Here is a 108751-nt window from a genome sequence, read left to right on the forward strand (position 1 = left end):
CCTGGCCCAGCCCTTTACTTCACAGGCCCAGGGGGACAGGTCAGAAAGGTGAAGGCATTTGCCCAGAGTCACAGTGCTGCGGGGTGAAGACAGAATCCCAACTCCAGTCCCTTGCTATGCTCTTCTCTGCCTTGCCAGACCCTGTAACTCCTGGTAAATTGCCGCTCTCTTTTGGTGCTGAAGTTTCTCTTCCAGGGTGAGATGCGTCACTGAGTGTGGTCACCTGTTGGAGTCTTGCCACCATCACTCCCTGGGGAACTCCGAGGAGCTTGCAGGTGAGCCGGTAAGAGCACAGTGGTACCTGACTGGGAGATGTCTGAAGCCTCAGACCAGGCCAGCAGGTTACCCATTTAGCAAATGTTTATAGAACCTGATGCCCAGACCTGGAAGTTACTGTGGTGAGACTATCCCCCTTGCCAGGACCTTCCTATCGGTGTGGTGGGAGCCATGGGCATGTCATCAGGCAACCTTTCTGCAAACTGGTAGTATTTCCCAGGATGACCCAGGGCGTTCCAGGAGCACAGCTGATGGGATTGCACTCAGTGGTCACATGCCTCTCCGTGCAACACCCCCCCCCCCCAGCTCAGTACTCCTGCAAGGGGTTAATAGTGCAGCAGGAAATGGAAGGAGTGAAAGGGTAGTTAAGGGGCTCCAGGTTAAAGAGGTGACAGTTTGGGGACAGCAGCTAGTTTACTGCCTGGAGCAAGAGCTGGAAGAGAGGATAGAGGGGCTGGAGAAGGAGTCAGGGCCCATACCTGGTGATTCTTGATCAGACATCCTCATGAGAGCAGCAGCACGTGAGACCTGGGTTCGATCTCTTGCTTGGGGCCTAAGTGTGTGTGAGAGAGAAACCCTTTGGACCCTATGAGGACTGCCCACAAAAGAAGGTTTTTTGTATTTTTTTAAACTCTGGAGGCAGAACAAGTTCAGGCCTCTACGCCAAGGATAATAACTAACCCTGGCACTCCACACAGGCCGCCAAACCTGCTCTTGCCCTTGGACATGGTTCAGTTCCAGACCCTGGGGCTACTGAAGCTCAAGAGCATCTTGCTGCTCTGTGCTATGTTCCCTGCCACAGGTTGCAACACACACTCGACAATGTGGGCTCATGCTGTCACCAGCACACATTCAATCTTTGAAGGCCAGATGCAAATATCCAGTGCATTTTTTGTTTGTTTTTCTAAATGGGGCTGTCTTTTTGTATGTTACTATGACAAAAGTAATGTATGTTTGGGGCACCTGGGTGGCTCAGTGGGTTAAAGCCTCTGCCTTCGGCTCAGGTCATGATCCTAGGGTCCTGGGATTGAGCCCCGCGTAGGGCTCTCTGCTCGGCAGGGAGCCTGCTTCCTCCTCTCTCTCTCTGCCTGCCTCTCTGCCTACTTGTGATCTCTGTCAAATAAATAAATAAAATCTTAAAAAAAAAAAAGTAATGTATGTTCCTTACAAAAAAATTAAACATCCCAGAAGTGTATACAATAGAAGGTGGGCTTTCCTGCCTCCTCTTATAGTCCCATTTCCCTAAGAAAGCCATTATCCTTCCAGAATTTAAGAGGAATGCATATATCTGTGAACACCCAGACATTTTCTATTGCAGGGTCCCATGCAAAAACAGGCTCTCTGGCTCCTTAAACTGTCCTCCAGATCCTTCTGAAGTCCCCAAAAGGGTGCCTCACCTGGGTCCATAAACCAGTCAGTTGTCCCTCCACACAGCAACTTCTCTGTCCTCTCTACTGTGTTTCTTCTATATCCACTGCTCTCAAAAGCTTCAAGAAGTTCACAGAAGCCAGACACCAAAGTCCATGCCATGGGTTGCATATCTCCAAAGCTTCCAATCCTTGATTGGCAGAGTTGGGACACCAAGTTTTAAGCTGATGAGGTGAAGAGGCCATCTGCTCACAATGTGCCAACCACCCTTTGTCACCAGGGACTCCAAGGCAGCTTTGCTCCAATCCTGAGTCTCGACATCTCTCCTGAATGGTCCCATTAATTTCTGCTGCTAAGCCTTCCAGTAAGGTCCTCAAACTTAGTCTGGGCATCAAATGAAAGGGGAGATGCTCTTCTTTTTCATTGTTCCTTACCTTTTTTTCTGCCCCGGCCCACCCTCACAAAGAAAAGTCTCTTCTTTCTTATCCTTTGTCTTCAAAGGGTTTATATTAACTTGCAGCAATTCTTTACATATTATCAGCATTGTATATTATTAGCCTTTACATATTATCACCATTAATCTACATTGAAAATATTTGTATCAGTTTATCTTTAACATTGTTAGTCTTATCCTTTGTCCTTAAGACGTTTCAAAGTTTAGTCTAATCTACCTAATTTTTCCTTTATTACCTCTATGTTAAGGATTCTTCCACTGCAAGATTCAATACTATTCTTTTATAATAATGTAGGAGTTGTATATTTAAATTAAATACTTTCACCTATCTGGAAACTGTTCTGGTGAATATTGTGTGGTAAGTGGAATTTCTTTAAAATTCCTCGGGGGCACCTGGGTGGCTCAGTCTTTTAAGCCTCCAGCTCCTGGTTTCTGCTCAGGTCATGTTCTCACGGTTGTGAGATTGAGCCCTGAACTGGGGTCCATGCTCAGAATGGAGTCGGCTTCAGATTCTCTCTCCCCCCACCCTCTGCTGCTTTGCTTCTCCCCTCCTCTCATGCTCTCTCTCTCTCTCAAACAAACAAACAAACAAACAAAATCTTTAAAATTCCCTAAAGAGTTGGGTGTAGAAGCTAAAAGATAAAATGAGATAGGCCAAGAGACTCAGCTGGCTCTTGGATGGCCTGTGTGGGAGAAGCTTGTTTGATGAAAACATAGAAGAGTGTGCTCTTGGCCAGCTTGTGATTCCATCTGCTTCCTGCTGAGAATGACTCTCAAACTTTGTATCTTTAGAGTCAGTATTTTCTGTGTGATGTTAGTTTAGGCTTCAGAAGTTTGGATGTGTTCATGTTGTTGCATGTGGGGGCAAGCTGAAGATTCACTGTAGACCATGAGGACTGCATTTCAGAGGGGGCCAGGACTCTTCTGCTCACAGTGTCCAGCCCTCCCCTGGTGGGGTGGGCAAGTAACTATGAGTTCTGAGCTGTTCTAAAATCGTAAGGTCCTCAGTGACTCTTGGCTAACTTCATCAATGATGGTACCTCTCTGTACCTGGAACTTGTTGCCATTAGGAAGGAAATACAGACACCTAAGAAGATGATGGCCAAAAGAGAACTTTAATGGCATTTTTTTTTTTAAAATGGCAGTTCTAAGTAGAGGAAATGACATCCCTTCATTCATTTATTCAGCAAATATTTGTTGAGTGCCTACTATGTGCCAGGCATTTTTCTAGGAACATAAGTGTGTCATTTTCCACCAACAACTAATTATCCAATACCAACTGGGTGTCCAACAGTTCAGCTCAATTTTGATACTAACTGTTGGAAGTTAGTGCTGACTGAACAGATTAAAAGCTCAATAAGACTGCCCCAGTTTAGATGCCAAGTGTAAGTGGGGTCTCCAGACTACTGGCTTTTCTGCCCAGGTGACTACAAAACTGGGAATTCCCATGATCCTCCCACCCCCTCAGGTTTGATAATTTGCTAGAACAACACACATAACTCAGGAACTTATTTTTATGATCACAGTTTATTGTAAAGAATATAACTGGACCAGATGAAGAGGTACCTAGGATGAGGTCCAGAAAGGTTTCCAGTGTAGGAGTTTTTGTCCTGGTGGAATAGGGGCACACCATGCTCCCAGCATGTGATTATGTGTAAGAGGTAGAAGCTCCCCAAGCTCTGTTGTTTAGAGTTTTTATATGGAGTTTCACTGTATAAGTATGGTTGATGAAATCATGGCAATTAGTGATTAAACTCAATTTTCAGCCTCTCTTCCCACCCCAGATTTAATCTCCCCTCCCTCTGATGACTGGCTCTCCCACATCCTGAGTTAGGGCCCCACCACTAGTCACCTCATCAGCATAAATTTAGCTATGGTCAGAAAGGAGTATGTTATGAATAGGAATGCCTTCATCACTATGTGAAGAAGAGTAAATTATGTTAAATGAAATGAAATAAGATAACTACAAAACCATTAAAGAGACAACCATTAAATGGAATAGAATAATGTAGTGGTGCCTGGATAGCTCAGTTGTTTAAATGTCCAGCTCTTGATTTCAGCTCAGGTCGTGATCTCAGAGTCATGAAACTGAGCCCTGCGTTGGTCTCCACTCTGGATGTGGGGTCTGCTTAAGATTCTCTCTCTCCCCCTCTCCCTCCCTCAATTCTCTCTCTTGCCCTCTCTCACCCTTAAAAAAAAAAAAAAGAAAAAGAAAGAATAGAATAAGGTACCCTCATCGATGAGGTTAGCCAGGAGGCATCAAGGATTTTAGGTCTCAGAGCTGCTCAGAACTCACACCTACCCCAGCAAGGTAGGGCTAGGTCTCAGAGCTGCTCAGAACTCACACCTACCCCAGCAAGGTAGGGCTAGGCATTGTGGGCAGGAAAGTCCTGGCCCCCTCTGAAACACAGTCCTCATGGTCTACAGTGATTCTTCCACTGAACACATCCTTCTAAACCTATGGGTGTTAAGAGAGACAGACTTATGTTTAAATCTTATCCCTGCCTCTCATTAGCTTTAGGAGCTTGGTAGATAATTCTGTCTCCTGGAGTTTGGGTGGCCTCACCTAAAATGCAGGGTTAGAAGAACTACTTCACAGGATTATTTTGAAAGCTTCTGGCTCATCATGGGAACTTGAGAAACATTAGTGTTCCTGTCATTCCTATTATGTCTCTTCAGCCTTCTCTGTCCACCATGGGGTGACAGCCTTTGCCATACAATTATTGCAGTTTGGGGCAATTGGAGTTTATAAGCAGATAGGACAGTTTGAAATGGGAAGGGCTCGGCCCAACCTGTCTGATAGACAGTCTCTAAGAGGAAGCAGTCAGGTGCTCATAAAGCCTTTCATATGGCTGTTAGATGAAAGGCAGAGCAGCCGTTCGTGTGGCAGGAGCAACTAGTGCTCTCCTGAAACTCACTTTCGTCTTCGGGTGTCTGAAAGCTTGTTGTGTGCTTCTGAGTAGTGTCCCTGAGCTGAGGCACTTGGGAAGGATAGAGGTGTGGCAGTAGGGCCCCCTGACCTTTAGTTTTGCTCTTAATGGCACTGGTATAAACATGCTAGGGACATACAGGCCAGTAGGACACATATGACCAATATGTAGAGGTTTTGTTTTTTATTTTCATAATTTTGGTTTACACCAGCTGGAAACTTTTGACCAGACGATAAAGAAGCAACTATACCTTCTGGATAAAGGAGGAAACCTAGGTACCATAGGTGTGGTGTGATAGGAAGTACAGCGGAAAGAATATGGAAATTGGAGCAGACAGATCTGGGAATACCAACTCCGTGACTTACCAGTTATATGATCTTGAGTCTCTCTGAGCCTCAGGCCAATCCTCTTATAGAATTTGGGATAATAATACCTACAATTAAATGACATGGAATGAATTTTGTGTGTGTGAACGTATCTGACACATACGTCCTTATTTTTGGCAAAATAACTATAAAAGACTGCATTTGAAGACTGCATTCTGAAGAACTACTTTAAGTTTTATTTTAATTAAACTAATTCTGAATCCTAAATCTTAAAGTTCTCCTGAGGCTTCAGGTGTCTTTTTTTTTTTTTTTTAAGATTTTATTTATTTGGCAGAGAGATCCTAAGTAGGCGGGGGGCGGGGGGACTGGGGGGAAGCAGGCTCCCTGCTGAGCAGAAAGCCCAATGCAGGGCTCGACACCAGGACCCTGAGATCATGACCTGAGCCGAAGGCAGAAGCTTAACCCACTGAGCCACCCAGGACCCCTTCAGAGGTCTTTATTCCACATCACAGTAGGTGGTAACAGTGTCCATCATCTGCGTAAGTCAAAAACCCCTGTCCCCAGGCATCAGACAGCAGAGAGACCATCATCACTGGATTGTTCTGACCTCTTGGTCTCTATACCAAGACATAGGGCACTTGACCAGGTCTCACTAAGGCCAACTATTTAGCTCCTCACATTAATGAACTGCAATGACCCATTATTCATTTAGTTCTTTAGAGTAGAATAGTGTCTTTGATAGCCATCTCTTAATCATGGTATTGAAAGTTGTTTACAAACGCTTGACTCTCTACAGACTCATCGTTAATGATAAATATTTTTGATATCTATAGTGAAACTTACCTTCTGATTGACAATATCAGGTTGATGTTTCTTAGATTTTTTTAGGTATTGACTACACACTCACAGATGTCATTAGGTCACACACAAATGATGTTTAAATGTTTATGGCCTAGAAACTGACTGACAAGTTGACACAGAAAGCCAGAATATTTTAGTTAGGGACCTATAGCTCCTTTATTTTATTTATTTGATTAATTAAGTAATTAATTTATTTGACAGACAGACATCACAAGTAGGCAGAGAGTCAGGCAGAGAGAGAGAGGAAGAAGCAGGCTCCCTGCTGAGCAGAGAGCCCGATGTGGGGCTCAATCCCATGGGACCCTCCTCTCTAGACCATGACCTGAGCCGAAGGCAACAGCTTAACCCACTGAGCCACCCAGGCACCCCGTGACCTATAGCTCCTTTAAATGGAATCATCTCCTACTGCCTGCTTAAGGCAAGTGAACATGATTATTTTTCTGTTTTCTTCTCTAGATCTTTAGTAGTGTTCCACCAATGTCAATGAGGCTTTTAGTCTCAGCAACTGCCAGTCAGGATTCAACCAGTGATAAGGCAATCCAGTTAAGCGTAAGCCAAAAATAAAACCCCCAGCCCCCCCCCCCCCCCCCCAAACCTAGGAGTGTTTAGGAAACAGATGTCTTGGTCTAGAGGCCGGTGTCTGGGTCGCTGCAGAGCTGAGCTGTTAGGACGTTGGCTCAGGGGCTGAAGATGAGCCAGACAGAGGCCTTGTGGTTGTTTCAGATCTGTCTCTCTAAATGGCTGTGCTGGGTGTAGGGAGTCAGAAAAAAGAAGCCTCTTGCCCTCTGAGGTGGTAACTATGAAAGGAAATGTTACTGATGGCAATTTGTGCAGCTTGTGGGGAGATGCTGCTTTGCTATGGGAGAGGCAGGGAAGATGGGATTGGTGCTGGGCTCTGAAGGTTCGTCCTGGGGTGCCTGGGGGCAGCAAGCTCTGAGGTAATGGGAATATTACCTAGGCCTCCATGCTGTCAGCCAGCATCAGTCAGCTCGGGTTTCTTACCAGGCTCAGAATCACTGGATAATGAGAAGGCAATTTGTGCAGAAATCCAGCTCCATCCATTAGACAGTTCCAAGGAATGAGCGGGAAGGCTCTTGGTCAGAATGCCATTTTTGTAGCCACCACAAAATATTTATCAGTGCATTCATCACCACTCGCTGCAGGAAATGAGGCTACAATAATCAGGGTGGGTTCCATTCTCTGAAATGATATAATTGGCATTTCAGGTAAATAGCTGACCTGGCCTGCACCCAAATTCCCCCTGGGCCTTTGTGAACCAAATGAGCACAGGTTCTGTCCTGTCCAGAGCTCCAGGAGCCCTGAGTAAACTAGACATGGATCTACTCCAGGTGCCAGGTCCCAGCAGAACCTGTATCTCTAGAACCCAGAGGAAGCCCATCCATGGACCTGGGCTGGGGTCCCAAGGCTTTCCTGTTTTCACAGCCAGCACTCCTTGTTGCCTGGGTTTGGGACTACAGATGTCACAAGGAAAATAGTTCAGGAGTACTCAGGCATGACCCTCCCAGTGGCCTCTCTTGTCAGTACTTTCAGAGCCAACTCTGAGCTGTACAACCCATGGACAGCAGGAGGTTGCTGGGGGATTACCAAAGGATTAGGGGGCTTTGCTGAGTGAGCACAGACGGAGTACTTTCTGCCAGAGTGACTTCTCTGAAACAAATCTGATCACGCCACCCCTCCATGGCTCTACATCTCCTACCACTGTATTTAGAAAAGTGTTGCCTAATCGTCCTCTTCAACAAACTCACCCAGCACAGGCAGTGATTATTAAAATGCAGATTCCTGGGTCCACTCCCTGACGTGCTGAATCTCAATTACTGCATGCATTATTCGGAAACCACAGTTAAACCACACTTAAAACAAACTCCCCCACAGATTCTTTCTTTTAAAAAATATTTTATTTGTTTATTTATTTATTTGAGAGAGAGAGAGAGAGAGTGGGCGGCACAGGTGAAGGAGCAGAGGGAGAGGGAGAAGCAGACTCCCTACTGAGCAGAGAACCCAACACGGGGCTTGAGACTAGGACCCCAGGATCATGACCTGAGCCCAAGGCAGACGCCCAACTGACTGAGTCACCCAGACCTCCCTCCCCCACAGCTTCTTATGTACACTAAAGTTTAAGAACTCTAGTACTTGTTTAAATTCTCTTAAGGACAATGAAGGGATTGATGCAGAAGAAGCTAAGGCAGTAAGACTAACCATGTGCACTTTAGTAGAGATTGTTAGGCATAATATATACAACAAATTACAAATGGAGGTACAACCATAAGTCCCACTGTGGTCCTGTCCTAACTGGGCAAAACCATGTTAGAGGTCTAGGGTCGGACTGGCAGGGTACTGCAGTGGTGGAGGGTAGGCTATAGCTGGGAGTTGGGAACCCAGAGGCTAAAACTAAGATAGAGGTCCTACCCTAGGACTATCAAGGAGAAAGAAGTCAGAGGTCTGGGTCAGCATTGGCAGACAAACCAAGGGTTGGCACTCCTAAGAACAAGTAATGCCACTAAGTTCCAAAGGCGGCAACTGTGGAAGGGACCATGAACATCACCATCATGAAGAGTCAGGAGCCAGACAAGAACTGTGAGGAGTCTGGAAAATGTAGGGCAAGCACTACCCTCCAGGAGCTCTGGGGACAGTGTGGCAGGCTTCTGTGATGCGGTTTGGCAACGAAGGTCTCGTTTTGGGCTTAACGCTTCTTAAACTAGCTTAAATCTTTTTGTCTCTTTGTTTCTAGTTGGGCCAGTATCTGCCATGCTTGTCACTTCATCACAAAGTTGAATAAAACAGGGTTTGTTCATCAGATTTGCCGTGGAACCATGCTGTTGGGGAGTGTCGTGAGGCGCTACTGTCCCAGTGTGCACTGGCTTCATCCTGGGCCTGATGCTCCCTGCCCCTCTAGGTGCATGACCTTGGCCACCTGGTCTCTCTGCTCACAGTTACACCACTCTTTCAAATCCTGTCTCCACCTCGCCTCCTGTCTCAATTTCCAAACCCTGCTTCTTGTAAGTGTTTTAAGCACCGCAGCCTATCCCCTTCTTTTCTCCCTTCTTTCCTTCCTTCCAGCAATTTCGGATAATTATAGAAATCTACTCCTTTTGAGTAGAGGGTCTGACAAGCGTCCACATGCAGTTTTCGCCTTTGCTTGATACCCATCTGTTTCCCTGCTCTTCTTTTTAATTAAAAGGGCAGAAGGTGTGAGTGTGGGCTGAAGACGGGCTGGGGGCCGTCAAGACTTGAGCCCAATTCTGGCTCTCTCTGGCCTTGGGCAAGTTCCTTAAATCTTCTCTTTTTAACTGGCTCTAATGCAGAGTCCAGCCTGTTTCTTAGGGACAGGTTGAAAAATTGTTGAAAATGCTAACCATCGAAAATATCTTCACAGCTGCATCTTTGGGCAAATTCTACATTCCTTTCTGCAAGGTCCAGGGTCACATACTCTAGTTTCCCTCTGCCTGAGCACCTTCAGATCACAGGTCTGTTTTTTTTTTTTTTTTTAACAGAACATAAAAAATAGACATTCATTATTGGTAGTTACTAAACATAAAAAACACACCGGTGCAAATTCAAGTGGAATGTGGTTATAAAAGCCAAGGTCTTTTGTCAAAGAAAAGTGGTGTGTGTGTGTGTGTGTGTGTGTGTGTGTGTGTGCGCTATGTAACAACTGATCTTTGATCCCTAGATGTTACCTGGTGAGTAGCTGGTTGGATTTTGGGCTCACATGCCTTGGGAGCTGTATGTAGCCTTTTTGGGGCCAAGATAATCCTATGGAATTTGGATCCTGCTTGATAAACAACCTCTCTCCCTGGTCCATCTGATACCGCCCAGCTGGTTTTCGGGTCCAGTGATCTTGCTTACTGTGTCTCCTAGGAAAAAAGTTCCAAATGGTTAGTGTGGAGCTGGCTGCTGAGCTCATGGTCCCCCACCCCAGGCTTGCAGGAAGGGTTCTGGGTTCTCCTGAGGATGTCTATGCTTCTGAGCTGGGGTTTCCTGGCTTGCTCTGTGGAGAGCAAACCCAAGCAGCTGCTTGAGTTTCTTTGGAGGGAGAGTGTGCTTCCCCGCCTGGGATGGAGAGCAGTTTACGTCTCTAAGCAAACTCCTTTGTGGTTGATCCAGGGCCTCTTGCTGCCAATGCACAGGGCCTGGGGGCCTGCTACAGCACTGGCTTCTTGGCTGGAGTCTAGAAGGACTCATTTTTGGCTGTTGGGTGAGTCAAAAATGATATTTCTATCACATTACTTAAGTCAACCAAGCTAGGCCACTAAAACCAAGACATGAACTAGTTTGGGCCACCTCATACTTTGTGGGGAATGTGTCCTGCATTGCTGGGCAGCTCTGCTCCTGCCCAACGCTCCCTGCTACACATACACATACTCAGGAACCCAGAGTCCTTCTGTTTTGTAGCTCTATCACCCTGAGTCCTTGAGAGTGTTTCCATTGTTGAAGCTGGGTTGGCACAAGACCAAGCCCAGACAGCAGATCAGGGAAGAGAGCATGGAGGGGCATTCCCGTTCCAATGGTGCACACGATCCCTTCTGCTTCATTCTTCCAGAGTGAACTCAGTGACAAGACCACACCTTATTACAAGTCTTGAGGAATGCAGTCCCTCCCTGAGCAATCCCACACGCCATGACCCTGTTATTATGGAAAAAGAAAATGAAATTACATTGCCACAATAAACCTTAGCCATGACTACAACTATATGGTGAATCCTGTATGTCCTCCAGCCAATCTCTGAACATAGGGTGGCCTGCGAGAGTTTTCCCATAACCCATACTTTGCTGGATTTGATATTTTTTTATGGACTGAATGTTTGTGTTCCCCTAACATTCATACACTGAAATCTAATCTCCAGTGGCAGGCATGGTATTAGGAGGTAGGGGTCTTTGGGAGGTAATTATGCATGAGGGTGGAGCCCTTATGAAGGAGATGAGTGCCCTTGTGAGAGGGGGCTAGAAAGCTAGATCATTCTCTTTTTGCCTGTGAGGATCCAACAAAGAGTCGGCAATCTGTAACTCAGAAGGCTGCTCTCTCTGGAGCCCAATCCGGTTGGCCCCCTGGCTTTGTCTCTGGAACTGTGAGAAATATGTTTCTGTTGGTCATAAGCTACCCAGTGTATGCTACTACATTATAGCAGCCCAAGCCAACTTAAAGCAGTATTATTTGACTTTCTAATTTTTGCCATCCTGATAGGTGTGGAGTAGCATCCTGTTTTGTGGGTTTCTATTTCCTTGATTCCTAATGAGATAAAGCATCTTTTCATATGTTTAGTGACAATTTGAGTTTCCTCTTCTGTGAAGTGCCTATTCATATTCCTTGTTCATTCTTCCTTTGGGCTGTTTGTCTTTTCTTATTGAATCCTAGGAGTTCCTTATATCTGGATACTAGGAGGGAAGAGAATGATTAAACAAACGGAGATAGGAAAATGAAGACCTTGGAGGGATTTGGTTTGGCTGGATTATACATACATAATGGGGACTGACAGGAAATAAAGCTGAAAGGGTAAACTGGGGATAAATGAAAGGCTATTAATGCCAAGGTGAAGGTTTTTGAACCGTACTCTGAGGGGTATGAAAATCACTGAAAATTTCAGTAGGTGAGTGATCGTTTTGGGAAGAATTCCCTATTCCTTTCTACTTTCTGCCTGTCAGGACTGAATGGGCTTTCTCTGGGCTCCTATAAGTCATTCATTCATATCCTCTCTCTCTTTCTCTCTTCCCTCTGTCTCAGTCTATTCAGACTGCTCCCATCGCTTACCATAGACTAGGGTAGCTTATCAACAGCAGAGATTTATTTTTCACAGTTTAGAGGCTAGAAGTCCAAGATCAAGGTGCTGGCAGATACGGTGTCTGGTGAAGGCCCACTTCCTGGTTCACAGACTGCTGCCTTTTTCCTGTAACCATACAATGCAGGAAGGGCAGGGGGTGCTCTCCAGGGTCTCTTTTATAAGGGCACTAATCCCATTCATGAGGGTTCTACCTTCATGATTTAATCACTTCCCAAAGGCCCCACTACCTCCAAATACCATCTCATTGGGGGTTAGATTTCATCTCATGAAGTTTGAGGGGAAATAAACATTCAGTCTATGGCACTCTTTCCCTACTGCACTGAACTGATCTATTTCTGAGACAACTTCCCAACGAGAGGGGTGCTGAAGCTCTGTTCTTATTTCCCAGTAATTAGCACAGTGCCTGTTTCAAAATAGCTGCTCAGTAATGATTACTGAACAATTCAAGAGCTCAATTTTAGGAAGCAGAGTACAAAATCAATGGGTGGGAGAGAAGACAGTCCAGCTCAGTTAGAAGCTGGAACATCACCCAGGTGAAAGGTAGTAAAGGTAGCGGAGAAGGGACAGTGATAAAAGCAAAATAAGAGGGACAACCGGGAATTACGTAGTGACGTTGAATGCTGCATCTTGGCATCTGGCCAAATGCAGAGTGTGAAGGAGGAGGAGGAGGAGGGTGACTCTGAGATTTTGAGCCTCAGGATGGGGAGAAAAGTCATGCCTATAAGTAGAGGAAAACACATCAGGTCAGAATCTCAGCAAGTGATGATAATTAAAATTTTAAACAAGTATAAAGTTAACTTATAATTGCTTAGCATTCTGTAGTTCTCAAGGCTTTTAGCTTTATAGTGGTAAATAGCACGGGGTACTCCAAGAAAGGGAAACTTGCACCAAAGAGGGAACTAGAAATATGTGGAGATTTCCTGGCTCTTCCCTTAAATTTTTGCCTGAGAGCTCAAATTTTAAAAGTCGTCAATCGGTTGACCATGCAATTTTGTTTCTGTAGAGCTTCCTTCTCAGCTGAGGAGACGAACGTGGATATTTGGAGCTGGTCCCTTAGATGCTGCTTTATGCAGGAATTGATATCTTATTGCATGAGATGCAGTGGATGTGAAGCAGGTGAGAAGCCAAATGCAGCGACACCTTCCTGTGGGCTGGCTGCTGTTGGTTGTTAGCGATAAGGACTATCTTGTATTTTGGAGCATCAGTCAAGACTGGAGATCTAAGATGATAGTTCCTGAGCTCAAAAATGATCCCCATTCTCCATCCTAAGAATTATCTTTGCTCAGTTTGCGGGGGGAAGGGCGACAGGGGTTTGGGGTCCCTAATAGGTGTCCGGAGCTGCTTTTGCCATGCCTCTAACCCTAATTCTGCTTACTCACAGGAATGGAATTTGGCCTGTGGCCAAAACAGCTTCAGCCATTCTGTTAGGTCCTGTCTAGGGCAGTTTCTGTGCCACAATGGCCAAGCTGAGGGTTTCAACTTGTATAAGACTGTCTGACATGTAAAGTGGAAAATGTCAACTATCTTTACAGCAAGTGTGCTGATCCCTGCTTGAGAATGTTAACACCATGGAGATAGAGGCTGTATCTTCTCTGCAACTTAATTCCCAGAAAAAGGACCAGTAAATTTTTTCTGTTCCTCTTCTGCCCCCACTTTCCTCTTTCTCTTCTCTGTTACCCCTTTGCTTCTCTGGCAGCAGTCAGTGTCATTCAAGAACAAACAGAATGCCAGGCTCTGATGGAAAACAAACAGAGCACAGCTACTCAGCTGGGTGCCCCGAATGCTGTCTGACCAGGTGCTTTCTGTGCTGGGCTTTGAAGATGAAACGTGCTTCCTGAAACTCACCATGACCCAAGACTATGGTGATAGTAAGCTGTGATTCCTTACGAATGTTACAAATGTACAAGATCAAGAGTTTAGGCAAAGTCCCACAAGATGGGAACCCTAATCGCAGGCACCAGCCCAGAAAGCGGAGTGTGTGTCATGGTGAGCTTTGGGAAAGGCTCCAAGGAGAGGACATTTTAGGATACCCCATGCCATATATATATCTCAATTCTTTAAGAATATCAGTGAAGCTAACAAACTACTAAATAGTGACGTTCATGATGATGCAGATTCAAATTCTGACTTGGTTTCCATGGAGCTCCACATTGGGCTATGCTGCCACAGAGCCAGCTGCCCCATGGCTCACCTCCCTTTCTTGCTTTCCTAAGAGGCCTCATGTGCCATGTACAGACATGAGCACACATGATCAAGGATTACCTATGACCCAGGAAAGAAGTCCACACAGGCCCTATAAAGCAGATTTTGTCTCATTAGACATGGGAGTGAACTAACTGGAAAAGGACCAGAGTGGGGCCTATGGGGAAAGCTGCAGGGCCAGCCAAGTAATTTAATCTTTTGGATTTGGTTTCCTTTTCCAATAAAACAGTACAAAACAGAACAATTAGATAGGGCTTAGTTTTTGTGCACGGAGGTATTCTGTAGTTCTACAAACCTGTGGTTCTATGAATCTGAAACTTCTAGTACTAAGCTTTCCCCAACTTGACAACCACCTTGGACGAAATGTTGTAATTCTGCCCTGTGAACATCAGGAGTCATAAACTATTATCTCAGGATCTGCTGAGGCACTGAATTACCACATTGAGGAAACCAAGTCTCACATAGCTTGAGGCCTGTGGGCTAAGTCTTTCCGGTGCCTGAAACAGCTGTCCCACCCACGTGACACTGTCATATTTCTAGGGAACATCTTCTTTTCTATTTAAGCTTTGCAGCCCTGCTGGGATAGAACTCTGTCTTTACTGGTCTCTGGGAAGGAACCCAGTGTGTCACAAAGAATCTTTCAAATCCAAAGCTTGAAGTCTGCCCCACTTTCCCCTTACTGTCTCTTTAGAAGAGTCATCATAGCAGGCACAAATGAAGCTTTCCATGAGTCCTTTACTCACAGTGAAAGAGATTCTTTTTAGATTCCCACTATTCCAAAGTCTTGAACTCCCCAAAGAATTGGAACCTGAGAAGATCTGACAAGTCATATTCCTGGAATATCTCCTGAGTGGTCTTGTTTTCTGAACTGACTCTCCATTTTCTCTTCTTCTTCTTGGTAAATCTCCCTTATTCAACCAGACTGGGAGACGTTTCAATAGAGTAACACATTCTCAGGAGACTTGAGCTACACTGCCAACGTGAATTCTCCTCAAACCCAAATGAAGCGTAGACATGCCTCCTCCTCCTTGATTTTTTTTCCTGCTTGTGTTTTGTGATTGGTATTTAAAAAAAAAACCAAAAACACAGCATCCCTGTTGCTCTACCCATCCTTTGCTGCTGTCTTTAGCTTTTTGAGGTTTCACGTTCCTGGACCTACTTCTTTTCCATATACTTTTCTTTGCTGGGTTTTTATAGTGTTCAGTTTGGCAATTAGTTGTTGAGTGTTTCTTGTGTGTCAGGAGCTGGGGAAAATGTTAAAAATGACACAGACATTGCCAATGGAGCGCTCAGGTATGGTAGAGACAGACAGCTAAAGTGAGCTTCCCTTCCCGAGGCAGTGTGGAATTTCCCCCATACCTGACTCTTTCCAGTCCTAGAAGCCTTCCTAAAACAACCACAGCCCACCACGAACGAGTGCTTATGTCCCCCTCCCTCACACAGGCGCCCCCAAAATGGTTTGGTTTAAAACGATTATGTTCTGATTCTTCGTGAGCTTTTCTGCAAATAATTAGATGTCTCATGAGCCACTACTCCCTGACACCCCTGCAGAAGATGCACACATCAGCACCGTGGAAATGGCACAGTATTATATGACATCTGTAAACAGTTACAGAGACAAGTTGGATCTCATGTCCAACCAAGCATCCACGCTCACTTGTTCTTGCCTCTTTGTCTCCTGTCCTAATTATACCTATGAGGTAGGCACTCAAATAAGCTGGGCAAACAGTCATGAAACCTAGATTTGGCTAATACCCTTTGACAATGGATAATGTTTATGTGTATTGCCAATTGGGCGTTTTCTTCAAACCCTACAAAGCAGACTTGACATGGAACATCAGGACCAAGCCATTCACAACCAACCCAGCATTGCAGAACCTTGCCATGACTAGCACTTCTGTGGTAGCAGTGCTCACAGAAGCTCACGCCATGACAGGAAGCTACACCCACACAAAGGGATGTCTAAATACCAGAGGGGGCACACCAGGGAGATGAGGGGTTCAAACAGTCTGTGATAAGTACATTTGTACTTTATTTTCTCTTTAAAAATAACACACACACACACACACACACACATACACACACAGAGGACAGCAGATCCACTGCAAGTGAGTGTGATATGGAGTTAGAGCTACTAGTAGGATGGGCTGGATTAGAAGGGTTTTTGCATTCATTTGGCTGGGTCAGTTTCCTCATCAGGTGTTTCAGGTGAGGAGGTCAGCTGTGGTTGCTCTTGGAAAGAGTCCCCTTCAGAGTTTGCGGTATGGCCTGCTTGGGTTTGTTTCTGTGGCTGAGCCGGTCCAATCAGATGACCATATGGCAAAGTCTCCTGCCTTCCCAGCTGTCCAGAGTTTCTCTCCAGCAATAGGGAATGAGTGGTATGGCGATCAGACCTGTGGAAGGAGATCAGATGGACTCTTGTCATCTTGGTTTTGTGAAGAGATGGCATATCAGCTTTTAAATTTTTAAAGTTAAACAGCCGTCAATTGCTGAAGGAAGCTCAGTGGAGCATCCTGGGATTCTGTCAGATCACCAAGGTTACGAGCAATGCTTGTTTCCTTGTCTGTGAAAAGCTTGGACCAGATGACCTCTTAGGTGTAGACATTATAAAAGCTCATGCCATCTGTGTGCACATGCTTGCCTCTTTGAGGGACTCTATGCTCTCCGTACAGTTCCCAAAGGCTGTCATGGTATCTTTTGGTTTGTTTTTTAGCTTAAAAATGTTACTATGGGGCGCCTGGGTGGCTCAGTGGGTTGAGTCGCTGCCTTCGGCTCGGGTCATGATCTCAGGGTCCTGGGATCGGGTCCCGCGTCGGGCTCTCTGCTCGGCGGGGAGCCTGCTTCCCTCTCTCTCTCTCTGCCTGCCTCTCCATCTACTTGTGATTTCTCTCTGTCAAATGGATGAGTAAAATCTTTAAAAAAAAAAAAAAATGTTACTATGCTCTTCCTGTCTTATAAGCCAAGAAGTCATAATTTAGGCCATTCATGAGGTACAGAATTCCCTTTGTGTAGTTTCCAAAGAGGTGGCTCCTGGGAAGCACAAAAATCTGATGAGGGCATGGAAGGGTGGGAGAAATTGGAGCTAGGGTTTAGGACAGCAGGCTCCAGATCAAAACTCAAGCATTATATCCAGCTCCTGAAGAAGGGGACACCTTTCTAACTAGAGAGACAAGGTCTCCAGTTAGAAGGCTGAATTCCTGTACCAGTTGTGGGGGATGGGAGGAGTGTCAGCAAGGGGGGTGTTAAATGTAGGTCTGCCTACATCCAGACAAAATGTGGTTTATCAATTATCTAGCTTAAAAATCACACAAGCTCTTGAGAAGACAATTAACCTAGTATTAAGGGCTAAGAACATGCTTTGAGATGGGGCAAAGATCCCAGGCAAGACTGCAGGTACTTCAGAAATGAATTGATAAGGCTATAAATTATACATGAAAACTCTTTAACAATACATAAGGATCAGGCTCAACACCAAAAAAACAAAAAAATCCCATTCAAAAACAGACTGGAGGGTGCCTGGGTGGCTCAGTAGGTTAAACTCCAACCCTTGGTCTCATTTGAGGTCTTGATCTCAGTGTTGTGAATTTAAGCACCACATTGGGCTCCATAGTAGGCATGAAGCCTACTTAATAATAATAATAATAATAATAATAATAATGGATTAAAATAAATTAATAAATTAAAAATATTTAGAGTACCTGAATAGATATTTTTCCAAAGAAATGGCTAACAGAAACATGAAAAATGCTCAATATCACTAATCATGAGGGAAATGCAAACTGAACCCACGATGAGATATCACCTCACACTAGTCAAAATGGATAGTATCAAAAAGACAAGAAACAATAAGTGTTGGTGAGGATATGGGGAAAATGGAACCCTCGTGCACTGTTCTAGGGGAATAGAAATTGGTGCAACCACTCTGGAAAACACTGTAGAAAACAGGAATATCATTTGATCCAGTAATTCTACTTCTGGGTATTTACCCAAAGAAAACAAAAGCACTAATTTAAAGGGATACATGCATTTTTTTTTTTTTTGCAGCATTATTTACAATAGCTGAGGTATAGAAGCAACCCAAGTGTCCACTGATAGATAATGGATAAAGACGTGGTGTACTGTGGTGAGCATAGCATAATGTATAGGGAAGCTGAATCATTATATTGTACACCTAAAACTAATGTAACATTGTGTGTCAACTATACCCAAATAAAAAAACTAAAGAAAAAAAGATGTGACACATATATACAATGCAATATTAAAAGAATGAAATTCTGCCATTCAAGACAACGTGGATGGACACAGAGGGTATTATGCTAAGTGAAGTAAGTCAGACAAAAAGACAAATACCATGTGATTTCATTTATATGTGGAATCTAAAAATCAAAACATATAAACAAGCTAGAAACAGACTCATAAATTCGGAGAATAACCTGGTGGTTGCCAGAGGGGGAGGGGTGGGAGGGTGGATGAAATGGGTAAAGGAGATAAAGACATACAAACTTCCAGTTGTAAAATAAATAAATCATAGGGATGAGAAGTATAACATAAAAAATATAGTCAGTAATGTTGTAACAATGTTGTATGGTGACTATGGTGAGCATTTGGTAATGCATATAATTGCCAGATCACTACATTTTTACAATAATCTATGCTGTATACTTGAAACTAATATAATACAGCATGTTAATGACACTTCAATTAAAAAATAAAATTGCAGGGGCACCTGGGTGGCTCAGTTGGTTAAGTGACTGCCTTTGGCTCAGGTCACGAGCCTGGAGTCCTGGGATCGAGTCCCACATCAGGCTCCCAGCCCCAATGGGGAGTCTCATTCTCCCTCTGACCTGCTCTCTCTCTCTCTCTCTCTCTCTTTCTTTCAAATAAGTAAATAAAATCTTAAAAAATAATAAAATTGCAGTAAAAAAAAGGCTAAGGGCCAGAAACTTATCTGAGTTGTTCCTGCTTCTGGAAAACAAACATGATGGTCACTAATTTATAAGCCCATTTAAGATGTTTCTAAGTTGACTGATCATTTATCACCTAGTTATCTATTGAAACCTTGACCCTCACTCGTTTCCATAAAAGATTGTGATGTTCCACAAACCTAATCCAAAGGATATTTTCCAGTTCTGAGTCCGTCAAGAATTCAAAGCATTCTTGCTAACCAGACACACTGCTCTCTAGATAATGAAATGCCGGTGGTAGCCCTCATTCACGAGTGGGGTTGGAAAGCCACCAGAGGCTGAACTTCCTGTAACTGCACTGTCACATGTATTTGGAGGCAGGCTGTGAATGTTTTCTATAAATTACTGAGAGAAACAACCTTTTTCTTGTTTGTAAGAGACATTAGGGGAAACTATTTTAAAATGGTATAATGTAAACAAGACTGTAATTACTATCTGTTTCATGACATTTATTTACATACAACATTATACAAGAGAATTCTCTTTAATCTTTGTAAAGGTAGTATGTCATTAAGTCAGAGTTAGAGTTTGAATCACAAATTTATTGTAAAAATATACCAATTTAATAAAGGTGTTGCAGTAGGTTTTCTATTGTAATATTTTTATACTAAAATGTGACAAACAACATAGAAAATTGGTCACATCCAATAAGGGGGAAAAGTTTGGAATTAAATGCTGCAGATCACAGGCCATCAGTGCCCCTCACCTGGACCAGAGATGACTTGGTGTTAGCCCTCTGAGAGAGAATATACCAGGTTTGGGTGGGGAGACCACTGTTAGTTCTAGGAAACACTTCTGCTACCCAGTGAGTTATAAAAGAGGCTCATAACTGCAAATGGCTTTCAAAGAATAATTTTCTAGAGGTATAAACACTAAGTATCAGATTTGCAAATGAGGAAGAGTGCCTAGAAAATCTTAGCAGAACTATCATTCTCTGGACAGGTGCCTTTGCTTAGGCATTTCTGGGTCCTCTAGGGAGATGGGATACAAGGTTAACCTTGCCAAGTAAATTTTAGATCTCTACTAGTCAAGAGGAAGGGGAAAAATTCATTGTAAGCATGGCCTTGAAAAGGAGTGTTTCAACCAGTGGTAAGATTTATGAGGCTTTTTGCAATTAAGAAACTGGTGGGAGGTTCAGCTGTAAAGGAACATATCTAAAATAGTAGAGTACATTTAAGTTTTCAAATGTGATTATACTATGGAGCAATTATACAAAACAAGTCTCACTGCTATATATAAAGGAAGATACCTTTTGCTAAGCTATTTGGAAAAGATACTTTAGGTTCTGCATTGTCAAAGCAGTGCAGCTAGTACGGGGTGATTCATGAGTAAATAGTATCCTGAATAAGGCTTCACTATTCTATGTAACACTTAGGTTCACCCTTGAAGAGACAACAGAGTTTTAATAAAACCTGAATCGATACAGTAAGACAAATTAGCACTGGCCAAAAGTCTGTCCATCATGTTTTTCGGAAGTAGATAATTTCAGGATGTTTACTGTATCTACATTTCATAAATTCTATTTACAATCATTATCATCTACCTCTTTTGGGCAAAGTTCCAATGTTGTCTTTATGCTTCAAAAATAGAATTTGAATTCCATTATTCCAAATAGATTATTTTAAACTTTTCCAGACTTACTAGAAGAATATAAGTATCTACCCTGAGTATAAATACAGCATCTATTATTCTATATAACTGATGTCATCTAGAATCTAGGAGTAGAGTCCTTTATTATAACTTCATTCTGGAACAAATCACCATATGGCATGTATACCTATATGTGTTGAAACTGAAAACTTGTCCTATGAATTCTTTGGTTTAGAAATGTCTAAATGTGAAATTGGGTGATTTAATAATATCAAGTGTAGATAAGAGATCACTTAAAACTTCTTAGGTAGTAAGTGCAGAAATAAGGATATACAATTTTAAGAAGTGCACAAAAAGCCCATACGTGTTTAGTTCTTTCATTGGATAAAAAATAGGAGTCAAATACTTAACAGGTCTCAAACTTATTTAAAAACTAAAATGGGGTGAAACATTGAAACTGAGAAAAAAAAAAGAAACTGGTGGAAGGAATGAGAATTTGCTAGGAAATAAGATTTTGTACATTAATGCTTATTGGAGAAATGCCTTGATTTTATTCTCTATGCAATTTTGGACAGAATAGCTGAATTAATCTGTCCCTTTAAAATCCCAAGCTTTGGCACCTGGCTGGTTCAGTCAGTAGAGCATGTGACCCTCAATCTCAGGGTCATGAATTCAAACCCACATTGGTCCTGAAGCCTACTTACAAATTTTTAAAAAAATTCCCTGGTATAAGCCAAGGTGCTTGGACAGTGCTTCTTCCAGTGCTTTCTCTAGTGCTCTCTGTCTGGGGAACTGGGGTGGGGTAGACATGCTCCTTACATGGAGCACAATGCCAGGGATGGATCTTGGAAGCACCTATCCCAAGAGTTATCACAGGCCAGGATACACATTTCTTATTGCTTCTTCCTTCACCACCTTGAGATTTTTAAAAATCAATTAATTTTTAAAGTAATCTCTATACCCAGTGTGGGGCTTGAACTCACAACCCCACGATCAAGAATAGAATGCTCCACCAACTGAGTCAGCAAGGCACCCCTTGATATTTTTATACAGAAAAATAAGTCCTCTTCCTAAAACAGACAATAATCTTTTCTCTAACCAAATATGTCCACCATTGAAATGAAGTGCCAGTTAATCTCCTTCCTTTAAACTCAAATATACAGCCAAAAACATAAATGTCAAGTATCCTAACAACCCAAACATTGTAATACTCTCTCTTATTTTCCCTGCTTCATATTTCTAAATCTCTTTTTTTAAAAAGATTTTATTTATTTATTTGACAGACAGAGATCACAAGTAGGCAGAGAGGCAGGAAGGGAAGCAGGCTCCCCGCCGAGCAGAGAGACTGATGCGGGGCTCCATCCCAGGACCCTGGGATCACGACCTGAGCCAAAGGCAGAGGCTTTAACCCACTGAGCCACCCAGGGGCCCCCCTGCTTCATATTTCCAAAACCAAGTCTTTTCACTATAAGAAAAGCATGTGGGAAAGTTCTCAAAAATGCTGTCCCACACCACCTAGATAGCTTCTTGATTATAAAAGGAACCTCCACAACCACTGACTGAACAGTCCCTCAGCACAGAAGTGGTGGGGAGCAGCAGGAATGTGGTGGGGATGTGGTATGGGGGGGACTCTCTGTGGGAGGCATATCTGGACCTTGGGGTCCCTCAGACCCAGCGTACCAGTCCCTGAGCTGAGGATCTGCCTCAGAGAGTGGACTGTGAAAGAGGAGCAGGAGTACCTTGGCTTGTCGGCTGGCTCCAGCGGCTCGAGGGTGCAAAGGGAGGTCATGAATTTCAGTCTGCTGTTTAGCAAAATTCACAAATACCTGGAGACAAGAGTAGGAGAGCAAGAGTAGGTAGATGTTCCCAGAAAAATGGTATCCTTGACCCATCCACCCACCCACTTTCTGTCTGTATTCTACAGTTAATGTATGGCCCTGCTAGAGCAGCTCTGTCCTGCAGGAGGGGAGGGTGGCCCACCCACAAAGCCTAGCCACCCATGCCCAGGATAGGCTCGTTTCTTAGAATTCTGCGCTGAGTCAAAGGAATTCCCATGGGAAGATTCAGAGGACTCCAGGTAGATTCTCAGCTAGCAGCATCCTCCTAAACCTCTAAAGAAACTGAAAACAAAAAAGCAAAAACAGAAGAGGAGTCCAATCTCCCCTCTTTTCTGTTCTTTATTCAATGTGCGCTATGGCTATGATTCCTGCTCCAGCCTTCACCTGCTGGCAAAAAGGTACTGGTGAGCCAGCTCCTCAAAGGGTATATGGAGACTTGCCTATTCCCACTGCTTTAAGGATGTTTATTCAAAACAAACCAAATGGCAACAACAGTAACCCCCCAGAAACAACTCAAATGTCCAAATGGGCGAATGGATAAACAAACATGGTATATACATATAGTGGAATATGACTCAGCCTTTATAAGAATATTCTGACACATGCTACAACGTCAATGAACGGAGGACATTATGTTAAGGGAAATAAGCTAGACACAAAAGGACAAATACTATATGATTCCACTTACATAAGGTATGTGTAGTAGTCAATAGAAAGTAGGACAGTAGTTACCAGGGCCTGGGGGAGGTGGTTAATGGGGAATTCTTGTCTAATGGATATACAGTTTCAGTTTGGGAAGATAAAAATTTCTGGAGATGGTGATCCATTTCACAATATGTGACTATACTCAATGCCACTGAATTGTACACTTAAGAATAGTTATTTATGTTATATATACTTTGCCATAATAAGAAAAAAAAGTGATCACATTAAATACCCTGATTCATGGCACGCAGGCTTTTCAAAAATCCCTAAACTGAAATGAATGGGTGCATTTGATTGTATGAAAATTAAGCATCGATAACATTGATCTGAAAAGGAAAAAAAAAAAAAAAGAGCCACTACCACCAACCAGGAAGAATGAAAAAAGATCATAGTATAGTGGGGAAGGATGATGTAAAGTCAATGAAATTTGCTGAGGACTAAAATATTGTTGGAAAACAATTTTGGATCTGCCAAGCTTTACCCTAATGGATGGAGGCAGCAGAGCATGAAAAATAAGGCGTGTGGCGCCAGCACTCATGTGGCTTCCAGCCCAGACTGTGTGCAGCCCCCTGCCACACACACGGGGCCGGCGGGCAACCTGCCTGGTCCAGCGTGGTCTGCGTGACGGAGTACTCCTCGATGAGCAGGCTGTCCTTGTGGGAGATGAGCAGCCGGAAGATGCGGGCCAGGGAGGAGGAGGAGACCTGGAACTGGAGCATGTTGTAGTGGCGCTCCCGCTGCACGCTGCCTGGGAAGTTCCCCTGGAAAAACTGTTCCACCGGATTCAGGTCGGGAAGCAAGTCTTCCTTTGGGGATCTGATCTTCATCGTGACAATGTAGCCATCTCCAAACCTAGGTGACATGCAGGGTAGCCCGGCACGGGCCTGTTAGTAGCTGGGTCTAAGGCAATTCCAAAATAAGGAATAGATTCATCAAAAATATTGAGGATGATAGGCCCATACTATAGAACCTGTGTGCATGTTTAACACTAGGAGGAAAAAACCTGTGATGGTTCCCAGAAAAAAATAGTCTGGTATTAGTCTGTAGAGGTCCAAATGTCTGTGTGGTGAAGTGAGTCATCAGACCTGTGTCACAGCTTCCTGGGTCCAACTCCTGTAGACATGGATGCTCCCTGCTCCTTTCCCTCCCATTTACCTGCTGAAGCCAAAGGTGGATTTAGCCCCTTGTGGAGATCACAACCTGCCCACAAAGGCCTCTGGAACTAGTATTTACTCAGTAATGGAAAGGCTGCCTCCTTCTTCAAAGAGATCCCCAGGAGGGCACCAAGACTTGAGAAGCAGCACTTCCCTGTGGAAATTTCCAGAACAAGTGGGAGCTGCTAGGGTCAGGACCCTCAACTCTTCCCCCTTCTGTGTTAGTTATAATTTACCTCAATGCTCTCTCTATGACCAAGGGTTGTTCCCCTCTACAATAAAATATCTTTCCTTGCAGCTCTGGAAAACTGACTGCCCCTCCACATGGGAGATATTCCCTTCTTACCTGCTCTACCATGAGGATACTGATCAGAGGGAAAACAATGGGGAATCCATCCATGTCTTCTGCCGTTGGACCCAGGAAGCTCTGCTATGGCTCTGGCGACCTTGTATGCTGAGGTGGATGTCAGTCCCTCTAGATATTTGTGCAGCGTCACTCAAATGCTGCTAACCTACTAGACCTTCCTCTCGATCACTCATCTGCCCTGATGCATACGAAGGATGATGTGTCTTGGGTAACAGTTCCATGGGTACAAGACTAAGCATTTTGGCCTCAGTAAGGTAGGTTATGTACTGTTCTTTTTACCAACGAGCACAGCGACTTTTATATTCTGGGCTCTTAAAAAGCGTTTGTTTAATAACTGAGTAATAACTACGAATCCACCCTTCCTAGTTTATCAAGTGTATCAGAATGCAAGGAAGCATGGCATTATTATCATAACCTTATTTTAGCTGATTAATTGTTGTTTGGGGACATAAACTATTATAAATAATTCATTGTTTATGACAGTTTACAATTTATGGGGACAGGGTAATCCTACTGAAGAACACTGGCATTGTTGGTTGACATATACTTCATGGTCACTTCTCAAACTCAAAAGCATAAACATGTCTTAAAGGAAAACTGATTCTCGGGCTATTTGGTCTCCTAATGATCCCTATTTTGGTCATGGATTCTTTTTTTTTTTTTTTAAAGATTTTATTTATTTATTTGACACAGAGAGAGAGATCACAAGTAGGCAGAGAGGCAGAAAGAGAGAGAGAGGGAGAAGCAGACCCCCTTCTGAGCAGAGAGCCTGATGCAGGGCTCAATCCAGGACCCTGGGATCATGACCTGAGCCGAAGGCAAGAGGCTTTAACCCACTGAGCCACCCAGGTGCCCTTGGTCATGGGTTCTTATTAAATAGGCCATAGGTGCTGGATCCATTGGGATAAGTGGTGGGATAATGAGGCTGTGGTAGTGACCCTTCCTCATTCCAGGCCCAATCAGAACCCCTTCTGGAGACTCAGGGATTCCTCAACTGCAGGCAATTAGCCCAACCTAGAGAAGTTTCTTTCAGCACAGCAGCTTTTTCTGTCTGCTATTGTGACACAAGGCCCAGACCACATGCTTCTGCCCACATGATAAGGGGAGCAGGACCCTCCCAAATGTCAGTAGAGAGCACAGGGCCTTGTAGACATCCTCTCTCACCAAAGAAGGTAACAAAGGTGACCCCCAGCATATATCCTTACTTGCACTTGAGGTGCTGAATGGTGCCCAGACACTGAAAGGTGCCCTTTACCATGATGGCCAGTCGGGTACACAGAGCCTCACATTCTTCCATGCTGTGGGGCAGGAGAGAGGAAGTAAGCAGGGGCAGGGGTGTGCGGAGCCTTCCACTCTGCCCACCTGTTATACCCCAGCCCCCGGGAATCTCTTGCCTGTGGGATGTAAGGACCACAGCTCTCCCTTCTCTGATGATGCTCACAATGGTGTTCCACAACATGCGGCGTGCCTGGGGGTCCATGCCCGTGGTGGGTTCATCCTGTGGGGAGGAAGAGAGGGGAGGGAGCTAGGCTTGGAGCCTGCCTCTTCTGGTTATTGTACCCTCCATGGCTGCCCCCCTCTAAGCAGTTCTGCTCTCTGGCAGACAATACACAAAGTGCCTCCCCAAGTGGGCAAGATTTGGGGAACCCAGGCTTCGGGTAGGGAAAGCAGGGGATCAACCAGGAGAGTAAAGAGACATTATGCATATCCATTGACCCCCTTCAGCCCACAAATGGGTTAAGATTAAGACAATGGCAGAATTATCTCAAAAATGAAAAAACCAACAACCTTATACATACACTTGTAAGGAGGCCGAGACATAGCCCAGGTGACTTGTATGAGTCGCCTCCCAGCCCTGCAGCCCATGTCCTCATAAACCCCTGACTGCACCGGCACAAGGGCCTTGGGTGTGGTGCAGCTCCAGTGAGAATCACACAAGCCTTTGATCCATGCCAGTGTTCTTGCCCACTCTGTATCCTGAAGAGACATCCTCCAGCAGTAGTAATTTCTGACCAGAGGGGCTAAACTTCCCTGCTATGAGCCTGTGGGCCCACAAGACACCTCCCAGGGGCTCAGCGTGAGAATATGTTATGACTCCTGTTGTCCCCAAGAGTTGTGAACCAATCACTGGCTTGATGTGCTCAAAACAAGCAGTACAGGAAACAGTCTAGACGAAAACAGATCACTGTGTTTTCTAAATCTGCTGGCCTAATCACAGAGGTGCAGCTCTTGGTTCAAGCCCTTAGGATCATCTATCCCCACGAGTCCTGGTGACCCTCACCAGCAGCACCAGAGGCGGGCAGCCCATCAGTGCGATGGCTGTGGAGAGCTTCCGCTTGTTGCCTCCGCTGTAGGTGCCGACCAGGCGGTCTGCGTAGAGAGACAGGCCCAGGCTCTGAATACTCCAGTTTGCCACCTAGGGAAGAGGAAGAAAACCCATTGTGAAAAGAAAAACAAGCGAACATCCACCAATTCAAAGTCTTAGGCTCCCAGATCTCACTTTAGGACAACAGACACAGCTAGGCTGACATACGGAGGTTCAGGGGGTTCATGGGCTTCAGGGGCCAGACGTCTCCTTTCCATACTGTGCCTTACATCGCAGTGTGGCTTGGTACAGTCCCCAGAGAAATGACCTTCAGCCTTACAAAGAGCAAGATAGTGCTTCTCACCCACTGTCCCAGACTACGGGTAAGGGTGGAAGAGTCCCAGGGTCTGTTGGTGGGTCTCAGACCCATTGCTTCCACCCTTCAACAGGATCATACTTGAAGTCTCGTGCATCTAATATGTACTTATCGAGCCCTGCTATGAGTCAGGCACTGCACTAGGCCCTGGAATAATGTTGAACATAGCCTTGCTGTTGTACTCACAGATGGGAGTGGGAGATGACACACAATCGAAATAATGACAGATTATAAAAGTGCTTTGAGAAAAATCAGTGGAAATGATGGCAAAGAATACTGTGTAGGGGAGTGTGGGGTGGGGGAGCGCACGCACAAAAAGAAAACTAGAGAAGTCTTTGGAGACAAGCCTACCAGGCTTCTGCCTTCTGTACTTACTATATCTCTGCCTGAAATGTTCTTCCCCTAGCCATCCCCATGACTCCCTGTCAGTTCCTTTAGGTCTTCATTCAGAGGTCACTTCCTCTGTGATGCTGGCCCTATGCCACCCTATCTAAAAATCTCCCCTACTTTATTTTTCCCCTACTGACTATTCATTTGCAAATGTACTGTATATTTTACTTACTTATCTATTTAGTATCTGTCCTTCCCATTAGAATGTAAGCTTCGCTTTTAACTTCTTACTTGGAATAGTTTCCAGCTTACAGGAATGTTTAAAAATAAGAATAATACAAAAATATTCATAAACACTTTACTCTCTTTTTCTCTCTCCCTCTTATGCATGTGTGTGTGCACATGTGCATACATATACACATATATGATTTTTTCAGAGCCATTCAAGGTAAGTTATATATCATAACCCTTTATTCCTAAATACTTTAGTGTCTACTTCCTGAGAAGAGAAATACTCTTACATAACTGCTGTGCAGTTATCAATGTCCCTAAATTTAACATTGTTCTGATACTGTCCTCTGATCTGTTCTTCATAGTCTGGTTTTGCCAACTGGTCCAATGGTGGCCTCATGGCATTATTTTCTGTCCAGTACAGGAAGCAGTCTAGTGTCCATACTCAGTCACTGTGTCTGCTTAGCTCCTGTGATCAGGAACATTTCCATAGTCTCTCTTTGTCTTTTGTGACTTCGATAACTTTGAAGAGTATGGCCCCAATATATTTTTTTTTTAATAGAATGCTCCTTTGGAGTTTGTCTGATGTTTTCTCATGACAAGATTCAGGTTATATGTCCTTGGTCAGAATATCCTGTGTTGTGTCCTTCTCACGGTATCACCTCTAGGGTCAGGACATGTCTAAGCACCTCTTATAAGGAATGTTAATTCTGATCACCCAATTAAGGTGCTGTCTAATTTCTTCATTGGGAAATTATGATGCTTCTCTCTCACAACCAATAAGCAATCTATGGGAGATACTTTCAAGCTCTACAAATATCTTGATTTATCAACCATGAATGATGCTTGTGCAATCCAATCTTTACTATGATCACTACAAAATGATTTTTCAACTCTAGAATTTCTTCCACCCTAATTAGTTGGCTCTCAGCACCTGTGTGTAGGTAAGAACCATCCCTTTTCTCTTATTTATCTATTTACCAGTATAGAGTTATAAATTCCTCTGTTTCCCCCAATGTCTTATAATTTATCATGGTGTTTATTGTTTTGATGTTCTAACTGTACCCTGTTTGGCTATTGGGAACCCCTTTAAGATGGCTTCTGCCTAGCTCCGACATACTTCTTTTTTTTTTTTTTTTTTTAAGCACTTTACTTTCTGACATAATAAGATGTTTCAGGCTCATTTTATACCTATACTGTCCCAGCTGTGGAATTTGTCATTGCAATAGTGTTACGGTAGCACTGCATGGTGTCAGATGGGAGCTACACTCTGGAGGGCATAGCATAATGCATGGAGTTGTCAAATCATGTTACAACCTTCTGGCTAATGTCACATTGTATGTCAACTATACTTCAGTAGAAAATAGTGGGGGAGAAAAGTAAAATTCAGCCCGTGTTCTTTAGCCCTTTGCTTTTTTTTACTTAACAATAACTCTAGGAAATAACTCCCTATCAGTTCACAGAGATTTTCTGTGTGTGTGTGTGTGTGTGTGCGTGTGTGTGTGTGTAACAGCTGCGTATGACTTTCTTATGTACATGGAGCATAAATGAGTCAACCAATCTCCTATGCTTGAGTATTTAGGTAATTCCCAATGTTCTGTGACTACGAATGTGATGAAGAAGCTGTTCATGTATGTGTATTTTGCACTGTGGGAGGGTGTATCTTTGGGTAAATTCCCAGAAGTGAGATTGCTGAATCCAAGGGTAAATACATACATTGCTTTGTTAGATAGGAAGACAGGGATTTTCTTGTTTTGTTTACTGCTATTCACCCAAATATAGCAGTATTTGGCATACAGTAGACACTCAAAAAGCATGTGTTGAATGGACAGCATGTTTCAGCTTTCCCATCCCCAAATAAATTCACTCCCATGAAAAAGGCTTAGGAATTACCAAACTCCTGAGTGGCTACAAGAAACCATTTTTTACCCTCTCAATTTCATCTGCTGGTACACCTCGAAGCCGGGCATAAAGGTAAAGATGTTCTCGCCCTGTAAGCAGGTCATCGATTGCATCAAACTGAGGACAGTAGCCCATATTTTGATGGACGTCAGATATATTGGTTAAAATACTGCAAGAAGAAAAAGGAATCAGCAAGTTTTCTTCAAACGGGTTGGGGGTGGTGACAACAGAACTGAGGCTGGAGAGCTTCTGTCAATGGGATACACAAGCTACCTCTTCTATTCTGCTTTGCTTCACAAATGTGCAAAACATTTATAATTCAAAGCTGGGGCCCTTTGGTTAGAAACTGATGAACTTCTGGAATTCTGAGCATTGAATCCAATAGATCTTTGCAAGTTTCTCTTTCTAGGATAAACTGAATCTCTGTTACCCAAGTCAGCTTTAGTTTTGGAGTGGGTCACCTCATATGTGGATTTAAAAACGAAGGGAAGGGCGCCTGGGTGGTTCAGTGGGTTAAGCTGCTGCCTTCGGCTCAGGTCATGATCTCAGGGTCCTGGGATCGAGTCCCACATCGGGCTCTCTGCTCGGCGGGGAGCCTGCTTCCTTCCTTTCCTCTCTCTCTCTCTGCCTGCCTCTCTGTCTACTTGTGATCTCTCTCTGTCAAATAAATAAATAAAAATCTAAAAAAAAAAAAAAAAACACCTGTACCTTTAAAAAAAATAAATAAATAAAAAAATAAAAACGAAGGGAAGATCAGGCTTTAGAAAATGACCAGTGAGGGGTGCCTGGGAGGCTCTGTCCATTAAGCGTTTGACTTATGGTTTTGGCTCAGTTCATGATTTCGTGGATTTTGGGATCAAGGCCTGCATTGGGCTTCTTGCTCAGTGGGGAGTCTGTTTGAGATTCTCTCTCTCTCTCCCTTGCCCTCTGTCCCTCTCCCGTTCAGTGCGCACACACTCTCTCTCTAAAAGTAAATAAATCTTTAAAAGAAAAAAAAAAAAAGAAAATGACCAGTGATTTCTGATCCCTTTCAGACATCTGGGACATAATCAGAGAAGATGCATGCACCCTTAAGGAAGTAAACTTCTCCATCTGGGGTTTTGGCAGAGATACAGTAAATGAAAGGGGAACCAGTCAGATTCGTACTCAGAGCAAGAGACTGGCAAGGAGCAGAGAGAAAGTGAATTGAGTTTATCAACTCCCCTTGACTGATAATGTTTTCCCTGACTAGAAAATACATTGCCTTGATGAAAAAATAAACTGTCAAATCTAGTCTAATCTCTCCCTGCTCCCCTGCTTCCCTTGTAGCTTAGGATCTATGCATAAAAGATGGGTGCGACAGGATGGGACAGAGAGACACCATGCAGCCCCCGCACTGTAATACAAAGTACTTCAGGTATGGCTGGACCAGTTAAAGCCATCCAGGGAAGCAAGGAGAGTATTTTTCCAAATTCATGGGAGCTTGTCCTACCAGAGGAACCCAATCCTGAATCTTAAACTTACAGCTGTGTTCCAGTTTTCACTTCATCTAGCTTCTGTCTTCTAGGCATCAGGCTGTGTCTTACTTGGACTGTCGTCTGATGTCTTAAGGAAAATCCCATTATATCCTCCTGCCTGCTATCCCTTGGTCCCCCAAGATTCCTTTTGTTACCCCTGTCAAGTTACTTGCTTGGTTGCAGGCTAAGCTGGATCTACAGATGAGACTGACTCAGCCATGGCCTGGCTTTACCCCTGCTTGTTCCTCTGCTCTAGACCCAATAGGGATGGCTGGGGAAGGCCGAAGAACCAAAGTCATCTGGTCTGAGCCATGTCCAGTGGGCCTTCAGCCATGTTGCTGAGCATGGGTCCCAGGTGGGGGAAGGAGGCTCCTGTCAGGCACATGCTGAGCAGAAGTCAGCACTGCCTAACTCTGCTTATAAATTGAGGCGGAGTGTTTGTCTGGGCACATCTGATGCCTGTGAGCTCTGCTGTTCAGGGAACAGCCTGGAAAGTGACAAACAGTGTAGTCTCGTATTCTTGATCCTGTGCCATAGAGGACCAGTTTGTTTACGCAAACCTTGTTCCGGAGAGCAGCAGGCACCCTCCGGAATCCAAGGACACATGCCAGTTTTCCCTTTATAAAGGCTCCTTGGCCTGGTAAAGCCAAGCACTGGTACAAAAACAGCCCAATCAGACTAAAGCCCCTGAAGTTTCTTAAACCAACCCCCATCTAGAAACTCGATCCAGAGAAAGGGTACTTCCCCACAGGGGTTCTTAATCTGGGAAAAAAGTGAACTTTTTGCAAAAATGTAGAAAATGTATGGAGGGAAATAATGGGGGATAATGGTGTGTGCATGTGTGTGTATGTGTGTATTTTTAAGACTTTTTCTTTTTTTAAGTAATCTCTACACCCAATGTTGTGCCTGAACCCACAACCCCAAGATCAAGAGTCACATGCTCTACTAAATGAGCCAGCCAGGTGCCCCAATAATGGTCTATATATTTATGAAGAAAGCGCAAATGTCCATCAGACATTTAAAGGAGTCTATAACCTCAAAAAGACTAAGAACCCATGACATAGTGCTTCCCAGAAGTTTCCAAGAATCCATGCTTACAGGGGGCATGTCTTAACAATCACAATTCAATTCAATTTCCCAGAAAGTCTACATCTGGTACATTTTGGACCATGCTCTCTGGGAGGCCTACTCCTCTGCACAGATCTGCCAAGCTCTAAGGATCATCCTTATTACAGGGTCTGATGTTCACTCTCCTTATGCTGGAACAGGAACATGGCTCAGGACCTGTGAGAGACACCCCAAGACAGGAAGAGCAGGACACTCACCTCTTGCCTGCTATAGTTGCGTCACCAGAGGTCACTGTGGTGTCTCCAGTAAGCATCTTGAATGTGGTTGTTTTGCCAGCTCCATTCACTCCCAGAAGACCGAAGCACTATAGGAGAACATATAAACTGGCCTCATCCTACAACCCAAGCAGCCCAGGGAGTGGGGACTGTGAGGCCCTAGGGCAAGTGTGTGGGTAGATGGGAAACACTTTCAACTTGGGCTGCCATAACGAAGACCACTAGCCATGTGTGGTACAGGCTAGCAGAATTTGCCACCTCAAGATATGCCACTTTAGTCTCAGGATGCTTTTGAGCTGAAGGCAATTAAGGAGCAGCAGATACAAGAAAAGCTCTTTGGGGGCACCTGGGTGGCTCACTCAGTTAAGTGTCTGTCTTCAGTTCAGGTCATGATTCCAGGCTCCTGTGATGGAGGCCTGTGTCGGGCTCCCTAGTTGGCAGGGGTCTGCTTCTCCCTCTCCTGTTTCCCCTGCTTGTGCTCTCTTTCTAATAAATAAATAAAATCTTAAATAAAAAAAAGAAATTCTCCTGTGCCTCAAAGCACGACATAAATTTACAAGGTGTCCTCTCTTGCCCTCTCTAACAGGAAGAATAAAAGTTAATTGCCAGAAACAGCTTCCAAGCCTTAGCCTGGAGACAGCACCAGAGGAATCTACATAACAAACTACTCACCAGCCTTTATCTACTATTGGTTTCCCCCATATTTGCCTTTTCTATAATTCTCCAACCCCACTGACTCAAGGTCCTTTCCCTTTGTCTTGTCACTTTCCTAAAAATGTATCATTCCTTTGCTAAGATGCTATATAAGCCCAAGTTCTAACCACCTCTCCTGTCATTTATCTCTGATCATTCCCTAATAAATTTGTTTGTTTTTTTCTTCTTAATCAGTCCAATTTGCAGAGCTCTAAGCAGAGAACCCAGGAGGGTAGAGGAAAGAGGATTTTCCTTTCTTACAGTGACCACTGAGCGCTTGAAATGCATCTGGTCTGAACTGACATGTGCTATTATGTATAAAACACCCAGAATTTTGAAAACTTAAAGCAATAACAAAAAAAAGAATGTAAAATGTTGCATCAGTAATTTTTTATATAAATTACATATTAAGGCAACAATACTTCAGATATATTAGGAAAAATAAATCATCAAGATTAATTTCACCTGTTTTTTAAAATTTTTTATTTTTTTACTTTTTTTATGTGGCTGCTAGAAATTTTAAAATGACCTCTGTGGCTGCCTCTGATTTCTTTGCAAGATCCCTGTCACAGCAGGGAGAAGCAGCACACACAGGAGTCTGCAGGGTACCCACCTCTCCAGGGCGTACGCCGACACACAGCCTGTCCACTGCTGGGCTGGAGGTGCCTGAATAAATCTGCAAGATGCAGAGAAACTGGACTGAGAACAGCGAGAGGGTTCGAGCGGGAAGGGAAGAGAGAGCAAAGGGTGGTTTAGGGGAGAACTACCGACACGAGGAGGTTACATAATGGCACGGGTGTTCAGAGAAGCGTTGTGAGCCCTGGGAAACCTTGAAGCTGACCCACCATGCAGAGACGGAAGGGGGAAGGGTGAGTGAGGCTCAGGTGTAGGGGCTCCCACGGAGGCCCTGTGCCAGAGCCCAAGATGAATACTGGGGTGAACGCACTGGAGTTAGGTGTTCTTGGAAGGCAAGCTATAACATAGCGATGACAATCTCACATAGAATTAGGAAAATGAATTGCTTGCATAGGCACATTGCTTAGTCTGCAAAAGGCAAATTACCATTGTACCATCTGTGGATCCAACTGGCACTTCCAGATTAACTCATCTGCACCTACTCCCTTACCTTGGTTAGTTCATTTAGCCTTAAGATATCAGTTTTATTTCCCCCACTAATGATTCTTTGTCTTTCTTCAGCCACATCGTCATCTTCATCTATGATGGGTTCCTTCGCAGGCTCGGCGATCCTAGAGGATGGAAGGGGAGAGGAATGGGTTGGCGTGCAGAGCGTACGCTTTCCAGTCCTGGTCTCCCCATGTGTGACCCTGGATGTGTCACTGAACCTCTCTAAACCTCACCTCCTTCAACCATATAGTAGGGAGAGGAAAAGAGTGTCTACCTCACAAGACTATGGAGATGAACTTGGCACAGCATGTGGCATGGAGTCAGAACTCAAAACCTGGCAACTGTTATCATTATTAAAACACTTCATCTATGGTAAGCACTCAGTAAACATCACCCGTCTCCCACTTATCTCTTGAACTAACTCCTCTCCCAACCATCTGATCAAGGCTTGGTCCCTAGTACCTACTAGACTTCCCTGACTCCCAGCCTCTAGAGGCATGTCCAGGGCCTCAGCGTCCTCTTCCTTCTGCTCTGCCAAACAGAAGCCTCCCGAACCTTAAAAACACAGCATCTTCTCTGAAACCCTCCCTGACCACTTTGGCCTACAATCTCACTGGCCACTTCTTTTTTTTTTTTTTTTTTTTTTAAGATTTTATTTATTTATTTGACAGAGAGAGATCACAGCAGGCAGAGAGGCAGGCAGAGAGAGGGGAAGGGAAGGAAGCAGGCCCCTGCTGAACAGAGAGCCCGATGCGGGACTCGATCCCAGGACCCTGAGATCATGACCTGAGCCGAAGGCAGCGGCTTAACCCACTGAGCCACCCAGGCACCCTCACTGGCCACTTCTAATTCATCATAAATCTTGTCTTGTCTACCATTTACCCAATCAACCTATTCTTCTCCACCCCCCAATGGCCCCTCTCCTATCCAGGCCACCACTGACTCTTGCTTGGGTGCCAAAATGGCCTCCTGTCTGGTCTCTCTCCTTCTAGACTGGGCAGATCATTCACCTGCCTGATTAAAACACTACAACAGCTCCCTGCTGCCTTCAGGCTTAAACTTGAAGTCCTCACCAAGGTAATGCGCATTTCAGGACTTGGCTCTCCCTACCTCTCCAGACTCCTCTCTCACCCCCTCACTTTTACCCTTCTGTGAACTCCCCACATGTTAGCATGTCCTCTACCAAAAACTCCCTTTCTTCTGCCCTTCTTTTTGCCTGTTTGTTGCCTCTCAGCATGAGCGTGGCTGTGGTGAAGCCACAGATCGTGGAATACTTCTCTGGTGTGATTTCAGGCCTAACGTGGTAAGATGTGCTCAATTTTTTGACACCAGAGTCTGAAACTACTTAGTCTGTTTTGGTAAACAAGTCTGCCTTCTCCCTTCTATCCCAAGGTCTAAAAAGTGGCCAAAGCTGTAGAAGGAGGCCTGTGGGAGCTGAGGGTTCCACAGACATCACCCACCCCATCGTCCCCCATAATAGCACCACTTCCCGGTCACGTCATTTTATTCCAAGGGTGTTGATACCCATTATCTCGTTCAATCCTCCCAGTTACATCTGTTTCTGGTAACTCAGTTCCCTATGGATTAAAACCCAAACCAAGTCCTCCGTATCTTTATTTATATGTAGCCAGACTCAGCCCAAGATGACAAAAGGATAAGACGCAAAACACTGTCTGGAAAAGCACACATCCCAAGGGCCCAGTGATCTGCAGTTGGGGGCCCTGGGCTAAGCCCTAGTGAAGGTCAGCCTGGATGGCAGAGGGACAGCCTTCTGGAAACCTGAGCGCTCATGTCAGAAGGAGGCAAGGCCTGGGTCAAGAAGCCAGGAAAAAATGGCACAACTGGGCTGGGTCACGGTTGGCAGTCACTGCCCCCGCTGCTCCCACCCAGAGGGGCACAATCCCTGCACCCACTCTTCACACTGCTCCTGGCTTCAGTCGCCCTGGTTGTCATCCTATGTTACTCCCTGTCCCCACTCTCATATCTCTAATTAGCAAAGGGGCCCACCTTGTCTGTTTTCTTGTGAACGCATAAATCTATTTCCCAGTACTTTGGATCTCCCTTGTCATCATCTGTAAGATGATTATCCAACTTAAAAGGAGTATCTGTTAATGAGGTGAGAGGTTTTAAATATTAGTGAATGAAATGAAAAACTATATTTTAGGGGCTCCTGGGTGGCTCAGTGGGTTAAAGCCTCTGCCTTCGGCTCAGGTCATGATCCCAGGGTCCTGGGATCGAGCCCCACATCAGACTCTCTGCTCCGCAGGGAACCTGCTTCCTCCTCTTTCTCTGCCTGCCTCTCTGCCTACTTGTAATCTCTGTCAAATAAATAAATAAATAATTTTTTTTTAAAAAAGCTGTATTTTAAATACTTTCAAGCTTAGATTCTTCCAAGTTCCAAAGTACCTATTTTAGTGTCTCTGTCCTCGTGTTATTCAGAATAAGCCAGCCTTTAAGGGTATAGAGAACCATTGTGGAGAGGGGCTGGTGAGGAAAGAGAGGACTGCATGGATGTGAAGCCAAGTCCCTGGACAGATGCAAGACGCTGCCCTCAGCAGCCTTAGGGCAGCGGCCTGAACATACCATCGGGTGAGGAAGAAGTGGTGCTGAATGAGGAGAGTCAGGAGGAAGTACACCACCCCTTCTGCAGCCATGGCAACCAGGTTCTTCCCAATCAGGTCCCACTGGAATGGGTTTGTGGAGTGCTCCTCACCTGCGGACAGGAATGAAGTCCATTCAGCTGCCCCAGTTGCCCCCCAGAGACCTGGTCATACCGTTTGGCCCAGCTGGACCAGGCCTGATGCAAAGGAGTAAGCGACAGCTGGACCCAGGCCCCAGCTCAGTTGCTCTAGTCAGAGCAGAGAAGAGTTGGAGCCTGCTCCTGACATCTCCTATGGCTCCTCAGCCACAGAGACAGAAGTGATTGATCCCTTGTGGGCAGAAGTATACTCCCAGACCCACCAGGTGTCCCCCTGCTCTAGCCCAGGCTGCAGGTCTGGCATAGGAACTCCTCCTGCGCAGAGGATCTGGGGCCTCGAAGGCCACTCACCAAACCGGGCGTAGACATCCGTCACGGCCTGGCTCAGCGCCAGGTCAATGAGGCCCCGGCCCAGGCAGAAGTGGGGGAAGATAATGAGCAGCTTCCTCAGCACGGCGTTGAATCTGAGCAGTGTCTGAAACACAGAAAAACAGGACAGTCAGTTGTGGGCACTGATCCTACCTGCCCCTCCTGAGCAGGGTGGGGCCTGGAGGCCCTCTTTGGGCAGGACCAGGGTAAGGCCTACAGATGGAAGGGGCCTAGCAGTCAGACTGGCCGCAGGAAGGATCTGTCACGCACATATGGAGGTTCTAAAATACTCGCAGGAGGGGCCACTAGGCAGGCAAGCCTGCCTGGGGAGCTGTCACGGCAGACTCACTTATACACCAGCCCTCCAAGGCATTTGCTCCTGGGAGAAGCAGCAGCTGCTGGGAGTGCAGCCCAGGCTTTTCCTCCTATGGTGCAGCTGTGAGCTGTGATGAGCTTCTGAGGCTCTTGCATCTGGTCTTAGCCCTGCTTGTGCTAGAGGGGAGAGGGGCCCTGTGTGTCTTCCGGCTCTGCTTCTCAGCTCCCACAGGACAGCTAGGTGTCTGTGGCTGTTGCCAGTAGAAAAATGGAACGGGGACTCTCTGGTGTGTGTGTTGAGTTGGGGGAACTTGTTTTCAGGTGGTCAGATGGTGGTTGCTACTTTAGCCCAACAGTGTTGGCCAGAGCCTCCCCCAAGAGGGCAGAGGCTGCCCATTAATCTGTACCCCACACCCCTGCCACTACAGCACAACTGGCTTCCTTCTGGCCCACACACCTTTGCTCACATGACCTCTCTTGCTCCCCTCTCCATGCACAGTGCTCCCCCTCCTCCCAGCACAGTGCTTTTTTGCCTTTAGGCCTTTGTGCCCCTAGCTTCTATTAATGACTCCTATTAGGAAAGAATGCTCTCTCCCCATCCAAAGATTCCAGAACTTTGGAAAGCTAGCTGGAGCAATGCCTGGGTAGCTCAGTCCATTAAATATCCAGCCCCTGGTTTTGGCTTAGGTCACGAAGTCAGGGTCTTGAGATTGAGCCCTACTTCAGGCTGTATGCATAGAGTGGAGTCTGCTTGAGATTCTCTCTCCCTTTCCCAAATAAATAAATAAATAAATAAATAAATAAAATCTTTAAAAAAAAAAAAACCTAGCTCAAATAATCCCTTCTCTCAAAAGCCTTTTCAGATTTCTATGTAAAATACCTACTTCTCTCTGATAGTATCTACAACACTGTCACAGGGTTAAGTACTTCTTACTTTGCCCGCTGTCCCTGCTAGCCACTGGTCTCTGAAGGATAGGGGCTGGGTCCTCCTTACTCAATGATTAGCTCATAGGAGGCACCTCATTATTTATTAAATGGGCTAATAAAATCCTTCTTATTCCAGGCCAGGCTCAACGGAATTTCCTCTGCCTGGATTCTCCTGAGCCCTGTAGCCTAGCAGTTTAGCTCATTCTTATCTGCAGTGTTTTATCTGTCTCCTTCCCTTGCTCTTCTATCACATGCTGTCTTATGGAATGCCAGGTACTACGGTTCATATTGGTTCCTAGCTTGGGGCACAGGTCCTTTCTAGACTGGCCTGGGAGTTCCTGTAGGGTAGGATAAGCAGCTCACATGGGTTTACGCCTGCACCATCATTATGTGGTGTTCACCTAGCTGATGCCTCTTGATTCGGTGGGGACAGCAGCTCTGGGACCTGGGATCTCCTGAGGCATAGCAGAATCTCTGCAGCATCTGCCTCTCTGAGGACTTACAAGAAAATAAGCAGCTTTTCTGCAGGGGAAGGGGATGTGTTCCAGAAATGTCAGCTAGATGAGTGTAGCCCTCAGCAGGGAGAGTGTTTTGAGCTTACTCTTTAATTTTTCTGAAGTAACACAATCTCTTAAGACACAGTGGGCTGTGAGCCCATGACAAACAGTTCTGAAGAGGAGCATTTTCAGTATGTCAGGAGGCTCTGTCATCAGCAGAGTCTGTGTTCTTTCCCATCCATTTCCCTGACTGTGACATAGTACATTTTTTTACAAGTCATGGGACAAATGGGGTTTTGTTGCAGGAAGTCTGACAAGGTCTGGGAAAGCATCACTCAGGAGGCCATGGGGCTGGGGGTAAGTGGAGATTGCCTGAGGTCCTCCCAGCAGGGCCCAGAGGCAGAAGTGGGGACAGGGGTCGCAGGACAGCAGTGCTGATGTGCTGGCTGGTGTGCACACTCTGAACTCAAAGACCTAGTGAGGGAGGAACAGGCTAGAGAGGCCACTGGCAGGCCTGCTGGGGCTTGAGAGTGTTCTGGGCTGGGCTGGCCAAACCCAGGCTCAGACACAGCTGGCTATTGAGGTGGGGTGCACAGACAGCCCCAGAGCTGCTGTCATTGTTTTAGGGGTTAGCCTGGCCCGCTCTTTCTGGGCCAGGAGACGTCTAGGGAGCATGCACAGGACAACTGTACTTCATAGCTCAGAAAAGTGATTCACTCAGCACCGTACATTTCTAACCCTATCCTCAGAATTAAGTTTCATATAGAATAGTAAGTGTTACTCCATTACTATATGTAGAAGAAAGTAGGAGATAAAAAATTTATGCATTTGTTTATTTGTTGCCAGAACACCTAAGAAACAGAAATGCAAGGTCATCTCTGGAGAAGCAGAGCAGATGACTGGGAGTCAGGGGTAGGAAGGAGATGTCCCTGTAGGCCTTTTCGTTCTTTGAAATCACGTCAGTGCACTCACCCATGTATGTGTGAATGTGTGTGTGTAGAAAAACCCAACACTCAAAGTCACCAAGGAAACTCTGAAGGAGTAAGAAGATCTAAAAGCTTGGGATCCCAAAAGGTCATTTATAGCTTGCAAAACAAGCTCAGAAAACCATGCGACTCAGAGCACACAAATACAGTTAAGTGAGCTTGCTGAAAACAGGGAAGGAATGGGGGGAGGGGGGAGGGGGGAGGGAGGACGAAGAGGGAACGTGAAGGGAAGGAGGCAAGCAGCAAGGATGGAGAGCGGGAAGGAAGAAGGGAGCCACATTCACGGATGCACCAAGGGGGCCCGGCCACAGTATTTGCTTCTGGCTCGGCTTGACCATCAGGCACGCTCTCTAATATTTTCGTAATCCAACAAGGAAGCCACAGAAGACATGCTCACCTGGTTATTCTCAAATAATTCCAAGATGAAGGTGATGGCACTGCTGTTGATGCCGATAAACAGATTAGCACAAGACAAGGCCACGTAGGCTGTGCTGGGGATATCGAACAGGAAGGACGCGGGGTACATCATGGGAATGACTGCCCATCTGTGAGGGGAAATGACACAATGCAGTGTGACAGAGTTGCAGTTTCTGTACCACTAGATATAATGCATTTCCCCACATGAGGGGACATGCCTGCCCTGGCGAGAGTCCCAGGATGATCAGAAAGTGGCTCCGTCCCTTGGTCTTCATTCCTCATCTTTGAAGGGAGACAGTGATTTCTTCCCTGGCTACCTCACTGGGGTTTGGTGAGGAGCAAGTGAGATGGTAGCTGTTAACATGCCTTTTACCAGGCAGAGGGGCTGTGTCTATCCACAATGCTTCCCACTCTAGTTGGGATCACCAAAGCCAAGCTGAGATCCCAGGAGGCTCATCTTCACAACTGACAGTCCTGGCTCCTGAATTCTTTATTTCTCAGAGAGATGAACAGAGAACACTGCTCCCGCAAGACTTCACTGGCCCTTGCAGGAAGGACCAGGTGTCGTTATTTCCATTTTACAGATGAGGAAACTGAGGCCCAGATGGGATAATTACTTGTCCATGAGTACATACACAGTGGGGAGTAGGCCAGGGTATAAAGTTGCATGTCCTGCTCTATGATTCTATAAGATTTAATCCCTGTGTCATCCTCTGGCCCTGGCTCAGGGGCAGCCTTTCAGCTGCAGTCTTCCATGTGCAAATAACTCTTGGCCAGTCCAGCAGGAGACACTGAGATGGACAGGTTGGCTATGGATGAATGAGAATCAGAGACGGGTGAGGGATGGGAGAATGAGGGACTCCCAGACCCAGGTCAGGCCCCAGCTGGAGTGGAAGAACATTCATTCAAGCCTCAGAAGCAGCTCCGTGCATGGAGCATGGAGCCTGCAAGAGATTCCTGGTCGGTAGCAGCACACCCTGCAGAGGGTGCTAACCTGCCTGCCAGAAACCCTGGTTTCCTGCCAGAAGGGCACGCACCTCTCTTGGCTTCCCTTTGGGTGGCATTAGCTAATGACCCAAACAACTCACCCATACAGCATGAGCAGGGCAACAAGGGCAGGGAGATTTTCAGGTGAAGTGTAGGCTTTCTTCTGAAACCCGATGAAGATTCCCACCACCAGAGCAGCGCTCACAGCGTAATTCATCTCGAAGAGAGAAGAGGAGAACGAGACACTTAACTTCTCAGGACCTCCGTCTCCTGCTCCATAAAATGGCGGCGGAGGCAGGCTCCTCCAGCACTTATAATGGTCTGGGATTCTGACTGTATTTGTCTGAACAGCTCTTGGTCAGCCAACACACATTAAGTTGTCCCTAGGCCTCCTACTACTCCCCACACCCACCTCCCAGTGCAGGGAAGCTTCAGTCTCTATCTTTGAGAGAATGAGTTCTAAAAATCCACCTGATCTCTCTTTTCTTTTTCTAATTGGTCATGAAGTCCTATTGATTCTACTTTCTAAGCATGTCTCTTGAATACAGAAAACCTCAAAATATTTAGTCTTGGCCTCATGAAGTTCAAAGAGTTGAACTATTTGAACTATTGAACAAATAGTTGAATTTCATGAGGCCTTTTATCACTTTATCTCTTTTCTTCCCTTCCTATACAATTCAGTCCTAAAGACATTAGGACAGATAGGGAGAGGTGGGCAGCCACAGTGGCTAGCATTACCTCCCACCAGACACCCACTCTAGACTTCTATGCATGTTTCTGCTCAGGCTCAGAGATCCCTGTAGCTAGGCACATGCATGGGTCCGCCCAAAGTACAAATTCTACAATCCTCATCTTTATTTAAAAAAAAAAAAAAAAAAAAAAAAAAGTAGAATGCAAAACCCAGCACTTTCATGCTTAAAATCCTTATCCAAAGTGAGGCCTGAGGATTCTGACTCCTCCCTGTGCGTGTGTAAGTGTTTTCTCAGGTAGATAGCATAGAGAAGAATGAATTTAGTTGTTATTGACGGTTTCTGGTTTTGTATTATTCAGTGATGACTGTGGCTAGGAAGCTAAGATCACAGAAACCATGTGTTTATAAGCCCTAGTATTTGTCATCATTATTCAAAACCACCATGAAGAAGTTGTTGGTGTTGGTTTCCATCATGATATCTCTTAACATAACATGAAATGGAGACTCACGTTCATCTTAGAATGCTGGGATAAAACAAAGGATCTTGTTAGCCACAGTGTGCAGAAAACACTGGAGTTGATGTCATAATGACCCCAGCTACATTATAATTAAGCCTTTGCTGCCAATTTATTTTGACCCTGTGGTCTGTCATAAGATAACTCATCCTAACTCCTTCCTGCCCCCAATAATCCTGGTTGTGAGAGAGGTGGCAGTCTGCTATTGACTTGATAAGTAATTTTTTCTTATATTCCCTAAAGTGGTGGCTAATCTGATTTGGTGGAAATCTGGTTACTTGGGAAAGCAAAGTAAGGCCACTGGGTAGGGTCGCCAGATTTAGCCAACAAAAATGTAGGATTGCTCATTTATATTTGAATTTCAGATAAATAACTGATTCGTTTTTTATTAAAAGTATGTATGCATACAGTATTTAGCAGGTGGGATATACTTATACTAAAATCATTATTTTACCTGAAATTTCGATTTAACTGATGTCCTATATTTATTCAGTGACTCTACCTCAGGAGAAGTTCCATCCTTCCCCCTTAAGGGGTGGATCAGGATGTAAGGAGAGAATGTAGGATGAAGGAGCTCTCGATACCTCCTCAGCCCCAGATTATTCCCAGGAAAGGCAGCCTCATGTCTGAAGCTCACTAATTATTCACTGGGTCAGAAGGTCCCTTGGGGCAGGGCAAGCAAAGCCCCAACTCAGTAGCTGTTAAGTTGGGCCCCACATCATTCCCTGGCTTGGGGCTCCTAATTCTGTGCCTTTCCAAGAAACAGCGAACACACAAGGCCCTCATCACAGCACCTGGCAACAGCCCACCCCACTCGGTCCCCTCAGTCAGACCAGACAAATACCTGCCCACCGTGAGCCCACAGAAGCAATGACCTGACACTTACAATGTCCCAGAGGAAATTGGTCAGCCAGTAGGTGGTGGGGCTCACTCCGCTGACAAATTGGAGGTGCTTGGCTTTGTTTACCCTCTCCTGGATCAAATAAAGGACAAAGCTGGCTGGGACGAAGGACATGGCAAAAATCACACAGATGGCAACCACAGCATCCACCGAAGTGGTCAGCCTGCAGGAGGATGAGAGACACGGTGAGAGAGAGGGGAAGGAGGAGCAGAAGCTGGAGAAGGACAAAGTTAGGCTCAGGCTCAGTTAGCCTTACCCAGCTCCAGGAAATCGCCTCCAGAATCCCCTGGAAGCTTGTTGTTTCACTCAGTTGTGCTAGTCAAACTGGGTCAAGGTTACGTGGATATCTGTGGCTTTCCTATTCCATGATACTACTGAATACTAATGTTAATACTAATGTTAATATCAAACATTTTTCATGTTAATATAATAATCTAAACAAATTTTGTTACCTTTTCTAATTATTTGTTGGTATACAGAAATGGATTCTTATATTAATCTCATATACTACAATGTTCTTATTACTTCTCATAATTTGTCTGTAGATAAGTCCTGGGCTTTCTGTTTAGACAGAATATGGTCTGCAAAATCCTGTTCAATCACACTTTCAAGAAACGTATTACAACAGGGGGAAATATTCATAATGTAAATTTAAGTGAAAAGAGAATGGGCCAGTCAGATAGGAGCTTGGTTCTCTTCACTCTCTCCTGGATCTCTGAGAAAGCGAGTGGCTAAGGCGGCAGTTTGGCTGAGTCCCACCTGCACGTCATGTAGGAGCGGGGCGCTGGCCCCGGACAGTGCCTGCACAGAGAGCGGAGCACTTCCTACTAATTCCCATGAGGCACCGCGTGTGTCAGGCACAGCCCTGCTGAAACTACAAAGGGCCCAATCCACACGTGCAGGAAGGAGAGCATAAATAACCGGAAGGAAACACAAAATGTTTAGAGGCAAGACCTTAAACTGTGTGTGGAAGGCCGTAGAAAATAAGTTTTTAAAAACTCTGTTCTATACACTTTATTTAACAATCATACACTCTTTTATGTACTGTTTTTATAACCACAGAAGACTTATTTTTTATTTCAGATTCAAGAGGCTGGGCTGCAGATGCAGAAACCTCGGCTGAGTGAGGACTGGCATTGGACAGACTATTCTTCCTCAGTTGAGGGCCTCAGAGGGTGTCCAAAGGAAGGCCCCAGGGGACCAGGGCCCAAGTTTTAGCCAATGACACGGAACATTCGGGGCGAGTGTTGAGGGCACTGAATTCACTAGGATAGGAACATGAGGACCCTCACAGTCTCCCAGAAGTTTGCACTCACGAAGCCCTCCTCACTGAATATAGACCCCGAATGGCACACACATACTACAGATTGCCTGGGACTGGCATCTTTCACTGCCTGAAGCTATGCAGTGAAAACCCAAGCTGGAGGAAGGCAAGAATCTGTTGACGTCTTGAAAGCCTGGCCATCTGAGGGAAATTCCTGGAATCTAAGATGATTATTCCAGGAGATGAAAGATTGGCTCCACTTTCCTAGTTCCCGGCAGTCACTTTGCAAACTGGTAAGGAGAGTATTTGTGCAAGCTCCGGGAGGAACTTGGTATTAAGAGCCAAAAGGGAAGAGAACCAAATCTATGCTTACTTTCCAAATAAATATGAAGAGAAAAAATGGCCAAGCTGATCGGTACACGAGGCACTTGAAAGTCTCATGTTCGTGTGTGCCTGATTTAACAACCTTGCTATCCTGCCCAGCAGCTCACGTTAGTGAGAATTCTCTTGGGGTGTCTCAAGAGGGGAGAGGGCTACGGGCGAGCTGGGAGGCTGGGGGCCGCGGCAGCTTACACTGTGATCTCTGAGAGCTGTTCCTTGGTCAAGTTCAGGGGCTGGCTGATGACGGTGATGCCGTACTCCTCGGGGTTCTTGTCCTTGTGCAGGCTGGTCCGTAAGATGGCGTTGTGGGCCACATTGAGAAAGCTCACCAGGGCATGCCAGCCTTTGTTGTTAAACCACACCTACAGAGCAGAGATGGGCTTTGTTAGGCTGTGCTACAGCTGTTTAAAGAAAAAATGAGCTGCAGGAGAAAGAATGTGAGGAGGAAGGGTTTGGCAGCTGGAAGACATTCCCGGCTAGATTTCAACAGGAGGAGGGATGGAATGTAATTAAGCTGGAGAAATAAAACTAAAATAACCAGCTCACGTGAATTTTTAGCTCTAGGGCAGGTTGCAGGACCAGTACCTTAATGTTGTCTTCAGTTTCTAGATGTTTAAGGAAAGCAGGCATTTCTTTAGAGGCCTCTCTGGTGATAGGGCCCTAGAAAACAGCCCAAGGGGTTTTTTTCTCCACTTAATACTCATGATTATTTGTTTCATGATAACCAGCACATCAAAAGTTCTACCTAAATCTCCAGGCTGTTTACATACCCCGCTCACATTCATCATCTGGCCCAGGTGGCTTAAAAATTCAACCAGGGCTTCCCCAGTGATGGGAAGAACTGGGAGCTTTCCTCCAATGGAAATTCCTCCGTACCTGACAAGGGAACAAGAAGTCCTCAAGTCGGGGCCACGAACTATGCTTGTGGTGCTTCATACCTGTCGAAAGCTCTCTTGGGTTCTGCAGGGCAGTGTGTACTTTGGGGCAATTGTCCGGACTAGTCAGCAACACAGCTCCACTTTACAAACCAGCTATCAACGCCTTCTGGTTGCCTCCGGGGTAAGTCCCAATCTTTACTGAGTTTGGTCTCTGCCTCCTTCTCCAGTGTCGCCCCTCTCATGCCTTCCCTCAAGCAGCATAAGCCAGCCACGTCAGATCACTTCCAGAGCCCCCGCTGGTCCAGGCTGCCTTGGTATCTCTGCCAATATGGGTCTGCCAGCTTCCCAGGAGTGCCTTGCCCTTTATGAGCACCTGGCCTGCTCGGGCTCATCTGTCATGTGTCATCTTCTTTCTGAGGTCTTCCCTGACTCTACCTACACCCCAACCAAGGGTTCCTTTTTGATGCCACTCCTGTGCTTGGCAGATCCCCTGCCCTAACTCTGCTGTTCGAACCTGAACAGGGGTCCTAGTGTTGGATCTCTCCTGCTCTCCCCCATCTTTCACACTGCTTGGCAGTCTGAAGTGATCATTCTCAAACAACAATCTGGGCCTGTCACTCTTGGGTGTAAAGCCCTGCAGTGGCAGGATAAAAGCTAAACTCCTTGACAGAACAAAATTAATCTGCTGCTTAGGCAAGGCAGAGGGGAACTTTATTTCTCAGGGACTCAAACTGCCCCACGCCCCCATTTCTGCTTCAACTGAGGCCCCACATTTCCCTCTAGGGAGCAATTCTAAAGGCTGGATTTCCATTTCATGGTTTAAAATCCACCTAGGAAATCAAGTTAATATCAGCTCTGCATTCATTCTAGAGGCCCTATTGCTGAGGGACTATGGGAGGTCAGCTCACTCTTAGAATATTCCTCCAAGCCTCTGAAACCACTTGAGATTCGAGAATGCCCCAGGAATGGGGTGAGTCTGGGGCTGGTTTGGACTCCCTGAGGCTCAAGAGGGATGGGCCACAGAGTGGCAGGGCTTAGGTTACAGGTCCTGTCACTGCAGTTCTCCACTGTTACCCTTGTGAGGTTTTAGAACCCCCTCCGAGTGGGAATGCTCTGAACACCTCTTAAGGGAACACCACCTCCCCTATATATTCTCCAAGGAGATCTACTGCTTAGCCACATAGCCTTCAGGACATGATTTGCGATTTCCTGAGTACGTATTGAACAGCCCATGTGGCTCCAGGTGTGGTTTTTTTTTTTTTTAATGTGCAGTTATTTTAAATGGATCAATCTGAGATCTTAATTTCTTACAAAAGTAGTTTCTTACCTCTGTTCGTTGACCCAGAATTTGCTCTTCAAGCTAAAAGCCAAAACAAATTATACAATGAGTCCCCTAAGGAAGGCGGTAGTGTTAACTTTCTTTCCAAACACTTACTGGGGCTGCTCTGGCTAGCGTTGAGGCTGGGGCAGTTTTGCATTTCCTGGTATCCAAACAAGGGGGAAGCCTCCAGGCCCAGAGGCGGAGCCCAAGTGCACATGCAGAGGAAGGACTGTGCTCCAAGTCATATCCTGCATTCTGGGCTTTCTGGGTGGTCCTGTGGTCAGGTCATTTGTCAGACCATCTGGACCCAGAAAATGGGGCCACCACTAGATCAGTGTGGAGAGAAAGCTGCAGCCCTCCCATCTTCCACCCTGCACAAACAAGACTCCAATATCAATCACCTGTACACTAAGGAGAAGTGCTGACTTAGTCCATGCCCAAAGTTAAGAGACTGGCTTCCAGCCAGTCAGGGGTAAAATGGCAAGTAATGAGCAGATGCCAATTCTAGACCTCACAGTTCAGGCCCTGTCAGCGATCACTGTCATCAAGCACAGAATTCCATATTGCAAATTTACTGCTGAGAGCAAAGTTTGGGATGGTTGTGGTTTTATTGCATTATTGAATAAATACTATGCACACTGCTCTTATTCTTGTGCTTGGATGGTGTTTTTTTCATTTTGCTCGTGCTGGCTTGGCACTGCCTTCTCAACAGCAGCTCTCCCCACTGGCAGCGTGTTCTAGTTAACCGAGTTGGCTTAGCCTTTGTTCAGGGCCTGGCAGAGGAAGCAACTGAAAGGACTATGACAATTAGATAGTATGTGCTTTATTATGAGGCCCCAGAGCACACGGGGACTGAATCAGGGTTCCCCAAGGCTCCCTTTCTAGAGCATGCTCTTGCCAAACTCTGACAGCGGCAGCTGACACTGCCCATCCCCCGCTGGGGCCAGAGAGGAGCAGCTGCAGAGCTGACAAAAGGGGGCGCTCACAGAAGAACTCAGGGGCACGCTAAAGGGCAGGGACCCAGAGAAGGGTTTATAGCTAGGGCGCCACAAGGTGACCCAAACTTGGCCAACCTGTGGCCTTCCTCACAGGCTGCCATCCCACACTGCTTTTTTCCTATGTTGGTCGGATTTGTTCCTTTCTCCCTTGCTTCTCTCCTTTTCTCTCTTTTTTCTCCTTTATTCTCCCCTCAAAATGTCTCTCATTCTGACTAGTTAAAACATGAGGCTGCATTGCTGGGTGCATTGTGGGCTTTCTTATTTTATTTTTAATGGTGCATGGGTTAAACTTAAAACTATTTGGCCTCGATAAAATTAAAAATGACAACAAAACTAATTTTAAGTTGCATTTTTACTTATATATGTCTCAATTGCTTTTTTGGGTAAATCAGGAAAAATAAAATTTCACTGCCCTGATTGTCAATAAGCTGTGAGAATAAATTATCTTCTGTCTCTAGTTAGTACTTTCTACAGGGAGCCAGCTTGTAAATTATGAAAGAATCTCTTCTTACCTGCTTCGTATAAGAGAAGGATATGTTTTTACCAAGAAGTCAGAGATGTTCCTGTTCGTAAGGTCTTGTAGAACTTCAGTGCTGCGCTGTATTCTCTGAGGCAACAAGACATCTATGTTACTCACCTTGGAATCTGTGGCTTGTTCTCTAAAAATTGTTTATGGATTCAGCTGCTGGAAAGACACTAAATAAAGCACTGGCATATTCCTAATTCCCACATTAAAGATGTGGAGCCATCTTGGATCCCTCTCTTTTCTCCAATCCATTGACAAGATAGGGATAGTTGCAACTCCAAAGTGAATCTCCATTCCATCCCCACTGCTCCAGGTCCAGAATACCACTTTAGTCCAAGCCTCCACTCGGACCTCACCTGGACGTTGATAGAAACTTTCAGACTGGCCTCCCTTATTCTGCTCTGGCCCTCTAAAATCCATTTTCCACCCAGCAGCCAGACTGAGCTTTAAAAATGTAGATCAGAATACCCCAGTCCTTGGTTTCCCCATTCCAATAAACCCTAGGTTCCTCTGAGGATCATCAGCAAGGCTGATACGGTCACAGTCTGGACCTGCCCTGCTCTCTGAGCCCTTTGGCCACCCCTCTCCTTACTCTTCACCCTCCCCACCTGTTCTCTTTGCTTCTTCCCTGTACACCCCTCATTCCTGAGGGAGCTCTGCCCTTGGCCGTGCCCCTCTGCCTGCATTGCTCTGCCCAGACAACTTCGTATGGATAGTTCATCATCATTCAAGTTATCGGCCTACATTTTACTCCTCAGGGAAGTATTTTCTATTTCTAGTCACTCTCTATCATAACCTGCTGCTGCAATATCTTCGCATCTGCATCTCTATCTCACATTCTCCTTCCAATTCATCCGCTTCCTTGTTTTTAATCTGTTACCTCTCTGTGTGATATCAATTCTAAGAGAGCAGGGACTTTCTAGTACCTGGAATGTACCTGGAATGTAGGTGAAACAATAAATTTGTGACAGGGATGAAGGAATTCAGGCAGTCCCTTACAATTTACAGATTGCCTTTAAAACAGATCTGAACTGGAAGCTGGTTTCACCTTTGGAAGATTCAAAAAGTGCATGAGTTTGGCCACCAGGTGGCAGTATTACTTTAAATTTGGGTCTACACAGTGTTGGTGCAGTTCTGGTCAGTCAAGAACCTGGGGTGTCAAGGGCACAACTCAGAGTAGCTAAGGGTATTTCTGGTGAAATTAAAAACACATCACACATACCATCACATACCATTCTATTTGTTCTTATACACTTTCTGCCTCTCCCACCCCTTTCCCATTTTACTTCTCTTCAATTTACTTTCTTCACTTGGTTCCTCCAATGCTAGGAGAACTAGCATCTACTGAATGCTTACTGTGTGTCAGGCGCTTTGTTAAATGCTCTATATTCATTGTCTCCCTTAATCATTATACTCGTAGGGAAAAACTGTTGCTTTAATTTACAGTCAGAGAAACCGAGGTCGAGAGAGCTCAGCTAACTTGCACCTGGTCACAGAAGTGACCTGTGGGTTGAGCTAGAATTTGAGCTAGGATTGAGCTAGGATTTGAACCTACATTGGTCTGTCTCCCTAGCCCTGCTCTTTTCACTCTATCACCTGCTTCTTAAGCTAAGAATGGCACCCGGGGGACCTGCCATGCTACCCTGGTAGAAACTAGGCTGGGAGAGTTGCTGGTGTCTGGTAATTTGCGATAAATTATTTTCTAAAAATTCTACCAAATAAAAGACTCCTACAACTTGATCTCTGTGTATTCTAGAAGTCAGGAATGGAGCAGTTCCACATCAGGACCTGCCACCATTCAAAGACTGTTAGGACAGGAAGGAAACCTAGGGAAGATTGCATCACCACCCCCATTTTTCTGATGTGTACAATTTACTAGCTCTGAGGGAAGCCCATACACTTTGGCTTTATTCCAGGCTGAATAGGAGAGTGTGTTTGAATGAGTGGGGTGAGTGGGACTAACTGTGAGCATGCGTGTATGTGTGTGTGTAAAAGACACACAAATACACACAGCACCTCCTGAGCTGATGCCTGAGATTCAACTTTGCTCCCAAGAGAAGCATCAGTGATAGTGAGGAAAAGCAAAAGTGATTTAAAAAAAAAAAAATAGAATCACAGGACTGGCTTGCCTTTTTCCAGGACTCTGGCTATGGAGATCTGTTAAATTTTCCCACCAGGAACCAAGGACTCATTATTGAAAAGAAAAGCTCCTTAGCTAGGCAGGAAGTCTTGAAGGTAGGATCCACTGAGGAAACGAATTTCCACGTAGCTCTGCTTCGCCTTCCTCCCCTGTGTTCCCAGCCAAGGACTCTTGTGCTGTGTCCCACTGCCTGATGTATCTGAACAGAAGCAGCCGAGGTTCCCTCAGTCATCCCAGAAGAAGCAAAGCTTCCTCTTGGGGTACAGAGAATTGGAACAAGCTCCCTGATTCCCTCTTCTGAGATCTCTGTGATGCTGCAGTGGCTGAGTCGTGATTCAAAGGGAAAACGTACTGCTTGAGAAATACAAAGGTATATGCTTTTAGCAAATAAAAAAAGAGAAAGATAGGAGGATGCTCACAAACACAGACTCACTTATAGGCCAGCAGCTGTGACTGATGCTATGGCAAAATTTAGTTGTCCCCCATTATGCGCTCTGCCCTTCTGGGTATGCCATAGTAACGGACTTTTTTTTTTTTTTTTTTTTTTTAATTGGGTTCAAGGCCTCCCAGAATAAAGACTACAGAGTTTCCAGTCTTTCCTGATGTTTAGTTCTGGCTAATCGTGTATAAGAGAAAGTGCAAAGTGGTAGCTTCTGGAAATCTTCCTTAAAAGATAGAGCATCAGTACACTGTGCACTCTCTTTGTCTTCTATTCCTTCTGTTCCGCTACCAGGAAAGTAGATTCTGCCAGATTGGCCAATGAGGCTAAGCCGTGTTTACCAGGGAGAAGCAACAAAACACAATGTGACAGACTGCCTGCATGAACTTTCACTTGAGAGGAATACAAACTGTGTCTTATTTTATCCACGGTCCGTTTGAGATTGTCTTCCGTCAGTTTGAAGTTGTCTTCAGTTGAGCTGAATCTACTTCTAAATAATATAGTTCCTTTACCCACATTATTTCATTGACTTTTCATGATAACACTATGAAATAAGTAGTTATCTTTAACTTATAAATGAGGAAATGAAGGCTCAGAGAGGCCAAGTAACTAGCCTGGGGCTCTCTGACACCAATGCTGGTGCTCATCCCACTAGGACATGCTGATTATCAGGGAATCGTTCATTCACTGGCAGATCGTTAGAGAAGGCCACACAAGACCCAGTTCCATGCCAGTCAGCTGGGAGGCTTGTTAGTAACTGAAGAGAGAGGAAGACTTCTCTGACCCCTTTCACTATCTCTGATGCCCCTGGGAGAGGCTCACTGGGGTGATACATCAAGTTCAGAACTCCCAAAAGAGGGCGTCTGGGTGGCTTAGTCAGTTAAGCGGCTGTCTTTGGCTAAGGTTGTGATCCCAGCATCCTGGGATTGAGCCCCACATTGGGCTCCCTGCTCAGTGGGGACTCTGCTTCTACCTCTCTCTCTGCCTGCTCGTGATCACTCTCTCCCTCCCTCTCTTTCTCAAATTAATAAATAAAATCTTAAATAAAAAGAACTCCCAAAAGAGGATGCTGCTCAGAGACAAATGTAGGTAACTGGCTATGTTTGTGTGTGTACGCACACGCACGTGTATGCAAGCAAGCAGCGTATGTATGTTGGTTACACAGCGTGTGCCAAATGTCTTAATTAGGTTGTTAACAAGTGTGCAAATACATATGCATTTGAAGGGACACTACATTGTTTAAAATGGAAAATATTGAAAACTCACATGTTCGATGAGAGGTTAAACAAATTAAATGAAACTATGGGACAGTATGCAGAGATTAAAAGTGATGATGTGTATATATTTATTAACATGAACATATGTTCATGATATGTTTCTAAGTGAAAACAGCAGGTTTCAAAACAGTGTTTTGAATATAAGCCTGTATAGATAAAAAGCAAATGTTATTGGTTATTTCCAATTATAGGATGATTTCTTTTCTTCGGACTTAACCATATTTTCTAATTTTTCTGTAACAAGCACACATGACTTGCATATATTTTTTCTTTTTTTAATGCTTAAAAAAAAGATTTTATTTATTTGTCAGAGACAGAGAAAGCACAAGCGGGGGAGTGGCTGGCAGAGGGAGAAGCAGGCTCCTCGCTGAGCAGGGAGTCCAATGCAAGACTTGATCCTAGGACCCTGGGATCATGACCTGAGCCAAAGGTAGATGCTGAATCTACTGAGCCACCCAGGCAACCTGACTAGTATATTTTTTAATGTTTAAAGTTGTTTTTTATTTTTTTTTATTAGACTGAAGAGGGAGTGCCTGGTGGAAAATGGAGTAACTAGTTGAGACAGTGCCTTTAAGCATGCCCCTCTGAGAGGACCCAAGGACTCCTCTGGGTCCTCCCTCAGCTCTAAGTTTGAAATATTAGTCAGCTAGAAACTCAGGAGGCACAGTGCATTTCCCCCAATCCCTGCTGTCATGGGCAGACTCAGGGCCACTGGCTTCCCATCAAGGGTCGAGGTACCTGAGGGGGTGGGAGCCCCCCTGCGCCCTCAGGGCACTCAGGGAGCATGGTGAGCTTCTCTCTGGTGCTGCACATGCAGGAGGGCGAGGGGTCCTCTGGCGTCCATTTCTGCTTCTGGAACAGGTGGGTGATGTTCGGGGACACAGAAGGAGTCTTCCAGGGGGTTGAATTGACACAGGGGTACTCCCTCATGGAAGGCAAGAAAATATTTCACAAGTAGCTCCAGTTGATAAAAATCCCTAAAAATGAGAAATAGTGCCCAACCTTCTCCTTAGCCTTTCCTCTATCTCCGCAGACCCACATATTTTCTTCTTCTATTCTTGGAAGGTAGTTTCTGCTCAAAAAAACTCAAGACCAGAATTTTGTTGATTGACTAGGCGTGGGTCTGGGCAATAACTATCTACTCTGTGGACTGTTTTATCTCCCTTCTTCCTCCTGGTACCTCTAGCTGTTGAGAAACAGAACCAATAAAAGAGGAGTTGGAGCTGCGTCTGTTTGGGTCCTTACCTACAGCTCTGAAAACTACTGAATGAGAGAAGCCATTACAATTACACTGAAATTTAAGGATGCTTGGGCTTCAGTTGCCCTCTGTAGCTCTCGTCTCTGTACTTCCAGCAATTGAAAGTTGTGTAATTAATGCCATTCTAGGTCCAGTTCAACAATAGCACACCCCCCATCTCCCTCCTTTGCCTGTTCAGATTCCTTTCAAATACACTGTGGGAAGCATATGTCAACTTAGTACGGAACTTTCTATATTGGGAGTTCTAGAAATACAGAGCTGCCCAGTGGTGCAGGGGATTCCTAAGAGGTGGAGACACCCTTGCACTGGGTGTTGAAGGAGAGGCGGGTGAAGGTCAGGGATGAGGAAGCACCTGTGAACGGAGAGTGGGATGGAGATGGGACCTCTCCTAACCTGCCAGCCTGGGACCCCACCCTCAGGGCTCCCCTGGGGCAGTCGTTGATGGGAGGACAGGGGTTCTCAGGGACTTACGGAAGCCACTCTTCCTTCAGGCAGCGGTTGCCAAAGCCCGGCTTGTTCAGGAGGATGTCTGCAAGTGCTGCCAGCTGCTCACTGCCTGGCTGGTCCAAACTAGACAGAGTGAGAGGGGCTTACTTGACAGGTGCATGACTGGGACAAAGGGACAAAGCAGCTAACATGCAACTTGACAGGCGTGCACGGAACAGCTGCTCCATGCTGGGCATGAATGCAAGCCACAGAACGCTGCCTAGGGGTGGCTGTAGGGTGCTGGGAAGGAAGGGTGCTGCTCCCACAGACCTGGAGATCTGCTGTTGTATCATGTCGGTGCCTCAAAAGGATGGAGTTCAACCTACTCATCCAACCTTTACTTTTTATTTCCTTACACCTGGCAGTCCCCGTTGTCCACTTGGGGTCACCTTTCCCAAGTGACAGGTACATTAACTTCCTTTTGGAGGGCAGTCCAGTCCCCCTACCACATTGGTTGCTGTGGAAAGGGGAAGGTCCCTGCAAGCAGGCTGACCTGGGAGCCCCACAACCCATGGGGTGAATGATAACTTTTAGGGATGAGTCTACGCACCTGAAGAACGTGTACTGCTGCCCATACATCCAGGGGTGAAGGGTCAAAGCCGGATATTCACCAAAGGGAGGGACGACGAGGGAAAGCATCAGAGCCAAAAACACAAAAGTGGCTGGAAGGACAATCTGTTGGAAAATAAACATGGCAATGTGAGCTGGGTATGCTAAAGACACCCCCCCCCCACACCCAACACACACACTCTCATTCTTCTAAGCATTTATCTTGTAGAAGGTCAGTTTTCTGGGGAACATTATAAGGGAAGACATGCAAAGGCAAGAGGTGTAAGAGAAAACAGACTGTTCTGGTGGCCACTGAGGAATGAATGAAGTAGGCCAACACTGAGCATTGAGGTAGCCAATCAATGTTCAGCCAGAAGTGAACTGTGTCTGTTGGTTTCTGCATCTGAATAAAAAAAAATTTTAAAAATTAAAAAATATTTTTTAAAAAAGAGTGCCAAAAACTATCTACAGGTTGAATTCAATCTCTATCAAAATACCAACAGCATTTTTCACAGAGCTGGAACAAACAATCCTAAAATTTGTATGGAACCACAAAAGACTGTGAATAGCCAAAGCAATTTTGAAAAAGAAAAACAAAACTGCAGGCATCACAATTCCAGACTTTAAGTTATATTACAAAACTGTAGTAATCAAAACAGTATGGTACTGTCACAAAAACAGAAAAATAGATCATTAGACCACAATAGAGAGCCCAGAAATAAACCCTCAATTAATCTTTGACAAAAGAGGAAAGAATAAGCCGTGGGAAAAAGACAGTCTCTTCAAAAAATGGTGCTAAGAAAACTATACTGCTACATGCAAAAGAATGGCACTGGACCACTTTTTTACACCATGCACAGATATAACTCAAAATGGATAAGACACCTAAATGTGGGAACAGACACCATAAAAATCCTAGAAGAGAGCACAGGAAGTCATTTCTCTGACATTGGCCATTGCAACATTTTTCTAGTTATGTCTCCTGAGGTAAGGGAGATAAAAACAAAAATAAAGAACTATTGAACCTACATCAGAATAAAATGCTTTTACACAGCAAAGGAAGTAATCAACAAAATTAAAAGGTAACCTACGGAGTGGGAGAAGATATTTGCAAGTGGCATATCTGATAGAGGTTAGAATTCAAAATATATAAAGAACTGATACAACTCAACACCCCCAAAACAAGTAATTCAATTTAAAAATGGGCGGAAGACAGGACAGACATTTCTCCAAAGAAGACAGATGGCCAACAGACACATGAAAAGATGCTCAACAGCACTCATCATCAGAGAAATGCAAATCAAAACCCCAGTGAGATATCACCTCATACCTGTCAGATGGCTACAATCAAAAACACAAGAAACAGGTGTTGGCAAGGATGTAGAGGAAAAGGAGTCCTCAGTGGGGATGCAAACTGGTGCGGCGTCTATGGAAAACAGTCTGGAGATTCCTCAAAAAAATAAAAATAGAACTATCCTATGATCCAGTAATTGCAGAACTGTATATTTACCCCCCAAATACAAAAACACTAATTCAAAGGGACACATGGCCCCCTGTATTTAGTGCAGTATTATTTACAATATCCAAACTATGGAAGTTGCCCAAGTGTCCAAGGGTAGATGAATGGATAAAGAAGACATGAGACATATATAATAGAATATTACTCAGTCATAAAAAAGAATGAAATCTTGCCATTTGCAATGACATGGATGGAGCTAAAGAATATAATGCTAAGTGAAATAAGTAAAAGACAAATACCATATGATTTCACTCATATGTGGAACTTAAGAAACAAAACAAATGAGCAAAGGGAAGAAAAAGAGAGAGACAAACCAAGAAACAGATTCTCAACTATAAGAACAAAGTGATGGTTACCAAAGTGGGGAGTGAAATAGGTGATGGGGACTGAGGAGTGTGCTGGTCATGATGAGCACTGAGTCACATACAGAATTGCAGAAATCACTGCCCGTACTGTACACCTGAAACTAATATAACACTGTGGGTTAATAATACTGGAGTTAAAATTAAGAAGTTAATTTAAGAAAAGAGTAAAAAGAGAAAAGAGGCCAATAACGTTGATATGTAGGGTCATAGCAAAAATGAATGCAAATATGACTTTACCCTTTACTGTAGAAGTGAAAAGTCTTTTTTTTTTTTTTAAGATTTTATTTATTTATTTGACAGAGAGAGATCACAAGTAGATGGAGAGGCAGGCAGAGAGAGAGAGAGAGAGAGAGAGAGAGAAGCAGGCTCCCTGCTGAGCAGAGAGCCCGATGTGGGACTCGATCCCAGAACCCTGGGACCATGACCTGAGCCCAAGGCAGTGGCTTTAACCCACTGAGCCACCCAGGCGCCCAGAAGTGAAAAGTCTTAATACATTCACTGTTATTTTCTCTGCTAAGCAGGTCGAACACGAAGAATCTTTATGTTACTAAGAATTGAAATCAAGGTGGCAAGGAGCAAGCAAAGCCGACAAGACCTAAAGAGAGTGCCTATCCCTGTTTGAAGCTCCAACAGGAGAAAGCCTAGGAGAGGAGGGAAAGGCCAGGAGAGGGCAGGCAGCCAAGCGCAGGCAAGGACCGACAGTAATACCTGGGCCAGGAAGTCCTTGTGGCTGCGCACAGTGTGGTGGAACCGCTTGATCAGTAACGCCTGCACATGTTGGAGGAGAAGGGGTGCCCCTGTGTTGAGCCGGCTGCGGTGCTCAGGCTCAGGCTCCGAGGAGGGCTGGCCCCCCCGGGGAGGAGCTGGCTCCGCAGAGCAGCCATCCGAGCCCTGGGGAATCTGTCTGGCCTTATCTTTGGGACCCAGCCAGGGGTGTTGGAGGCTGACGTTTTCTCTTTTCTGATGAGTGCCACCTGATTTGGAAGATTGAATTAATAAATTTAGAAAATTACTTGCAGGTTATGGCTTTCATGTGCTCTTTATTTTCTTACTGCTCTGGTTTTCCCTTTCATTTAAATTAGCAACAAAGTATCAGGCCAGGTCTGTTAATATGCTTTTAAACATTCTATTTTGGGGGACACCTAGCTGGCTCAGTCAGCAGAGCCTATGACTCTTAAATTCAGGGGTCATGAGTTTAAGCCCCACATTGGGTGTGGAGCCTACTAAAAAGAAAATAAATAAACAAAAATAAAATGACAATTCTATTTTTTAGTGTAAATCATCTATAGACAGAATTACCTGAAATCCTTAAAAAATTCTCTACAGTAGCTAAAGAGAAGACCATATAAATGGTCTAAAACATTTAGACCGAGAGGTCTAAAACATATAGCTAAGTAAAAAAAAAAAAAAATCAACGTTACAGAGCAATATGTGTAATAAGATCACATTTGTGTTAGAGAGCACGTATATCACATATAACAAATTATATGCTATACACATATAAACACATACAGATATAAGAGAAAAGCTCTTATGGAACACCTACCAACTATTAATAGAAGTTACCACTGCAGGAGGAGAGTTGGATAAGGGGTGGGGATGAAGGAGAAGGGTGATTTTAGCCTTTTTTGTATTATTTGAATTTTTAAACAGCACAATACATTCATGTGTAACCTGTGGACTTAAGTAAAAGTCAGAATTGATTTTTTTTTTTTTTCTAAATTCTTAGAGGCCACTGAGAAGTGGTGGAAAGGCTAAGAGTTAGGTGACCTGGGTTTGAATCCTGACTCTTACTAGATGCATAAATTGGACTGTCTGAATCCGAGGTTTCTCCTCTGTAAAATGAAAATGAAAACATTTCACAGGATTGTTATGAGGATTAAACGAGCTAATGTGTAAATATGCTTTAAGAACTACTCACTGCAAGTCATTAGTTATGTTGAAGCTATAGTTCATCATCACTGATTAATGTTAATTTTGTAGAAAGTGTTGTTGGACATAAAGGGAGAGCCTAGAGGACCGCTCGTTGGTCTCTAGCTGCTTTCCTAACCTGTCCTAAAGTCCCCCAGCACAAGGGCAGCTGCAAAGGGAGTTGGGTCAGCCCAGTCATCCTTCCACTTAACACGCATGGACACCTGCAATGCCGCAACCTGGCTTCCTCAGGTTCACTCATGATCTAGTGCCAGAGCCCCATTGCTCCTACCTCCTTTCCCTAATTTGGGGTCAGATTTTTTTTTATTTTTAAGATTTATTTTATTTTTTGGTAAGATTTTTTATTTATTCGACAGAGAGCATGAGGGGGGGTAGGGTCAGAGGGAGAAGCAGCCTCCCTGCTCAGCAGGGAGGCTGACTCGGGACTCCATCCTAGGACTCCAGGATCATGACCTGGGCTGAAGGCAGTCACTTAACCAACTGAGCCACCAGGCGCCCCAAGATGGATTTATTTTAAAGAGAGAGTGAGAGAGTACGAGCAGAAGAGGGGAAGAGGAGAGGGAGAGAAGAAGCAGACTCCCTGCTAAGTAGGCAGCCCAATGCAGGGCTATAGATCACACTACTGTGAGATCATCACCCCAGATGAAACCAAGAGTTGGGTGCTTAACTGACAGAGTCACTAAGGTGCCCCGTGAGCTCATATGTGTTGTGTGCTGTGGTTGGCCTTTCTTCTGGTAGGATCCCCTGAGCTTTGCTCTCTGATGGCCCATCCAGACTGGAGACCACTGTGGAGGCAAGAGCTGAGGGTGCCAGTGGAGGGCAGTCAAAACCCTATTTGTTCCTGGCTTCCTGCTGCCCTCTAGTGGTCAGTGGCTGTGAGCCACACCTTTAGAGGTCACACAGCCTTTTGGTACCTTGAAACTTGGTACCCCAATGGATAGCTACAAGTTCCTTCAGACTTTAGAGATAAGATCAGAAAGTGTCATCCTCTAAAACTGAGCCAATTAAAACATGCATTTATCCATCTGAAAAATGGGAGGCAGTGAGAGTGTGGACTTGGTCCTAGTTTGAGAGCTAAAGCCAGGGAGTTAGACTCAGAAGGCTGTTTGACTTTAAAGCAAGTTATCCAATCTGTGTGAGCTCAGTTTCCCCCAGATGGGGCTAACCCCTGTCTTAGCGGCCTCATGCAATTATAGTAACAATCAAAACAATGGGTGTTACATGCTCTATGAAGTATAAAGGGCTAAAATTTTTGAAGTAAAAGATGATTTGTAAATTAGGATGTTGCTTAATCTTAATCAGAAATCACATACTGTGTTAAAACTTGGCACATATTAACTCATTCAATTGAATAATCCTAAAATTTGGGTACTATTATTTACCCCATTTTGCAGATGAGGGATCTGAGGTACAAATATGCTAAGCATTTATCCAAAGCTACTCAGTTAGCAAATTGTGGAGCCAATTATGGAGATCTCTCTTACTCTAGAGGCTACACTCTTAACCTCAATCCCTGCATGTTTCTTTGGAACACCCTACTCTATGCCCAGGCTGACCAGTCTTCTGATGTCCAATTTCTCTTCACCTGAGAAGATCTAACTATTAAGGAGTATTTTGGGCTGATGAAAGCCCCAACTCTTGAAAACATCACAGCTTCTGTTATAAATTTGTATATTTTCATCCTCATCTTGGTTAATGTAAGCCTTTGTTTTTGGGTGACCTGGAAAATTCCATTTCTGTGTCTTTAAAGCTGGAAAGAACACCTGGGTCCCATGGTGAGTTGCCCCTGCCCTCTCCGGCAGACTGCCCTTCCCTCCCAACTCTGTCAGGATTCCTGCTTCTTCTGGCCACCACACGACTCATCTGGGCCAGGCAGCACATTTGGGCTGGTGTATTTGAACACTGGTAGTTCTAGGCATAGCTGCTAAACAGACATCTGAGACCACTTATGAAGCAAGATGAAAACCATATATCTTAAGAGTTGGCATCAGAAACTTCACAGGGAGGAAATGGTCTTTGCACAGGAAAATACTATGATGTTACTATACTGGGTAGAAAAAGGTAACCAGTAGCAGGAGCCCAAGGCATCGAAGGAGAATGGCATGCAGCTTTGCCCGTGAACAGGAGAGAGGAAAACAGAATGGAGAGTGAGGAGCCAGACAGAGGATTTTATCAGTGAGGGTGGATGCCTTTTATTCTGTCAGAAGTGGCCTGTGTCATGGCAGGTGATCCCACCTGTATGTCCCTCTCCCTATACCCTATGCTTCAGAGTAAACTCACTCATGAATGCTTTGTGTGCCTCTGGGGTTTTGGTAGAAATCACAGGAGGGGCTAGTTGGTGCCCGGGCTCACACATGTAGAAGAGAGACCCCCAAATCCGCAGAAGTTATGACTTCCACAGTGGCAAGTTTCCATAGGGCACTAAATGAAGGTTCAGAATAATTTTATCTCTCTCTCAAAGAGGCCAGAAGATTCCAGCTGGCATCTGGGTTGTATTCACTGTCACCATTATCTCTAGGGACTCTGTGAGCTGTCACTCATGCAGACAGGAGTGGATCAGAGGCCTGGTGGAGATAAGAGGAGCAGATGAGGATGGTGAGGTGGCAGGTATAGGAGACACGGAAGTGGGATGAGAAGCTTCGGGGTGGTGAAGCTCCCAGCTTGACCGCCTTAAGAATCCTGATTCATCTAGAGTCTTTCTACCCAGATCTAATTCCACTTGTCATTCCTCTGTCATTTAAAGGAACTAAGAATGCAAAATGTGGGATATTGGAGGGTCAGATAAATACAATAGAGGAGAATTTCCTGCTTTGTTGTTTCATAAAATTTTCCTTTGATTTTCAATACAGAGCTTGGGGTGTATGGTGAGGGAACACACTCTGGAACCATACCAGCAAACAGAGGTCCTGAATCAGAATCCTCCGTGACCTTCAGAAAAATCTGTCAAAAAAGGAAAAAGAGAACATTTGGTTTAGGCAATTCCATTCTCAGAAAAAAATCTAACCCTAGCTCAGTTTTGTTGGGTACTACTTCCTAATGGAAGGAAAATATGTTGTGATTTAATCTAAGAACACGGTCTTCTGGCAATATAAAAGTGTATGCACACAGGGACATCAGCCACGTGAAATCTGTTTCTGTATGGACAGAGGCCTGAGGGAGTGAGCCAAAAATGAAACTAGCTGCTGTACCTGGGTGGGAAGTTATGGCTTTTGGCCCTTATGAAACGTCCCCCTAGTATTTGACTTCTGCAAAGAAGCTCCTTTTCTGCTTCCTGATGGAAGCCAGCTGGGATCTCTGGCTTACCTCTTCCAGGGGAGTGTCAGAAATTCCAAAACTGCTGAGCCCCAGGTCGGCTAGTGTGTCCTCTAGCTCTCTGAAAAGGCTGGCATATGCTCTCTGCTTGAAATTCTTATTTGGAAGAAGGAAGATAAGTTCTTGACCAATGCATTCCACCAGCTTTGCCTCTGGAACATGGTGTTGTATCATATCCATCAGCTCATTCACATCTCCTAGGACAAAAAAAGAGAGAGAGAGAGAGACTGACATCAACTCTGTCTTCCAGAACTGAACCTGGGAGACTGCGAGCTTGCTCACATCCCCTACTTTCTTCCACTTCCCATTTGAGGAAGGGGCATTTCATTCCTCAGTAGTGACTCCTGCAGAGGAATAATGCTGCCTCCCTTCTGTTTTGGCTTATTTCACCGTGTGAAGGGCACTGAGAGAGAGAGGGAAAGGGAAGCCACAGCACTCCCCACTTAACCAGTCAGGGAAACTTGGGGAGGTCATGCAATGCTCCTCTGCTAGTTTTCTCCTTTGTGCAATCAAATGTTCTGTCCCTTGCAAACTATGTAACATCAAGCAGTTTTGTTTTTTTAATCTGTTCAAAGGGGAAAACAGTGGCACCCACTCACTTTACTCTTATTATTTATGAGGACTGAATGAGTTAATACCCACACAGCACTTGGAATAACATGTCTGGTGCCTAGGTAAATATTAGCTGCTACCCTAATCATGAACATCATCTCTAGTAAGAAAGTTCTTATCATTGTTGTCGCTCATTTTAATTCAACACAGGCTTGAAGGTTAAGTCAAATTTGCTTTCATTTTCCTTGTCTGGTCCAAGCTATAGGTCACTTGCCTGAGATGCATACCTGGGACTGGTGCCCAAGCTGGAGAAGAACTCGCCTTCCTAAATCATACACCAGTGCTTGGTCTAATTCTTCGAAGGAATAAGCTGCTTCCCTTGAGACTGCACCTGCCTATTCCAACTAACAAAGTAACCAACCTTAACACCCTGATCCAGGAAATGATGAAGGGGAGCAGGAAGCTGTGGCGTCAGACTGGGGTGGGGGGGATGGAGTGTGGGGTGTACAATGTGGGGCATGAGGAAATGTCCAGTAACAAGTATTTACCCGACATACTCATATAGTCAGAATTTTTATTTTTATGCACAAGCATGTATTACTTTGAAATTAAAAATCTAGTTAAAAAATTTTAAAGCTTGTATGTGAAGAGACAGTTCCCTATTATCTTGAGAAGCAGGTCAAAGGGAGAGGGATTCTAGGGACTCAGAACCCAGGTCTCATGCATTTCTGCCAAGTAGTCCTCTCAATTAAGGCCACGTGGTGGGATCTTTGCTTCCTTTGTTTTAAAAATGACCCATGTGGAGGGATTTCATGGCTTTCAATCCATGTCCTTCTGTCTAACTGGACTGGAAGGCTTGTTTTATGTCAGATTTACAAAGAGGACTCAGTTGTCTTTAGCTCTGGGATGACTTCACACAGGGGCTGGAGGGCTCCTTGTGTGAGGAAGCAGCTTTGCCCTAAACAGCTCTCCAGGGGTCATGCACATTGTTCTCTGAGGAAGGAAATCGAGCTGAAGCTGCTGGATTCCCAGGAATTGTGTCTTAGTCGTGTGTGTCAGCCTTCCAGAGGGAGTCCTGGAGGGCAGCAGGCTTGTAGTGCCTGGCAGGGAGGTCTCCGTGTGTGTGGTGGACGGTTGTGTGAGAAGGAAAAGCCTTGAGAGGAACTAACTGGGGAGCAGAATGATCTTCTTTCTCTTATTTGTTACATAATGACTTACTGTGTTCCTTCATATGGTTCACAGCATCCCTCTTATAGTAAAATAAATAAATAAATAGACATTTGTTTAGAAATAAAGGAATATTTTAAAAAATTACTCTAGCCAGCAGGCCCTGTTTCCAACTTGATTTTTGGTACATTCCTGTATTGGTTTTTAAAAATTATCCATGTCTTGACCAAGATTTGTCCTGGGAGGGAACTTCAGCGAGCGGGGAAAGACCCACGGCAAGGCAGACTAGGGAAAAGACACAGAGCTGTCACCTTGAAAGGATGTGTTCCTGGGTGCCGCAGGTTCTGTCCATGCAAAGAATGGGTAACATAGTGAATGTGATGCAGGTCTGGGCATTTTCCCTCAAATTTCAAGCATGGTATATAAATAGTGTCTAGTTTTCCTATTTCACCAGACTTCAGTTAGCAAATTCTCCAGATTTAGAAAAAAAAAATTTGTGCTAAATAGAGAACTCTGTATTTTCTTTGCTAAGCAGATAGTTCCTCCACCATCGCATCATCAACCTGGGTCAGTACACGGGTCTCATTTTGCTCCTTTTTAGGGATGTGGGGTGTGTGGTCTTCCATTTGCAAAGGCACCCCAGATGTTGGATGGAAGTGAGCCTTCACGGAAGACAGCAAGAGTTGTTGGCAAGCACTTTGGGTCCCTGGGGTCCCTGAGGTCAGATCCTGTGGGATGAGTGCTTCCAGCGAGAGCCTCTTCAACATCTCCTGGAGGAGCCCCTGACGAGGTTTAACGCACCCTTACTCAAGAGAGAACTGTTAGGAAGTTGGGATACTGAGGCAAAAGTCAGGAGTGTAACAAGGATGCGTGACTTGCTGTCTACTCTGTGCAGTCCGACTCTCTGGAAAAGTTCACTCTGAGAGCCATCTGTCACTATGGCTTCACCCGAGGGCCTCATCTGGGACCTACAGTAGCCCTTCTCCCCATACTTAAGTAATGCTGCTTGGAACCAGGACAGAAGGACACAAGAAGGGAGGCTTAACATGGGCCACTGACGAGCAGTGAACAAACACTGGATTCATCAATTAAGGGAGGAGGCCCTAGGCCCAGGGCTTTAAAGTCTCTTTGGGAATGGAAGAGAAGGTCAAAGGGAAAGATGAGCAACTTCATGACCATGGGCTTGAGAGATACACAGAGTGTTCTCTTTTCTCCCATTATGTTTGACAACAGGACACACCCAACCATCTCAAGAGATGATCACAAAACAAGAACCAAGACACAGCCTGCCCCAGGGCCTTACCGTCCAAGACTTGTTCCGGAGTTATCTCATCTATGTGGGCTGGACACCTGCTCGAGAAACCCTCAGACGCACAGCTGCAGTTCCCCTACAACAGACAGGCGTCAGTCGCTTGAACAACAGCATCTTCCTGAGGCCAAATGCCTTCCTCACTGCACCTCATTTGTTTCTTGCTGCCAAAAGTGGTCAACAGATTTTGCCCCTCTCCCTCATATTTTTATGTATTACTTCAGGTGAGCACTCTGAGGTTGTGGCTACTTGATTTTATCCTGGTGAATGTATGAGTCAGGCACAGAGAGTAACAGCACCTGAAAGGCACCCCTGGCTTGTCATTATCTTGCGACAGCTGTAGGCGGCCTATGCAAGACGTTTTGCTCCTCTGACCCTGTGGATGCCCACTGGCCTGTGGCCAGGACAGGAAAACCTGGAGGCAGCCTGACCCTAATATCATGGGAGCCGGAGGCCTAGGTCATGCTACAAAGTAACCAGCCTGACCACTCCAGGAACGGTGCCTGGTCTCCAGGAGGCCAGAGGGCATTCCTAATGCTTTCTCTCACTTATCGTCTCCATGTCCCTGACAAGCAGAAGCTGAACTGATCGGTTTCCTTTTCTGTGTGCGAAGAACCAACACTGACAAGCAATCAAGGAATTTGCCTGTGATGACACAGTCCTCCACACCTTTCAGCTACCCAGACCCAAACCTGGTCTCTTGCCAATGCTGAGGGGGTCTCTGCTAAAGGGTATTGTCTGGCTCTATCATTTTCAGGTTATATAGTTCCCAAGAATGCCTTTCCTTGGCTTTCATTTCCCAGCGGACTTTGGGTTTAGTTAGGGAACATAAGCTTTGGAATGAAACACAGGAGGCCTCAGTAGCCAGTCTCAGATTCCCAGCATGCCACCTTGCAGCCCGAGACATTTCTGTGGCTACATGCCACATGAGTATGCCGCGTTCTAGAGTACCGTAATCTCAGCTTGTTTCATGTGGGGTAAAGCATCTCTGTAGGAGGGTTCAGAATATCCATTTTTCAAAATCTGCCAAGAGTTTCAGGAACAAGGAGGTTGATCCTGACCACTAGAGCCCGACGGGATAGCCAGGGATAGCATCACCACACCGCGCATTTCTCCTGACCCAACATGGGCTCTTGTCCTGGGCACACACATACCTCATAGCCTGTTCTTTGGCTCTGGATGTTTTTCATCTTGCGCACCAGGGTTAAGTAGAAGCCCGTGCCGAAGCAGTTCTTCAGGAAGAGCGGGGTGCCCGAGCAGTAGAGCCTTCCCTGGGAAATGATGGCAATGCGGTCCCCGAGGAGGTCGGCCTCATCCATGTGGTGAGTGGACATGATGATGGTTCTGCCTGCAAAGGCAGAGGTCAGGGGATCACCAGACAGGCCCGGGCAGGGCTGGAGGGAAAAGGATGTAGAACAGTCTCTCTGTGACATGGTCATGAAAACTCAAAGTGGATCAATAAAAAAGAGTATTCAGCAGCAAAGTCCAGAATACTAGAATAATAACATTTTCTAGCATCCTGCATGCTGTCAAGCACTGTCACATACAGTACCTCTTCTGACTTTGGACCTGCTTCCAATAAATCACTGTGTAGGGGACATATTTATTACAGTCACCATCTATTGAGTGCCATATGTATGTACTCTCTGGATCATTAGGCACTGCACTTACAGTCTTTGCAAAGAACACACACATACTTGGAAACCAATGGGAGATGTCCTTAGAAGAAAACAGTAGTGAGGATGCCAGGATGGCAAACTGACCGTGGGATTGAGCCATGCCATCACGTTCACAGGCCCTCTGAGCTCTGGACCTACCCCCTCTGGTTAGAAGGTGCTGGGAGAGAGCGAAGCATGGCCCCCTCTGAGACTCTGCTATCTGCTGTGGTCCTCTGGAGCACTGGACATGTGCATGCCATCCTTACACCTTGTCCTGAGTGACCTTCTGACAGCCATGGAGCTTTCTGGATGTCTGCATGTGACTTGCATCTTTTTAGTCAAAGAGGAGTTTCACCTAGAGCTGCATACCTTGCTCCAGAGAGGCTGCAGGTTGAGAGAACCTTTTAGAATATTTAGGGAAGTAGGCTGCTCCATCAGTGACCTCCTGTCTCTATTGGTGTAAATATTTCAGGAGGCTTCCATGGGACTCTGGCTCACTCAGGTCACTGGCTGCACCCTGTCAGAGTGTAGTCATGGCTGTTAAGTATGCTCAGGTGCAAAGCACCATGGTGAGAGCCAGGGTCACAGACAAAGGCACTGTGAGAGCTCAGAGCACCGAGCAGTGGCCATTACCTGAACGATACTTCAAGAGCAGGTCCCAAATTGAGCGTCGTGAGTAGGGGTCCACTCCGGAGGTGGGCTCATCCAGAATGACAACCTTGGCACCTCCCACAAAGGCAATGGCAACAGACAGCTTCCTCTGCATGCCACCTAGAGTTTGACACAAGGCAACAGGGTCACAGGGCCATGGAGGACGGGAGGAGAAAGGCCCAGGGCTGGTGGCATAAAGGGGACTGTGTCTTATGTCCAGAAGCAGCTTGATGCTGCCTCCTTAGATGTTTATACAGCGTTCAAAACCTAGTGGAGTGCAGGCCTCTTTAAATGCAGAAAAGGCAAGAAATGCAGAAGTGCAGGAACAGATAAGACCATTTAAAGGCTATTCTCACATTTTAGTTCAAACCCACGAACATCAGAACAAATATAGCCTATGCTGCTACAAGACAGTGGGGTTCCATGAGGGAAATGATCCAGAGGTGGGTTCCTCTAAGGTGCACAGAGTAACTTTAGAGACATGCTCCTGCTCTTAGGAGGTTTCTTAGAAGCCTCCCCTTCTGTCGGTGTCCTGGAAGACAATGGATTTGCCATCTGTAGCCCTCTCTTTTTCCAATACCAAGCACCTGACAGATCCTGCGCTTCTTCGTTCCTCTTGTGGTGGAGGCCTGTGTCCTCCAACATGGCTTCCATCTCCAGCTGGGCCTCCTCCCAAGACTTCCCTTTCAGCTGGGCATAGAACAGGATGTGTTCAGCCACTGTGAGGCTAGGGGACAGGGCAGTGAGGGAGGCAATGAGTTCAGCAGTTCCACCTCTAATGATGCACCTTACAGGAATAAGTAAGGATGAGCACCAAGTTTTAGCAGTGAAGATGTTCATTGTGGTGTTGTTAATAATACAAAACAAGGGATGCCTGGGTGGCTCAGTGCGTTAAAGCCTCTGCCTGCAGCTCAGGTCATGATCTCAGGGTCCTGGGATCAAGTCCCGCATTGGGCTCTCTGCTCGGCAGAGCCCGCTTCCCGCCCCCACCCCCGACCCCACTGCCTGCCTCTCTGCCTAATTGTGATCTCTCTCTCTGTCAAATAAATAAATAAATAAAATATATTAAAAAAAATAATACAAAACCCAGATCCTGTTAAATATCTAATAAGAGAGGACAGTACATTAATACAATGGTGTAGTATATAAACATAAGAATTATTTTATTGAAGAATATATAACATGAAAATGCTCGTATCTTGAGTAAAAAAACACAATCGCATTAAAAATGGCTGATTACAAAATTATATGCAGAGCTTTACTCTCCTTTATAATGTTAAATAATATATATATATGTATACACGCATAGGAGAAAGTTCTGAAAAATCATATACCAAGGTGTGAACCATAGTTATCTCTGGATGGTGAAATGACAGGTGACTTCTATTTTTTTCTTTTAATCTGTATTTCCTCCCTTCTTTTCTTTTCTTTCTTTCCTTTTTTTTTTTTTAAGATTTCTATCCATTTATTTGACAGAGACAGGGACAGTGAGAGAGGGGACACGAACAGGGGGAGTGGGAGAGGGAGCAGAGGCCTCCCGCTGAGCAGGGAGCCTGATGCAGGGCTCAATTTTAGGACTCCAGGATCATGACTGGAGCCAAAGGCAGATGTTTAACTGACAAAGCCACCCAGGCACCCCATATATCACCTTTTATTCATTTATTTATTTATTTAAAGATTTTATTTATTTATTTGACAGAGAGATCACAAGTAGACAGAGAGGCAGGCAGAGAGAGAGAGAGAGAGGGAAGCAGGCTCCCTGCTGAGCAGAGAGCCCGATGCGGGACTCGATCCCAGGACCCTGAGATCATGACCAGAGCCGAAGGCAGCGGCTTGACCCACTGAGCCACCCAGGCACCCCCATATATCACCTTTTAAATCATAAATAAAAATTTGGGGAAAAAGCAACTGAAAAGCCTCCTGAAAAGTCAGTTTTTAGTGCCTGGCTTAAGAGAGAAAAAGGAACAATGGTCTCTTCTCTTGTTCCCTGAGGAGTATTTCAGGGTGAGTGAGGGGCATCTGTCAGAGTGTGGGGTGCATTACTCTTCTGAGGGGGTAGACCTCTACTCCCAGTGCCAGAGGCATAGTCTGACTTTCTGAAGGACACTTCTCATAGCAAGCATGACCAAGGACCTTGAACAGTGGGAAAGCAAACAAGAATACTGCCTCCTGGCCCCCATACTGGCATCCTCGAGCTCAGGCCTAGAGAACATGTGTGTTGGTAGGGGGCAGGGTGGGAATAAGGAATGGAGAGGGTCTCAGTTCCTGTACTACTTACTGGTGGAACAGGATGTTGTGCTGCGGACACATGCCAAGACTCTGCCGGACTTCATCCAGGCTGGTTTCAATGTCCTTTCCCCCAATGAGCACTGTCCCTGATGTTGGTGGCAACAGACCCGTCAGGATTGACCTGCCAAATGCAGGAGTCAGTGGCAGAAAAGATGACCTTTGGCAGCCCCAGACTCCAGAGTTGCTGAGGACTCTCACAGTGACTTCTGCCTTGACTCTCAGTTGAACCCAAACCACGATCAGCTGTGGGGACCAACAATTTCCCAGACAGGCCTTAGACTCAGTGTGTATATCCAGCCCCTACTGCGGATGTCCACATCTGCCCTCTCTGCTTCTCTTTAATTCCTAGGGCCCCAGGCAGGCCCTGATGGGTCCTCAGGGTTCCCAACATTCCCTACGGAACAACCCTGTCTGGCTCGGTAATCACAGCCTGGTGCTGTAGGGCTCAGTGAAAGGTGTGCAGAGCATAGCTCAGTACAGTGCCTGGTATCATGATTATGAAGCATAGGGGAGGGTCTTAATGACAGCTCAGTCCTTCGATATGTATTTGTTGATGAAGTGATTGAAGGCAGGCAGAGGAATTACCACCAACAATATCATTTCTGGATTCAAAACAAAAAGCTCGATATCCACTTCGGCCTTTTTTTTTTTTTTTTTTTTTTTTTTTGGTAAAATGGGAAATAATGGTGCCCACACCTCATGGGTTTGTTGTGAGGGTTTAATGAGTTTATACTTGTAAAGCACTTAGAACCGTGCCAGGCCAGCATAAAGTAAAATTCGAAAGTATTAGGACTGTTCTTACTGAACAGTGTGTTTCAGGCCCCAGGAGAAGTGGCATTTGAGCAGTTGATGCAGGACTGTGTTCGCTGTGAGAAGCCCCGAGGTCTTGGGTGGTGCTCTGGGCCTTCTGATCGTATGAGTCAACAAGGTGAGCAGTCAGTTGAATTTAGTGCTGCCTGGCCCAGCCAGCTCCCTCCCCCGAGTTCAGATACAATCTCGGGTTACCTGAACTTGTACTTAGAAGCTGAAATCTCTGTTGATCAACCGCTAGAGGGAAACAGAACCAAATGTAATGGCACCAGCCCCACATTCCATTCACACTGAACCTCCCTCAGAGAACATTCCAACGTAGGGTGTATACTGCTGTTCCTTCCTGGCGCTCTGGAAGAGGTCATAGGACTTGAAGACCGTGTAACACAGGATTTCCCTGCACCTTGAGAGGGCTGCCTCTGCCGCTCCTTAGGACACCTTAGCTAGCCATGTTCTCCTTCTCAGCAGATGGCGCTCTGGGCCCTTAAAAAGCTAGGGAAGCTTCCAGACCTTTCAGCGCAGAGCTTGCACCTTCCCTGAACTTTATCTTCAGTTGCCTGGTGTTACCTCACAGGGCCCTCTACCGAGCACACCATTTTTACTTTCTCCAAAACAGGTAGGTAAAGAATCCTCTTTGAAAATAAGTAGTTCTCTATGGACCAAGGGCATGTGATGGTGATGGCCGTGACTTTAGCACCATCACTGATGGCGGTAACTCTGGAGAGGGTGGGATGTGCGGACAGGTTTACAGTGTGAGAGACCAGACAGCTGAAAAAACCTGCCTCCTGCCCTCAAGTCGATGACCCCAGGAAGTCAGTTCAACTCCCTAGATGTCCACTTTCCCAGCACACAAAGAGGGCAGTAAACTCACTTCAACTCCCTCTCCCACTTCTTGTGAGGATCAAATAAAACATACACGAATGAGCTCTGAATACTGCGGTGTGCTTTACACATTCTTCAGACACAAATACAAAGTACATTTTTGTCACTAACACTCGATGGAAAAGAGTAGACTGCAGCTAATGAGGCAGAACAGAGCCAGAAAATGATACGACAGAAGAGCAATCCAGGCTCTTTGCCTGAAAACTCACAAGGTGGTGGTCTTTCCTGCTCCATTGTGACCTAAGAATGCCGTGATCTGGTTCTCATAGAAGGTAATGTTAAGACGGTCCACAGCTGGTCTGCTGTAGGTATCAAAAATCTTCACCAGATTTTTCACACACACCCCAGGAACCAAGCCTGGAAGTTCACGTTCAAAGAAGGAATCTTGGAAGAAAAAAATGAACATGATGTAAATATAATGCTTTAATGTACACATCCTTCAAGGCTCGACCTCCAGACCACTGTCTTTTGGCCCCATGACTTTAGGTGGGACCTTTGTAAGGATGACTACAAAATAATCATGGTAATAATAGTACCTAACATTTATTGAGCAGTTACTATGTGCCAGGCATTGCTTAAGTGCTTCATATGGATTACGTCATTTAACCCTTATAGAAGCTCTATGGAGATAGAGGTTATTATGCCCATCTTTATAGATGGGGAAACCTAAGGCACAGAGACATCAAATATCCAATCAAGGTCACGCAGCTCATGAAAGGCACAGCTGGAATTTGAACCCAGAGGGCACTCACCATATATACGGAGAGTCAGCCCGAAGCTCAATCTTCAGCTCAGGCTGTCATTTCCAACAGTCTGTAGGGTATACCCTCAAGGGCTTCTGTAGCAGCTCAGGCTCCTTATCTTCCTCCCAAAACAACTTTCCCTCAGACTCTCCCATGTCCATTCCTGTAACTGTTCTTCTCCCGGTCACCTTGGCTCAAGCTCTTGTGTTAATTTTGTCTGAAGGGGACTTCCAGCTCCTTAGAACTTGAGAGTTTCTCAGTTACTAAGTAGCATGGTCCACTCTTTCTCATCACTGTCCCTCGAACTCCAAACCTCTAACTCATCCATGCCTTTCCAGTGCAGACCCTCATGACCGTGCTGTCTAGTTCTCCCAACTTCCAGTCCCCCTCTGCTTGAGTACACTCTGTACAGTACCACTTACTTTGTTAACATTGTAGCTGGGTAACATTGACTCCCTTGCAAAATAACATCCTTCTCCTATGTGTGCCTTCTGGTCTTTCCTGTAACTAAGACGGGGACCAGCCCTCTGATTTTGACCTTGGAATTCCATTCTGGGAGGAGGGCTATCCCAGAGGCCCTAGTGACTGCAGACCAGCTCTCCAAGGAGCCAGAGGTCACTGAACTCAGCTTTGTGAAATGGCACCAAGTTGGCCCAGAGGCCTGGAGGCTGGGCCCTCTCACACAGTGGTAGGCAAAGTCCAGAGGAGAGGACAGCAAGGGCATTGTAGCATTTACAGAGAAGTATGCATGCTTAGGGAAGGAAGAACATGGGGAGAAGTACAGAACTGGTCTAGGAGAGTAGGTAAGGAAGGCAAAGCCAGGGAACAACTTGCAGACCTAATTCATCACTTCAGGAATTATTAGGTAACTTCCACAGTCAGGAAAGGCTTTTGATGGTTTGAATGAATGGATTTGTAGATTTGTAAACCACGAGTGAAGTGTAGTCAGCTCCCCTAGACTCCTTCCTCCTCTGTACAGAAGCATTTATTTTTGTCTTTCCTTATAGCTCATATCCGCTTTAAGTCCCAGTGACCCAAGTTATTGTTCTTGCTAAATCCTCGGAAGTCAGCACATTTGTGCAACTCACTCGGGACTTGCCTAACAAGGGCACAAACACACCACATACTTGGGATTTGCTTTCTCCAGGAAATATGCGTTAATGTCTGGCTGGACCATTCATTCCCCACACGTGCGGCTTGGCCCTTGAGAAGCTATCAGGTTTAACTCCTGTCAACAGAGTCTGTTTCCTGGGGTCCACAGCACCCCAGTCATGAAGTGTATTTCTCCATCCTTTACAGTACTCTGCATCTCCTCCTTGCCTCTGCTCTGTGCTCTTTACGGAGGGTTGGTTTGTTTGTTTTACCATTTATTCCTTCTGGGTGTCCCGGATCCTCCATTTCCTCTGTTATGGGTTCCGTCTTCTCCAGGGCCCTTTCTTCTCTGGTTGAACACGCTGCACCAACCAGAAGCCACTGTTACCCTTGGTGAGAGCTAACAAGCAGTAAAGGCAGGAAAAGGAGGGGAGAAGGGAGGGGTGGCAGAGTTTCTTACCGCGACTTTGGAGTTCCCTCAAAAGGCCAAGTCAGCATTCTGGGGGACCAGACCCAAACCTGGTCCTGCTGCCCCCTGACCTGCGAGCCTGTAAAGTCCTGAAAATGGCTGCCAGTGCCTCCTGGCTAGCTGGCTTATCAAGCTTTGCTGAGCCCAGATGGAGTTTTATAACAGGTGTTTCACCTCCTCCTCTTAACATGCCAGCAAAGGCCCACCATTTTAGAAATTATAACTTTAAAAAAATATTCAGGGACACCTGGGTGGCTCAGTGGGTTAAAGCCTCTGCCTTTGGCTCAGGTCATGATCCCAGGGTATTAGGATCGAGCCCCACATTGGGCTCTCTGCTCGGCGGGGAGCCTGCTTCCTCCTCTCTCTGTCTGCCTCTCTGCCTACTTGTGATCTCTGTCTGTTAAGTAAATAAATAAAATCTTAAAAAAAAAAACTCACAAAACCAGGACTGAGTTTGCAATGGGTTAATTTTCTTTACTTCATTAACAGTACTTCTTGCTCCAATAAAAAACGTGTCAAAGTCATATTGAGCCTTGAGAAAAGCTCCTTCAAGGTGATATGATGGATGGCCAGCTTAAATTACTGATTGAGACAAAATTCACCTGAGCATTTTTATGGGTACTCGAGTCTTTTGTGACTAACACCAGAATTGAGCCTGGTTGAGGTAGAGGCTTATATAAATTGTCAAGTGCAGTATAAACACACACACATGCACACACACACACACACACTCTCATACTGACACATACACACATACTCTCTCACACACATCAGACATGCCCACACATACACACACACACACAGGTCGTTTTGTTGTTGTTATTCTTGTTTGTTTTTCTAATAAACTTGGCATTTGGCTTAAAAGAACATCAGGACATCCTGGAAGGAGAAGAGGAGCAGTGGAGGGAACCAGCAAGAGAAGAAAGCAGGGGCTGGAGGAAACCACTGTCACCACGCATCTAAAGGCTCTGGCCTCCAGAGCACAGATGTGGGCAGGGGGGAGTTTTTTAATGAGGCAGCCCACCAGGGCCTCCCTCACCCCTGGCTGCCCTCCGTAGATCTGCAGGCTGAAGGTGGAGCAGCAAGGAATGGGCCTCGTGGTCAGGGACCTGCCTCCTCCAGCACTTCTATTTCTGCCTCCTGAAGGATTTTCAACTCTACTGCCCACAATGCCTTTGATCACTTTACTAGCTCTCCGACTGCATGGGCATGCAATAAAATAGCAGGGGAAAATATTCTACATAGTTTAGTCATGGGATGAGTTCCTTGCCAGGAAATGTGTTTCCCAGTTTCAGGTTTTCGTCCCAAATGAGCAGCAGGAACACAGGCAAGACACTCATCCTCTTGGGCTCCATTTCTTCGTATGTGAGAGGAGGGTGTTTGGTGAGGAAACTCAGTTATTTTCTGATTTTATTTATTTTTTTAGAAAGAGAGGGCATATGTGCATGCAAGTGTTGGGGAAGAGCCTGGGGGATAGAGGAAGAGGGAGAGAGAGAATCTTAAGCAGGCTCCATGCTCAGTGGAGCCTGGTGCAGCGTTCCATCTCAGGACCACTGAGATCACGACCTGAGCCCCAAAACTAAGAGTCAGACACTTAACCCACTGAGACACCCAGGTGCCCCCTTTTTTTTTGGTTTTAGAGAGATTTAGGAATCTATTTCAGTCTAGCCTGTGAAGCAGGAGAAAAATATTTGGCTTCTGTTGGCAAAAATATATGTGATTCATTTTTGAAAGAGCACATTTGTCTTAAGAATTTCTCTTTTGAGAGGCAGATTATCTGCTGAGATTATAGGGGGAAAATGTCCACAAGTCCTGATATTCGTTGAAATTAGAAATATTCCAAAAACATATTCCCCTGTTGAAAATCCCCATTGGATTATAACCTTACTGTAGTAGAAATTTTAAAAGTTCATAGACAAGACAGACAAACCAACATAATGGAAAAATACTGAGCTGTCAAAGTGCTATTTGTTTGAACCATAAATACAAAACAAAGCAAAACAAACTGCCCAAGCCTTTTAAAGGCCCTAGGCGAACCCCCTAGAGAAAACAAACCTCTATCTTAGTGCTTAAAGGATAAATCCTGGCTCAGATCCAAAAATACAAAGTAAAGGGTAGGTAGGTGAGGAACAAACAGATTGGAAAGTATTTCCTTTGCTTCCAGAAACTCCCAGCTCCAAGGAAGTCCCCAAGCTCTCAGGCCAGGAATTTCTTGCTTGCTCATACGTCACAATAGAGTCTATAGAGCTTTCAGAGCTCTCCCGGGGCCTCCTGTCCTGTTCAATAGGAAAGGTAAATTTGATCTAAGAAGGATTCTGGGCAAATGCCCCTTGGTTCCCCAATCACAAAGTAAGATGAATTTTAGGAGAGTCTAGGAGTGTTTGCCTTGAAGGTCATAGCTCTGCCCCAGCCTCTGTTTGGGCCTTCACCTTAGGAGAATGAATTAGTTTATATTTTGAAAAGGAATAAAAAAGCAGGAGAGGAGGCATAAGAAGACCAGTGCAAAGGTTCCTTCGTGATTCTGCAGATCTCTGTTTCAAATTAAGGAGTTGCAAAAGTCATTTACACCCTAAACTGGTTTGGCCTTCTTTCACAAGGGCAATTTCTTTCATCCATTAGGCACCAGCTGGACGGGAAACAAGGGTTTATCAGCGCTCGGCCATTCACCCTGGCCTAGTGACTTACAGAAAGTGGGTTCCCAGAGGCTACGATACTGCACCACAGTGGCAGGAACCACACACTTGATGTCAGGAGCCCCCTCTACAGCTCACACATATCCAGGACATAGCCAAAGGAGCTAGTTTCAAACACTAAAGGTTTTGGGAGGGGGGCGTTGCTTTTAATTGAAAAATTTTAAATAACTCACCTTCACCGCCAAGCCAATAGGACTCTTGTAGAAGGAAGTACCAAGGAAGTGGGGTTCCATAGTCCCCTAGATATGACAGGGAAATAAGGAAAAAGCTTTGGTAGTCCTACTAAAGCTCTACAAAATCGAGAATTTTTCTATTTGAACTTCAGAGTATAGCTATAGATATCCATAGTTCATCAGCATTACATAGCTATCCATGGGCTACGACACAAAGACTACTCCTCCCAATGTGTTTTAATTTAAAAGGCACTTTTTTTGGGTGCAACAGCTTTCCAAAAAAAACATTTTATTAAAGAATTTAGGGGCGCCTGGGTGGCTTAGTGGGTTGGACCTCTGCCTTCGGCTCGGGTCATGATCCCAGGGTCCTGAGATCAAGCCCTGCATCGGGCTCTCTGCTCAGTGGGGAGCCTGCTTCCCCCTTCCTCTTTCTCTGCCTGCCTCTCTGCCTATTCGTGATCTCGCTCTGTCAAATAAATAAAATCTTTAAAAAATTAAAAAAAAAAAAGAATTTATTCATGCCCTTTCTCAACAATTACCAGATAATAATAACGATGATGACTGTCACTAACATTTGTTGAATGCTCTTTCCATGGCAGGCATTATGTTGTAAGCACTTCTCATGAGTTAAAAATTTAATCCTCAAAACAACCCTAAGAGATAGGTAGTAGTATTCTTGTGGATAAGGAAACAGAGGCACATTGACTTTGAATCATCTGCCCAAGGTCACAGCTAATTAAACAGAGAGAGGTACTGAAATGGGTAATCTCGTTCTAATATCCCTGATCTCAACCACCCCATTCTACTGGATCCCAAGGAAAAGACTCCCAAATTTCTTGGCTAGCTCTCTTAGCAGACTTTGCTCCCTATAAAATGTTAATTTTGTGAGAACACACGATCTTTGCTTATTTAATATTATCCCATGTTCCATGGCCACTGGACTGTCAGACCTTCAAGGACAGGTTTGGGTCTGTCTAGTTCCCCAAAACTAGTGCTAAGCCTCACATACAGGCTCGGCTCAGTAAATAGTTACTGGACAAATTAAAGCTTTAGCTTGGCTAAAATAAAGCTCTTGAATTACAGACAAATTGCATTTTCAATCCAACTAGTTTTCACTTATTGTATCTCCTTCTAGTGGCATAGTAAGATAGAAAAGATGATGGAAGACAAGGTCAAATGTATTGCTCAAAATCAGCATTATGGGTTGCATTGTGTCCGCCCCCCCCCCCAAAATCATCAAAAAGATATGTTGAGGCCCATGGAAGAATGCAAATAATACGTGGTCTTATCCCCAGTTCCCAGCACACAGCTTATAAAACCCCGGGGATTCCCTGAGCAATGGGAATGTCTTTTGTTGTTCACAAAGAGCTGAGCCCCTTTCTCAACCATACCTGAATTTATGCTAATGAGGTAACTCAGGGGAGGGTCCCTAGATAGCTTCAGGATGGGGCTGGTCACCAGACCAGACCTGGGAAAAGAGGATGGAAACTTTCAGCCCTACCCTCTATCTTGAGGGAGGAGAAGGGGGCTGGAGATTGAGTCATAAAAACGCTGGAATGAGATTCAGGGAGCTTCCAGGTTGCTGAGCACATCAAGGCCCTGGAAGGGTTGTGCACTTGAAAGCTCCAGGCACACTCCTCCTGCCCCTCCCTGTATGCATCTCTTCCATTTGGCTGCTCCTGAGCTGTATTCTTTATTATAAACTGTAACTGCAGGTAGACTACTTTTCCTGAGTTCTGTGATTCGTTCTAGTGAATTACTAAATCAGGTGGGTGGTGGCTGTGAGAACTCCTGAATTTGTAGTCAGTCTGACAAAAGCGTGTGTAGCCTGGACACTGTATTTGCATCTGGCCCCTGAAGTGGGAACAGTCTTGTAGGGCTGAATCTTTCTGTGGGGTCTGTGCTAATTCTGGGGGGTTACTGAACAGGGTAGAACTGAATTGATTGTTGGACACCTGGTTGCCATTAGAGAAATAGCTGATGTTGGAAGGGGAGGGGTTGACACATTTGATAGCAGAAAAAAAAGATACCAGAGTCCTAACCCTTGGCCTTGTTTGGAAATAGTTATTGCTAATGTGCTTAGTTGAGATTAAGTCACTCCAGACTATGTGGGAGCCTAATCCAATCTGACCGGGTGTTCTTACAGAAAGATGGCTGTGTGCAGACAGACATACACGCACAGGGAGAACACCGGGTGAAGACAGAGCTTGTTGAAAAACCACCAGAAGCTGAAAGAGGCAGGGAGGGCTCCTTCCCCTGCAGATTCCAGAGAGAGCATGGCCCCACCAACACCTTGATTTTCTAGTTCTAGCCTCTAGAACTGTGAGACACCCCTGCCCCCCCCAAAAGTAGTGTTTTAAGCTACCCAGTTTGTGGTGCTTTGTTATGGCAGCCCTAGGAAACTAATATAATTACACGGCTAGGATCCAAACCCAGGCCTCCTGGCTCAGCCTAGCAATCTTTCTCCTATTCCAGGGCTGCTGCCAATATATTTCTCCCAAAAAAGGCTGCCTTGAGATGATGTGAGTTCATCCTTCCCCAGAGACTGGACCCAGCCTCACCCTCCCCTGCCTGCTCCCGGCCACGGCTGCCACAGCACAAGGTGGTTGTTGGTTGACTTGGAGCCCATTCAAATGGAAGTGAGACTTCTCCAGCTACCAGGAAATAATAATCCAAAAGAAAATTTGATTTCTACAAAGCAACTATGAAACTGTGTGAACACCCAACTTTGATTCAGGAGTTGCTTTTCAATACTGCAGATCAGTCAGGTATTTATTCAATGTCCACCAAAAGTCAGGCACTACTTGTGGCATCAAGCCTATAATATTAAACAAAACAGACTGGGCCTACTCTCATGGGGTAGAGAGTTAACATGCAAACAAGTTAAGATATGTCATGTCAGATAGTGATGTCGCAAACGTAAAGTTGGGTAAAGGGGACATAAGCACTGAAGAACTGTGTTTTATATAGGAGTAGCTATTTAGATATTTGCAATCTGAAAAGATCCCAGTGATATGGTGACATCTGAACTTAGATCTGAACAGAAGTGAGGAAGTAAGCCTGCAGGTATGGGGGATGCAGAAACATGCTGCAGGCAGTGAGAACAGGTACAAATGTCCTGAGGAGGAAATGCACTGAGTGTATTGAAGAACAGTCATTAAGGAGGTGGATGTGGCTGGGGCAGAGAACATGAGGGAGAAGGGAAAGACATGAAATGAAGAAGACCGTTAGTTGGCTGCTGATAATGAAGCATCTTAGAGGCCAGGACTGGGACACTGGGTTTTCCTCTGAACAAGAGGAAAAGCCACCGCAGGAATGCGAACAGAAGACAGATATCATCTGACCCAGCTTCGGAAAGGGTCACTGAACACAGTGTGGAGAACAGACTGGCAGGCAATGATTATGGATGGAGGCTTGGACTGGGATGGTAGGGGTGGAGGTGGTGACAAGGGATCAGATTCTGGACCTAATTCTCAAGTAGAGACACCAGCACTCACTGATGGATTTTTGATTTAAGCTTAAGTTTCAAATGCTGGCTCTGAAGGCCCAAATTGAAAGAGCTTAGAAAGGATAAGATTTAAACTAGATGAAAGGTGGGGGAAGGCTGGGGATCTGAGGAACCCGATATCAGGACCTTTACCCTATGGGAGTTGGCCCTTACCTGGAAACACCTGGTCAAGGTACCAGGCAAGCAGGCCATATAGAGCAGCATCGAGGAGCATCATCTTCATGGACATCAGGAAACTGAATTCATCCCCTTCCATGGGACTTCTCCCAATATTGTTCCACTGCAACCCCAGGCCTTGTTCCTCAAAGCGAGCCAGGTACTCAGTGCCAAACCCAAATGCCACAGGAGAGAGCAGGCTCTGCAGTGAGACAAAGAGGGCACACTAGATGAGCGGTGGACTTTCAACCCACCCGACAGCCACCAGCTGTCCACAGGGTAGGGACGAGGCCCGAAAGAGTGGTCCGGCTCGTGTCCAGGTATAAGGATAACCCAGGGAGGGCATAAAGCAGTTTTCCCACAGGAAAGGGAATTCGGGAAATGCCCAGGGACCTCACACAATACTCACGAAGCCACCTCCCATCTGTTCAATGGAAGATAGTCATGTAACGGGAAAAACAAACACCACAAAAGCCCAACGTACCAAAGGACCAAAGGTGCTCAGGTTCACCTTCCTACCATTTCCCCCTTCTTCCTACCTCTTTCTTGAGATCACACAGTTCTTGATGGAACAAAGAAGATAGCTTGAGCTATTTTGTGTGACTCCCATTAGAAGGGTCCACAAAATCATTAGTGTCCTAGGGTGCCAGGCAAGGGATGGTCCTATGACCTCCTAAGGTCTAAGAGTGAGGCCAGAAGAACCTCAGATTCCACTGATGTCATCTTTTCTCCTCTCCATACTGAGACCAATCTTTTCCTTGGGTTTTCGGTAGAGAGAACAAGTCAACTAAACAGGTGGTGTGCAAAAGGAGTTTGAAGAGGAGGGTCCCCAGCCAAGTCCCCCACAGGCGGTCACCAGCATGGCAGAAAGAGCAACTGGCTATTCTCATTTCCTCTGCTCAGAGGTCTCTCTGCACTTTGTAGGACCCAGGGTGGGGTTCAAACTGTCTATAGAAGGAAGAGATTCCCCAGCTGTATATTCACAAAAGCCATTTTAAAAAGTCTCAGCTCAGCCCCGGTCCACACACTGCGAGAACTATAGTTTCTTGGTGGATCCACACTCCCATGAAGATAGCTGTGGCCTCAAAGTACTGATATCTACTCACGATATTAAGTTAGCCAAGTTCTGCCCATAGGCTGAGTCATAAGGATTTTTTTGCTACCAGCCCATTGTGATCGTTTTAGAAAACTGGTGTTATAAATAGCAGCAATTGATTCCTTGTTTAACCTGGGAAGTAAAAGGCTGCCCTGGCAGCTCTGTAGCCTAATCAGTTTGGGTTATTAGAGCAGCGTATATCTTAGATCTTTCCCAATAAGAAGCAGGTGGTAGTCTTCTCTTGACACCACTGCATAAAGAACTGTAGAGGGAAGTTCTGGAGGACAAGGAAAGCTGTACCCTAGAGAACCCAGAAGCCAGTTAAGCCTGGTTAATGAAGAGGGTGGAAATGGCCTATTTGAAACTGATTAGAGAAAAAGACAGTGATGTTAGTTTGGGAATTGTGAACAAAGATGCCTGTCTCTCAAACAATCAAAAGTCCATTTCTAGAGTCCTGTCCTGGCAAGAGGGCTTGGCTCCTAACTGGTTCATTTCTGTACTCCTTTCTGCATATAGTGGTACAGCATGGCAAAGATCCCCTGTAAACTACTGGGTTCAGGTGTTTATGGAGAGAAACAAACTCTTTTAATGAATGGAAACATCTCTCTGCGCCCAGCAGTTGGGGGCACGCTCCTTTCCCTTGGCATCTTCTCACATGCTGTAAAAAGAAAAGTGAGTGAAACGTCCTAGGCGGTTTCCCTCTTGTGGGAACACAAAGGACCAGTGAGTTAAACTGGTTTTTTTTTAAAGATTTTATTTATTTATTGGACAGACAGAGATCACAAGTAGGCAGAGAGGCAGGCAGAGAGAGAGAGAGGAGGAAGCAGACTCCCTGCTGAGCAGAGAGCCCGATGCGGGACTCGATCCCAGGACCCTGAGATCATGACCTGAGCCGAAGGCAGCGGCTTAACCCACTGAGCCACCCAGGCACCCTAAACTGGTTTTTGATTGCTTCCCAGGACAGACTCATCAGGCAGGTTTGGAAAGGAGGGGCTGCTGGGTAGCTCAGGATGAAGATAGCCCCAACTTTTGACCCTGTGCCTTTTTATACCTATGTCCTTTGGGCCCCAAAGGCAAAATGGGTCCCCACAAAGGGCAGGCCAGTTTTCCAGAATGACTACAGATGCCTTTGTGAAAACATTTTGCATATTAGGAGCAAGCCTGAGGTCCCTCACCACAGCCATCTTGAGGTCAGCCGTCATCCGGTCCTGCCAGGCGAAGCAGAGAATGTGGGGCAGGTAGAGGGTGAAGTAGATGACGCCACTGCAGGCTGCTGCCAGGCTGGCCCTGGAGAAGAAGGTGCTGAGCAGGAAGCACTGCATGATCGTAGCCGTGGAGAAAGCCAACAGGAATAGGAAGAGAATGAATGGATCGCTGTAATGCAGGATCCTTCCATGCTGAAACCAAAGAGACCATCTGAGTCAGTACTTTCCACCCATATCCAAGGCACATCCCTCCCAGGGGGCAACCTCTGTGCTGTGATTCTGGGCCTTCAGAAGCCCTCTACTCCAGAGTGACCTCTCCCACCGTCTCTCGTGGGTGCCAAATTTCCACAGTTAAGACTCAATGCTGTTGAATTCTTTTACTCCTCTGAGTATCGGTCTCCCTGGGAGGGCAACACATTAGGCTGCCTATCAGCATGAGTAATCATTATGTATTAAGTATGTATTAAGTAAGCAAATCTTTGGTGGGAAGGGAGAATTAAGCCTATAGGGGCTAGGGGAAGGGGAAAAAGATCTTAGAGCATCAATAGCTCCAAGATACACTGAGTAGATGAGGGACAAAAAAGCAGGTAGGAGACCCCCCCTAACGATCTGTAACATTTTGCTTAAGGCCTGGCCTGACTCTATCATGTGTAGTTATATTCTGAGATTTACTACTCACAATAGTGAAAATATCAGCAGTTAATCCATATCACTTGAAAGTAGATTAATCCTCCCCCTTTGTCACTATCATACAAATACATAGAACCTGGGGCAATATTCAGTATCTTGGACATTATTAACTCATGAGTCAATCACTTTGGCTATGTAGAAAATACGACCAAATTAGCCATTTTCACTAAGTGAGCTGCTGCCTACTTCCATTACAGGATACACTGAAATGTTCAAATTTATTAGGTCTTATTGTTCCTCCTTTATTACACAGACCTCCTATGAGGAATTTTACCCTTTGAGCAGAACTCCAAATACATATACATCATCTTGTTCTTTTCTGGGGAACATAAAGGTACACATAGATTCATCTCTTGAATGGGTTCTAATCAATTGTTAGTAGCGTCCTAAAGCACTGGGATCTTAATAGGAAAAAAAGAGACAATGAGCAATATCTGTCCTGCTTGTGCGAGAGCTGAGAGGCACAAATGTGTCATCTGTCTGCCATTGCTACTCTTTCTCCCTCATTCACACTCTTATGCCTGCCAGGCACAAACGGAACAGACTGAAAAATAGAACAAAACAAATGACAAAGGAGGGTGGAGGAGGGCTATGCTTAACTAGAACCAAACTCTGAGGAACTCTATCATGAAAATCAAAATTGGGACTCAGAGCTCCTGGCTTTGTGTGTCAAAGAGCTCTCCACATCACCCTGGAAAGCTCACTCCTTTTACTTAGTCTCACAGCCCAGTAAAAGTAAGCCCACAGCTGAATACCTGACTATGGTTGGAAGAACTTTGAGATGGTTGTTGGTATTCTCAGAAGAATAAAATCCGTGTCTTATCCCAGCTCAAAACAAAGTTCCACAAGCTTCTAGGCCCCTACAGTCTCTCAATGACTTCAGGCAGAGATGAAAGAAAATCACTGGGCTGACCCAATAGCCTCACAGGCCTTGGCTTCCTCTAAGGACCACTTTTCTTTTCTGTTCCTAACAGCCTGAATAACTGGAACCTTCCCATTGTCCTAGCTTCCAGCTTCTTTCCTGCACTGTTGAGGTGGGAAGGAAGGACAAGGCAAAGATGGGAGCGTCATTGTAAGGAATCCTATTTTGTGTGCAAAGCTCTGTTTCCGTCATCCCTGGAACAATATTCTGGTTCCCACAAGGAGAAACCCCTTTGTGCAAGAAACTATTGGTGAACGTTCTTTACCTCACGTCCTAAAAGCTTTGAAGTCTTAATGCCCATTCTTAGGAAGGCAGATCTCCATGTCACTGAACAGACACTTAAAGATATCATACATGTTTATGCACTTTGCGTAAGTCAGACGCGTAGCATTTTGACTGCTTTGATTAGGAGGGCACAAAACATCTTGGAAATGGGAAAAAGGGCAGACTGAAGGATGGGAAGGAAGAAAGGAGCCCTAGAAGAACACAAGGAATGCAGCTTCTCCCCCCATCTTTGTGGATCTCAAGGACCCTGCAAATTTAAAGCCACAAATTTAAAGCTAGTTTGCTTGAGCAGAATGATCTATCAGCATTGGTTTTGATAGGACTCTAGCACAGGGTTTGACTAAGGCTGAAAACAAACCCCTTCCGAATTAGTACATCTTACTGCAAAGAGATGGGGTAGGATCTGGTTTAACTGAATATCTGCTGGATGGACAGGAACATTCCTGGCACTAGTATGGTCCAGCATGGGATTAAACACACCCTTAGCGAGAGTCTATGGTTCAGCACACATATTGCTCAGTGTAGAAGGGCACTAATATGATTATGGTAGAAAAATGAAACAAGCTTGATAACATCATAACAGGAACATGCAAAGCCTAAATCTGACATTTATACCAAATCCCATCAAATAAATATTAAAAGCTACCCAAATTTATGAACTTGTCATCTAACAAGTATAAAAGATCATCTACTATGGAGGAACTAAAAATGGGGGAAAGAACATATTATGAAATAATATTTTATTTCCAAGTCTAGCTTGTGAGGGAGCTGCAGGTTTGCAGATGATGGGCCTATGTGTACTGCCTGCAGCTATAAGAATTCCTACCGCTGAGAAAAGACAGACTCTAAGTTCTATTCTTTAAAATGCTTTGGACCCTTTTCAGACAGCAGAACATCTTTGGTCAAGCCATGAACGGTGTGACCATGATGGTAATGAATGAACAGTCTAGTTCTGCTCTCCTAATACAATGAAAAGGCTCTTCACATGCCAATCTCAGCTGCCAGTTGAGACAGTAATCCCAGGAAAACACTCTTTGTACTCATTTCTTTTCTGCCTGGAAAGAGAGAACCCTTTGCACATACAGTCACGCTGTAGTGGGCTCTCCGAACAGCAGCTTCTCCAGATAGTCCACAGCATAGGGCTAGATAATCTACGTGGACTGCGGCTCCTTGGGCAGGAAGTGGGAGTGGGGAACATGCCATGATACCGGGGTTCCTGGCAGACGGAGACACTCTGAGTATTTTCCACCTTGGCTGAAATGACTGGGCAGCTGCATGTGGCCACATTGGCTGAAATGGCTGGCTAGCTACATGTCAGGCCATCCTTGGTGGCCAGATGACTAATGCAGGCATGAGTTCATTAACAGGAGGAAAAGTGGGAGGTACAACATTATTCAAGATTTTCTGGGCCTTCTCCATCTGGCTTACCATGATGAATATGGTCAAAAGGAAGATGCTCATTGACATGATAGAGAAGCTGTCCAGGAACCAGGTACACCAAATCACTGCATTGGAGACACCCTGATTTTTCAAGGTCTCCTTCAGTCTCAACTCCTTCTCCAAGACGATGCTCTTTACAGTCATAGAGACAGAGTAGATCCAGGCCAGCACCATGAAGATAGGGAAACAGCGGTTCAGGATGATCATAAAACTGAAGCAAGAGGAGAGAAGCAGAATCGTAGAATGCCCCGTACCTGGTAGAGGTGGAGTAAATGTTGGTTGATTGGATGTGTTGAGAACAAAGCCCAGATGGAGGGAAAGGCAGAAAATCCCCACAGGCATTCACTGGGTTTGACTCTTTTAATACACTGCACTTTGCCCTAAAGGATTACTTGTTCCTTAGAGCAAGAGGGTAGCTTTTTGGTTAGTCCAGATGAATGCTCTACAGGTTATATGCACAAAATAAAATTGTACTCTAGATCTTATACAATATAGACCTTCTTGCAATATCTCTTGGGGAAGAACTGCAAACCTGATACAGTTGTGACTAGAACAGATACAAGTCAACTGACACTGAAGTCCAAGAAGGCAAATCACAAACAAAGGGAACTGGTGTTGGTGGTAAGAGCAACAGTGGGGCCCCCTAGGGGTGTCAGCCACCTTAGCACTATCTATCCCAAAGGATCAAACTGAAGTTATGCAGGAAGGGGCACAAAATAACTATTCAGTGTGGCTCTTTCAGAAGACAAGTAACCCATCAATAAATCGATCAGTGATCCAATAGTGGCTAACTCTACCAGCCATGTACCAGTAGAGTAATTCCATGGATATTCATTGTAGCAAGCAGGATAGATTTGGTATTCTGGAATTACTTTACTGTGAACTTTACACATATTTCCTCTGTGCTTGATGTGCTAGTAAAGTCCTTGGGATTATTATGTAGTAAAAATTGTTGGTTGTCACAGGAAGGGCTGATTCCAGAGCAGGAGGGTTCTCAAGATGGCCTTAAGGAGAGAACCAGAAATTCATAAGGCCTGCACTTCTGGGACCTGCCACCAGAGGGCTCTCCCAGTCTAAATGCCTAGACTCCCCACTGCCTCCTTATTGTGCACCCCACTACCCTGCCAGACACTCCCATTCTGATCCTAAACGTAGAACTGGGCTTTTGCCCCTGGCTCCGCATCCCATCTCTATCGTCCAAACCCAAACTGACTACAGAACTGCCGCTGTTACCTCTTTAGTCTTCGATAGACTTGAGGAAGGGAACCAACTGCACTACGGTGTAGAGGGAGGGTTTCCTGTGCACATACTGGGCTTTATCTTAACTGTTGGTCAGGTGGCAATTTAACTTTTCCTTTCTTCAGGTTGTGAGTGTTTCTCTCCTTCCTGAACATTACTGACACAATGTGCACTACGGTGAACTTCCCAGTTTTTCCCTAGAGGTTGAACCCTAAGCCACTTGTAGGTCTGGGCTCCTGTCCTGGGTGTCTTCCTGCCCCCATCCACCATGGTAAATGAACCCACCTACTCCGCTCTTCTCTGTCCCTCTCTCTAACATCTCCCCAAAACACCTTGAGAAAATAGTAGCCTACTTGCTTAGCTTGCTACTGGCCAACAGATGTATAAGCCTGGGGGTGAGGGTGGGCAGGAAGGGAGGGTTCCAGCTCATCCAACACATTCCTCTACCTTCTCATTAAGCATGCACCATGGGAATGTTAATTAGGGAATGAGCTGCATTATTCTGAGGCTCCTAGGAACCAGACCTACTTGCAATGCAGAGTCCTAATTTGCTGATTTGGCAATCATTGGGCAAACACTCTGACCAGAACTCTTCCACATACCAAACATACTACGTAGTGGAATCTTAAATAGCCTTTGTCCCCTTTCCCAACCTCACTTCCCTTGCTTTTATTTTCACCTTCCCTTTCCCACCCACAACACCAAATCCTTTCTCCCTGCCACTTCCCTTGCCCATCTGGCCCTGCCTGTGGTCTGGGAGAAGTCGCTCATCATTCAGAGCTCCATTCACTTCAAGCTGGCTCCACTCCCTGGGTTTCTTTCCAAAGAGACTGAAGCTTGGGGAGTACTCCTGTCCCACCCCAGCAACCTGATTAGTGTGTCTGGGAGGGAGATTGGAAGCCTCTGACTCACGAGTCATCCACGAAGCAGGGGTAAGGCATCTGCTGGAGATAGATTCCAACTGGAACCTCAACCTGGGCCTGACTCCTTGTGATCCCCCGTTCAATCATGTCCTGCAGATAGGCAAACCCTCCCCAGATGTATCGGAAATCTTCCACAGGATCAGCTCTAGGACCAGAATCCCAGTACCTACAGAGAAACCAGAGGGTGGGACAATGGTTGTGAATAAGAATGGCAGCTAACTGACACTGCACAGCACAAGGGGACTCGAAACTCACTCGTGAAACCTCTCCCCTAAAATGTTCCAAATCAATTCTGTTTTCTAGTCATAGTTTAAATCTCATTTATGAATAATGCCCACTGTTACTTGTAATGGCTTTAATTCAAGGACTCTACAATCAGCTTTATAAAATATCTTATCTCTTCTTAACTTAATCTTACTGACTTTTAGGCTGAGTCCTGTCTCAATCCCTCACTTTGTATCAAATGTAATTTCCCAGTGACTTTGGAGAAACCTCATCTGCAGAACATCTACATGAAGATAATTCAATACCTAGAGGTTTCCAACTTCAAATTGCCCAAAGGCCAGCCAGGGACAAGTGCTAAACTGAGAGCGTGATGACAAGGTAAATGAGTTCTCCTGGTTCTACCAACCAACAGTGCCAACTGGTTAGTGAGCTTAGTTCTCAGATACCCAAGTGTTTCTGTGCCTTTCCTCCCTATAAGGAAAAGGAGACCTGAGCCCAGAGTAGCCTCTGCTCCTTGCCACATACATTCCTGGGATGCACAGGGTCTTTGAGATTGCCTGACACATCACCTGTCTTTGATCTTATTGGTTTTCTCCACCACATCGATGTCCATCCGGATCTTGTACTTCACGTGGGGCGGCAGGGCACTGGTCCAGGGATACATGTCAGGGAACACGACACCAGCCCAGAACCTGTTTTCTTCCAGCAGAGACAGGGCTCGTTGAGTGAGCTGAATTTCATCATCATAGCTTTCAAACTTATCCAGGATCAAGCACTACGGATAATCACAAAGGTTGAGAGCTTTGAAGAACATCAACAGCAAAGACTCAACTGCAGGAAAAGGGCAGGGGATAAGGGGTGATGCCCTGGGGGGGGGGGGAAATGGGTCAAATGCAAGGAGATCTAGAAACTTACTGTTTGCTCCACTGTGAGGTCTGGTGTCACTCTGTCCTTATGTCTAGATTTGGGGGTAAAGGGGGCTTACAAACGTCAACTTGCTCTCACCCCTGCAGATTTAGTGAGGGCTGTTGGAGGCTGTCCAAATATGCAAGTCTTCAAAATGACAAAAAGACTCCCAGCTCTCACTCCCCAGGATGGGGAGGCAAGGGAGTGGGGTCAGGCTGGATACAGGCTGCTTTGAAGATCAGAAAGCAAGCCGATAGAGTTTTAAAGGGAGAGAGAGAGAAGCAGTCATAGCAGTGAACCTTCCTGCTTCTCAGCAAACACTCAGTGGTGGCCAGCTGAGGGAAGGGCAAGGAAGAAGAAAGAAAATAACAGAGAACCAAAACGATTTAGTCAGAGAAATCATTTCCAGTTACAGCTCTGACTGGTAATGTGGGCAGGTGAGGAATTTCCTAATAGGTCTTCTTTAAAATCATTATCTACAGAAGAGCAAAACTAAGATTTTCTTTTAATTTGAATATTGGGGTTGTCCAATAAATCTATAGATTTGTTAAAGTATTAGACTACCTGGGATCTGGTTTTTCCTTAACCTCTTGTTCCTATAATACACTAGGGTTATTGTGTCAATGTTTCTTTCTTAGAATGTAACTCACAAGAGGTCAGATGGCCTTGTCTTGATTAATTTGTTCAGCCAATACTTACTGAAGGCCTGTAATGTGCCAGAGCCTACTTGGCTCCAAGGATACAAGGAGGAAAGATAAAATCTCTTCCTGAAAGAAACTCTAGACCTAATGAGGGAGAGGTGTGGAGGAACCAACAATCATAATGCAAAATGACGGGGCTCTGATGAAAGCAAGCCCAGAGTAGTCTGGGAGCCATAAGTAGTAGCTAAGTCTACCTGAAGGAGTGTGGGAGGGCTGCCTGATGGAAGGGACTCATGAGGAGGACAAGGATGAGAAGGAATTAGCCAAAGGAAGAGAGCAGGGGGAAGGTGAGCTCCAGCCCAGAGAACAACAGATGGGGTTTCTGGAGACCTGTAAGAAGAGAGCAGAGTTTCCCATCCTTGGCTGTGCTTAGAACCACTGGGGAGCCTTATAAAGACACCTACTCTCAGGGCCCATTCCAAACAATGAAATCAGAGTCTCAAAAGTCAGGGCCAGGGCATCAGCAAAAGTCAGGTAATGTTCTCAGAATGCTTCTCTTGAATGCTCTTTAGGTCTTTGCACTGTGCGGAGAAGCAGAAGTAACCGGAGATGAGCGGCGAGAGGTGAGCACTAGGAAGGTGGGTGGCGACCCCCTCGTTCCCCTGCTGGACTTGCAGTGTAACCAATCAACAAGGGGCTTCCTAGGACACGAAGCTTTCCATGCTAAAATCAGGAGCTTTCCAGGCAAATTCTAAAAGGCCCTAAGAAACCAGTGGAGGGTTTTAAGCAAGGGTAGGACATGTGAGATCCAACTGTGTTTCTAAACAATCACTGGTCCAGGCAGGGGGGGAAGCAGGAAGCGTGGTTAGTAGACTGTTGTAATACAGGCTTAAAGGAACACATTATCTCATGCAGAGCCTGTGCGTTACCTGGAATCCTCAGTTTACTGAAGAGGAACCTGAGCTATAGGAGACTGCCAGAGGTCATACAGCTAGCATGTGTCTGGCCCTGGATTGCCTCCCCAGCTGCCAGAGGTCCAGACTTCTCCCCAACCCATTCTCCATATCAGGAGCACGGATACAGCCTGTTCCACTACCCTCCACGTGCTCCCAACTGTCCTATAGGATAGCACAGTTATTATTTATCCTCCCTTTGCAGCCCAGGGAACTTGGGCTCCAAGAGGCTGAGTCACTTCCCCAAAGTGGTAGATTAGGGTCAAAGCCTAGCTCATTTGATCCCACAACTCATACAAGGAGAAGTAGAGAAGCAAGGAAGGTGGACAAGTCATAAGGAGCTTTTCAGTGGGCTGAGCTCACGCCAACCTGGTAAAAAGCAAGCAAGCCCAATTCCTTCACCCACCCCCTCACTGCTAAGTCCCCCTCAGGCAGCCTCAGAGGGTGAGCCAGAAGCCTCCCCGTGCTGAGAAGCTGAGTCTGAACAACAAAGGACCGGGACACCTGGGTTAAAGTGGGTTAAAGCTTCTGCCTTCAGCTCAGGTCATGATCCCAGAGTCCTGGGATCTAGCCTGCATTGGGCTCTCTGCTCAGCGGGGAGCCTGCTTCCTCCTCTTTCTCTCTGCCTGCCTCTCCGCCCACTGTGATCTCTGTCTGTCAAATAAATAAATAAAATATTAAAAACAAAACAAAACAAAGGACTACAAACCCCACCCTCTTTGGTCTTTGGGCCTCTGAAACTAAACTGTCCCACCTCAGGCCTCATATCCTAAGAGAAGGTCCCAGGTAATGTTCTCAGTCTTCTAGATAAAAAGATTGAAAATAAAAGAAACTGTTAACATTCTAGCTGATGTGGGAAAGAGGAACACAGGTAATGAGAAAATAACAGAGGGCCAAGGCTTAAGTGACACCATAGTAAGAAGATCGATATTCTAAATGGAAGTGGAATTTCTTTAAAAAATGCCAGTAAGTGTAGTCACATATCATAGAACCAAGAAAAATAGGAAATTCTCTTTACCCAGCTCTTCTTTTGCAAACAGACTTCACCCAGTCTAATGCTGGTTAGTCCTTTAATGAGATAAAGGACTTAAGTACCTCATGACACCGAAAGTCCTTAATACATGTTTATTTCTTCCTCAGAATAACATAGGGTTTGCTATTTCATGGTTTTAGGTTTGGTTTTTTTTTTTTGGTGGTGAATATAGACTTTCACCACAGTTGAAGATCAAGGGCCTGGCTCCTAGGATTTGTCAGTACTTAATAGCACACTGCGGAGACAGAGAATTGGCAACCTGCTTGGGCAAGGACGCATCAAAACTAAACTGCTACGGTACTTTAAAAAAAAGAAGGAAAGAAAAAGAAACATGTTTAAGTTTCCTCTGGGGAGAGGTTATTCTACAAAAATGAGTAATATGGGAATCTCATTCTTAAAAAAAGAATCCGTTTGGGAACACCTGGCTGGCTCAGTTGATGGAGCATGGGACTCATGATTTTGGGGTTGTGAGTTCAAGCCCCATGTTGGGTGTAGAGATTACTTAAAAATAAAATCTTAAAATAAATAAATCGGTTTAGCAAGTTTAGGTCTGCATATATAGAATTTTAGTATTTAATTTGAATTTAAATTAAAGTGAATTTGAAATTAACTTTCTAAAATGAAAAAGTTATTTTGGAGATGGAAATTCTTCTTTGTGGTTTCTTTTAGTGGAGGTGAGTTATGACACGCACATGGAGTATTCTACCAATTCACTCACAGCATCACAGAGCATTTAGACAGGAGTCAGAGAGGTTTTATGATCTAATGTCTTGCTTCAGAGGGAGAAACAGCCTTGCCCAAGGTCGGTACAGATAAGGAGCAGACTCTGAATCCATGTCTTCAAATGTCAAGTCTGAAGGGTGGTGCTGTTTCCACATGTTACTCTAAGAGGAAGCCATACTCCACTGGTTACTATGCTGGTCATCATTGCTCTAGAGACAGTAGTTCCTGGAAGTCAGGGGCCATTCTTGTTCATTGTGGTCTCTGGAGAAGTATTTTCTCATGAAAAGGACTCAGTGGGTGTTTACTAAATTGAACTGATTTTAGAAGTCTTGATCACTGCAAGAAATACAGTTTTCCTCCTGTATTTCGAACATAACCCTGTACACCCTGATTCAGGGAATTGGGAATTAGGAATAATCAGTGAAAAGTAAGTTTTTGGTATAATGTTAATGAGAATATAATTTTCACTGAAGCAAAAAGGCTATTAAAAACAAATAAATTTTAATAATGTGGCTTTCTGAGCCATCGAGCTTATTCTCTTTGAACTCTCCTTTCATGTCTTAAAGGGAAATCCATACTGGAATAAGCAGCTGATGTTTTCAATGACATTGTTGAGCCCCACAATGACGTGGGCCCCATCCTGGCTGTTTTATCAGGCCGCTGATTCATAGTCATGTTTCCTGCTGTGTCCCCCTACATTGGTACCCTGATACTCTGTGAAAAAACAAAACTTAAAAAGGTTCTCAAACACTCATTTCTATCCTGAAACACTCGACTCATTTTCAAAGTTGGGTTATTTTCGTCATCTTGGAAAGTGGTATGGTGTAGAGTTGAAGAGACAGACAGCCTGAGTGCCATCCCTACTCTGCTGTTTTCTAACTGTATGGTCTGTTTCCTTATCTGCAGAACTGAGATATACCCTACCCCATATGTGTGTTCTAAGAATCACATGACGAAGTCTGGGAAGGGCCAGCCAGTGCCTCCCAGTAAGAATAAAAGCTGGTGCTTACTGGAGGCTCACTATGCACCCAACGTGGCCCAAGGGCCCTTGAGCCCTCACCACCACTTTATGAGGCCAGTTAGTGATCACTCCAAGCAAATTCTGAGCAAGTTTTCCAACTGGAGGCATAACAGGGCAACCTTCCTCTGGAAGATATTAAACTGTCTCATAAATAATGAGAACTTGACAAATATAATTTTTATTACTGTTTTTGAAAAATATCTTATAAGTCAACAGAGTCTAATGGCTTTTAAGCCCCTGCCAGGTTACCTTTCATTTGCAACAGCTGTTTGGGAGGAAGGCAGTTATTTTCTTCAAACAATATGTCTAGGAACACAACCCATCCCAAGCTGATCTACAGCATCTCAACTGGTTAGAACAATGCTAAAGACTAAAGTCAAAGTCTCATATCCCACCTGGACAGTAGGGATAGGGATGGGGTAAGTCCCAAACCACTGGTGTTCACTAGCTGCTGATTGGCCATTAAGTGAAAGTCAGACAACTCTACCCAGAGGAAGGCTTATGAAGACCATATAGAATGCCATCCTCAAAAGATCTCCCTGAAGTAAAGGCACAGCAATTATGGAAACTGCTCTGGAGATAACTCAGAAGTTCCTGGGTCATCCTCTGAGGTATGACTCATAATATACCCTTGCATTCTTACGGAGAAGTCACCTCCCTCAGAAAAAGTGGACTAGTGGTAACTGCTCTCTAGTGGTAACTGCTTTGGTCTCTGAAGTTAAAATCTTGGCTAACAGGCACATATATTTATGTAAGTATGTTCATGAGTGTGTCTGGGAGGCAAGGATGAATGATTAAACCCATAGCCAGGGTCATGGATTTTGACATATTTGTTCTGGTCTGATTAGCTTACAAATGAAAACATAGTAGGTTCTAATAAGGCTGATGTCATGGAGTCTATAAAAAAGCTGTTTGGTTCCATTCAGAGAGAAACCATATGGTCATGGATGTTAGGGAAGAATAATATAAGTAGATAAGAAGGCTAATTTAGGGGGCACAAAATAAAGATGGCACTGCTAATGGGAAAAAATTCAAAGGGCATCTTCAGTGAATAAAAAGACAGTGTCTTATGGCCTCAGAGGCAAATTCTGAGCAAGTTTTCCAACTGGAGTTCAGAATCTGAAAGAGAACCACTGCCTGCCCTATGCTAGCAAAAGGCAGAAAAGAAAGAGGTTTCCTTGTTCTCCTCTTTTCCCAACTGCTCTAGCTAAATACTGGTGGCAGGGCCACTGCTATTTGAAGTCCACACAAGTCCTACATTTCCTCATCTGTTGTTTTGCTGGTACTCCCCAGGAAGCAGAGTTCATCCTAGCGGAAGAGGTTCGAGCTCTCTCCGGGGCAGACAGCTGTGCTCAAGACCTCTTGAGAATGCAGTCATTTGTTTACACGGATAAATCAACCACCACCTTGGGAGGAGAAGCTGCAGTAGCAGCAGGCTTCCTTCTTCGACTCTGACCTGCCAGACTCTAAATTCAAACACATTAAGTAATAAATGAATTAAATTATATATTAAGTGGGAAACATTGCCCAGTGGAGGCAAAGAAAAAAAGAATCTCCCTTTTTGTGTGAACCTGATAATCAAAGGAGAATGGCACCCTGTGCTGATATATTCTGACTAATACACCCAGGACGTGTCAGGGGAGAGTCCAGGGATAAGGGAGGGGCTGCACCCTTAGAGACGTTGGCTCTATAATCGTGCCTCTTACATCTTTAATTTCCATACTTAGGCTGAAAACAAAGCAGCTGATGAATGCCCATGGAGGCCTGAAGTGATCCTGCTGGTGTTAATGTAGATACCTGGGGCTCCTTTTGAAAAACGCCAGTGGATGTGGGCAAACATCCCAGAATGAATTTCCTGGCAGATCTAGGCTCTAACACTCAAGATTCATGTCCAACCACATGGAAAAAGCCACTAAATATAATAGTTTTATATTTTTGAGTTGTTTGAGTTGTTTGAGCTGTTTGAGTTGTTTGGGATGGTGAGACAGAGGCCAAAGGCACTACCATAAATTTTATCTAACACACTAGGCACTGAGAAACAGACATCTGAAACCTTCTACCACAAAGACTGAGGAAATGCACCACAACTTGAAAACAAAGGGACAGGAAATGCACAGCTGTTAAAATACGTCTGTTTCTAAAATAAATAAATAATGGAACAAAAAGTCAACTTGGATTGCCAAGATGTACACCACCAGGTAATGCTTCTATCTAATTGGGTCCTAGGGAAGACGCAATAACCTGGCTAGTAACTGCAGAAGACGCTAGCTCTCAAAGCTTTCTGGTTTAATCATTCCACCAACCCTGGGAGGTCAGTGTTACTATATTAAAGATATTTCATGATCAACAGAGTCAGACACTGACGAATGAGAACACACTCAGGTTGCAAATAGCCAGTTCTGCCCTAGCGGTTAGCACTCCCCGGACTGTAGCAAAATATGTCGTTTTCACTTCTCAGGCAGTGGAACAGCACTGTCGCCCCAAATTACAGAACCCATAAGCAAGCGCTGGAGATGGCACCCCAAAGCCTGCAGGGTAAAGCTGACCTTTCTAGTCGCATCTCCGGACCCTAATGCTCCTCCCCAACCCCACCTACCACCTACTACCCTAATGTTACAGTCACACCTCTGCACTGGTCTTATGTTTCTCCTTCTGTCTGAAATTGTCTTTCTGCCTGGCTTAGCTAGCAAGTTCAGTCCTTAAGACCCAGCATAAATGTATTTTCAGTCTTAATTTGGCATGCATGGGTGTCTACTTTATGTCACTACAGCTCCACCAACCTAACATGGGAAATCAAAAGATAAGTAAGACAGAGCTTTAGCCCTTAAGTGGCTCAGGTCTAGCAGGATGGGGAGGTGTATGAACAAACAGTTATCAAGGGCTACGATGGAGGATTATGGTGTGGGAGGCCTGAAATACAGGAGCCGAGCTCTGAAGGGAGCTAGGGGTGCAGGAGGCCAGGAGTCTGCTTGCACAGGTTGGAGACCCCGCAGCATGCCAGCTCACACAATGTGGAAGACCTGTGAAGGGGCTAGACTGAGAGTGACTTCACCTTTACAGCAACCAGATGTCACTAAGGAGCTTTAAACAGGAATGTCATGGCGAGATGGGTTTTAGAAAGATCCTGCTGGAGGCAATGTGGGAGCTGAGCAGAAGCAGCAGAGAATGGAGGTCCAGTGACCAGCTAGGAGAGATGGTACCAAACTCTGTAAAGAGGCCATACGTGGAGAGGGAGAGGAACCAGGGATTTCAGAGATAATTTGGAGGAAGAACTGACAGTTCTTAGATGACATGTGACACTTGAAATTGGGTTTGTGTAGTTTGTTTCTATTCCATCTGATTGAATTATTGTTCTAGTAGTCTTCTGAGAGATCATTAATATGGCATTATTTAATAACATGCTTAACTCTTCCAATAAGATATGAGCTTCTAGGGACCAGGGATCACTGGTATTTATTCAGATGTAGATGGTTCAATGCATGCAAATATATGAATGACCAAATCAGCCAAAATCTTTTTGGTTTCGTACTCTAAATCTAGTTGTTTCATGAAGAAAAGACCCAGCCAGAACAGTGTGTGTTATTCAGAGTATTACAAAATAATTGTTATCTTCATCCAACTCATTTTATAATTTATCCAAACAATACATACTGAGCCTCTACTAATGTGCCCCCCATATTACAGGAGGAAAGAACTTCCTCATTAGAGCCAGACAGGTCTGGATTCTAATTCTGGATCCCACACTTATCTGTTGTGCTGTTGCGCAAGTTAGTCTTTAAGGCTCCACTTTTAATTCTGTAAAATGAAAACAATTGCACCTACAGGCAGGCAGTTAAGAGGGTTGCATGAGAGGGCACATCAGCCTCAGATACAAGTCCCTTCCCTCCACCCATGAACCCAGCCCACACCTCACCTGCATTCTCCTGCCTCAGTCCCACTCTATGCTTCTGAAAAACTGAAGAGCAATAAAATAAGGTCACTGCATGTGATCCAGTTCATGGCCCTTGAAATAACACTGCTCTTGTGGTGTGGACTTCTGCACCCTTTCTACCTCTCCTTTGATTTTTCTCTAACCTCCCAATGCGTATCTGGAGCCAATGAATCAACAGAAGAAAGCAGTAGACAGTACACAAATATCTATATGTCTGATTCAAAAGATCACCCGAACAGCGGCTTTGTCTTCCCTCCTACATTCTTCTTTCAGTTCAGTACTCCCTTGCTTTCTTCCTCCCTCTGACCCCTGCAAGAGCAGGAAGACCAGAAACCTCATCATAATCACCTGCTGGGCTTCTGCCTCCATCAAAACCCCTCTTCAGAACCCCTGTGGGAGGCCACTGGCCTGTGGCCACCATGGCTTTTACTTAGGAGCACTTGGCTCAGTTAATGGGATTGCAAGGCCCTTGGAAGCCTTGGTGGCTGAGGCAGGATATAATTAGCTGCTCATAATCCCTAGAGGGGCACCAGGAACAGCTCAGTGGCTGGGTCTGATTTCACTAATGCTACTGTCCTCCTCCTAACAGTATTTTTGGTTGGTTTGTATTTTGTTAAAAGTTAATATTAAAGAGCTTACTATATTCCAAGCATCGTTCCAAGTACTTTGCATGAATTAACTGTGAATTGATATTAATTTTCACATCAAATCTATTAGCTAGGTACTATTAATATCTCCATTTTACGGATTCAGAAACTGAAGAACAAATAGCAGAGATTTGAACCCAGGCAGTCTGACTCCAGAAATTGAATTCTTATCCATCTAAGCAGTTGGTATATATTAAGTACCTTTTGGGTACCTAGTACTACATGAAACATAAGCTACATGGCAAAAATCATCCTACAAGAAATGAGACCTTTATGTCACCAAGCAAATGTCAAGTCAAACAAAAGACAAGAGGTATTCTTTACTACTGATGTACCCAGCAAAAACACTGTGAGAACCACTGAACTCCGTTCTGCAAGAGTAAAAGAACGGCGCTCTTTTCTCCCATCCATACCCTCTCCCAGAGCCCTGCTTATGTTATAACTGTAGTAGGTGGGTGGTAGTGACATGGCCAGGGATGGGGACACATGGAGTAGAGAATGCTTGGAAGAGTGAATGGCTAACCTTATGTGGAAGCAGAAGTGACATGTGAGAGCTGAGTCTCAAAGAACGAATGAATGGAAGCTCAACAGATGGGGAAGGAAAAGTCATTTCAGGATTTTCTGCCTTATGTTTCTTCTTTGGGGGGAAACAGTCTCCCCCACTTCACAGTAATCCTGCTCTGTCCCAGAGATTCAGATTAAGCTAACTTGGCTTTCCTTACTTCATGGTGAGCGTATGACCCACACTTCCCTATCATAGTACATGACCCCCCACAGAGACTCAGAGATAGGTAGAGTCAGGCCAATCAGAAAACTGTCCAGGAGTATAGCTTATGCTATGGGAAAGCCACTCCTTTCTGCAGATTTTCTGGGGGTAGAGCTGACTACTGAGGGCTGTGAACAGCTGATACACCACCAAATGGAGAGGGCCTGGCTGAGATCGAAGCCCGGCAGAAGCAAGCACAACATGAGATACAAGGGCACAAGGGTCATGCACAATGGTGGCATTTAGTCCTTAGATCCCCTGAATTTCCAGGTTAGATCAATCAATAAACTCTCTTTTTTGTTTAAGCAAAAAAGCTCTAATCACTGGCAGCATTTGCAAAGAGCGAAATCATGAGCAGTTAGGGTGTGCCTGAGGGTGGCAAAAGGGCCAGTGGAGCAGAGCAGCAGATGTGTGGGTGAGCGCTGGCTGGGCGGGTGGGCTGCAGTGGCTGTGGAAGGCACTTGTGGTCGCTGGGGACTGGCTCGGTGAGATTTTTAGCATGAGAGTGATGACTGCATATACTCTGCCGTGTTTGAAATGTAGGTGTGGTGGTAGTGTGGAGAAATGTCTGAGCCAACAGATCCTGGACCCTGGAACCCAAGGAGGAAGTCACTGGAACAGGCTGACAGACAACAATGCTTCCAGAACTCAGAGAGCCTTAAAAGTAAGAGATGGAGATGAGACATGTTTAGGAGAGAGACAAACCTCAGTGTAATACTATGATTTATAATAAGACGTATGTATTTGTCTTTTTCTGTTTCTGGTGGTGCTCCTAAAACACTTTAAATTTCCTAAGCGATGAACAGCCTTAAGGTGTGCTTTATTATGTTGATGAGGTGACTTTTGGACCTCACCTAAGGATGAGGACTGGTTGCTAGAGGAGCCAACTGTGTGATTATAGGATTGGAGGGGAGAGGTGGGGAGTGGACTGGAAGCTGAGTTCAGTTACTAATGGCCATGATTTACTCAACCATGCCTAAGTAATGAAGTCTTCATGAAAACTCAAAGGCATGCGGTTTGGAGAACTTCCGGTTTGTGAACATGTGGAGATCTGGGAAGAGTGGTATTCCCAGAGAGGACACAGAAGCTCCACACCCTTTTCTCATCCCTTGCCCTACGTATCTCTCCCATTTGGCTGTTCCTGAGTTATATCATTTCATAATAAACCAGTGATCTAATGAGTAAAATGTTTGAGTCTTGTGAGCCACTCTAGCAAGTTAATTGAATCCAAGAAGGGGTCATGGGAACCTGCCTGCTAAATTTGTGAGCAGAAGTAGGGGGTGGGTGCCAGTGTCATGGGACTGAGCCCTTAACTTAGGGGCTCTGAAGCAATCTCCAGGTAGCATCAGCATTGAGTTGAACTACAGGACACACAGCTGTTGTTGAAGAATCTCTTGATGGTATGGGAAAAACCATCATGTTTTGGAACTGGTATATAACTGTCCTCATTGACCAGACATGAAAGAGGCAGTAGGGGGGTCAGAAGGGCAGGCTCTGAATTCAGGCACACCCAGATCTGGATGTATTCTGCTACACAGAACAGCTATGGAATGGGATCTTATTTAACCTCTTTAAGCCTCAGCTTCTGCATCTGTTAAAATAAGAAAGATAACAGTGCACACTTCATGGAGCTCTTGCAAGGATGAAATGAGCTACTGTGTACGAAAGCAGAGCCCAGAGCTTGGCACAAAGAAATCCTCAATAAATAATGCTGCTGTGTGGAAGGGGAGGAAGAAAGATAACTAAGGATGACCCCACAGTCTTTGACTTGATAATTTGGAATAAGGGCTGAGGACAGAGATCAGGGTAGGAAATTCTATAGGAAGACAGGTTCTATGAGAAGGAGAACACAAATCTATTTTGAGCTACACAGAGCATGCTACGCCTGTAAAAGCTGGAGGTGAGAGTTTCCAGCAAGGAGTGGGACCTGAGAACTTGCGGTTTCTGGCCAATGATGATGGAATCTATGGCAGACAAGAGAGGATGGAGGACAGACACAACTACTTCACAGGCTACAAGGGAGGGGGACCAGCCCAGGAGGAGTCAGGGAGCCATGGAGAGCCGGTCTGCAGAGATGTGGAAAGGATCTGTTTTACATGTGGATGAGCTATTAGGGAACAGGATCCACCTTGTTTGGGAGCTGTGAGAATTCTTGGTTCATTAGCAGAGGAAAAGGAGATGCCTCACCTCTAGGTATCTGCTAGCCAGACGCAGGGTGTGATCCGTGATGTTAAATACATCTTTCCAGTTGAGGTTGGCCACATCATTGGCCTGGTTCTCTCGAGGACCTCTATCCAGGAAGTTCAGCACGGCTTCTACAGTGATACCTTCCTCACCAAGCTGATTATTCAAAAAGGCTTTCACTGTTGGGTTCTCCAGGGTGTCCTTGGGAGGAAGCAAGACAGTTGTAGTATTTAGAAATACCACAGGATCTCTGGTCTTGTTTTCACGCCATTTGATAGACGTTAATCCTCCCTAAAAAGTGAGTGGGTTTTATACCATGATAAGGCATGCCTATCCATATCCCATTTCCCCTGAATACACAGTTCTCTCTAGAAGGAAAATGTAAATGTTGGGGCTGGGGAAGAAGGACAGGGAAAATGGTAATATAGGAAGCTTTCTTTCTTTCTTTTTTAATGTTATTTTTGTTTTTCTCTTTTAATTATCTCTGCTATATAGGACTCTAATCTCCTGGTTTTGCAAAGCTGGAAATGACAGTCTTCAGACATACTCAACTACTTTTGCAGTTACAGAGCTGGCCACCTGAGGAGATGTCCCTTTGAATCTGAGGCCCTCAAGTGAACTGAAAAGAGCAAGAAACTGCAGGAAGCCATTGATCAGTTTTTACATTTCCCCCAGAATTCAAAGAACATTTCCCACCCAAAGTCAGCATCTCCACTTGGTGCCTCCAGAACTAGCGCCTTAGGCCCCTGCTTATCAAACCCTTTACCGAGAAAAGGAAATTTATGGAACTTTCTTGGCTCTTCTCCTCCCCTCCCCCATCCGTACTCTGATCATGGTCATCTGTGTGCTCTTGTCAAAGAAGTACCAGATCTGGGGGCCTACTTCTTCCCAGGCTTTGACCAACTTCCTAAGGCGCTCCAGCTCTTCAAAAGTTGAGTTGGCCTAAAACCAGACAGAGACATATAGAGACAAGAACAGGGAGGAAAAATGTGAGAGAGCAGTTTTGATTGTGCCTTCCCTGCTCCTGTCACAAACCCTCAGTGTTTGGGAAAGTCTTTTCAAGGAGTGTCTTTACTTTCTAGTCTACTGATATTTCCCAGAACAATCTGCTGTTTCCTAACTTCCACACTGCCAGAATCTAGTTTCTTAATATCTCAGAGACACATGTAATACTGATGATGTCATTGTCCCAGAGCCTCATTTAAACTAGATTTGGACACCCTGTAAGGAAATGCTCTTTCTCCCTTCATGCCTTTGTCTCTTACAGATAGCCAAGTTTCAGAGAACTGTGAGCCCTTCCATTAGGGATAAAATTCAGGTGCTGGGGAAGAAAACCTCATCTTAGGTTTTGTAGAGAAGGGAGGGCCCAGGCAGGGACAAGGGCACAAAGCATTCCAAGGATGAATGTGGATGGGGGAGGAACCCAAGACTCCAGTAAGCACAACACAAACACACGGCTTGCTACCAGGAGCCTATGAGCCGTGAGCAGGAGCAGGCGCGAGTGCATGCGCTAGCACGCTCTCTCTCTCCCACTCTCTCATTCTTCCGGGAGGTCCAGGGTAAAAAGGACAAGACCAGCTGGGACCTTACATTCTTCAGTATTCTGCGTGCTGCCGGAGAATCTGGAGTAAAGAGGATTTTTCCCATCAACAAAGGCTTTGCTGCCCTCCAGGCTATTTTGGTGAGAGGGTTTGACTCCAGACTCTGGATCAATGCATTACAAAAGGTCGCTGCCAGGAGAGAAGGGACAGATTTTGTAGAAACTCCCCTGTTGCTCAGAGCTAAACATAGTCATTAGTGTGTTTAAATCACATGTCTCATTCAACTCTATGCTGGAGGATTTGACAAATAACCTGAATTAACAGGCTGTACCCCACCAATAACAAGCTCATCATTAGTAAGTAACAAAATGCCACAGTGCATCTCAATAAGGGCCTCATCAGAGAAACAAAGAACAGGGCTTGCCCTGTGGTTTATTCTGCTTTAGAAGGAGGCTAAGAAGCCTGCCTGGGATTACTGCAAGGAGCGGATGGCATTCTCACATGAAAGGGACAAGAGGCCAAATAAGGCCTCCCCTTGGAACCTCAGCTTCAGCCTCGATAATTTCCCTTCACATAGCTGCTTAATTTCTTTGTCATGTGGGCTATCTGAGGGTCCAACTACTTTTGGTGCATGCCTTGCTGCCTCTTTTTAACTTTTAACTCAAAGTTCACCTAGTTGTATTCCTTTACCCCACAGAAGCCTCCCCTCCCCAAATAATAAAAGGTAGGAAAGATGGTTTGTCAAGGACTTACCATTTGGAACGTAACTCAGTAGAGCACACAGAGATTTTCACTGCACTGTTTGTAAAAACAGCCCACAGCCATGTTTACTCGCCAGGGTCCTGAGCTTTGCTTGCAACTCTGGGTTGTCTCCTCATTTATCTTTCTTCCCTTCCTCTACAACTTAACCCTAGTTCAATCAGATCAGTGAGAAATGTCCCCTCTGTTCCCTTTCCAAGTGGGTCTCAGTTCTTTCCATGGCTCATATCCAGAATTCTTTATGAGCACTGCCCCTTTCCCACAAGGGGAAGTGGACTTTCTTGGAGCGGAATCCTCTCTGCTCAAGGCCCCTCAACAAGACCAATTTAACCCCAGGACTGGGTTTCCCTGGAAGTGTTAAACCATCAGCTTCACTCAGATCAGATGCCGTTTTATATATATGACCCAGAAAACTTACTTGTTCTTTTGTCATAAGAATAGATAGGATCCTTCCTTGTGGAGTCAATCCCTAGGAAGGCCTTATAGTTATTGTCTTCATACCAGTTGAAGGAGAACACTCGAGAGCCTCCTCCCTCTGGGTAGCCACATAAGAGATCAGACAGGACGCTCATCAGCTGTGTGAAGGTCTCTGGACCACCAGTCTGCATGAGAGGCCTGGCCACCCACAGCAAGTCTTGAACACTTGGTCGATGGATGAACTAGAGCAAGGCAAAGACTTCAGGTTATTTTAAGGCAGCTAGAATCATCATCACTCTGATGCCAGAGCTCCAAAGTATGGGGAGACCTCCACATATGCATTTGACTTCCACATTTTAAAAGAAAACACGCAAATTCTCAGTAGTTCTTAATCCAGCTGTGAAATAATCTATTGCCATCTATTCAGGGCCTAAAATGAGCCTAGAATGAACCTTAAATAAAATCAAAGAGTAAATCCCAACATATTTTAATATCTTCCTTCTAGTCGCCTTTATCTGAATTCCTTGGGAATGTGTCCTTGGACAAATGTAGGGAGTATTTCTTTATAAGCCAGTTCTTGGGTTCGGTTATCCCATCAAGATGGGAATACTGGCCAAAAAATGGGAAATAAAATGATGGAGGAATGGCTCTGCCCTAGAAAAGCAAGATCACAGCAAATTTCTTTGGTCAAGTCATTTAGAATTTAGTTTCTTATATTTAGAGAATTATCTTTTTATTAGCTTAATTTTACCAAATGTGAGTTCTTCCATTTCCTTGAAATGTGTGGTTTGTGGTTCCTCTGTGTGTGTGAGTGTGTGTTAAAATCCAAGCAAATACAGGACAGATGAAGTCTCCATTCTTGGAAGAACACTTTATTTTTTAATTTTAATTTTTTTTTTAAGATTTTATTTATTTATTTGATATATATAGAGAGATCACAAGCAGGCAGAGCAGCAGGCAGAGAGAGAGGAGGAAGCAGGCTCCCCGCTGAGCAGAGAGCCCGATGCGATGCGGGGCTCAATCCCAGGACCCTGGGACCATGACCCGAGCCGAAGGCAGAGGCTTTAACCCACTGAGCCACCCGGGCGCCCCTTAATTTTAATTTTTTTAAAAAGATTTTATTTATTTATTGGAGAGAGAGAAACAGAGATAGCAAGAGAGTAGCAGCACCAGGGAGGAGGGGGAGAAGCAGGCCCCCCAAGGTAGGGTTTGATCCCAGGACCCTGGCATCTTGATCTGAGCCAAAAGCAGGTGCTTAACCAACTGAGCCACCCAGGCATCCTTGGAAGAACCCTTTAAATTCTGCACCAGACTAAGAAGAGGCTGGTAGTCTTCTCTCCATATGAGTACCCATGGCCCTTGCTGGACTCATCCTTTGAAGGCAGATCTGTAATGCTGAGAACTAAGCTGAGGACTGCCAGAGTCACCAGGGTCTCAGCGCCCACATGTCATCTGGCTTTCCTTTAGGGGAATATGCAAAATAAAAACAGTGCCGCTTTTATTCCTCAAACACACTTACTAGTAATTTTCAAAGGCACTTGGGAATTTAAAAAAGCATTAGGGTTCAGTCAGGTGAGACTGAAAACAGTTCCCCTACTTCAATAAGTGATGTTTACCTGTCATCCCTTTCTTTGTCTACATGCCAACACTTGCCCTCTGAAACTCTTGGGTGCTGTGTAGGATCCACACTGTGAGTCATGTCTATAATCACAGTCTAGGCTTCAATAATAAACTTGGAATCTCAAATTGCTTCGACAACAGTAGGTCTTATGACAGTCTTGTAAGGGGTTATTATCATTATTATGTTGTTCATTTAAGCAAAGCACTTGGAGATGAAGGGGCTTTTCTGGGGTCAAATGGTCTAGTATCAGTTAATATAAACGGAGCCATCTGCTACAACCTAGTTCACAAATGCTTACACTTGCTATCTAGACAGGCAAGAAACATTTTGGAACTCCCACATAGACGGAGGAGTGTTGATATGCTTTGGGGACTTTTTTTCACATTCTCCATCATTTTCAACCCTATTATACTGATAAGAATTTCTTAAATGCTCATGAAGAAAAGAATGTTAAACGGAGACTCCCACTAGAGCAGGTGGCCATCAGTACAATGGGCCCTTCTCTAACTTCCCTGCACAGCAGCACTTACACTCTGCCCAGGCTGTTCTTAGTTTTATGAACACAGATTCCACAACGTAATTTTCAAGATTGGCTAAGCCCAAATCAGCTGAGGATATTGGAGGGGAGAATGTTTGGGGAAAATTATGCTTCCCGCCTTTTGTCTCCCTTTCATAGTACACATCACTTAAAGATAATTGTTTCTTTCACATTACTCTTCCCCATTTGAGGGTATGTTTCACTAGGGAAGTGGCCATAGTGGCCTCTTCATCATTATGCCCCCAGCACCTCTCATGTATGAGTGGAGAATCAATTTCTATACAGGTAAAGGCTTGTGCAACCAGATGTTAATTGAAACATGCACATCCTTCACAAAACAACACAAAAATGTTGGGATTTGTGAGTGTGTGTGTGTGTGTGATGGGATGAGTCAATATATTTAAGACATTTTAAAATGATGCCTGTAAGCACCTTGTAAGTGAATGCTATTGCTCTTAGCAGTATAGATTTAGGTGGATTGTAAGAGAATAATAGGATGGACCACTTCAATACTGGAAAGACCTCGATTCAGTATAAGTCCACTGATACTCTGCCACACAAGACATGGTGGCATTTCTTCCTAGGCGTGAAGTCAGAAGGATGGTTCCTTTCCTTTTGCCTCCAACTCAGGAGCACAGATAATTTAGGATATGAACAGGTGCTTTGAAACTGCTAGACAGAAAGTTCAAGTGTATTTCTCCTTGAACAGGTCTGAGGTACAATTAGATTGCTTGACATAGCAAGTGTGGTAAAATGGTGGAAAGATATTATCATTAGGTATTACATTATCATTAGTATCATTTGGCCACTTACCTCTTGAATTCTTGGCGACATATCAGAAAATATTCTTCCCCAGGATCTCAGATTGATACCTTGAGAACTGCTGTCTAAGAGTGTAGGAAGCTGTAATTGATAGGGGAAAAATATAAAATGTATGTGTGTGTATACACATACATGTATTAAGTTATACATATACACATGGGTGCTATCTGATCTCCTGTATGCTTGAAAAAACATTACCTCCTTTTTTTTTTTTTTTTTTTTTTGATCACAGGACCTCTTCTGCTAGATTGCTTTCAAAAACACTGTTTTATCTAGTTGAGAAAATTAAAGGCTCTTATTCCAAGTCTGATTCCAGGCTCAGCTCCCTGCTGAGCTAGTCAATCACAAATAATTTCACAGTGATATCAAATATGCCAAAGTGACTCTGATTGCTGCTTTAGCAACACCAAACATGCCTCCTGAAGGAAGGAAACCAATGCAGCTGCTGGACTGTAAAGGAAGGCCGTGTGCTGTGTGGTGAGGTGCCCATCTTGGCACCTTGGGCTCCGCAGACACACTCAGGCTTCCTCACCGTTCACATCTTTGCTCCGTTGAGGCTTTTTCAGGTAGATTGTGACTCTTCCTCTGTTCAACACTACTTTCTTATATGGAACATTTGGCTAGTTATATCATCTTTCTTTTGAAGCTGCTGCTGGCAGCTTTGAAGAGAGGTTTCTTGCAGATTATCCATAGACAGCAGTGTTCTGCTGACCCCAGGCCCTTGAGACAATACAGAACTATTCAAGCACGTCCCACCTACACAGGGAACGTGGAAGCCCACAAGTCTGCTGGTTGCAAACCTGAGCCCAGTGTGAACAACTTGTTTTCTGGAAACCAAGTTCAAGTCCTTAATGAATGACTTCGTTCTTGATAGTTTCAAAACTCATTGACTCACTGATCCTCCGTCTTTTAGGGCTGAATGCTAAGCTTTAAGATAGTGGTTTTCAAACTCAAGTGTGCATCTTGAGTATGTCTGCAAGGGCTCTGCATTTTTCACAAGATCGATGTGTAATTCTGACTCAAGGATTGTGGACCACAAGCCACAAGCCTCAGCTTTCTATTTGCCAGGGTGGTTCTCCTCGGTGATGGGCGGGCTTACCAGGTTGCAGCCCAGCTGAGAAGCAGGTGGAGTTAGGTTTTGAACAGTCCAGCCTCCCATTTCTAGCAGTGGTCCTGCCCTCCCTTCTCCCTGCTGTAGGGGTGGGGGGCCCTCGCAGTCTCTCTGGCCCTGATACTGAAGAATGAATATGGGAACACTTCATGGAACGTCAGCATTTCTGGTTCATTTCCTAACTGTTAAATGAAAGGCTTTGTTATGAGGGCCACAAAGCAGATGGGAGAATAATTTGCCAGAGGAAGTAGCAGCAAAACCACCCTTGCAACTACACCATTGAGAAGCATCTTCTCTACTTAACCTTCACACTGGCCCTAGACATTGGTCTTGCCAGGACTTCTTTTCAAACTCCTTGGAAATAGTTTCAGGGAAAGCT

At 45.1% G+C, this 108751-nt stretch overlaps 1 protein-coding gene across 1 annotated transcript; it reads right to left on the reverse strand.

The window, feature by feature from the left end:
* Positions 1-16224: 16224 nt before the first annotated feature.
* Positions 16225-104043, reverse strand: ABCA4 (ATP binding cassette subfamily A member 4). The gene is made up of 43 exons (XM_059136745.1): positions 103858-104043; positions 103154-103293; positions 102389-102505; positions 101567-101764; positions 89328-89533; positions 88523-88699; positions 86360-86582; positions 83005-83226; positions 80731-80935; positions 77070-77135; positions 74007-74096; positions 72109-72283; positions 70197-70328; positions 68506-68645; positions 67901-68038; positions 66764-66957; positions 65604-65688; positions 62573-62778; positions 62161-62209; positions 58046-58311; positions 55455-55579; positions 54890-54988; positions 53899-54085; positions 49291-49385; positions 47787-47819; positions 46352-46457; positions 46167-46241; positions 45774-45943; positions 43922-44099; positions 41931-42046; positions 40823-40970; positions 37683-37806; positions 37217-37346; positions 34635-34755; positions 34122-34184; positions 32798-32904; positions 30004-30145; positions 27114-27248; positions 26227-26330; positions 26038-26130; positions 23914-24163; positions 22508-22594; positions 16225-16607 (listed from the first exon to the last, which is right to left on the reverse strand). The coding sequence occupies exons 2-43, from the start codon at positions 103208-103210 to the stop codon at positions 16602-16604; spliced, it is 5640 nt and encodes a 1879-aa protein (XP_058992728.1). The 5' UTR covers positions 103211-103293; positions 103858-104043; the 3' UTR covers positions 16225-16601.
* Between the last annotated feature and the right edge of the window lie 4708 nt (positions 104044-108751).

This window comes from Mustela lutreola, chromosome 10 (assembly GCF_030435805.1).
Source record: "Mustela lutreola isolate mMusLut2 chromosome 10, mMusLut2.pri, whole genome shotgun sequence".
Lineage (NCBI taxonomy): Eukaryota > Metazoa > Chordata > Mammalia > Carnivora > Mustelidae > Mustela > Mustela lutreola.

Bases quoted from the DNA above. Each gene is read 5' to 3' on its own strand.
- ABCA4 (XM_059136745.1), bottom strand. From the start codon at position 103,210: ATGGGAAAAATCCTCTTTACTCCAGATTCTCCGGCAGCACGCAGAATA. The intron at 68,039-68,505 runs GTGCTTGGTATT...GTCAAACTCTAG, and splicing joins AGAAGCGCAGGATCTGTCAG to GTGGCATGCAGAGGAAGCTG. The intron at 45,944-46,166 runs GTACTGGTCCTG...TCTGCTCTGTAG, and splicing joins AAACTGAAGACAACATTAAG to GTGTGGTTTAACAACAAAGG.